Here is a 144179-nt window from a genome sequence, read left to right as displayed (position 1 = left end):
GAGTACCTTCTCTCTTAAGTACTTCTTTTTCCCCCTCCAAGAATGCAATTCTTAAAATTTTTAAACTGGTTAGACAATTTGGGATTCCTCTGGGATTTTGATGCCAAAGCCTCCACTGACATTTTGAGGAGTTAATGGCTATAATTACTTTGCCTGTAGCAATATAACTGCCTTTAAAATAAAAGCCTCAGGACTTTTTTCTAATGTATTAGATTACTCTCTATTCTATTCCAAAGTACAAGATTTGTTATACAGAAAAATGTACTAAGAGTACACTGATCTTTATCCCAAAAGTCTATTTTTCAAACATGAATCTTAAAACTATTATCGCACATTTTTTGGGAAAATGAATTCCTTGAATCCATTTTTTAAAAATCTAAAGTTTTTCTGGTTTGTCAACATCTAAGTTTTATTTTCCTTTTTCAACAAGTCACTAGTTTTTGTGGTACAAATTTCTTGCTCCTTTGGTAAGGTGGGGAGTGGTAATGCCCGAGATCCTGTTGAGATGAGACTTAGGACACCGCACCACAGCTGATGACTAAGACTAGAAAGTCCAGTGGTTCCTCACAATGGCCAATGCCATTGTGAAATGGCCGATGGCCACTGCTCAGAAAAGAGACCAAAAACTGTGGTAGCTGGAGCACTTAGGGCCAAGCTGCTCACACAGAATCAAAAAGCAGAACATAGTGCTTGGAAAGGAGTAATCATGAATAAAAATGGCACATCCCAAGGGTATTTAGGTATTTGAATAAATAGAGTTGGTCTTAAAACTAGGTTGAATAAATGGCTGACATGTAGGATTATGTGAAATGCTCCAAAAAGAACCAAGAAAGAGGTAGGACAGGTATTATATGGCCATTTTAGATAGGAAGTGACACTTGTTTTAAGTCCTAGAGGGAGCCAGTTTAAATGCGAAGAGCCCAGGTGTCCCGATGTCTAATCTAGCACTCTTTCTACTGTGACACACTGCCTGAAATGCCACCATTAGCATTCTTTTACTTTAGCAGTGTGTACTGGTAAAATGCAAGCCTTCTTAAGAAGGATAGAAAGTTAAACCAGGTTTTCGTTATTACAGGAAGTTATATAAATTATTTCATCAGGTCTTTTCCGATGATAGAACTGGGCAGTTTTGATGGTGGAGAAAGGGAATGTTAGCACAGAGACAGGGCCTTGCAGGGATAAGACATGGGGAAGAGAAGTGCAGTGCGGAGCCAGTGAATCCTAAATGCCTACCCAACCCCCAGAACTGGGAGGGGAAGGCACTGTGAGAATGGAAAAGACCCATAGCATACTGAGTCTTTCTCACAATTCCATCTATGGTCAGGTCAGCCCTGAACCTCAGTCTCCAGAAAACAAAGACTGTGGGTAAAAGAAGATGAGTAGCCAGAGATGACAGCCATAAGGGCTTCCTTCCAAGTCAGGTTGGCCACTAGAGGAAACTGAGGCAGTCTGTGGTGGAGAAGGTTTCCACTCAGTCAGTACTGGGAATTGAAGACAAAGACTTAGGAGCCCTGCTCCAGACTCATTTCTTCCTCTCCCCAACTATAAGCTTCATTACCTACAAATTATTCTCCCTTATTGCATCACGGCCTGCCAGCATTTTGTTTTTACACTAATGGACGTGTGTGTGTATGCACATGTGCACATATGATGGGGAGAAGAAAAGTTAACATGTAAGAAATGCCCAGTATGTCCGAGCTGCTGTGTGAGACACATGCACACATTACTTCACTTCATTATCACAAGGTCTGGATGCCAGAATGGTAGCAAACAGTGTTCAGATATGGTAGCTGAGACTCAGGGAGGTTAGGGAACTTTATCCACTTCACAGAGGTAATCACCGACAGAGCCAGGATGTGTACCCAAGACTGACTCCAAAATTGATTTTCTTCCTACTCCACAACACTGACACCATTAGGATCCTCACTTCTCTGAGAAATTCGAGTCCTGGTTTTCCCAAGACTCTTTTAAACAGTTAGTGCACTGTGAGATCCCAGTGGTTAAAGCTCTTCAAGTGACAATATTCATCTCAGAGCAGGGAGGTAGCATTGTATATAGGAAAGAGGATTAGCCTTGAGGAGAGAAATTTGAAGTTGTTACCTCCAGTTGGTAAATATTTAAAGCCATTTAAACTCCCCATGGCTCTGATGAATTATTATCCGAAAAATTGAAATGCCAATATTTTTGTAACAGGACCTAAGTGAACGTAAAAGAGCTTTGTAAGCTGTGCACCTTTGTGCAAAAGGAGAATAATGTTAAAGTAAAATGAGAGAAACAACTCATCTGCCCATCAGCTGGTAAGTGGATGAACAAACTGTGGCCCATGCGTACAATGTGATACTGTTAAGCAAGTAAAAGAAATAAATCCTTCATTTATTGTACAAAACGTGTCTGAATCTCAGATGCATTATGCTAGATAAAAGGAGCTAGAATTCTGAAGGTCACATCCTATGCCATCCCATTTATATGACATTCTGGAAAAAGCAAACCATTAAGACAGAAAACGGATTGGTGGTGGCCTGGGACAGGAGGAAGGGGAAGGGGGTGACTACAAAAGGGCATGGGGGAATTTTCCAGAGTGATGGAAATATTCTAGATCTTGATTATGGTCATGGTTACATGACTATATGTGTTTATCAAAATGCACGATTGGCCTGACCAGGCGGTGGCGCAGTGGATAGAGCGTCGGACTGGGATGTGGAGGACCCAGGTTCGAGACCCCGAGGTCGCCAGCTTGAGCACGGACTCATCTGGTTTGAGCAAAGCTCACCAGCTTGGACCCAAGGTCGCTGGCTTGAGCAAGGGGTTACTTGGTCTGCTGAAGGCCCATGGTCAAGGCACATATGAGAAAGCAATCAATGAACAACTAAAGTGTCGCAACGAAAAACTGATGATTGATGCTTCTCATCTCTCTCCGTTCCTGTCTGTCCCTATCTATCCCTCTCTCTGACTCTGTAAAAAAAAAAAAGCACAACTGCACACATAAAAAGGGCGAATTCTACCTCAATAATCCTGATTTTTAAAAAAAGTAAAATAAAGGTACTAGAGACTTAATTCTAACTAGTTATAAGATTTTAATTCAGTTTCTTTGGGGTGACATTTGCATCCAATACACAAGATGCTTTAGTTCCTTCCCAGCAAATGTTTGCTCTGAGTTAGAGAGCATCTTTGTGATCATGAATGATTAATATGGCCTCCTGCTCAAAGATGTCTGCAGATCCTTTGCTGAGAACCATGTTCCTGGTCAGCTTCTTTTCAAAGCAATCTCTGTTTGGCAAGGACCATACCTGTATTTGATGCTTGGAAAGTGTTTCAAGCTGAACTGCTTTCAAAATGCAGGGAGCGTACAGCCAGAAAGCTCCTCCTGGCTTCTTGTAATATGGAACAACCCGACCTTGTTATCTCCCAAAGAGAATATCCAAGAGCTCAGCCATAATTACCTGACTCCGGAGTCTGGCTTGCCCTTTCTTAATGCTAAGCAGGCTGCCGCTGAATCAGAAGAAAGCCTGTAGAGGCTTTCCTATTTGAAATGGCAAAAACGTCCAGGGTAAGCATTCAACTGACATTAGCAGGACTTACCATCTCGAAATCAATTTGCACCATTTCAACTTTGAAAGGTGAAGGCCAAAGGGATAAGAGCTTGGTTTTTTGACAGCAAAACTATGTATATTACCTTTCTTATACAAAGTAGATTTTTCAAAAATAACATACATCTTCTGATTGAGGATTTTCATTTCTGTTTTAACTTGGGGGAAATGATTTCAGTTTTTTTCATGGTTTTCAAATATGTATTTTTGAAAGCCTTGATCACAGCGATAATTGAAGTTATATATTTGAACCTCCAATCATCAAACATTCTTAAGTGAAACACTTGGCGTTTTCATTAGATGGCTAATCTGTACCTTTATTTAAGTGAAGCAAGATGAGGCAGTGAGATCATAAAATATTTATAGAAAAAGCCCCAATCTTAAACAAACCTTTTGAGACCTCTGATATACACCAGTGATAATCTTGAAACTGAAAACAACAAAATTTATTTTATTTCCTTAATTATTTTTAACTCTTCAAAATGTATTGGATCTGCTTTTGACCAGTTTTCTGCACCCTAATTTCATGTGGTGAGGGAGCACTAGTCCCTTCAGTGGGGAGAACTCCCTTTCATTGCTCTGGAATGCCACATTCCACGATATTGGCAATCTCAAAAAATGTGAAGCTCCCCTCAGTCCTTTGCCAGGCACACAGACAGCTCTAAGACCCAGCCAAGCATTGAAACAGTGTTCCCACTCTGGAGAAATGACTGATTGGATGGAATAAATGTTTCTGAAGTGATTTCCAAATGGCTGTATATTTTTTAAAAAAATCAGAGACTAATTAAATACAGAAGTTGAAGAGCAGTATCTGTCAAGCTTCTGTATTATGCTTTCTTCTCAAAGAAGCTGTGCCCTGGAATTTTCTACAAAAGGGGGAAAATGAAAAAGACCATAAATGTCAGTGAAAAAGCAAGTGTTTTCAAACTATAGAACATGAGCGAAAAGGAAGGTTATGTGGTCATTTAAAATAATCGTTAGAAAGACTTCATGACTATATAGGGAACCTTCTTATAATATAAGAAAGGAAAAAGATTGTTGGGCGGGATGAGCATTGCAATTAAAATCATGAAAAGGGTATGCTTGCACACAATTGGCATCTAATAAAATATACAGAAATTATAATAGCTCTGTTTAAATGAGGGGTATATAAGTGAGTCATGGCTTTTATTTTCTTTACTGCTGTGATTATATCCTTTTTTAATTTAAAGAATGCTTTTTATCTGTACTCTTCTGACTAGAGATAGGAATATGAATCATGAGTTTATGTGATGCATTCTGATAATCATGAATTCAATTCAAGCTGCAGTGTTGCCTAGCAACAGAATAACTTTGCAGTGAAATTCCTCAGTAGCAGCAGCTTATGAAGTGTCCCATGAGGAATTCCCTACTAAATTGGGTTCCTGGACCCAATTTCAATGTGGGAGGAAGAGTTCCCCCATAACAACAAACATTTCTCAAGACACCAGCAGGGTGTCTGAGAATTTAACTCAATTTTTACATATCTACCCAAAGATAGCATCAGATTCCATAGGATAAGGGTTCGTTCCTACAAGAGTGTGCACCCCCCAAATATGCATACACATCAAACACCAGTTGCAAGCCCAGGTTCAGTGGCTCTGACCAACTGCTATAGATTGGAGGTTACAGCAACCTTTCTCTAACTCAGAATTCCAATTGCAGTTCCAGGTTGTTACCCGTATTTCTGACCAACTTGCTATAAATCAGAGGTTCCCACACCCCCTCCTTAGGTTCAATTAATTTCCAAGAATGATTCGCAGAACTCACAGAAAGGTGCTACTTCGTAGATCACTGGTTTATTGTAAAAGGATATATAACTCAGGAAGAGCAGATAGAAAAGAAACACAGGCCAAGGTATGTGAGAAAGGGCATGGAGCTCCCATACCCACTGTACCACACTCTCCACTTATTCAACCTGGAAGCTCTCTCATCCCATCCTTTCGGGATTTTTATGGAGACATCATTACATAGACATGATTGGTTAACTCATTGGCTGTTGGTGGTTGATTCAACATCCATTCCCTACCCCTACCCCCAAGTGTCAGGACTGGGACTGAAAGTTCCAACCCAATCACATGGTTTGTTTTCCTGGCAACCAGTTCCCATCCTTGGGTGCTTCCAAAAGTCACCTTATTCACAATAACAAAAAATACCTTTATCACTCTCAACATGGGGAATTCCAAGTTTTTCCAATAACTATGAGCCAGAAATTGTGGACAAAGACCAAATATATATTTCTTGCAAATCACAATATTGCATCTGCCTTAAGTGCACTTCCTACCCTTCTTACCCTGTTCTCATATTCCACAGCTTTGGGGGAATTTTATAATCTAATCACATTGGAGGAATACATTTTAAAATCCATACCCTTAGATGTTTTACCTCTCTGTCTAGACAAGGATAATGGAGTAAGGGTCTTTTCTCAATTTTCCCTATCTCTATTTTCGTCAAATAAGAACAAGAAAGGAAAATGGTGAGAGCATTGATTTCTAATCTTTACGGATAGTATCTTGACATGGCTCCAATCAGATGTAATGTTTCCTTTCTTTATTATTAGGAATGTTTTGAGATACAATAATATAATTTACTGTGAAACTCATCTTTTCAAAGTGGTTTTTAAAATAGATCACTGCAATCTATTTTAGAATATTTTCATCACCTCAGAAAGAAACCAAAACCCGTTAGTAGTCATTTTCCATTTCTCCCAAACTTTCACCCCAGCCCTACCATCAATGTGTTTTCTATCTCTGAATTTGCCTAATTTGGACATTTTATAAAAATGGAACCATAGAATATGTGGTCTTCTGTGTCTGGCTTCTCTTATTTAGCATGTTTTCAAGGGTCATCTCTGGTATAACATGTATCAGTATAAGTTACTCATTTTTATTGCCAAATAATATCACATTGTACAGATGTGCCACAATAAGTTTAGCCATTCATTCATTGATGGGTATTTAGATTGTTTCCACTTTTTTACTATTATAAATAATGCTGCTATGTGCACAAGCTTTTGTGTGGACATGTTTCCTTTCTCTCGAATATAGCTAAGAGTGGAATTGCTGGGTCACATCGTAATTCTGCTTTTAATATTTTGAGGAAATGCTGAACTGTTTTCCAAAATGGCACAACCAGTTTACATTCCCTCCAGCAGTGTATGAGGGTTCCAATTTCTCCACATTTTTACCAACACTTGTTATTCTCTATTTTTATTTATTTATTTATTTATTATTTATTTATTGAAGAGAAAAAGGAGGGGGACATTCATGTGTTCTTGTATGTACCCTGACCAGGGACCAAACTAGCAACCTCTGTGCTTCAGGATGATGCTCTAACCAAACAAGCTATCCCACCAGGGCATAATGTCTATCTTTTTTATTATAGTCATCCCAGTGAGTGCAAGCATGTATATCATGTGGATTTAATTTGCATTTCTTTGATGACTAATGATATTGAGTGTCTTATCTAGGGCTCATACACCATTTGTTTATTTTCTTTGGAAAAAAATCTATTCAAATTCCTTGCCCATTTTTAAATTGAGTTATTTATCTTTTTATTGTTCAGTTGCTTTTTCTTTCTTTTTCCCTTGTCACAGTTGGATTCTTTGTGACAATACACTGATTTCAAGGCCTTCACAGTCACCAAAACACTCAGACCAAGACAGTTAGTACGGATTAAGGGAGGAGAAGAGAGGCCAGTCACTGTACATCAGTGTCAGTGAATGGAGCCACAGCAGGGCCCGGGGAATGCTCCCAATGAACTAACTCATGTTTGTCTCATGTCCTCACATCACCCCTGACATCAGAATCTTGCTGTTCAGCCTCCACAGAGCACAGTGCATGTCCTTCCTCTCAAACAACCTTGGGGCGGGGCATCCTGTAAAAATAAAAGAATATCATTGTCACACCTACCACCCCCTGACCCTCTGATCAGGTTATATTCCCAACCATTTACCCCAGAGCATGGTAAACAGTTGACAAGTAAATAAATATAAAACCCTTCTTTTTATTTTTATATTTTAGAGAGAGATGGAGGGACAGACACAGACAGACAGAGAGGAAGAGAGGAGATAAGAAACATGAACTCATAGTTGTGGCATCTTAGTTGTTCTTTGATTATTTTCTTATATGTGCCTTGACTAGGGGGCTCCAGCTGAGCCAGTTACCCCTTGCTCAAGCCAGCGACCTTGGGCTTCAAGCCTGTGACCTTTGGGCTCAAGCCATCGACCATGGGGTCATGTCTGTCTGTGATCCCATGCTCAAGCCAGCAACCCTGCATTCAAGCTGGTGAGCCCACACTCAAGCTGGCAACTGTGGGTTTTCAAACCAGAGTCCTCAGCATCACAGGCCAATGCTCTACTCACTGTGTCACTGCCTGGTCAGGCTAAAAACATTCTTTTTAAATTTAAGTAACCATGAGTTGGTTACTCCTGCTTGCAAATTTTCTGAAGGCCATAATCTTATTTAACATCTATGTACCACTTACTGCTCTAAGCATTTTACAAGCAATTTTGACTATTTACAAATAATTTTAACACTTTGCAAATAATTTTAAACTAATTGAATTCTCATAACAATTCTGTGAAGTGGGTAATGTTATCTTCATTTGATAGATGAGGAGACTGAGGCATAGATAAACAAAAAACCTGCTCAAGGCCAATAGCTGAGTGATGGAGCCAGGTTCAAACCAACCTGACTCCATCCAGTCTGTGTTCTCAAATGCCACCCAGAGGTCCCTCACCAACTGAATTTTAACACATTCACCTTACAAGACTGTGCGGGAAAGAGGGGCAGTGTTGGAACCTAGTTCATATAAAGGCACCTCTTCACAATAGGTATATTCAAAAAAGTCATATAAAACACAGTTTGGGAGAGGAACCCTGCCATTAATCAACTCTCCCAGTAAAGAATTCTGTGCTGATACAACACTGAATTTCATTTTTATATACTGTATTAGTACTTGCTTTCCTTAAAGCAGGACTCCTACTTGTTGTTGATAAAATGGTAGTTCCTAACCCAGTTTTGCACATATCCAACGTTCTCTGAATGCTGAATGATGTTGAGTGAATGAAAGAATGAATGAATGGCTATACAGTGCACAGGGCTTCAGGCTGCTTGCCTGGAGCAGCATTCCCTCCAAAATAAAATTATGCAGGCCTGGCTGGTTTCTGGGGACAAGATCCATTTCCCCCATCTTCTTTCATAGTAGAACTTCAGTTTTGTTTAGGAACCCACCTGCCCCCATGCAGCCTTGTTCTTCAGGGGAGGTGAGTACCACTGCCCAGCTCCAAAGGAAGATTTGAGTGATCTCAGGATAATCTTATTTCGCTTGATGAAGATTAGTTCAAAAATAGGCATGTGACCTAATTTCGGCCAATGACTGCTTGAGTACCACTGGAAAAGTTTCTTACTCTTTAGAGAGGACCACAGAAGAGAGAGTTCCTTTTCTCTCTTTTTTCTTAGCCTGAGGATAATGTCAAAACTGAGGACTCAGGACAAGGAGATGTTAAGAATTTGGATTAGTGATGACAATAGTGTGGAATCAACCAGCCTTGGTCTTTCCCTACCTTAGGGCTTCCAATTATGCGAGAATACATTTCCTGGTCTATGAAATAATACATTTTCTTTTTCTTTACCCACTTGAGTGTGAATTTTCTCTTATATCCAATATATGCTTTAAAAGAAAAAGGTACTGAGGTTGAAAAGAGGAGGTTAAGTCAGGGAGGTAGCCAACAGACAGAGGACAGGGTAAAGTGAAGTTCAAAACCATGTGACTCAGGAATTCCCTATTGTGTGGCAGCTTAGAGGAGTTGCAGGCTACTCACTTCGATGTTATGTGCAACAACCTCAGCTTTGCCTCTTACCAGCTGTCTAGGCTCATGAATGCACTTGCCCTTTGGTTAAGGAAGATGCAATAATCTACCCTCTCCAACCTCAACTTTAGATAATTCCTCCAGTTATTTCTCCACCCCAGTCCCTAAGCTGTCAAGCACAGCTGGGGGTTGGGGGGAGCTGTCATTGTATCAATAGGTTCTGCTACAAATGCAGATTTCTCAAATTCTAAAAAGATATATGCCTTTTAGATAAGAATCATAGATTTTGTTTACCTCTATGGGGACTTCATTGTCTAAAGATATTTTAGGTTGTAATTATGATTTTAAATTGAAACATTAATATTTACTTCTTGTAAAATAAAGACAGTCAACACAAATGTGAGGACAAACTAAAATGTGAAAATTAGTTTGTATCCTTCTAAACATTTTTGTGGACACATGCATATGTGTAAATATACATACAACACATACATGTTTTTTCATACATAGAGGTTTTGGTTTGGTTTGATTTTGATGGGAGAAGCAAAATTGTTATTTCCTGGAAGAAAATCGTTAGTAACATCCCATTTGTGTCTTTTCAGCTATATCTTACACATACAGAGTGAGACAAAAGTAGGTTGACAGTTGTTGGTATAGAAAATAATACAATAATTAATAAATACTAACACAAAAATAAACTGTTTTTTGTACTCACAACTGTAAACCTACTTTTGCTCAAGCCTGTATACAAATCTTTAAAATTATAAATATGCATATATAAGCATATAGTTTTGTTAGGTGAGTTTTTTTCCAAAATGGATATACCATACACATTATCTCGTAATCAATTTTTTTTTGTTTTGCAACTTACTGTCTCTGTCTTAGCAGATCAACCCATATCTGCACACCATCTAAGACAAACCTCTGTCTGAATAACATACCATTGTGGAGATGTATTGCAACTTTTCAGCCAATTGCCTATTGAATTGTCATTTTTGTTATTTCCAATTTGGCATCATTTTAAAGGATCATTTTATGAACAATGTCACACACTGATTTCTGTGGAATAATCCTGTGGAATTATTTCTACATGACAAATTAAGAGAAACTTCTGCATCAAAGGAAATATGCTGGTTACAAATTTTAATAGATAAGTATAAGATTGGCCTCCAAAGCTATTTTAGCATTTACATTCTCACCAACAGTGTCAAAGATGCCCATTTATCCAACCCAACCCTGGTACTACTGACTTCCTTCTTACTGCTTCTTGACCAGCTAGCTGCTCAGTCACTCCAAACAATGTCTCTAGCCCATTCTCTGAAATTGCAACTTCCAAACTTACCATGGTTTCCTCAGGTCTCAAACCCATCCTCTTATTCTCAACAGTTTCTTACTTCTCTAAGCAAATGGGACTCCCAGCAAGCTCTGCCTCAAAATTTAATCTGTCTTCATCCTCATTCATCTTCTGCTTGTTATACCAAATCATCGACAGGGCCATGTTTTTACCTTGCTGGTGCTGATGCTCTCTCCAGTGCTGGCAAACCTCTTTTTCTCTCACTCTGCTCGGTGGGTATTTATACGTGCCTTCCAACTAGACTCTCTTACCCCGTTTTTTCCCATCCATTCCACCCCTCATATGGCTGAAACACTAATCAAATTACGTAAATCTCCTGCTCAAAAGCCTCTCTTGGCTTCTTAATGCTTAATAAAGAGCGAACAAACAACAGATCCTTTTCCCTTCTTCATGTCTTGCCTCATTTTGTTCCCTTTGTTTTCTGTAGTGTTCTTTCTGCTTCCATATTTGAAGCCTTCCCTAGGTTTCCAGACCCAATTCAAAAACCTCAAGGGAAATTGGCCCATTCCTATGTTCTCAGAGCCATACATTTCTTCTTTATTTATTACCTTATCCTCCTGTTAATAATAGTTATCAAGGTACATTCATACTTATCTTCATACCTCTAAGATATATTCTTTTTAGATTAGAGCTGTAAGTTTTGTATACCATAGCATTTGGCATAGTGAAACTGCACCAAAAGCTCTAAAAAATGTTTTAAAATATATTTGTTGAAACAACCAAAAAGCCCTTCAATAGAAGACTGGATAAAGAAGATGTGGCACATATACACTATGGAATACTACTCAGCCATAAGAAACGATGACATCAGATCATTTACAGCAAAATGGTGGGATCTTGATAACATTATAAGGAGTGAAATAAGTAAATCAGAAAAAAACAAGAACTACATGATTCCATACATTGGTGGAACATAAAAATGAGACTAAGAGACATGGACAAGAGTGTGGTGGTTACCAGGGGTGGGGGGAGGGAGGACAGGGGGAGAGTTAGGGGGAGGGGGAGGGGCACAGAGAACTAGATAGAGGGTGGCGAAGGACAATCTGACTTTGGGCGAGGGGTATGCAACATAATTTAATGACAAAATAACAGACATGTTTTCTTTGAATATATGTACCCTGATTTATTAATGTCATCCCATTACCATTAATAAAAATTTATTTAAAAAAAAAAAAAAAGCTAGAGCAGTAGGCCCCCTCAACCGGGGGCCCTTTTACCCCCCATGTGACACTTAGCAATATGGAGAGACACTGGGGTTATTATAACCAGGGAGTGGTGGGGCTACTTGCATACGCCGGGCAGAGACCAGGAACGCTGCTAACCATCCTACAATGCACAGAACAGTCCCCAACAACAAAGCTTAGCCCGGCCCAATGTCAGCAGTGCTGAGGTTAAGAAATTCAGAGCTAGAGAAAGGGGCAGGAGGTGACAGAAATGTTCTCAATCTGGATTGTGATGGTGGATCCATGACCGTACGCTCCTGTCAAAACTCACCATGCAGTACACCTGAAAAGGGTACATTTTACTGAATGCAAATTACACCTTATAAATTTATCTTTCAAAAAGTAAAAAAAAAAAAAAAAAAAAAATATATTTGTTAGTACCACAAAAATAAAAAGAGCATTAGCCTTTGTTCATTATACTCAGATGGTGTATCATATAAATAAAACCTATAGGACACAAATCACAAAGAAACATTTAAAGAAAAGAAGGAATTCTTATCTTTGTGAAAAATATAAAACCAATGATCTCACATGTTTTTAATACCACAACCTATAAAATATTATACACCTCCTCCTATCTCCATCCTGATGCCCTGTCTTGCCTCCAGTTGTCAAGATTGGGATACTCAAACACCTGTACATATGTAAGGGCTTAGCCTTATAAACATCACTGCATCTCCAATTCCATTGAAAGAAAAGGGAATAGAAATGACTCTGATTTTGGTGGTCAGACATCAAAGAGAGTCTCCTTGTCAGATGTCGTGTGATCAGGGAAGAGTATGATCCTGTCCCTCATTTCTTTGAGCATATAGATAAATTACCACTTCTAAACCCATTGATTGCTGAATGTACTAAATGATTCAAATTTAAAATGTTTAATATTTGCTACATGTAAAATGATAAAAGATGTGTTCACAATGAAAAATATCAAGGAAAGTATTAAACAATGATACGTCCCACTTATTGAGCACTTACCACAGGCCGGAACACTATATCAGCACGTATACAGAAGCTTTCATTCAAAACTAACCAAGTTCAGTAGATATAATCACACCATGTTGTAAATTAGACAATTGGGGTTAGAAAGACTAAGTAATTTACGCAAGAACACAGCCACTAAATGTCAGAACACACACACAGATATGCCTCGGACCCTGCCCCATGCTCTCTGCCACCTCTCTGTACCACCTGCCACCACAAAGAAAACACATCTCTTTGTAAATTACACTGCAAACAAGTTTCCAAAAGTGTGTGCAGGTCTCCTTTGTTTGACCAAGTAATTCCAACAAATCAAGAATTGATTGTAAGAAAATAATCTTTCTTCCCTCTCTAAAACCCTTTATTTTGAAGAATCTTTAATGTTCTCCAAATACTCTATTTGCTCCATTCTATGTCCCAGCTTTCTTACAGACAAGTTCTGGTTGACAGGTTGTGAACAAAGAGACATGTGTCACTCCCAGGTAGGAGCAGTGAAAGCATCTCTTCCTTTGCTATGATAATTGAGTTACATACATGTTCTAGATGGCAGTTACAATATTGTGATATCTCTGTTAGACTGGGTCTCTGAGGATGGTGTGATCTTCCCCACATTGGCTTATGATGAATATGTAACATAAATAAGAAACAAGTCATTATTGTAGTAAGCCACTGATATTTGGGGGTTGATTTGTTACTGAAGTGTACCCCAGCCTATCCTAACTAATATATCTGCCACATAAATTTTTTTTTCTTTTACAGGGACAGAGAGAGAGCTAGATAGAGACAGACAGACAGGAACAGAGAGAAATGAGAAGCATCAATCATCAGTTTTTCATTGTGACACCTTAGTTGTTCATTGATTGCTTTCCCATATGTGCCTTGACCAGAGGCCTTCAGCAGACCGAGTAACCCCTTGCTCGAGCCAGCGACCTTGGGTCCAAGCTGGTGAGCTTTTTTTTGCTCAAACCAGATGAGCCTGCACTCAAGCTGGCAACCTCGGGGTCTCAAACCTGGGTCTTTCTACATCCCAGTCCGACGCTCTATCTACTGCACCACCGCCTGGTCAGGCCAAATAAAAAATATTAAATAGAAAAAATACTTCACATGTGAGTTTTACTGCTGCATTAAAATTAGTTAAGATTTTAAATGTCTAACAGACAAATAGTAAAATAAACTATTATTTAAGTTACCAGAGAGTGAGACTGCCAATTAAAATATACTGCTCACAAAAATTAGGGATATTTTATCACTTCATATTCATTTTGAAATATCCCTTAATTTTTGTGAGTAGTGTAATTGTGACACTTACGATATAGTATTAAATGGTAAAAGCAGGTTATAAACTGTATCTTTAACATACATTCTAAAACAAAGTATCTACATGTACATATGGGAATATAAACAGACCTGAAAAAAATAAGGTTAGTATTATGATAAATAGTGTAATAAGAAGGTAGCACAGACATTGTTACTTTATGTGGCTTATAAAAGAATGTATTAAAATTGATCCTTTCCCCTATACATCACATCAAATTAATGCTTGATTTTAAACAATACATTTATCAAGGAAAAACATTTAAAAAACAAAATAGAATGGTTGAAGTAGAGTTTTAAGTTACAAATATTTGTTTTTCATACTTACAATTAACAAAAAGAGATCAGAACTTGACAATTGAAACATCCATGTCTCTTGGCCAGTTGACAAACCATTTCTCCAGATCAGCTCCCTTCTCAGTGCCATGCCTATGAAGATCATCCCAAATCCTTTACAGTCTTATTCTTTTCACTTCTCTTCAATGCAGTAGTCACCTGGTCTAATCAGGAAAGCTCAACTATAAATGACACAGTAAACATCCTCAGGAAGAATTTAATTAAATGCAGACCTTTTTTAGCTCTTCCTTTCACACACACACACACAAAAAAAAAAACCTACCTCATTTGTGAATACAGAAAAATGATTTTAGGAAAGGGTCACTACCCATGATCCCCTCCCCAAAATGCTGTCTAACTGGTTTTTGAAACAAGATTTTAATTCTCACTTGTTGAAATCTCCTTTGTTAGCATCTTCTTTGTTAAGCTACAGAAATAGAATGACAGACCTAAGAGGTGCCCTAGAAGGAACACCAAATACACATTTCTCACATGCTTCTATAGAACCATGTGGCGGGACTCACTTGCGAGAGACAGTGAGACAGTGAAATTACTAGAGACAGTGTCACCTGTTTAATTATAAACAGCTGCTAAATCCAAGTTTCACCCTATAAGAGATCCCTTAATGGTGAATCTTATCTTAAATGGAATGTCTCGCAGCACTGGTCTCTTATAACTACAATAGTATCCCAGTTCTGCTCAAGCCATTTGAAATTGGAGGCAAATTTTGCTTTTTCTTAAGATCGAGATATTCGCTGTAGAATTTACAGGTAGTCTTAAAACACAGCTCTAGCTTTGGCTTCACTGAGTCAATAAGAAAAAATAACAATGAAAGAAAAGCAAAACAAGCCCAGACAGACCAAATCACCGGGAAACTTCAGTGTCATTGAGATTTAGTTACCCGTAGATGAGTTTGTGGAAAGAAAGAAGCAATCTCTTCTTGGAGATAAATTTCAATGGTCATCTTCAAAGAAAATAAATCACAAATGGAAAACATGGTCGAGTGAAAATCAAGAAATGCCTTCTGTTGTCACAATCATTTCATCAGTGATAATGCCTTACTTTCAAGGACGCTGGGTAAAGACATCAGTGTGTCCATCCAAAATTAGACCTAGATTGACATGCCAATAAAAATTACTCTTGGTGACACTGAAATACCACTGAAAATGTAATATTTTAATAACACTAAAAATAGAAGATATAATGATAACAGCTTGAGAGGACTTGACATCGTTGTCCATGTTAAAGGCAGTATTCTAGAAAAACTATTAAAACCACCTGATGCTACTTAGTCATTTAAAATAAGAGGATTGTAGCAGACACTATTGATTCCTTCCCAACAGACACTTGCTCCTTTTTTTGTGCTGAGAAAACCTCACAGTTGGGTTCTTTTAGCTATGTGCTATTAAGAAATAGTATCCCAAACTTGAAACCAAGGCAAAATAATGACTGCCTGTTTTTCAATGTCTAATAGGCTCAATCAAGAAGTACCTAATTCTTTAGGAAAATGTACATTTATTTGACTTACAAATAACTCTTGGCTCTGTAAAGATAGATATTAATTTGTAGAACATCAATAAGTTTCAAGGAATTTCTGGCTAGTACAAAGAGATAACCTCTAAGGTTGCAGTTTTATAATATTGTAGGTTATTAATAAATTTTATAACTAATTTAGCAATTGTATTTCAACATTCTTTCTTTCCTTGACCCTATCTATTACTTTCTCCTGATTAACTTTGAACCAGTTTTATTATTTTGATGGCTTCCTCATTAAGGAGTTACCTTTGACATGTGTTCACTTTATGCTTGATGTTTTTAACCATTTGAAATTTAGAGTTGGACAGTATCCAGCCCCAGCGAATGAATTGTGATTAATCTCAGACAATCGTGACATCCTCTTACCCCTTTGCCAGTAATTGTTCTAGGAGTAAGCATATGGACACGTTCTGATCAATGACACATAAAGAGAAGTCTGCTGGACCTTCTAGGAAAAAAACTTGCTTTCTCTGACAGGGTGATGAGAAAGAGAAAGCCTCTTTTTCTACTACCTTCCAAGTTTCTTGCTTAGGATGGCGTTGTTCAGAGCTGAGCCAGCCATCTTGCAATCATGAGAGGAGACATCACTGCATACACTAAAGATAGCTGAGCAGATGAATCCAGGGAAGACCTGAGTCCTTGATAATATCACTGAGCTGCATAATTAACTCTGAACCACCTAGCTCTGCACTTCTGGTTGAATATTCAACATAACACTTCCTGGTATTAGATATTAGATATTGTCACTTGCAGCTAAAAGCATTCCTAACTGACATAAAATTAATATGAACAAATGAAATACAAAGATATATTATTTGAGTTCTCAGTTGCTACAGTGAAAATAATTTACAGAATGACTTGTTTTTTAACATTATACTACCCCAGAGTACAACCAGAAAACACAGAGGCATATTTGAATCTATGCTATGGCAGTGAGTGGGCCAGGGACTACGAGTCTAGAAATAGAAGGAGAATAAATGGTCTATTACCCAGAAATTTTCTTGAGCCATTTCTGAAATGGTATTCCTGAACCATTTTTTTTTACAGAGACAGAGAGAGAGTCAGAGATAGGGACAGACAGACAGGAACGAAGAGAGATGAGAAGCATCAATCATCACTTTTTCGTTGCAACACCTTAGTTGTTCACTGATTGCTTTCTCATATGTGCCTTGACTGCAGACCTTCAGTAGACCGAGTAACCCCTTGCTCAAGCCAGCGACCTTGGGTCCAAGCTGGTAAGCTTTGCTCAAAGCAGATGAGCCCGCGCTCAAGCTTGCGACCTCGGGGTTTTGAACCTGGGTCCTCTGCATCCTAGTCCGACGCTCTATCCACTGCGCAACTGCCTGGTCAGGCCTGAACCACTTCTTGAGATAAGAATATTTACTTAGGTGGCTAGCTTTCTATCCCTGAGTGACTAGCTCACATTGTCAATAGCAGCTCTACAACTCTTTTGGTCTGACATATAGACCTTACAGGTTCTCGTTTCTATTACTGCTATTTCAACAAAAGTGCCTTTACTGGATACTTTATGAGCATTGACATCCCATTACTTTAGTTAGTTCAGACTTTTCAGATGTGAATTGTATTGTACTCTCTGTAATAAACTTAATTGCAGAAGATATTGATTACTATGATTTACTTTTCAAGGATAACAGAATCCTTTGAATTTCCCAGCAACAGACACACATTCTGATTAAATGATGAATATACTCTATATTTTTGAACATTATAAACCTTTACAAAAGTAAAGTATCTTTACAAAAGTATCAAATGATTTTGATGAATGCTTAAGTTAGAAATGTATACAGAGATAGGGTCTTTGAGAGATCATCCAATCCTACTCTTGATTTAAAAGTGAGGAATTTTATCATTGAGCATTAAAAACTGCAAGTGCTTCCCTGTCCTCTAAACCAATGGAAAAAGAGAGCAAGTTTAAAAGATGGTATTTCTTATCTCAAGTCTTCGCCACCCTCTCCCAAATACTCCAGGAACAAGAAAGGGTGTTACAGGAGTTGGGTAATAATAAGAGCTATAATTGCTGCTGTTGATGCCTCAACCATATTGTCTAGCTCTTACCATAAAAGTCCAATGTTACTTAGTGTAAACCTCTCTAACTCTCTGATCATAGGTGCTCAGTTGGTCCACATGGACAATAAATAACCTAGAAGTTCCAGAAAGTTAACACTCCTGGAATCAGTCTTTAATTAATGAAGTATATGGAGCTGATGCATAAATATTCCTCCTTTTTAGGGTGAACAAGTCATTCCAGTTAGTCCAGGACTCTCCTGGTTTAAGCCCCAGAGGTTCCTCATCCAGGAAACCTCTCAGCTCCAGGCTAACCAGGACAGTTGATTACCCTCATGGAGATACTTCTGAGGTGTGTCCTACATTGTGTCCACAGTTGCCCAATATGATTGAGCTTCAGTTGCTCACAGTGATAAATGGCTTGATAATACACTCTCTTTTTTTATTGTATTTTTTTGAAGTGAGAAGCAGGGAGGCAGAGAGACAGAATCCCGCATGCACCTGACCAGGATCCACCCAGCATGCTCAACAAAGGGTGATGCTCTTCCCATCTGGGCTGTTGCTCCATTCCAACCAGAACCATTGTAGTGCCTGAGGCAGAGGCCATAGAGCCGTTCTCAGTGCCCAGGCCAACATTGCTCCAGTGGAGCCTTGGCTGTGGGAGGAGAAAGGAGACAGAGAGGAAGGAGAAGGGGGAAGGGTGGAGAAGCAAATAGGCGCTTCTCTTGTGTACCCTGGCCAGGAATGGAACCCAGGACTATCACACACCAGGCCAATGCTCTACCACTGAGCTAGCCAGCCATGTCCAATAATGCACTCTTTATGACTTTATTCCCTTACCTGTCTTACTTCCCCACCATTTTTTTTCACAGTTGCCTCCAAAATAAGTTATTTATTTTTGAAATCCTTATTTCAAGATCTACTTTGGGGGAACTAAAACTTAGGTAATTATTAACATTTACAGACAGCTTACTACATATTAGGCACTATCCTAAATGCTTTACATATTTTAAGACATTTTATCTTTATAATACTTTCAGGTTGGTGATATTATCATCCCCATATCACAGTAGAGAAAACAAAGGGCACACAGAGGTTGAATTACTTTACCCATGCTCATACAGTCGGAGAGTGGTAGAAAGAGATTTGAACCCAGTCTAACTCCAGATCCTGCATTTGCAATTACTGCCCAATACTGTGGTATGGACAATTAAACCTTTAATCAGAAACACCACCAGATAATTTTTTGGAGAATATGTTCTATGTGGATTATGAGTCAACCATTTTCACCTCTGAAGGAAAAGTAAATGAAGAAGCATGTGAGTAGGAAACGTAGTATGAGCCCAAAGGTGGCCACACTAGGACCTGAGAGCATATAGGAATGCTCTATGAGGCCCATAGTTGGTACAGCAAACCCTCCCAAAGCTGATGTACAAGGGGCTCAGCAGGCTCAGGAAGCATAGGGGAGGAAGTGCAATTGAGGACTATAAGTCAGTGACCAGAATCAAGGGTTGCTCCTGAGCACGGAACAGTTGGGCCACCAGCCCAGCTCTGCCCTCATAGATGCACACTGGAGTCCTAGAACAGACCTTTCTTAGGGTAAGCTGAATTTTTTGTGTGTGACAGAGACAGAGAGAGAGAGTGAGACAGAGAGAGGGACAGATAGGGACAGACAGACAGGAAGGGAGAGAGATGAGAAGCATCAATTCTTTGTTGCAGCTCCTTAGTCTCCTTAGTTATTCATCGATTGCTTTCTTATATGTGTCTTGACTGGGGAGCTCCAGCAGAGCAAGTTACCCCTTGCTCAAGCCAGCAACCATGGGGTCAAGTCTATGATCCCACACTCAAGCCAGTGACCCCACACTCAAGCTGGTGAACTAAAGCTGGTGACCCTATACTCAAGCCGGATGAGCCCACACTCAAGCCGGTGACCTTGAGGTTTCAAACCTGTATCTTCCACATCCCATTCCAATGCTCTATCCACTGCACCACTGCCTGGTCAGGTGGAAGCTGAAATTTTGATGATCACTTCAGATGCTGAAGCAAGGATTTGACTATAATTAGTTTATTTCAGAGCTGAACCTAAAACTTGAATGAGAGAATAGGTAGAGTGAGAAAAGGAAAAGAGGGAAACCAGTAAAAAAAGGTGCATCCATAGTGGGTTACCACGATGGGCAGCAATGGCTCCATCCCCCAAGAGACCTCCAGAGAAACTGCACGTAACATGTCTCATAATACTCCCACTGAGGACTGAGGAAGGTATAATATTTTGTAATTAAATCCATCCCTCATTGGCTAATAGTCACCCTTGGAGCATTATCTCCCCAACATTTCTTACCAACCACACTCTTGGGATAAAGGAGCCAGGAATTTCCTCCTGTAAGGAACTGTTGTCAGGTGACCTCTGGGGTAAACCAAGGAGATGGGGATGAGTGGACAATATAGTACCTGCTGCATTTATCGGTGATCTACCACCACTTGGGCAACATGAAGCACCTGAGACCCACCACAGCAAGCCAGAAAGAGGGTGAAGGGAGATAAAAGATACATCTAGCCCTGGCCGGTTGGCTCAGCGGTAGAGCGTCGGCCTGGCATGCGGGGGACCGGGGTTCGATTCCCGGCCGGGCACACAGGAGAAGCGCCCATCTGCTTCTCCACCCCCCCTCCTTCCTCTCTGTCTCTCTCTTCCCCTCCCGCAGCCAAGGCTCCATTGGAGCAAAGATGGCCCAGGCGCTGGGGATGGCTCCTTGGCCTCTGCCCCAGATGCTAGAGTGGCTCTGGTCGTGACGCCCCGGAGGGGCAGAGCATTGCCCCCTGGTGGGCAGAGCCTCGCCCCCAGTGGGCGTGCCAGGTGGATCCCGGTCGGGCGCATGCGGGAGTCTGTCTGACTGTCTCTCCCCGTTTCCAGCTTCAGAAAAATACAAAAAAAAAAAAAAAAGATACATCTAGAGGTTTAGTTATCAGGACAAATTTGAGAAACTCTCAGAGGATTCTGAAAGACAGTAGGATTAATCTGAGTAGCATTAGCAAGGAATGGAGAAAATAGTCTGGGAACTATCAAGGTGGCATGAATCTTATCTATGGACTATGAAAGACATGTTTAATTGACTTAAAGTTACATATGCAGAGATGGCTGCTTAATCTAGCTCACATAAGCTCTCACTTGTGTCATGCTCAGAAAGCACTAGAAATATGTGTTTCCTCAAAATGACTCCAAATGCCATGACTCCCAGCAGCTAAGGTCACACAGGTCAGCCTCACTTTCCCTGTGGCACCAAACTCAGATAGACATAGCAATAATATCCACATCTCTTTATATTTTCTCTACCTCACATTGTTCAGTTAGTGGCTAAAACACAACTCACCCTCTGACAATCCTACAACTGGAAACATGCCATTTTTTTTCATTGAATGGTGAATAATATAAAAATGTAAGATTATAATATATTCATAAATCTTTTATCTTACTAGAAAAGATAAACTATCTTCACATAATATTAAAGTAAAAGGTAGTATGTGATTAAGATCAAGGGCTATGAGCTAAAGTGGTATCCTCCAGTTGGCTTAATTCTTGACACAGAACTCAGTTTTAAAAATATATTATATATTTGTGGCCCTGGCCAGTTGGCTCAACAGTAGAGTGCCTGCCTGGCATGTGGAAGTCTCGGGTTCAATTCCCAGCCAGGGCACACAGGAGAAGCGCCCATCTGCTCCTCCACCCTTCCCCCTCTTCTTTCTCTCTATCTCTCTTTCCATCCCACAGCCGAGGCTCTATTGGAGCAAAGTTGGCCCCGGTGCTGAGGATGGCTCCATAGCCTCCACCTCAGGTGCTAGAATGTCTCCGATTGCAGCAGAGCAACACCTCAGATGGGAAGAACATCACCCCCTGGTGGGCATGCCGGGTGGATCTAGGTCAGGTGCATGCGGCAGTCAGTCTGTCTGCCTCCCCCAGCTTCTACTTTGGAAAAATACAAAAAAATACAAATATATAAATATATATATTATATATATATATATTATATATATATATATATATAATATATATATATTTGCTAGTTGTGTAATATCTCATTTAAAAAGATCCTCCCAGTGATATACATTAAAGTTTGAGAATTACTTGCCTAGTCGACTTCCCTTATTTGACATGAGGACATTGAGATCCAGAGAGTGTAAATGATTTGTTCACCTCTTAAATTTCATACATTTTCCAAAGAACTCCAAAAAAAAAAAGTGACTCCATTCAAGGTAACAGGGAGATTCCAGAGAGTTAAATATGAATGAAAGTATCAGAAAGAACTCTAATTTTAAGTGATTTGAAATATCAACTATATCATTCTGTGTTCATGGGATTGCTCTATACTTTCAATTGTCATTTGAATCATGGTCAGTTGTAATGAGGATATGACTTAAAATATAGTTCTTGCTCCTTAGTCTCATAGTGCATGCATTATACAAATGTAGCATATTTGATAATATGAGACCAAAACTCAGCAATGCAAGAAATGGAACTTTATTCATCTATAATTCAAGTTAATTTCTATCTTCAGTCCCTCTTCCATCAAAACCTTAATCTTAGCTAATTTAGTGTCCTTTCTGTTTCTCCTAGGTTATGATCAAAGTTTTGATGGATTTTCCAGCAGCATTCCAATGGGTCCAGGAGCAGAGAGACTGAAAATCAATCTGGTTTTCAAAGTCATATGTCTACATGGAATCCTCAGAAACATTCATCATGCCATCTGATCCTTGGTTATGATCCATATGGACCATAGTTAATTGTCAAGGTAAGACCTTATGACAGTCTGTCTTCCTTCTTTCTCCTCCACTCTTGGGCACTGCTTGTGGGCACCAGATTAATTCTGTTGCTTATGTGGCCTTTCAGGATGACTAATATTTTGTCTTATAAGAGCTACAGTTGTACACTCAAATGTCTCCAAACTCCAGGTAGGTACATGATGAATGAAGTAGGCTGTGGCAAATGGGAGAATTCAGACCCCATAGAAAGGGAGAGTCTGCTTTTTGTTGCTCCAACCACCTGCTGGTTTGAACCCCAGTAAGTCAGCATTTAGGATTATATACTAGCCAATAGGTTTCTCTTTCCAGTCTGTGTAGTCCCTTGGTGCAGGAAAGCCTGCTTCACTCATCTTCACACCCCAATGTAGTATCTGATATTCACTCATTTATACTCATTTTTTCATTCATTCAACAAATATAGATTAAGAATCAACAATGCCCTAGGTATGTGATAAGCATTATAAATATACAGTGATACCTTGAGATATGAATTTAATTCATTCTGTAACCGAGCTCGTAAGTCAGTCAACTCATATATCAAACTGCTGATACTGGACCCAGGCGCCAACGCACCAACTAGTGGCAGCTTCCCGAATCATGACTCATATCTCGGAAGTTCGCTCGGATCTGGAACAAAAATATGGACCGAGTTGCAGCTTGTATCTTAAAAAAAAAAAAAAAAAAAAAAAAAAAAAATTTGTATGTTAATCTGTTCGTATCTCAAGATACCACTGTAAACGTTTCTGCTGTCATAAAGCTTGCATTCCTAAGTGGACAAAACTGACACTAAACAAGTAACAAATAAATTAATAAGGTAATTATATCCATTGTGTAAAATGAAGAGCCATATTGTTGCAGGTTTAATGAAAAGTATAGGGGACGCCTATGCAGCTGGCCTGCCAGGAGTTCAGCTGTGTGATTCAATTCTGCCCCACTTTAGGCCATATTTTACCATCTCCCAATTTCATTGTCCACTTAATAGCTCATAGGAGTGATACTGGGTCTTATGAGTACACAGTACAGCAGCCGTTTAAAGCATTTCCCTATCTGTTGGCACAAGTTTGGTTGGCCCAACATGGAAAAATGAGCCCAGAGAATACTGGAAACTCAGTCATAGGCCCTCCACCTTATAGTTTCCCCAGAAAGGTAGCTTGCCATTTCTTACCAGTCTTGACCCTTCCCTCTGTAACACAGTCCACCCAACCCCACTCTTAAGAGAATAAGAAACTTAGCCCATCTCTGGGTGAGAAACAAGCTAGGAGGAGAATGAATACCAGTCATTAAGTCAAATTCAGGTAATTGTAGGTCTTGGTGTCATGAAGTTAACTATATTTTGTTCCCAGTCATTGTCAGTTGTTCCTGGTAGTCCTATGACTTATCTTTTACCCATTTAATCATTTTCAATCATGTCCCAAAAGTATGGTAGAACCAACTAAGAATAAATAGTTGCTATCCAACTCCAATTATAAAATAGAACATTAAAGGTTTTAGCAGGGAAAATTACCTAAAAATTGAAGTTTTTATTTTCAAGAGCTATGCTTTGGAGAGAAAGAGTTTAGAGATAATAACAACTAGGCTTTTCTTACTGGGGACCAAAGTCTGACAGGGAAAGGCCAGAGTTTCTGTCAGAACCATAGGTTGAGAACTCGGTAATAATAGAAAGATTTCCAGCTCTATAGAAATGGCATGAGGTCTTATAGAATGAACTTTAGTAATATTAGGTGAAAAGTGCAAGAGCCTTTGGAGCCAGGGTGGTATTTTGTTCTTTCAGTTTTTTCACTGCTTTCCTCCCCCTGCAAAAAATTTATAGAGAAAGGATGATCAAAATCCCTAGACCAGCTTAGAGAAATAACAAAGAAAAAGTCTTATATCTTTCACCTCTTTTTGAGATGTGCTTCTTGTAAAGGTCTCTGGACCACATGGCTAACACAGGTTTGGAATGATGGTAAATTATATCTAAGCAGAGGGAGCTAACATGGCTGCCTACACCTAAGTTCATTTCCGTTCTTCCTACTCCCAGCAAATTGTAGTCTCTTTTGCTTTCCAGCCACAGAGTGTGAAAGGAGATCTATAAATGTTATATTGATTAAGGATAAGCTTCAGGAACCCTCTGAGAAGAGTAACCTGTCCAGACAGTCCAAGGAAAAGGCTGTGGTCAGAATGGGCTCAGCAGGAGTTAAGATGGAGGAGGCAAATGGGCGTGCAAATGCCATCGCAGCAGCTCTAGCCAGTAAAATAGGAACAGAAGTGAGAGCAGCCACTTCTGGACTAAGGCACTCAAAATTCTCTCGATTCCCTCATCTTTGAATTTGTGACATCACCCCAAAATTCCATGTGTTCCAAATGGTGCAGCTACAACAAGGTGGTGCTTCTGTCAGCCTGGATGTTTGAGTGACTGAGTGAAGCAAAGCCCCCTGCTGGCCTATATTGGACATGTAGTGGGAGTGAGAAATAGGCTTTTATTGTATTAAGCCACTGAGATTTCGCGGGGTTTGTTGCTGCAGCATAACCTAGTCTATTCTTACTAATACAAGGTAATTTCCCTAGTAAGAAACAGAGTCACAACTTTATTTCTTTAAGTTTTGTCATCTCTAAATTTTAATACTGTCGCACATTATATTAAACCATATGAAATTGTCATTTTATGAGGTAAAAAGAGTTGAGCATCAGCAGTTTCATATAGTTCAACCATAGTATTCCTAGGAATAAAGTTACAGAATCCCAAGTGTATACTTTCACTGTGACTTAGGATTTAAGTTTGTTTTGTCTGATGCTAAACTAAGGGTTTGCTTTCCATTGCTAAAGCAAAAACAAAAACTGAATTCCATTTTGTTTTCAGGCTCCTTTAAAAATGTTAGAGTTGGCTTCCCTTCAGCTATTGATATTACATTTATACTGTCCAGGCAGAATATAAGTATATTTAGGAAAAGGAGGCAGAGATGAGATTTTTCTTTCATATAAAACCCTGGTTTGACAAATATCCAGGGATGGCTTTAGACAAAATAATAAATTGGGTGAAGATTTTTCTTTGAGATATTTCCATATCTCCCATCAGCTTTTCTTTCCCTTCCTTACTCTTTTTTCACTCCTCTCTTCCCCCAAAGACTTGGATTCAAGCCATGTAACTCATTTCTGGGAATCTTGGTTAAGATTTATATCATTTACCAAGAAGGGGATGAGTCAGCTACTATTAGAGATGTTAGCACTCTAACAAGAGCCTCACAAAAGATCCAAAGGTGCACAGAGACAAAATCATGAAGTACTGGACCGTGGTGCACAAAGCCTCTGCCTTCATGAAATTTATATCTTAATAAAACAAAAAAATCAGTAACAAATAAATATATAGCAATGTTAGGTACCAATAAATTTCATGAATAAAATAAGGTAAGGGGTAGAGCCCAATGGATTAGAGATAGAAGTTTTTTTTCACACAGTGCTCAAGAAAGATCTTTTGAGGAGAAGACATTTGAGGGGAGACCTGAATAAAATCTAGGGGCTAATGATGAGTGATGAGAGTATCTGGAATTAGAAGCCTTCCAGTGACAGGCATCAGCATATAAACAGCCCCTGAACTGGAACATGCCTGCATGGCCAAGGAACCACAGCAAAATCATGACTTGAGGAAAGTGAGGGAGAAATGGAATCAATAAGAGAGGAGATCAGAGAAATAGACCAAGGCCGAATCACATAGGGTCTTGTAGGACATGGTAAGAACTTTGGATTTTGTTCAAAGTGTGAAAAGAAGCCAATATAGGGCTTTAAATAAGGGGGTAACAAGACCCGATTTATGTTTAGAAATGATTTTTCAGGCTGCTGTGTGGTGACTAGACTCTGGGTAGCAGGTCAAGCAGGAACCCAGTTAGGAAGCTGCTACAGTAGTTCAGGGAAGAAGTAATGGTAACTTGGACTAGGAAGGTTGACATTGTCTGGTTTGTGATAAAGTCATAGTTGACATTTATTGAATATTCACTGGTTCAGGGCTTTATAAACATTATCCTCATAACCATCCTCCGAAGTAAATATCATCACTAGTCCCTATTTACTAAGGAGGAAACTAACATTAAAGAATATAACTTGCCCCATTTCTCTCAACAAGCACTGATTTACCAAAGAAAACTCTGAAATTTAATGAGGCAAAATAACACATTCAAGGTAACACAAGTAATAAATCATAGACTCTGAGCTTATACAAATTTGTCTAACTCAAGACTTACAACCATTTTGCTTCCAAAGAAACTCTATGGTCCACAATAACTGATGTTAAGCTAATAATGAGGCAAACTTATTATATTCAGGGTTAGGAAAAAATATTATCATATATTAATCATGGTCAAGGAAAGACTGTAGAGGACTAGAGTTGCTGTTAAAAATCAAAGCTAAGAGATATTATTTTTGAGCTGGGCCACTTACTAGAGCCCCTGTAGAGAGGAGATGCTTGAATTCACACAAAATAAGATTTTTGAAGGCCTCTAGAAGCCATGAAATACATTAAAGGGAATATAACTGTTACATTGTACTTTTTCTAGACACAAAGTTGATTTGTGCAATTTGAGTCCTTCTGATGTGGCAAAGATTGGTCTGTGAACTGTCTGAGTCCTTGTGACAAAAAGAAGGGATACATTGGAACACACTTCCCTGATGTGTTGGCCTTGGAAGCCCAAGTAAAAATTGACTCTGGGAGAACAAGTAGCCGACAGCACTGATTCCCACCAAGTGAGAGTTTAATAAATAAAATCACAGTTCACCCCAGCTTGGCTTCAGCGTTTTTGAAAATGACATCCAAGATGGCATAATCACTTAGGAGAAAATCACAGCCTGGTTTGCAGTTGGAAATTGCTAGCTTGGTGGCAGCTGTTGTTCACTCATGGCTGAATTGCTCTGTCATTAGACTTCAGAATAGGATAACACAAAGTGGGAGGATGATGCCATCACCTTCCTCGGCTATTAAGCACATAAGAGTTTGGGAAAAGCTTATCTGCTGTCAACCAGATATCTACTACATGCAGTCAGTACTATGTTAAATATGTACATATAAACCATGGGGGGAGGTGGGGAGAGGAGGCTGACCATCCTGCCAACATTAAGGCGAAGCTAAAAAGGGGTGCCAGTTACCAGTGTATTGCCTCTCAGCTTTGCCCTGCTTTGTGATACTGAAGCGGGACACCATAAACATTTGTCCTTTGCCAGACAATGGTTAAATGTCAGGCTTTGTCAATAAAAGGTGTTAGAGGCACATGGCAGGGCAAAAAGGGGTTCCTTTTCCTAATGTGCCATTGTCTTTTTTTTTTCTTCCTTCTTTTCCAAGTGAGAAGAGGGGAGATAGAGAGGCAGATTCTCAAATGCACCCAGACCAGGATCCATCCAGCAACCCCATCTGGGACCAATGTGCTGCTCACATGGGGTCATGCTCCATGGAGCCATCCTCAGCACCTGGGGCCGACGCGCTTGAACCAATTGAGCCATGGTTGTGGGAGAGGGAGAGAGAGAGAGAATGGGGGAAGGGGAGAGAGAAGGGTAGAGAAGCAAATGGTATGCCCTGACTAGAAATCAAACCCAGAATATCCACACGCCAGGCCGATATTCTACCACCTTTGTCCTCCTTTCTTGCTTCTGCAGCACAATGGCCAGTGGCATACAGGACACCCAGAGGTGCTCACTTCTCAGATAGTTTAGAACACCCCCACGGTTGGCTTCCTAGCTAGATTCAGTGCCATTCTTACAGGGAGCTTCTGAGAAAATTCCACTAGCAAACCAGACGGCAACTTTTCAGAGTGCTTTGTAGCACAGCCTGGGCAACTTCCCATGAGTCTCACCAGAACCCCATTAAATAGCTTCCTAGTGAGTTTAGTTGGCACCCCAGCCAGCAGTTTCCTGCTTGCTGGTCCCTATTTGCAATACCTCCGTCAAAGTCTTGGGGGCAGAGGGGACTTTTCCAAATTTGTTCCTGCTTTATGTACTCCACCTGCCCTAAGGGTAGTGGCTGTCCCTACTGTCTGTCCCCCTGTATTCTTTAGAATTATCTTTTGCCCTTAGTAGTTAGTCTTCTTTTATTATTTATTTATTTATTTATTTTTAAATTTTATTTTTTTATTCATTTTAGAGAGGAGAGAGAGTTAGAGTGTGTGAGAGAGAGAGAAAGGGGGGGAGGAGCAGGAAGCATCAACTCCCATATATTCCTTGGCCAGGCAAGCCAAGGGTTTTGAACTGGTGACCTCAGCATTCCAGGTCAATGCTTTATCCACTGCACCACCACAGGTCAGGCTATTTATTTATTTTTAAATTTTATTTAGAAAATTAAATTTAACAGGGTGACATTGATCAATAAGAGTACATAGGTTTCAGGTAAATATTTCTATAGCATTTGAACTGTTCATTATGCTGTATACCCATCACCCAACATTAAATTATTTTCTGTCACCTTATATTTGTCCCTCTTTACACCCTTCCCCCCACCCGCTCCCCCATTCCTCTTCCCTACATCTCCCTCCCACTGGAAACCACTTCACTTTTATCTATGTCCATGAGTCTTATAACCGACCTCTGTGTGTACTCATCCAGTTCTTAGCTTTTTCTGATTTACTTATTTCACTCAGTATAATGTTCTCAAAGTCCATCCATGTTGTCGTAAATGGCAATACATCATCATTTCTTATGGCTGAGTAGTATTCCACTGCAGATATGTACCACATCTTCTTTATCCAATCCTCTATTGAGGGTCACTTTGGTCATTTTCATGTCTTGGCCACTGTGAACAATGCTGCAATGAACATGGGGCTGCATGTGTCTTTATGTGCCAGTGTTTTCAAGCTTTTGGGGTAGATACCTAGTAGGGGGATTGCTGGGTCATACAGTAGTTCTATTCTTAATTTTTTTTGAGGAACCACCATACTTTCTTCGATAACGGTTGTACTAATTTGCGTTCCCACCAGCAGTGAATAAGAGTTCTGTTTTCTCCACAGCCTCTCCAACACTTGTTATTACCTGTCTTGTTGATAATAGCTAATCTAACAGGTGTGAGGTGGTATCTCATTGTAGTTTTGATTTGCATTTCTTGAATAGCTAGTGAGGATGAGCATCTTTTCATATATCTGTTGGCCATTTGTGTGTCTTCTTGGGAGAAGTGTCTATTCAGGTCCTCTCCCCATTTTTAAATTGGGTTGTTTGCTTGTTTGTTGCTGAGCTCTGTGAGTTTTTTATATATTTTGGATATTAACTCCTTATCAGAGCTGTTATTTGCAAATATCACCCCCCATTTTGTTGGCTGCCTGTTTGTTTTGTTGTCAGTTTCTTTTGCTGTACAGAAGCTTTTTCGTTTGATATAGTCCCATTCATTTATTTTTGCCTTTACTCTCCTTACCTTTGGGGTCAAATTCATAAATTATTCTCTATGGCCAAGACCCATGAGTTTAATATCTGTTTTCTTCTATGTAATTTCCCTTTTATTATTTAATAATTCTTTACAGTAAACACTCTCTGTTCTAATTACTGTGTGGTTTCTGTCTCCTGATTGAAGATTAGCTGATACTAAATGTAAGAGAATATAGTGCAAAACTGGGGAATAGCTGCAGTCATGCTCTGCATAATGACATTTCCATCAACAATAGGCCACATATGCAATGATGGTTCCACAAGATTATCATGTGGCCTAAAAATTCCTATCACCTAGTGATGACATAGGCGTCGTAATGTGCAATGCCTTTGCTCACATGTTTGTGATGATGCTGGTGTAAGCAAACCTACTGCACTGCCAATCATATAAAAGTATAGCACAAACAATTATGTACAGTACATAATACTTGATAATGATAATAAGGGATTATGCTACTGGTTTATATATTTATTATATTATACTTCTATCATTACTTTAGAGTTTACTCTTTCTACTTACTAAAAAACAAAGTTTGCTGTAAAACAGCATGCTGTATTATACTAGCAGTGGTCTCATATATCTCTTATTTACTATGTCTTCATTGCATCAGTTGTGTGTGTGTGTGTGTGTGTGTGTGTGTGTGTGTGGTTGATTTCATCTCATTGCTTTGTATAGTAACATGCTATACAGTCCTTTAGCCTAGGAGCAATAGGTTATACAATATAGCTTAGGTGAGCGATTTTCAACTGGTGTGCCACAAAAATTTTTTAAATATGCAATAGCTGACTCTTTAGTCAGGGGCACTGACTTCTTTTCCCTGAGATTGTCAAATAAAAAGATGACAACCTGCAATACAACAGTAGTCATCCAGTGTGAATGAATCAAAATTAAACCTATTTTTTTTTAGATCGGGAAAAGATATACTATATATATTTTTGGTGTGCTACAGAATTTTAGTAATTAGTTTATTTGTACCATGAGAAGACAAAGGTTGAAAAATCATTGGCTTAGGTATAGAGTAGGCTATATCATCTAGGTTGTATAAGTACACTCTATGATATTCACACAATGATGAAATCACCTAACAATACATTTCTCTGAACATATCCCCATTGTTAAGTAGCACATGACTATGTAAGAGATGCTACAGGAGTTTAGAAAAGCTAGAGTTCAATATGGACTTGAGTAAAGGGTGGGCTTCGTGGAAAGTTCTAACCTGAACTGGATTTACTATGATAGGTGAAAGAGAATTCTCAGCTCAGGGTGGAGAGAGGTGATGATGATTCATTTTAAGTGGTGAGAAAGAAGTAATTTCAGAAGGTAAGAATAGATTAAGGACTAACCAATCAATTAATTCAACACATGTTTGCTGAGCACCTACTATGTATCAGGTTTCAAGTGCAGGTTTACAGCAATGAGTAAAACAAAGATATCTGCCCTTGTGGGGCTTACATTCTAGAAAAGAGCAGAGGGTAAGGCAGCAAAGAGACTATACACAGCAGACATGTTAAACACGTTGGTACAATAGATGTTGATGAATGAGATGAAACAAGTGGAGTGGGGAGTGTGTTCGTTTCATTTTGTTACTGTAACAAGTTACTGCAAATCATAGCTCCATGCAACACGAATTTACTATCTTATGGTTTGCAGGTCAGAAGTTCTAAACCCAAGGTATTGGTATTAGCAGGACTGCATCCTTCCTGGAGGCTCTAAAGGAGACTCATTTCCTTGTCTTTTCCAACTTCTAGAGAATACCTGTGATTCCCTGGCTCATGGTCTCTTCCTCCATCTTCAGAATTAGCAAGATAGCATCTTCAAATCATTATCATGTCTTACTTCTGTTTACATGTCACATCTTCCGATTCCAACTCTCCTGCCTCTGTCTTATAAGGTCCTTGTGATTACATCAGCCAACCCATTTAATCCAGGATAATGTCCTCATCTCAGGATCCTTAACTTAATCACACCTGCAAAGTCCCCTTTGCTATGTAAGGTCACATAGTCACAGGTTCTGGGGATTGGGATATGAACATCTTGGGGAAGGCATTATTCTGCTTATCACAAATGGGTTACAGTTTTAAATTGGAGGTTATGATAAGTAAGATTTGAACAAAAACTTACCATAAGAAGTTACCAATGAAATTACACATATGGAGAATGTTATGGAAAGAGGTAACAGCCAGTGCAAAAGTCCTGAGACTGGAAGGTTCCTAGTGTGTTGAAGAAACAAGGTGGTCAGAGCCTGACCGGGTGGTGGCACAGTGGATAGAGCATCAGACTGGGATGCAGAGGACCCAGGTTCGAGACTCCGAGGTCGCCAGCTTGAGCGAGGGCTCATCTGGTTTGAGCAAAGCTCATCAGCTTGGACCCAAGCTCGCTGGCTCAAGCAAGGGGTTACTTGGTCTGCTGAAGGCCCGCGGTCAAGGCACATATGAGAAAGCAATTAATGAACAACTAAAGGCCTCACAACGAAAAACTGATGATTGATGCTTCTCATCTCAATCCATTCCTGTCTGTCTGTCCCTGTCTATCCCTCTCTCTGACTCTCTCTCTGTCCCTGGAAACAAACAAACAAACAAAAACAAGGTGGTCAGGTCAGCACAGCTGGCACATAGTGGGCTAGGTAGAGTGCCAAGAGATAAAGTCAGAGAGACAGAAAGACCATTGGGGTGAATGATTGGGATGAAGACATTGATCAGAGGACAGGCATCTGTCTTATATGTTAAAGGCTTTCTATGGCTGGCATATTGAAGGTAGAATATAGATAAGCAAAGAATCAGTTGGTAACAACTGCTTAGAATGTTCTATGGAGAAGAATGTGAAGATTGAGTTCAAACATGGAAGGAATAAAAATACAACTTGGGGTCTCAAGTCCAATATTTTCTACCCCATAGTGCAGGCGTCCCCAAACTACGGCCCGCAGGCCACAAGCGGCCCCCTGAGGCCATTTATCCGGCCCCCACTGCACTTCCAGAAGGGGCACCTCTTTCATTGGTGGTCAGTGAGAGGAGCACTGTGTGTGGCGGTCCTCCAATGGTCTGAGGGACAGTGATTGGCCCCCTGTGTAAAAAGTTTGGGGACCCCTGCCATAGTGTATATGGGGTTCCTGAAATGTTAGACTAAGGGAGCACATTTCATACATGCTGCTCACAAATATTAGGGAATATTTCAAAATGAATATGAAGTGATAAAATATCCCCTAATTTTTGTGAGCAGTATATTTTATAGAGAATTATAAAAAATTGATTTAAGCAGAGCAATGTTAATATGTGTCTAAAAGTTTTCATTGAGACAGCCATAAGAAAAGTTGTCTCACTGAACTAAAATTCAAATGTTCATGTTTCTCATATTCTTGATACCTCTTTCAATGCATTTGTTAGAAGCTAAAATGTCTAACACATGCAGAACTTGTAATAATGGCTTACTGGCTATACAATTTTATTTTTAATTGCAAACACCTGACAGTTCAGATGGTCCCTTTCCTCAATCAACCAGATGCTATTTAAACCTACAGAAGTGATGCTTGTGATAAAGAAAGAGGCTTTCACGTAATCTCAAGATGATCCTAAAAGGGACCTGCTCCTTACTGGGGGGAGGGTGTCACTAAAGGCTCAATTTCTCCTCTGAAGTTCTGCAAATCTGGGAAACTGACTTTATCAATCACTCAAGATGATCAATTCTGGGGAAGAAAGACAGAGATAGTATACTCAAGTGCTAATTAATTGACAATGTGTGAGGTTTGGGCAATCAATTTTCTACAGAAAAAAAAAACTTACTCCTGATAATAACCACTTGAAAGACTAGATTACAGATTATAAAAATTCATATTACTAAAAGTTTAAATTTCTATATTTCTTAATGCCAGGCACTGTACTAAGCACATTTTTATTCATTTACTCAATGAATAATTATTGAGAGCATCTACTTTATGCCAGAAATTGTCCTAGGTACTTAGAAAACGTAAGTTTTACTAAAAGGTTCATGCTTTGTATATTCTGAACCTAAGGCCAACAGGGTTTTCTGGTGGGTTGGGTATGAAGGGTGATCTAAAGAGAAGTCATGGATGAAACCATATTTTAGGGAAGGAAGCATGGTCAGTAAATACTTCTCCATGAAGAGGGCACTCCAATTCTGGGCAACTGGCTCCCTTGGTTGTCTCCAAATCTTCAATAATAGTTTGTTGTAGCCAACAGCCTTGTGTTAGTGATGCTTGGAGGGAATGAAGGTGAAACAGGTGCCTTAGCATGGGACAGGTTGCAGGAGGCAAGATTGTGACCCACTGAGTGCAGATCAAGAATTTGGATGGAGTGGGAATTTAGAAAGAAAGAGGCCCAGGAATCTGTCAGTCTCCCCACCTGAACAATCCTTACAAATACTGCAACTGACCCTGGGTGTCACACAACATAGAGAAGAGAGCTTGAGATGCTTCGGAAAGTTTACATTGGACTCATAAAAAGAAGGGCTGAGGAAAGCTATCAATAGAAGACTTATAAGTATTTGGGGACTCAGAATGGATTACCTTTTATTGCATAATTATAAATATCATTATTATGAGTTAGTAAATAAGATAAACATATTAACCCTCATCACAACCTTAGAATATAGGGTTATCAAATTATTCTCAGTCCATAAATGAGAAAAAAAATTGAGACCTAGAGAGGGTAAGCAAATTGCTTGCTGTCACCCAGCAAGAAAGAGGAAGAAGACTTAAACCTTAACCCTTAAACATAGAGTCCTTTTGACCCCGTGAAATATACTCTCCTTGGACTGGCATTTAACAAATAACATGCCTATGGGCATTTAACCCATAAAAAGGATAGTATGCTATCCTTTTTATGGGTACACATGCCTACATTAACCATTGGGCACACTGTATATTTTAGATATTGTCATGTTTTGATGATTCTCAGCAGATTTTTTTTTTTGCTTATAAAACTCTAAATCAAATAAGCCCTCCAGCTATGATATATCAGACATCATCAACATGGTGTAAGCATCAAGGGCAGGGATTTTTCTCTGCTTTGTTCGTTGCCTCCTCAACACATACAAGAGATCCTGACACATAGTAGGTGCTCAACAAGTGTTTGTTGAATGAAAAATTGGCAGAACCATCCAACCACCTGGTTTGGTGGGGATGGCCACAAAATTGGATCATTGGCTGGGTTGGAGAATCAGATGGTACCCAAAAGGGACTCTTTCTCATTTGGAAGTGCTCCAGGAGATGCCAAGATAAGCCAGATTGACTCTCAGGGGATATACTAACTAGGGAACCAATGTTTTCTGTGTAATTGACAATTACACCTTTTAAAGAAATATTATCCCATCCAAGACCCTGGCTAGGTTTCTAAATTGAGAAAAAGAGGCCCACCCCTACTTCCTCTGCTGCTATGATCTATGCCAATTCCTCCTGAAGTCCTTTTAGCAATATTCTGTGATTCAGGCACACTTGATTTATGCATTGCCTTCCTGTTTCAACTTCCTATTTCAACTCCCTTTGACTTCTAGCATCTTGATTTACTATCCTCCTCCCCACCATTAGCTGTCATCCTCATCTCAAACTTGCCTCCAGAAACTCTGGCTACTGGTCTGGTCAGGCCCTTTTAATTTATTCTCTCTGTGTTTCAAGTGACATGATCCTACCCTTGCCCTCACCCTGGCTTTGCCTTCATGATACTCTACCTGGACCACCTTCATAAATTACATGTTTGGGTTTTTTGTCTGTTTGTTTGCTACTCTTTATTGAGACACACATCAAATGTGTGTGTATTGAAACACACACAAAATGCACTGATAATAAGTGCATAACATAATCAATTTTTAGCGATCTGAACATGCCCCCTTTACCAGCACTGAGATCAAGAAAGAGAACATTATCAGCATCTCAAAAGCTTCCTTGTGCTCTTTTCCATAACTACCCCCACCTGATTGCCATTTCTCCCTCTTCCCTTTATTCTCCTATGGATAAACATGTTCAAACAAGATAATTTGTGTTGGGACATTTTTAAGTTCTTCTGTGAAGCTTTTACTTTAGAGACCCTGATTGAAAAGAAGGTTTTCTCGTCTCTAGTATCTTGTGAAATAAGTTCAAAAGATAGAAATGCGCACTATTGACTTATTATTATTATTATTTATTAAAAACCCCATATTCAAATGACAGTTCAGTCTGTGATGATGTCAAATGGACAAGCCAAGAAAGGACCCATAACAAAGAGGCTATTAACATCCTATGAATAGTTGAAATGCCTCAGTTTGGGCATATTCAGCCCATATTTTTGTTATTTCAGAAAGGATTCAGTAAGCTTTAGCCACGCCACCCATCCTTCCTAAAGATGAGCATGCATCTTCTCACAATCATTCAACAGCAATAAAGACTACCTCTCTCTAAACCACATATCATAGTGGCTTTAAGACATGTCTACAGACATCTCTTTCTACACCCGCTCCTCCCCTAAGGTCTGAGTTTGCATATTGAAAGATAAGTGTACACACACACACACACAAACACACACACACACACACACACAGAGTCAAGGGATTTCTGAGATTACTTTTGAGAGAATTTTATTTGCCTACCAGTGCTTAGAGCTTCTGAAAAGTTTTATGCCAGGAAGAATTAATTAAATACAATGCATCCTGGGGCTCATGAGCTGAAAGCCTAATGAGATCCAATGTTTCATGAGAGACTACTAAAGTTGAAACAGTGGCAGAATGATCTAGAAGCTTCTGATAAACCTTCAAGCTTGGTGTGTTCTTCATTTTATTTTTTTGGTCTGATACAACACAGCCCATTGCAGTGCACATTTATGCATTTATGGATGCCAGAATCTCACTTCAGGAAGGCAATTTGAGGCGAGATTTATTTTAATAGTTTTTTAGACGTTGGTGTGCCTAATAATGATTGTGAGAGTATATGGAAGCCGGCCCGATAGGAGTGCATAAGCAGCTGAGGAGAGAGAGACCCCAGATTTCATAAGAAAATGCTCATTATCCTTCACCAGCAGCAGATAAAATTAAAATTTATTTCACTGGTGGCTTGCAGCCCAAAACACGCAACCATTTCCAAGGCATGCAGATTACAGTACTTTGGAAATCACCCAATATAGAAGAGCATGGGAGTATTTTTGTTTTCTGGTTAGAAAGCCAGAGTTCTATATCTGCCTCAAGTTTTACAGTTGTATGAACTTCTCTGGGATCCTCTGTAGTTTCCGTAGGTAATACGAGTAAAAAGCTATAGAGAGTCATCAGGAGCTGTAGGGGAGAAAGTGACAGTGATGATTGTTTTGGCATGCAATTATTAATAGGCAGGTCATAGAGCCTGGCATCATCTGCACACCCACCCGCTGGCCCCCTTGCTGGAGAATGAGATACCAACCCCTTTCTCCTTCCCTGGGGTGAGGAAGGATAAAAACAGAGGGCAATGCAAGTCAGAGGCGGACATCTGGCGATGGCTCAAATGTTTCTGAGAGTGGAGGAGCAGCCTCCACTTCTGCTGTTCACACTTGGGTTTCTGATGGAAACGCTGTGTTCAGTCTTCTCGTGTTCAAGTCCAGTTCATTCCATCGGGAAGGGCACCTATCTGAAGTAATGTGTCCTTTTCTCCTAACACCATTCAATTTTACTGTAATTTCTCTTTCAGTCTCAGCCTGTGGCAGTCAGCTAAGTATATAGGAGATTAGAGCTATCATATCTGGATATCTGAAAATAAATATACACTATAGAGTTCAGAAATAGAGAATGCCATAGCTGGATTGCAAGTGTGGCTCTTCTTGTCTGCAAGGGACAAATATAGAACATACTTTGTTACCTTTTCAAAGCCTTGATACTCTTCATTCTTAAGTTTTAAATTGCAAATATGACACATCATTAACCATAACATCAGTTTAATGAAAAGCCCCTATCTTATAAAATCAGATCATTTCAGAAACTTTAAATAAACTCAATGGAATGTAAATTACGTAATGGAAGGAGAAATAGCTTTCTCATTGATTAAAAATGCTTCCCCCTGTCACCTTTAGCCTATTAATTGGTCCATTCCTGAATTAAAAGCTAAGCTGCATACCAGATGTGACAGGGACAGAGAGAGCATTCTAGCATTTCTCAAATTTTAACGGGCATATAAATCACTTTAGAGAGCTTGTTAAAATGCAGATTGTGATTTGGCAGGTCCAGGGCAGAGCCAGAGATCCTGCCTTTCTAACCAGCTCTAGGCGATGCTGCTGGTCTGTGGACCACACTTTGAGTAGCAAGGACAAAGAGAACATTCCACCCTGTAAGAAGGCTTCATTCAGGACCAAACTAATCTCAGATATTTGCCCAAACTTTTGACACATGTAGTTTTTTGGTTGCTGGTGTGATTCACGCTCATGATGTTTTGTTTGTTTGTTTGTTTGTTTGTTTGTTTGTTTTGCAACTGCATGAAACAGTAAATTTATTTGAAATATCAACTGATGGAGTTTTTGTCCATCAGTTCACGTTTTCCCTCCATCACTTTCCAAGCCCATTACCCCCCACATTCAAACAAGAACTGATACTAAGCCCTCTAGCATATAAGAGGGAGGGGCAGGAAAGAAAGTAAGTGATTTATTTCAAGATTTGAGTGCTTCAAGGACTTAAGACCATCTCTTTGCCACCCTCTCACCCCATCACTCTCTATTTCCTCCTTGTCACTAAAGCCAATTGTTGGCTTGCAATGGTTATTGAACTTGCTCTACTGCATTTGTAATAGAGTAGAGGATCAAGAAATATTTTGTATATCTGCTATTTCTATGACAAATTAAATAAGAGTGTAGCCTTTTTCAAGATAAACAAGACAAAACATATTTCCCTGTGGAAATGAAGACTGTAACTTGTTTAGTTTGCAAAGAAAGTGTACCTATGTCAAAACAGTATAGCTGAGGACCCCCATTATGAAACAGACCATAGTATTAATTGTCAGAAGTGTACAACACAGTTTCTCAACCTTGGCACTATGAACATTTGGGACCAAATAATTCTTTGTTTTGAAGACTGTCCTTGTATGGTAGGATATTTAGCAGCATCTCTTGCCTCTGCCCAGGAGATTCCAATAGCACTTCCTGTTTTCCCCCACACTCATACAACCAAAACTATCTTCAGACGGACCTTGCTAAGTGTCCCTGAAGGACAAACCCCTCCTGTTGAGAGCCACTGGCATATGAATATAGGGCACACTTACAAAGTTCTTATCATGTACCTAGCAAGGTTCTAAGTATCGACATGTCTGCACGCTTTTAATACTCAGTGCAACCCTATGAGGTAGGTACTATTATTTTTCCTATTAAATAGATGAGAAAGCTAGAACATAGAGAGGTTAAGTAACTTGCCCAAAGTCACCAAGCCAGTAGGTAGAAGATCTGGGATTTCCACCTAAGCATTCTAGTTTTAGACTCTGTGCTCTTAATCAACATACTGTGTAAGGAAACATTTAGTAAACTGGAAAAGGAGTGTGATTTCCATAAGATTTCTTCTGAGAGAATGTGAGTAAAATCAATAATGCTGCTACAAAATAGTTACATATTAATTTAATTGACTGACACCAAACAATATACACTTGAGAATTTTATAAAAAGAATGTGTATTAAATATAAGAGGCCCCAGACTTTAGGGTTGCCTTCCTGGAAATTTTCTAGATTCCTCTCCAGGGCCAGTACTGTCCCAACCAGTAGTGTTGTCCAGACTACTGTTGTTGTGTAACCTGGTCACTGATTGTTATCTCTCCCTTCTGGTTGCTTTTGAACCACTATCTTTCCCCGTGTATGAGGTCAACCAGATGCCCCAAAGAATTCTGGAATCATATTTATGGGCTAGTATTTAGGTCCCAGTTCCAGGAGGGCAGCCTAGTGAGCACAACACTCCCACTGGCCATCATGAAATTGTACAAGATTGATGCTGAGTCACTGATTTGGAGTGGTCTCACTCCTATCACACATAAGACAAGTGTCTGAACTACCGATGGTACACCACTAACCCTGAGCAATACTTCTTCCATACCATAGCAAATGAGGGTGGCTGGGATGGCAGCAGGAACCCATTAGCCTATATGCCCTTCTGCTGGAATGCCAACGCTACATCCATGTCCTCTCTTGCCTCTGATCAATGTGGTGATTCTGTGCTCTCCCAGATCAGTCTCAAACCACGTGGGATGAAAAGAGACAGACTTTCCTTGTGCAAATGGGACTGCTCCTCCTGCTCAGCCCTGGGCCCCTCACCTATCTTCCACTCTCCTGCCCCCTGGAGCTGTGAGTGCACAGCAGGGTGTCTAGTCCACACTGACAGAGATTGAATTCTAGGAATACAGTGATGATAGCCTAAAGAGTTCAAGCAAATATATGGTTGATAGGCTGTTCTACCTTTGCACTACAAAATTCTGGGTGGTAAATTTAATATGTCCAGAAAATGGCTTATTCACAATTTCCTGCATACTCCAAGCAAGACTTGCATTTGTGATCATCATTAACAAAGCAGTTACAATATCTGAAAGAGTCAGGGTCAGCAGGATGGATGACACATCATTAATATGTAATGATGTCACCAGCGTATGTAAATAATATTAGGGAACTGCAGGGGCAAAAAGACCTGTATTGTTTCAGTAGTTTCCTCATTTACTGAGAGTTTCTTTTTAATCATGGATGGATGTTGAATGATTTTTTTTTTAAATGATGCTATCCTCTGCTTCATGCTACCCAAGGAAAATACCCATCTCAACGTACTGGCAAAAATTGGATTAAAGACTTGACATTGTGACCCTCCTAAATATTTTGAATATTTCTCACCAAAGACATTATCAAATGTAGTAGTTTGTTCTATTTCTGAATCACACAAAAAGTGATCTTTAGGAGTCTCATTTGTCAGAGAATAATCTCACCTACTTTACTTTATTAAAAGAAGTGAAAGCCAGAACCAGATGTACATTTCCAAAGGTGTGAAATTGAAGCCCAAATCTTGAAGATTTTTTTTATCTGAAACTTTATGAAAAAGAGTTAGCATTGTTCAGTGCATCTTCTTCAACTAGCATTGATAGTGTGAACTGGCAGCTCCAAATAGAAAGATATTGAATTGCAGTGCAATATAATAATAAAAGTGTGATGACATTTATCCTAAATGTGAGAACACTGTGTGATGCTCCTATCCACGGCTAAAATGAATGATCAACTTATGAAGAGCTTCTTTCTGTTATGAAACTGAATGCAATTAAACATCAAAATCAATTAGAAAATTCAAGGCTGAATTCTACCCTGCACCTCACAATGTAAAGTATAAGACCTGACATTTCGTGTTTTTGCAGGAGGTAAGGTATCTGTTTTTCAGTTCCAAATCAAGAGTAATCAAACGTGAAAGAAAATAATTAGTAACAGTAAGTCTATTTTCAATTTGCATTTCTCCACGTGTATGATAAAATATGATCTTCATTAGCATATCTGTGTTTATTATATTATCTGTTTACATACTTCAGTAAAAATAAAGAAAGCTTGCTTACATTTCTGGCAATTGATTTTTTTCTTTTTTTATTGAATTTATTGGGCTGACACTAGTTAACATAATTATACAGGTTACAAGTGAACAATTCTACAACACATCTCTGTACACCATATTGTGTGTTTACCCCCAAATCAAGTCTTTGTCTATCACCATTTATCCCTCCATACACTCCACCTCACCCACCCTGCAATCACCACACTATTGTCTGTGTCCACGAGGTTTTCTTTTCATTTTTTTGTCCTTTTTTGCTCAATCACTCAACCCCACCCACCCAGACTTCTCTAACAGCTGTCAGCCTGCTCTCTATGTATGAGTTGTCTCTATTTTGCTTGTTAGTTTATTTTGTTCATTAGATTCCACATATGAGTGAAATCATATGGTACTTGCCATTCTACTGACTGGCTTATTTCACTTAGCATAATGCTCTCCAGGTTCATGCTGTCGTAAAAGGTCAGATTTCCTTTTTTTTATGGCTACGTAAGTATTCCATTGTGTAAATGTACCACAGCTTTAAAAAAAATTTTTTTAATTTATTGTGTTGAAATGGTTTCAAGTGTCCCACTCAATATAACACACTCTACACACCACATCGTGCCCCCACTGCCCCATGGAAAGTCTCTTTCTACCTCCATTTACCTCCCTTTGTTCACCCTCCCCCTATATCCACCCCCATTCCCTCTTGTTATCACTACCCTGTTGTCTGTATATATTTGTTATGTATATATGTTTTTGTCTAGTTCCTTCACCTTCTTTGATCCTGTCCCCTCTTCCCCCTTCCCTCTGACAGCTGTCCATCTGTTCCCTGTGACCCTGCCTCTGTTTCTATTTTGTCCTTCAGTTTATTGTGTTCATTAGATTCCACATATAAGTGAGATCATAATATTTGTCTTTCTCTGCCTGGCTCATTTCACTTAGCATAATAATCTCCAGATCCATCCATGCTGTTGCAAAAGGTAAGGTTTCCTTCTTTTTTTTTCCTGGCCATGTGCTATTCCATTGTGTAAATGCACCACAGCTTTTTTTATCCACTCATCTACTGATGGACACTTGGGCTGTTTTCAGATCTTGGCTATTGTAAACAACACTGCAGTGAACATGGGGGTGCATATCCTCTCTTGGGATTCTTAGGATATACTCCTAGAAGTGGCATAGCTGGGTCACACGACAGTTTTATTTTTAATTTTTTGAGGCAACACCATACTGTTTTCCACAGTGGCTACATGAGTCTGCATTCCCCCCAGCAGTGCAAGAAGATTCCCTTTTCTCCCTGGCTAGCACTTGTTGTTTATTAATTTGTTAATAAAAGCCATTCTGGCAGGTATGAGGTGATATCTCATTGTGGTTTTAATTTGCATTTCTCTGATGATTAGTGACATTGAGCGTCTTTCCATGTGTCTATTGGCCATCAGTATGTCCTCTTTGGAGAGGTGTCTATTCAGATCCTTTGTCCATTTTTTAATTAGATTGTTTACCCTCCTGATGTTGAGTTTTATAAGTTCTTCATAAATTTTGGTTATTAATCCCTTATCAGATCTATCAGTGAATATGTTCTCCCATAGAGTGGGTTGACTTTTCATTTTGTTTATGGTTTCCTTTGTTGTAAAAAAAAATTTAGGCCTGACCTGTGGTGATGCAGTGGATAAAGCATCGACCTGGAAATGCTGAGGTCGCTGGTTTGAAACCCTGGGTTGCCTGGTCAAGGCACATATGGGAGTTGATGCTTCCTGCTCCTCCCCCCTTCTCTCTCTCTCTCCTCTCTCTCTCTCTCTCTATCTCTATCTCTATCTCTCTCTCTTCTCTCTCTCTCTCTCCTTTCTAAAAATGAATTAAAAAAGCAGGAAGAGTTCTCTGGACTCTCCTTTAAAAAAATTTAATACGATGCAGTCCTATTTGTTTGTTTGTTTGTTTGCTTATTTGTTTGTTTTCTTTTGTTTCCCTTGCCCAAGGTGATAGATCAGAAAAAATGTTTTCTTTTAAGATTTTTATGGTTTCGAGTCTAAAATTAAACTAGACCATATTCTGGCAATTGACTTTTCCATACACCTTCCCTGCTAATTTATCTGCCTGGTCTATAGATGCATTTGAGTTTGTGATTCATACAATAAGTATCTAACAAACTATGGTTGAACTGAATGTATCATAAACACTCCTGACATTATGGTTTGTTCATTGAATTTTCTTTTGATTTTTATGTTGCCTCAACCCATAAATAGAGCTACAGCAAAGAATCAGGCACAAAGCAAGCACTCAATAAAGACTCATACAACAGAATTGCAAATGTTGGTACAGACAATGAAATAATATTGGATCCAAGGTAACACTCAGGATATCCAGAATGTTAATTTTCAGAAAGCTAATAAAAATATTATCAATTGATCTACATAAATAAATAAAGATATCTAAAAATTCATTGAGGTTCTGGCCAGTTGGGTCAGCAGTAGAGCATCAGCCTAGCGTATGGAAGTCCTGGGTTCGATTCCCAGTCAGGACACACAAGAGAAGCAACCATCTTCTCCTCTCTTCCTCCCCCCCTCTCTTTCTCTTTCTCTCTCCCTCCTACAGCCATGGTTCATTCAAGCAAGTTGACCCCAGGCACTAAGTATGGCACCATGGCCTGCCTCAGGTGCTAAAATAGCTCAGGTGCTGAGCAACAGAGCAACAGCGCCAGATGGGGCAGAGCATCACCCCATAGGGGCTTGCCAGGTGGATCCTGGTCAGGGTGCATGCAGGAGTTTGTCTTTTTGCCACCCTGCCTCTCAGTTAATTAAAAAAATTAAAATAATAATAAAAATTCATTGAAAGGCTCAGTATTTCTTAAACATTTTTTAAAAAATTAGTTTACTCCACTCATCACCTAATCTGTGAGAACACAAATAGATTCATTTTTATTATTGTATTTCTCCTGTAATTAAAACACCCAAATGGCACTTTTGCAATTCCAAAAAAAATCCTATTTAAAACTTCTTTTTTTTTCACACTTTAATGTAATGACTAACATATTTCTATGAAGACACATTTTTACTTTATTTTTTGGAACTCTAATTTGCCCTGCCCTGATTTACTAATTTTCTTTGATTGTGAGTATGTTCTGCCACAAACCCTTTGCTGGAATGAGGCAGGATGTAAATATCCATGTTCTTTGCTAGGATCCTTCTGGCCAGAGAAAGTATATGCTATACCAGGGCCCGAGGCAACGTAACTAAGACTAACGCAGTTTTATGTAAGCAATTTTCTTAAGGTTTTATTTTTGTAAATATATTTCTAGTGGAAATTTTTTAAATCGTTTTCAGGTTTTTACCTGGCACATAGAAAACTTGAAGCTATGCTCTAGCCCGGGCTTAATAAAGAAGCACAAACAAAACCAAACAAAAGCACAAACTTAAAAAAAAATCAAAGACTAGAGAAATAGACTCTGCTGCTCAAATACAGTATTTGTCCAACAGTTTAATGGATGCAACAGATATCTTTCAAAATCAAGTGCCTGCCAGTTGCTAAAGAACCACAGTGGTTGCCTGACCTGTGGTGGCGCAGTGGATAAAGCGTCGACCTGGAAATGCTGAGGTCGCCGGTTCGAAACCCGGGGTTTGCCTGGTCAAGGCACATATGGGAGTTGATGCTTCCAGCTCCTCCCCCCCTTCTTTCTCTCTCTCTCCTCTCTAAAATGAATAAATTAAAAAAAATAAAATAAAAAAAGAACCACAGTGGTAGAAAACTTCCCCCAAAGACAAGGGACTGGAAAGACATTTTCTCCTCAGTGAAATGAAAAAGAAGGATTATAAGAAAAAATGGAAAGTGAACTCAAGCACTCATTTAACGAGTAGGATAGAGCAACACTAAGTCTCTGTGCAAGGTGCTAGAGGCACAAGTGAACACATCAGTTAAAATGTTTGTTCTCATAAAGCCTATATGCTGGTGAATGATAGACAACTAAAACAAACAAATAAATATACTATAGAGTTGAGTGTGTCTGTAACGAACATAACAGATGGTAGGAGATAGTCATTGAGAAGAGGCGTTATTGGAGACAAGGTGGTATCAAGAAGGGAACATCTGAGCAGAGATCTGAAAGAAATGAAGAAGTAAGCTTTTCAAGGCTTTGAAGGAAAAGCATTCAAGGCAGAGAAAACAGCAAAAACAAAAGCCCTGGAGCACAAGCCACATTGGAGTGTTCCAGTGTGACTCACACAGGGTGAACAAGGAGAGAGAGCCTAGAGAGGACGTCAGAGACATAAGAGCTAGGCCACCCAGCGCTGGTGCAGTTATTTAAAATAGCCATGAGTTTTGTCATTTCTCTCATTAAGAAGTGAGGTCTGGCCCCGGCCTGTGGTGGCACAGTGGATACAGCGTCAACCTGGAATGTTGAGGTTCTTGGTTCGAAACCCTGGGCTTGCCCGGTCAAGGCACATATAAGTAGCAACTATGAGTTGACACTTCTTGCTCCTTCCCCTCTACCTTTCTCACTCCTCTTTCTCTACAATCAATAAATAAAATCTTAAAAGAAGTGAAGTCTGAGTTCCCTCCACTTGATATAGTGAAATTTGACTGCTGCAACCAATAATGTACTTTGGAAATGACTCTACATGCTTTCCAGGGTGAGGTCATGAAAAGAACGTGCAGCTTCCACTTGGTCTCTTGGATATCTAGTTCAACTATCCCAAGACTGTCATGCTGGAGAGGCCATATGTAGGCATTCTACTCAGGAGTCCCAACTCAGCCCAGTCTTTTTGTCACCCCACCCAGGAGCCAGACAGGTGAGTGAAACTGTCTTAGACCCTCCAGATCATCCCATTCACCACTTGAAGTGTAGAATTCATATATGAATCTGAAGTCATAAGGGAAAAATAATATGTGACAACTTGGATATATCAATCTGGAGTTCAAAGAGAAAAATCTAATCTAGGGATAGAATCCAGAAAAAATCTGTTATGTAGATGCTTTAAAGCCATAAGACTGGATTAGATCACTGAGGGAGGTTATCTAGATATAAAAGACATAAAGGAACAGTGGACTAAGGAATGTGCTAAAGCATTCTGTGATAATTTAGAAGTTAAAAAGATGCTGGGAGAAAACTGGATATCCACATGTAAAAGAATGAATTTGAATGCTTGCCTCACACTATATACAAAAATTAAAATAAAGGCCTGAACTTAAGAGTTAAAACTATAAGACACTTATAAGAAAACATAAGAGAAAGTCTTGATAACATTGAATTTGGCAATGGTTTTATTTTTTGATATAACGCCAAAAGCACAAGCAGCAAAAGAAAAAAATAGTTAAATTGAACTTTATCAAAACATAAAACTTTTGTGCATCAAAAGACTCAATCAAGAGAGTGAAAAAACAACCCACAGAAAGGAAAAAAAATCTGCAAATTATGTATCTGATAAGAGATTAACATCCAGAAAAATTAAAATCTTCTACAACTCAATAACCAAAACACAAATGACTCAATTCAAAAATGGCCATAGGACTTGAATAGACAGTTCTCAAAGAAGATACGCAAATAGCCAATAAGCAGGAAAAAAAGATGGTGGACGTTATTAGTCATTAGGGAAATATAAATCAAAACTACAATGAGATACCACTTTATACCAATAATATGGCTGTATCAGACAGAAGGAAATTAACTAATGTTGGCAAGGATGTGAAGAAATTGGAACCCTCAAAAGAAAAAAGAAAAAAAACGACTGCATTGCTGGTGGGAATGGAATGTAAAATGGTGCAGCCTCTGCGGAAAACCATCTGGCAGTTCCTCAAAAGTTACACAGAGAGTTACCATATGATCCATCAATTTGACTGCTAGGCATGTACCCAAACAAATTGAAAGCAGAAATTCAGAGACTGGTAACCAATATTCATAGCAGCATTATTTATAATAGCCAGAAGGTGGGAACAACTCAAATGCAAATGTCCATCAACAGGTATGTAAATAAACAAAATGTGATGTATATTATTTGATCCTAAGAAGGAATGAAATTCTGATATATGTTATAGCATGGATGAACCTTGAAGACATTATGCTAAGTGAAAAAGGCCAGACACAAAAGATTATTGTGTGATTACATTTATATGAAGTACCTAGAAGAATGCTTACCAGGGGATAGGGAAAGGCAGGAATGAGGAGTTAGTGTTTAATAAATACAGACTTTTGTTTAAGATGTTAAAAATGTTTTGGAAATGGATAGTGGTAGCAGTTGTACAACATTGAGAATGTACTTAATGCTACTGAATTGTACCCTTAAAATGTTTAAAATGCAGATTTTATGTTGTATATTTCATTATGATTTTTTAAATGTATTTATTGATTTTAGAGAGAGAGGAAGGGAGAGAGAGAGAGAGACAGAAATATTGATGTGTTCCTGTATGTGCCCTGACCCGGGATCGAACCCACAACCTTTGCATATCAGAACAATGCCCTAACCAACCAAACTATCCAGCCAGGGCTGTTATGATTATTTTTAAACACCAGTGTCCAGAAGAGTGTGTGGATCCCTTGCAGCAATTGCAAAAGAGAATTACCACAGTTTCCAATGTTGCTGAAATGAGGGTAGGATGAGGGCTGACAGTTGAACATTAGGTTCAGCATTATGAAAGTGAAAGGGTCCTTGACAAGAGCAGTTTCAAGAACACAGTGGGAACTAAAGACTTAACTCAGACTGAAACAGTTAAAGAGAGAAGAATATGAGCTGAGGAAGTGGAGACAAAGAGTACAAACTAACCATTAGGGAAGTTTTGCAGTAAAGAATAAAATCCAGAGAAGTGAGGTAAAAGACGGACCTTAGTCTAAGGACAGTTTTTGGTAATAATCCTGTTTGTCACTGGAAACTAAATGTCAGTTGAACCAGATGTGATTTTATGTCAAATAAAGACCTAACTTCCATAACAAATAAGAGGTGAGGAGTATATATTAGAAAGCAAGCAAAACACTGAAATTACAACTGGTAAGAACTGTGAACTAATCCTTCCAATTAGTCACAAGATTCAATCCCTTCCCAAAAGTTGGGGTCCATTGCCACATTCCGTGGTTAAAGAAACATGTGGAAAATTTGGAAGTGACCCCTGGAAAATCACAAATATGAGAAGTTTTGATAAATAAGAGAAGTGAAAAGATAAAAGATGAAAAAATAAAGAAATATTTAACAATTCTTTTCATGTGACTGTAGTGTTTTTTTACAGAGAATGTGTGAATATTCTTTGCCATGTACTCAGAGAAATAATACAAAGCATGTTAGTAAAACAACAAACGTGGCCTTGGGAAAGGCAAAATAGAACAAATTATGTATTACATACATATTATATATTACAGCATAAAATTTGGGACATTGAAACTAGTTTCTGGTTACAGAACTTTTTTGCTATTGCTTGCAAAATCAGATAAACTCAAATATTGTTCTGGAATTTCTGGCCAATAGAATAAGACATTAAACAGAGAGAGAGAGAGGTTCGACTATTGGTAAGCAGACGAAAGAATTTTTATTATTTCAAAACGTTAAGATTGCACATCTAGTAAAGGCAAGAGAATCAATAGGAAAACTATTAGAATTAATAAACACATTCTAAAAAGTGACTGTATGCAAGGTATTTATCAAGAAATCAATAGTTTAGGTAATAAGCATCTAGAAATATAATGAAATTGCAATACCACAGCCTACAAATTGCCCTAGAAGTAACATATAATAAGAAATATATTTATATATATTTATATTTATATTTCTTTTATTAAGAGAAATAAGACTTGGATACCATGTTCCTGGTTAGGTAGACTTAATATTGCAAAGATGTCCCTTCTTCCCAAAAGCAGGGTAGTACACTCCCAATCATAGTGTCATGAGGATCGATTTCAATTTAACAATATATTTCTAAAGTTTACTTGGAAAAATAAACAAGCAAAAAATAACCAACCAAGAAAACTTTTTAAGCAAAATGAGAGTGGCTCTGCTAGATATTAAAGCTACTGCTAAATTTCAAATAATTTAAATAATAAGATGCCAGTAAAAGATTTATAGAGAGAGCAATAAAACAGAAGAAATAATGTTAAGAACAAAGCGCTGAGAAGTATGCGCGTTTGCCATAGGGTTCAGTGGGCACTACTGGGGAAACGATGAATTTTTCTATAAGGAGTATAGAAATTGACAGCTACATAAGAAAATTATATTAAACTATCACTATATCATGCACCAAAATTAATAAGTTTAAACATTAAACATAAATAGTTAAACTACATAAAAGCTAGAACAGCTATCTGATTTTTTGAGTGAAGAAATATACCTTGAGTTTCAAAATAATTTTGAAAATGACAAAGGAAAAATATACACAACACAAAAAAGTAAATCAACAGATTGTGAAAAATATTGGCAACAAATGAGAAACTAAGCTTAATATCTATAATATATAATGAGTTCTTTAAAATTGGTAAGATAGCCTGACCAGGCGGTGGCGCAGTGGATAGAGTGTTGGACTGGGATGCGGAGGACCCAGGTTCAAGACCCCGAGGTCACCAGCTTGAGCCTGGGCCATCTGGTTTGAGCAAAGCTCACCAGCTTGGACCCAAGGTCACTGGCTCGAGCAAGGGGTTACCAGTCTGCTGAAGGCCCGTGGTCAAGGCACATATGAGAAAGCAATCAATGAACAACTAAGGAGCCGCAACGAAGAATTGATGTTTCTCATATCTCTCCGTTCCTGTCTGTCTATCCCTGTCTATCCCTCTTTCCGACTCTCTCTCTGTCTCTGTAAAAAAAAAAAAAAAAATGGTAAGATAACTCTAAGACATGATACAACAATGGCCAAAGGACAATCTAAAAAAGAAGAAATGCAATTGGCTAGAAAATAGCCTCATTCATAATTGAAAATAATGAAATCAAATAACAAGTGTGGCAGAGTATAATAATGATGGCTGGCAATGACTCATGCCTCTCCGGGTCCATGCCCCATTGCACCGTGATTTTGACACCCCTTTCAAGAAGAAAAGCAATGTATTTCTCTACCCCTTACAGCTGGGATAGCCTTGTGATTTGCTTTGATCAACAGAATGTGGTAGAAATTAATCTGCGCTAGTTCTGGAGTAGGCCTTATGGAGCACTGCATTTTTTTAGTCTTGCCATTGCGTTGGAACAGGATGAGAGGCCATGATGAGGAGAAAAAACTGTGATTCAGCCAACAGTTAGAAGCAACTTCCAGACATTTAAGTGAGGCCCTCTGAACCCCTTCAGCCCCAGGAGAGCTGCCAAAGGACTACAGAGGAATAAATGATCAAGACTGGGAGGAGAACCAGATTCAAAAGTTCATTTCTGGACTGTATTTATGGTAGGAGGAGGGAGAAGATGCTTAGAAAATAATTGTGTCCATAACTACCTGAAATATTATGTCTGGTAGTTTCGGATTCAAGTATAACTGTCCAGTGAAGAATGTCCCTGGCCAGGAGGACATGCTTGACATGTAGTAGTATTGAATAGGTGTGTATTTGTTAAAAGCACAATAAGTCTTTCAACTTAATTCCTGATTCTGTAACTGAGAAAATAACCCTTACTTTAGGCTTGATATTCTACAACCATTCTTCAGCTTTAGGATCAAGCAATATTAACCACATTATGTTCTAGGCAATGTGCTAGATGTCTCAATACGGTTATCTCATTTAGTCCTCACACAAAACCCCAGGAGATAGGCACCTACTATTTGGTAGATGAGAAAAGTAGAGGTCTGAGAAGTTGAGTATTTTGCCGAAGGTCACAAAGCTAAAAAATATAGAGCCAAGCTGCCAAGTTCATGAAGTCATCGTGCATTTGTTTTTTTGTTTGCTTGTTTGTTTGTTTAAAAGCCTCAAATTCATTGATACTCCTACCAAGACGGGGCTGCTTTAGGATTACTTGCCTTGAATCTTGTCAGGCTTGTAACTACTTGGACCATAAAAGGGAGGTGGAAGTGATGCTCTGTGATTTCTGAGGCTGTATTGTAAAAGGCTATGCAGCTTACCCTGGACTTTACATCCCCATGACGATTCTGTAACTACAAACCTGTACTTCCCCATCCCTTCACCTTTTTCACCCAACCCCCAACCCCTCTCCCCTCTGGCAACTATTAGTTTGTTCTCAGATACATGTCATTTTTTTTAAGTGAAGTATGTCTAGTATTACATTAGAATCTCATTTAGATTAAAAAAAATTAACTGATCATAGAAAATACAATTCAAGATAATTACCTTCTCAAAATAAAAGCAGGGATTTGGAGGATCTTTCTGTTTTAGAGATTTCGATTAGTGACATCACTTCCCTGGGCAGAGCAGGGCACAGCTAGGGCTGAGTCAAGGGGACCTAAATTTCACAGTCTGTGGTTTCTAATCTAAGCAGCCTCTAACCTGCACCCTGACAGAGCAGGCACGTATTCTGCAAAGCGAGAGCTGAGAGGCAACAGAAATTTCTCATTCTGGACACAAAGACTAAGTATACAGTAGCTAATGCCTGAAATTCTATTCCGTTTGGCTTAAGGCTTTGTTTCCCCTTAAAATACAAATGTCTTATGAGTTACTTACACTTAGTATTAGTAGCAGCCTTGCTAACTGCCTACCTAATATTCATTTGCCCACATTTCATTTCAGTGAGGGGTAGTCATGTGACCCAGATCTGGCTTCCGAAATATAAGTGGAAATTATTGGGAGGAGCTGCCTGGAAAGCTGGTTAAAAAGGGCAGACTTCTAAAAGCAGCGGCCCTTTCCCCTCTCCATTCTTCCTTCACAAAAGATGGATACAATTCATGAAGATGCAATAGCCATCTTGCAAACCCAAGGACAGGAGCTACACAATATGAATGGCATAGCAGAAAGATAAAAGAAATCTAATTTGTTGATGGCCTCAAAGAGCCACTGTACAGGGAACCATAATCAGCCTACCCCCTCCCAGACTGGGGACACCTCATTGGGTTTCCATGTCTAACAGATGCAGTGTTGCAAAGGTTTGGGTAATTAGAGTTTGTTTTGAAACCAGCAAGAAAGCATGGAGAAGTTACAGGCTCTGAGAACTGTCCAGATAAAAGGTGTCCCTGAATGAAACATCAAAACTGGAAGTGGGAGGTATGAGGCCCTGAAGATCAGCTTATCATGAACAACTTTACTTAGGTTTTACCCTGCATCTAAACAAAATACATAGAGAAATAATTCCATGAACTTCCGTAAGTGAGAGAAAAAGTATTTCTTTATAACATCTTTGTGAAACAGTAATTTGAATTTGAATACTCAACATACTAACACTAAAGGATAAATTTTCTGGGACAAATCTAGATGAATCACAATTTTAGTCAAAAGATTTTTGTAAGCAACATAGAAAGCTAAAGTTTTCCCTGAATGATAGCTCCACAGGAACTGGTGGGAGGTATGAGGTCATTGATGAAAACAAAAGTTGAATTGCTGTTTTGTTCTCCTGAAATGCAGTTGGTATTGGCTGGACATCCATAGTGGATAAATTGGTGCACACATCACCTAGGACCACTTGAATTTTTTTTTTTACCAAGAGCTTTGTTATCTAAGAGTTGAGAGGTCAAATTACTCTAAAGAGAAAAAAATGGTCCATTTCTAACCATAAATCTAAAATATTCATGTAAACCTTGATTTTTTCATGATTTTGTGCATAAAATCAAAGACAGGCCGAGGTTCAAAATGATGGAGAGATTCTCTTAACTTGGAATCATCTGTACTATCTGTCATCACCTCTCTTTTAGGAAAACGTTGCTATAAGTTGTAGATATATTTTGTGAAATCCCAGCAACAGATCAATAGGTGGGAATAAAGTAAGTTACAGTATTTTTCATTTAACCACACAAAGGATTTGCCGAGTCCATAGCATTGGGGCAGAGCAGCGCTTCTCAAACTTTAATGAGCAGTATGAATCATCAAAGGCTTTTGTTAAAATACGGGCTCTGATTCAGTAGGTCTAAAGCCAGGCCCGAGATTCTGCATTTCTAACAAACCCCCAGGTGGCAACGATGCTGTTGATCCTGGTCAATGGATCACACTTTGAAGAGTCAGGGAGTCCAGTATGCGCTAACTTGGCTGCTCATCAGGATCATTTAGGGACCTTGTTAAAAACACAAACAAATAAACAAACATCCCTGTGAAGTCTTGGGCCACATCCCAGCTTTACGGATTCAGACTCTCCGGGAATGAGGTGCAGGAGTTTGTATTATTAACCATCTCCCCAGGTGATTCCTATTCAGCCATGAGCTGCACCTGGTCTGCAATGAGTAGATCAGCATGGCTCAAAGAGTAGCTGCGCACTCCCTAAATCAGAATTGCCCGAGGAAGCTTGATGATTGTGCAGGGAGCGCTCTGCAGATACCTCCGTTCTGCTGCCTAGGAGGAAGGCAAAGGGTGGAGGGAGTAGAAAAAATAAGGAGACCGTATAAAAATGGAGATTGACGTCACTTCAACTCCCACCTGGCAGAAGTAAAGAGGGCCAATTCTCCTGGAAGTGACAGCATGGAACGTGCCTCCCGCTGCCTGGCCACCTGCACCTCCTTCCTTCTCTTCCTCTCCTTGGCAAGTACAGCAGCCAAGCAGCACCTCCGGGCTGCTGGGGGTCCCGGTTAGAGAGGAGGGAGGGACAAGCAAGAACAGAAAGGAATGGGTGTGGGTGGTGACTAGAAAAATAAGATGAAGCTGTAGGAAATATAAACAACCTTAGGCTTCTGTTTGTATTGCAATTCAATTCAAACAAATAAGTACTTCTTTCGATATCTGCACTTGGTGAAATAACAATATATTATTTGGCCAAAAGAGTGTATTCCAATTGTGTAAAATTGTGGCTGTGTAAGGAAAAGGTGTAGAAGATTGTGAACCTGGTTACTTTCCAAGTGGTGACATTTAAGGTGCTGTTTTCCTTAGTTTTGTATACTAATCTTTACTGTTTTCAACATTTTAAAGTGAGTATGGATTATTTCTATAATGAAAAATAAATATTAAAGTCATTTTATTTTGAGAGAACAAAAGCAAGGGATCAAGGGGCTGAACTATAGGGTCACTATAGGGGACAGAGTGAGGAGTAGGATGCTGGTCCTTTATTCAGAAAGCTCGCATACTCAGCAGTCAGAATCAGGGATATTTCTGAGTTGCCGAGATAAGCAGCTAGGCGGCCCCACACTTGCCTGCAGGGAATGAATGGTATTTGGTTCAAAAGTCCAAGATGGATTCCAAAGTATGTTATTGAGTTCAGATTTGAAGAGTAGTTTAGTATATAGAGGAGGGAAACTTGTCAAGGTTAATTAGTATAAATAAAGTAGCTCGGGAAATGTTTGGGTCAGGGGAATCTAGAAAAAGCAACTGTCATGTTCCAGGTAGCATTGTTGCAGCTATAACAATGAGATGAACCAAGAGCTCAGCAGGAGATTAATCAAGTAAACCTGAGACTTCACAAAGGATGAAACCACTCCTGAGTGGCCTGGGACCTACTCCTCATGGTACTAGTATTATAATAGAATTGCCACATGCAAATGATTAAAGAGTAACTGAGGACAATGATCTCAGTAGAAGTTTGAGGAGGCTCTGTACATCAGAGGAAAGATGAGCTCATGAGGGTAAGAATCTGGATTAACAGGGTCTGTTTGCTTGGGGATTTCTTGGGTGCTGCAGACTTGCGGTGTCTCCTACTGACTTTAGTTGTAGTCATGGAAAATAAGAAACTAAATGTTTGTGGGTCCATATTGCCTAAGTTTCCTGCTTAAAGCATGGGGAGAAAAACAGTAAAGCAGTAGGGAGAGGATATGGTCAACAAATTAAATCACCCCTAAGAATTTGAAAGGTTAGCAAAACTCCCTGAAACACCCAAGTTTCTGAACTTGTACTTTTGCCATCTATAACCTAGAGATTTTTCTCATTTAATTCCCTTATGAGGAGATATATATATATAGATATATATAGATATATGTATATATATAATTGATTGCTTTTACAGGTGGGGGCAAGGAATATCAACTCATAGTTGCTTTACTTCAGTTGTTCATTGATTGCTTCTCATATGTGCCTTGACTGAGCAAGCCTGGGGTTTCAAACCTGTGACTTTAGCATTCCAGGTCAACGCCTTATCCCACTGTGCCACCACAGGTCAGGCTAAAGCACCTTTTTTAACAGTGATGAATGAGGCAGGAAAAAAATAAAAGAAAGAGGTTCTACTTTGGGATTGTATGATACACTTTTGCCTTGGACAACTCAAGCACCTTCAGCAAAGACTTAGGAGGAAAAGCCTGACTTCATCTTCACATTTATTGAGTGAGTTTCCAGCCACTGTGCTATCTGCTGAGGTCAAGAAAATAAAAGAGAAATGTTTCTGGGAGATGGGAATGGAATGAGGAAAGAGAGGAGGAGGAAGGAACATCATCATGGAGACACCTGTTTATAATGCAATGTCATGACAAATGGGCCCTGTGGCCAGCTCTGGGTCATACCCCGTCTTTTCCTGATATATCCATTGCTTATGTCACCTGTATTTGCAGCAAGTACAGTGTTAACAAGAGCAGTTACCACACCTAAGGCTAATTAAAGCTGAAATAAGGTAGGATTTACTAGGCTCTCTGCAGTGACTTTGAAAATATCTGTGATAAGGCATAAACAGCTGAAATCAAAAGAAATATCTCAAGGAGGAAAATGAGTGATCAAAAATAGGAGATACGCTTTTAAGAATTTCAGTCTCTTTGGTAAAGTATTCCCTCTGTTAATTTTATTCTTGAGCTCATTGAACTGAGTTTTCTTAAGTTTTTTCATGACAGCTATTGTAAATTCTTTATACTAAGCAAAATCAGTCAGATGAAGACAAATACCATATGATTTCACATATAAGTGGGAACATAAAACAAAATGAACAAACAAAACAAAAACAAGCTCATAGAGGTGGACAACAGGTCAGTGAATATCAGAGAGAAGAGAGATAGAGGGAAGGCACAATGGGTAAAGAAGATCAATTGTATGATGACAGGTGGGAACTAGACTTTTGTTGGTGAGCGCAATGTTGTATATACAGATGTCAGATTATAATGTACACCTGAACTGACATAACATTATAAACCAATATTACAATATAAAAAGAAGATGAGAAATAGTCACTTATCTGTCACCAATTCTAATTACATATAAATGCATTTACAGGTTGAAAGAATGCTGCATTTAGGAATCTTTGGCTGGTATTGATTACTTCTGTCTCTTAGGGTCTCAGATCTGAAACAGCTGACCATATTGCCCCGAGAAGGTTCAGCTAGTTCAGCTCTCACTCTCCAGGCAACATCAACCTAAAATATTCCTGCAGACAGAAATGTTTCTGGATCAAGATTTTGACCTTCCTTACTCTTTTTTAGAACCATCAGAAAAGATCTCTGAGAAGATGCATAAGGTGAATTTCCAGTTGCCCATCATCTGCCTGTGGTCCAGAGTTCTGCCAGATCCTTTCCAAAATGAGGCACACATACTAGACATGCTTGTGGAAAAGTCTGGCTCTTAAACCCCACTTCCCTTAGCTTTATTATTGTTCATCGATTATGGCTGAAGAGTCTGACCTCTACTTGAAGTGTGATTCCTGGGCCAGCAGCAGCAGCATCTGGGGGCTTGTTGGAAATGCAGACTCTCAGGCCCTACCCCAGACCTACTGAATCCGAATCTGCATTTTAACAAGATTTTCAGATGATCTCTGCAGGTTTCCAAGTTTAAGAAGTACTGCTCAAGATTCTCTTAAAGTGGTCATTTTCATCAATTTCTATTCTTAATAGAAAACAGATTGAGAAGGAAAAAAATCTCAACAGGGCTACAAATATTAAGCCGGAAAATGTGACCTTTTTAGCGACTATTGAAATCAAGCCAGCATGCAACACTTTATAAAAGCTAATACACCCTGTACTGAGGTCAAAGGCAGGTATTGTAAGGAGAATGACTCTAATTATAAAGATGGATATTTCAATGGGACCAGCCACAAAACACCACACTGTTCATTTTCATGCCTTCAGTCTTTCACTGAAATGCCATGTGGCTCTTTTGGCATAATTAGCTCCCAGATTTGCTGTAGGAATTAGACAAGAATATTTTCTCCTTTATTTCCTTCAAGATTCGTGAATGGGGATTAGATCATGCAACAGGAAACAATTCTGGGGCCCAAAGGGAGCAAAACTGCAACTGGAAAAGGGGTGCCCAGTACCCGGGACGAGAGGGGCAAGAGGAGGTGGGATCTTGATGGAGAACAAAGAGCAGGAGTAGGGAATTGCCTCGAGGTGGAATGGGTAGGTGGCCACTCTAGATTAAAGCCATTCTTTTGATTTTTATTATCCAGTGCCTGATGGGTAGGCCCAGCTAAAAAGACAGGGAAATATCAGATAGATTCAACATGGGAGTGAAATGATGAATAGGTTGAAAGAAGCACAGAGGTAATAAGTTAGTCTAACATCTCTGACCAAGGTTGGTGGATTTGAAAGGACAGAGAGATGTGATCTTGATGAGCACAGCAAGGCGGGTGTTGTGCATCGAACCAGACCTTATCAAAACAGGGAAATATACTGCTCACAAAAATTTGGGGATATTTCAAAATGAATATGAAGCAATAAAATATTCCCTCATTTTTTTGAGCAGTATAGATATTTTGCTGCCTGTATCCTAACTCTGCTCCTGTCTTTTTCTTCCTTATTCCTGTTTCTTCCTCCAACCCAAATTCAAACCCCTGCTTTAACATCTGTCCAGCCAATGCCTTTAAACCCTTTTTCAAGGAGGTTGAATTTGCCTTTGCACTCTTTAAAGACCAAACTATCTTCCAGACCCTCAATAAGAATGTCCCCTAAAACGCTTCAAATCTATGTTAGCACACAACTGCTCCATTTATCCCAAGGCCAGATTTGTGTACATGACCTTCTGAAGGGATAAGAAAAAGGGCCTTCATATGAGAGAAGACCTTTAGGGACCTCCATAAAGCAAAGAGGCTAAAAGAGATGGATGACCTCAAAGTATCAACCCTGACTTCCTAAAAAATTGGTAAGGCCACTAGTCAACTGGGAATAGGGAGATAATGAATTTTAACTAAAGGTAGAATTTGGACAAAATATGTTTAAAATACTGTATTTTTGGTCTAATCTCAGATTTTTTCCATACTTTTAGTCTTTTCCTGTTAGGATATTTATAGTTTTTGCAGGTAATTATACCTCCTTTTCTTGACTTTCATGCTGCTCAAACACCACTTACCTCCAGTTGGCTCAAAGGACTTGAGTTCCAAGAGAACGGATTGGCAGTAAGCAAATATCCCAGTATTTGAGAGCAGAGGGTGAATGGTTTCTTAACAGTGGTAAACAGAATTTGGTTTTCCTTGTGGAGCTTGTAGTTTAACCAGTTACATTAAACTATTAATCTGAGAGGGAGAAGCAAGAAAAAATACTGCTCTCTCATTACTTTTCTAATATCTGCCATCTTCATGAGGTGTCCTTTGGCACACAGATGGCCCTGGTGGCGGTGCAGAACTGAGTTCTGCAGCATCTATTTGGCCAAATGGTACAACTCCCACTTCATGAGTGCCCCTGGCATTACTTGGCATATTAAACATGCTAGTAATGTCCATAATTACATGTTTCAAGCAGTTGAGCTGCAGGGTGAAGTATACTTAGGTGCTAATCAGACTTCAGGGAGATCCCCATGCACAGTGCATTCAAGCCTTCTCCAACCTCTGGCTTAGAGGCCAGCCACAGGTTCCTTTATAATGCCAACATTTTATTTATAATTTCTAATTGTTCCTGATAATTTAGCATGCTTCTTGGAAACAAAAATTGTGGAAAGCTAATCTTCAGGGGGCCTAGATAACCATTTTTGCTGTTTTGCCAAGTGTACTTGTGTTAATGCTGTCTTTGGAGGCCATGCCAAACACGGAGGATGGGGACAAAGGTTAACACTAAGGCTGTCCTCAAAGATTCATGCACCTTAACTTCTCATCGTTTTTCTGAGATCTTGCTCCACTCATGCCCCTTCCCCAACCCTAACTATAACTCTATCACAGTCTCCTCCCTTGTGCTTTTCTTCTCTGCGTATTTATTGAATGCCCATTGTGTACCTGGAACTGTACTACAAAGACAAATGATTTCTATCCTCAAGGTGGTCCCAGTGAAATGAAGGACACTGATGCATGAAGAAATTATTCAAAACATGGTTAACTGTAATATAGCATGTATATTATTATAAAACTGCTGAGGAGAAGAGCCCACACCAGCCTGAGGTGTGTGTGTGTGTGTGTCCCCACGTACATACACGAGTGTTTCGGAGAGCAGGGGATGTGACAGGTGCTGTTCAGTATCTGCTAGAATCCCTTTGCCGTTTTCATGCACATCCGCTTCAGGCTGCTTCCATTCCCAGCAGTCAGAACCGTGTCTCTTCATTGGAGGACAACTGTCAGGCTGCAGGAGCCCACTTTGTGCACGTGCACAGAGACCTGGAGTGTCTGGGAACTTACTTTCCCAGAGGCAGCCCTATAACTGACAGGTGTGGGGATGTAAGGACACCAGCCCCTTTGCTCCTGATCAAGATAACACTGATGTCTACTCTGCTCTGTCTCCATCATCCCCCATGGCAATATCACATCCTTACTTGTCCTCCTTCCCCCTCAGTCCCTCTTCACCACACCCCTATTAGTTTGTTCCTGGGAACAACTGCTAATAAATAACACAAATCCTCACCTCCCATCTGCTTCTGGGCTACCCCAATTAAGACAGAGTTCACCCCAAGGAAATAATTTTTTAACTTTGTATGGTCATGGATGGTAACTAGATTTGTGGTGATCATTTGAAATGTATACAAACATCAAATCATGTTGCACACTTGAAACAAATATAATGTTATAGATCGATTATATAAATACTTCAATTAAAAATTAACAGAGAGAGTAAAGAACAGAAGTCTTTTTGGAGTATTCCAACTAAGCTAGGTCCTAAAGTCATGGAAAAATTTAGCAAGATGAAAAAAGTAAGAGATTCACCCCAAGAGTTCGGTAAAAAGAGAATGCTATGGAAAGAATTTCCGACGTGTGAACACAGAGGTGCAGGTAAAAACAGCCTGGAATATGCAGGAAACTACAACTGCATCCTAGAGCATGAAATCAGGAGAAAGGATCGGCCAGTGATGAGAGGGCAGGCTCCGCATACTCAAGAGCTTGATGGACTTGCTGTTCTGGAGCCAGCAAGCAGCTGCTTGTTATAGATTCAGAAATCTTATGATCTGGTTGTTAAACTATGGTAGCTTGACACTGGCCTAGGCGGGGGGTAGGAGGTAGTTAAACTATGGAAATTTGCAAACACTACACATTAGGTCCTTTTAAAAAAGAGAATTAGTTTACCAGAACATCACTGCCATGCAAAAGAATGTGTCTTATACTCCATAGGCAGTAATGGGAAGGCCACTGACTTTTTATTTTTTAAGACTTTATTTATTTGAGAGAGAGAGAGAGGGAGAAAGAAGTGAGAGAGGAGCAGGAAGCATCAACTCCCATATGTGCCTTGACCAGGCAAGCTCAGGGTTTCGAACTGGTGACCTCAGCATTCCAGGTCAATGCTTTATCCACTGTGCCACCGCAGGTCAGGCCAGTAATGGGAAGGCCACTGACTTTGTAGCAGTGGAGTGCTATAGCCAGGTTTGTATTTTTTTTATCCAACAATTTGAGAGCTATCTGGAGTTTAGAGAAAAAAAGGACCTGAACCAAGGCAATGGTAGCAGACATGCGTGTGGGGGACAGAATGATTGAAAAGTTTGTCTGATTGGACATGAGGATTGACGGACAAGCCGACTGGGCAGATGGCTGAGCCAGCCTCTGATCAACCTGGAGAATACAGAGTGAAAAGTTAGTTTGGGCAACAAGTTCATTTCAGAAACATTGAACTTCAGAATTCTGAGGCACTAGGCAGTTGTAAATATGGGTGTGAAGCACAGACAAGAAGCCCAGACAAATCTGGGAGTCTCCATGGCTCCAGTCACTTGAGTGAGTCTGCCCAGGCACTGCTGGCCAAATCCACTCTCTCCTACTTAGAGGCACAGCCTCCGTTGCTGACTACCTACTCTGTCCGTTTCTCCCTGCTCTCATCACTGTTTTCACCTCAAGTAGAAGAATAGTTCCTCTGAAAGGAGGGCTGAATTACCTCTGAAATTACCTGGCCAATAGGCCCTAGGTAATTCCACGTCTTCTAAATTTATAGTTCTCTCTCTCGGGCATTTAAACCAAGGGTCCCAAGATGTCACCTAGAATATTCTTCATGTAGGCCCTACCTTGCATCCATAATTAATGGTACTCCTTCCCCAGACATGGCCTCAAGTCATGGAGTCAGACATTCATCCTTCAGCTCTTCCCTACTGAAGACAACTTCCCAGCTTTCCAGAACAGCTGGCCCACAAATGAAAGGCAACCTTGGCCTCCCTCCCTCGAGGGAGAGAGATGATGATCCTGAAGTCTGGAGAATTAACCTCAGGCTCCCAAGAACTCATCCGAGTTCCTTTCTAGAACCTAGGGAATCTTTTTTTTAAAAAATGGTATTCTTGGAAGCTGACCATGATTTCTGCTTCCTGAGAAAGCTTTGACCATCACTACATCCCTTCATTTCACAATATAATTTTCACTTACAGATGGAGATTTTAACAAAATTCCTTAAGCATTTCTAAGTTATCTTTAAATTAAGTGACACAATATACATGCTAATTCCCATTAGCCCTGTCACCTCCACGCCCCTACCTCAGCCCAGTAGGAAATGACAAACTGGATACAGACACTTTGAGAATTAATTTTGAAGGCTAACTACTATAATTCCTGCCTATTATAAACATGTTCACCACAGGAACGCTGGCACCAGCCATAATGTATGCCTTTAGACTTCAGTATAAAATAGATCAATTTTCCTAAACTAATCAAGTTCGGGCATATTCTCATTTGTTAGACACAATAAAAAATGTGACTTTGCCAAAGTATGTAGGTCACCAAACGGATAACTTCAGTAATGGCTTCATTGTAAAGCTTGAATTTTAGCCTTAATCCTCCTTTTCAATGTAGCGCTAATATTTAGTCACCCTAGGAAAAGTGTAGAGGGAAAAACACTCCAAGAAATGCTTTACAATCCAGAAGTCTTTCATTAAAAAATCTGAAATCCCTGCACTAACTATATTTATAGATATATTTTCCATTAGAATTTCCACATTGTTTTTAAGTACCTCTGAGACATGTTTAGAAAAAATTCCAACACCTAGCTAAGCTTTCAGAATGTAGACATTGTACTTTCATCTCCATATTGAGCTAAAAAAATAACTGGATTATTCTTTTGCCAACATTTCTCAATACTCTCACAGGGGAGCTAAGATAAATCATGGCAGATTTCATCTCAGAGGGTTCTTCTGGTGTTTAGGAGTAGAGAGGAAATTTATTTATGAGCTATTAGCAACATAAATGGATATTGCTCTTGGGACATAATCATCTATTATATAAATAGGATATGGCTAAATGGCAATAAAAACACAGGATTCACTTAGATAAACATGAAAACTGACATATTTGGAGTTTTTCTATTTAAATATACATTATATGTCTAGACTTTTTTTAACATAAGAGGTTAACTTGGATTGGAATGATTCTCAAAAATATAATAGTTGAATATTTGAACTTGAATGAAGGGAACTTAACTGATCAACTTCGAATTGGTTTTGGATTTAGCTTCATGTTCATATTAAATAAAGAAAAATTGTTATTTCATAGTCACATTATATATACACCAGCTTAATGAGGACATAAGCTTTCTCTTATTCAAAAATAAAATGAAAAGTCATAAGTACTACGATGAATCATTTTACATTGGAAAATGGTATCTTATTTTTTCATGTGTAGAGAATATTTGAAGGAAAGAGGTAACGATGACATAGTGGAAAGACTATTAGCTTCAGACCAAACACAGCTGGGCTTGAGGTCTGGCATATTCACTTTTTGAGAAAATGGAAAAATTAATATTAGTGTTCAATTTTGAGCAAGTTTCTTCAATTCTCTTAATTTTTTCTTATATGTAAAATAATGCTGTAAAGATTAATATTTATGTTAATATATTTAAAGAACCTGGCATGGTGGCTATTACATAGTAGATGCTCAATAAATAGTAGCTACCCTACTTTATTATTTTTATTTTCTAATTACGGTTACCATACAACATAGTAGCTACTCTACTAAATCAATGGCTCTCCCATTGGACCCAAATTAATTAACATAGCTCCAAAAATCTTTCATCATCTGGTGCCCCTTGCTTCCATGACTTCATCTTGTAACTTATCCCTCTTGTACTATCCACTGGTAGTCCCTAAATTGAGGTGTGTGGACCCCAGGGGAGGTATAGCAGACCCTTTTGTGCCCTACCTATATCCTTCAACAGCCAATTCTAAATAGCAACATCTGTATCTCTTTCTCTGGGGGCTTTCTCCAAAGTCGCAGAAGGTCATTGAGCTTGCTGATGCAGAAAGCTGGACATGTTGGAGATTTGATGCCTCCTGGGAACAGCCTTCAGCCACTGACTGAGGATTGTCCCCAGCTTTTTCATCTCAGGGGAAACAGTCTGAGGCATCTGTCAAGGACTGTGAATGGTCTGAGATTTTGTCCTAGTTGCAAACTAGCAGGTGAACCTGCCACAGTTCCATAGATGCTGGCAGAAAACAAGAGTCCTCTGCATCTGAGATGAAGGACTTCATTGCTGCATAGCAGGTGGCATGAGCTTCATGTTCTCATTGGTTTCCCTTGATGTGCAATTCCCATGGGGTGCTTTGTAACGGTCCAGGTGGACGCCATGCACATAGTAGGTCTGTGTCATCACTGAGAGACCCCAAGCTTAGAGAGATCCCAAGCTCATCTGTTAAGGGGCTATTAGGCAAACCTACCCGACCTTTGTCCCGAAGGAAGACATTATCTTTATTATCCTGGTCAGGAAACATATCTGCCCTCTGCCCCAGGATGGAGACACTATCTTTATATTCCAAGACTGCTATGCAAACATCCTTGGAAACATACAGCAGGACCAAAGTTGTCACAAGACGTGTAGAAACGGCATGGAGAATGGTCTCCCAACAGCATGCCCTCCATCACCACTATTCCCCAGCAGCACTGAGCTCTGCAGTGCTAACTCACTTGATAATGTCCCTTTGATTGGCTTCCTTCCCTTCTCTGTCTCATTTCTCCACTCTCTAACAGAGTTTCCTGAGATCACCTCCCAAATAAATGACTTGCAGATGCCAGGACAAAATTGGAATGCCATTGGGAAGAAAGAAATGAGAAAATAAATGTGGGATCAGTGACCAAAAAGTCTACTAGCTTGCTTACATTTCTCCTGCAAGAGTAGGAAGCATTTACTTTCAGTGTTCTTGTGGAGTTAACTTAAGAGAGTAAACAGAGCTTTCTATTTTGCATTAACTCAAAATACACAGTTTTAATTTAAATGCATCTTATAGTATTTCCTGAGCAGCTAATTAAATTACCTCATTGGCGTCATTAAACTGCTGAGAAATTCATTGGTCCCGATCACTGCCCAATAAGATGATCCTCTCAAAGAATAAAATGGACTTTATAATATACTCTGATATATACATTCAGAATAAAATTTGGTGACCATGTTATCACTCATGAGAAAACAAGATTTATTTCTTCTTTCCAAACAGTAGGATGTTCCTTACTTTTAAGCCATAACGATAGGATTCACTTTAACTGCACATACATAAAATCCAGAAACACCATGTTTTTAGTGGATAGCTATAGTGGTAGCCACAAACAAAAATAAGGATGTTTTCAGTTTGTTTCCCCAGGTGCCAGCCAACTTTCTCGGCTTTAACTTTTATCCCTTTTACATCCTTTAGTTTTAGTTGTGACGTTCTAAATGGCAGGGTCTGTTGCAGAAAGAGCTGTGTGACTAGCTGTAAAACTCCTCTAGGATGATGCTTTTCTTGTCCGTTCTTCCTCCAAGTATAGTCTCTGGACCAGTATATCAGCATTACCTGGCGTGGAAATTCTACAGCCCCAACCCAGACCTACCAAATCAGAATCTCTTGGGGAAAGGCTCAGACTCTCTTTAACAAGTATTTCCAGATGATGCTGACACACACTGGAATGCTCTTCAGTCTACCCCAAAGTCCCAGTTCTAGTAAGAAATTCTGATGGCTTCTAAGTCAAGGAAACCAACTACCAGCAGCCTGGTCATACAAATAGAAAAGCTTTCAAAATCAGGCCTCCATTGTGCCGAGGCTGATTACCTCAGAGATTATATTTTAAAGTCTGTAAACTAGAACATGGACATTGAATCAGCCAATTTTTACCACCTTCTTTTAATGAGCACTTTGAGTTGTTTTGGTTTTAGTTTTGGTGTTTGGGCCTTTTTTGGGTGTTTTAGAAATGTGACATTGTCATCATTTTATAGAGTGACATTCACATCTTCAAAAGATCTTTCTCAATTAACCCCATTCTCCTTTGATGTGGCATTTTACTTTGTGACTTGGGGTCTTGTTAACATTTGCATATTCATTTTGCATGTTATTAATCTGCAGCCAAACCATGTCCTTTGGAAAAACTCTCTGAGTAGATTACATTCATCTGTCAGACTGGAGCTCATGGGTACAGACCATGAGATTTTTCTCATCTCCTCAGAATTAATTTGGCCTCCTGACCCCTATGTAGGTCAATGCTGTGCCAACCAAACACTGATATAAATAAAAAGAATGAAAATCAACTACTCGATTGTCCTTAGCGTACATCCAGGATCAGCTTTCTCCAGATTCTCCACCATCTTTGCGGTGCCTGGCCCTCATCCTCAACTATGAACGAAAAACACTTAGAACTAAAGAAGGCCAATTTTCTTCCCCCCAACTAGACAGAAGGAAACACCCACTCCTCTGTGGTGGCCACACTCCAAAATCGGTGTCATGGCCACAAAGGCAAGGCTAAGGTGACCAAATGTCTCGGTTTGCCCAGGAATTAGGAGTTCTTGGGATACAGTACTTTCAGTGCTAAATCCAGGACAGTTCTGGGTCAACTATGATCATTGTTCACCCTCATTTAGGCATCTAATTCAGAGAACCATTTCAAAAAGTTGATAGGCTCACCTTTCACATCACACTCTGCCTACTACTCAGGCCAACTGGCCAGCAAGACAGCCCCATGATCAGACCTTTCCACATTCTCCAATGCCAAAACCCAGCCTGGTAGCCCCGGGCAAAATATAGTGTGCAAAATGCTAGGTCCCCACCTTCCCCATTTTACAGCTTTCTTCACGTCCTTGCCTTTTGCGTGGCCCCGGTTTTCTGAGCCATCTATCTCTGGTCTCCCCACCTCCACACACCAAATCTTGCCTAGAGGAGATTTTATCTACATCAGGGGTTGGGAATCTTTTTGGCTGAAAGAGCCATGAACGCCACATATTTTAAAATGTAATTCCATGAGAGTCATACAACGACCCGTGTACGTTAAGCATTATCCAATAAAAATTTGGTGGTGTCCCAGAGGACAGCTGTGATTGGCTCCAGCCACCCGCAACCATGAACATGAGCGGTAGGAAATGAATGGATTGTAATTCATGAGAATGTTTTATATTTTTAACGTTATTATTTTTTCTTCTTAAAGATTTGTCTGCGAGCCAGATGCAGCCATCGAAAGAGCCACATCTGGCTCGTGAGCCATAGGTTCCCCACCTCTGATCTACATGAAGTTACAAAGACTGATTAACAGAGCATTAGTTCTCAAACCTCACCACACATTCAAATCATTCAGGCTACTTTTTAAAAGAATGCCTGAATCCCACTGGTGGAGGTTCAGATTTCATTGATCTCAGGCAGATTCAGGGGTTGGTATGTTTAAAAAGCCCCCCCCCTTGATAATTCTAATCAAGTAGGATTAAGAAGCACTGGTTTGAAACACTTGTTCTCAAATGTGATTGCACATTGGAATTGCTTTGCAAGCTTTAAAAAATATACTCATGTCTGGGTCCCACCCTCAAAAAGTCTCATTTCATTGGCCTGGGGCACAATCTGGACTTCCAGATTGGTAAAAACTCTTCAGGAGATTCTAACATGCAGCCAACTTTGAGAACCATTGATCCAGCCTTGCAGTTCAAAGTGTAGTCCACACACAGCAATGCTGGCCTCACTGGGAAAGTTGTTAAAACATACTCATGGGCCCCATGGACCTACTGAAACCAAATCTACATTTTAACAAGATGTCCCAGATGATTCACATGCATGTTGAAGTTTAAGAAGCTCTTGTTTAGAGTGGTACCCCTTCCCAGATTATTAAACAAGACCTAAAACCTTAATGAAAAGAAGAGGGCTCTCTTGCAAGAATTTAGGCATAAGACAGAAGGTAGGAACGCATTTTGGTAAAAGGAGGGCTTCCCCAGTCCTCTGAGTCATGTCCCCAGAAGCATTCACCTACTCCTCCTACTCAAAAGAACATTCTGGTATTATTAAATGTCAGCTGAAGATATACATCTGGCTATGAATCACCCAGGGGAAAATAGACACTGTGGAGGGCTGTCGCGGAAACGTACTTCCTGGAAACGGCTGGCAGAGTTCAGGAACTGGAACTAGTATGAAAGTTATTGGGGGGTGCTATTATTTTTTAAAAAAGAAATATTTGAGAAAAATGGACCCTGTCCACATGGAAGGCAAAGAGTATGATTGGGGGGTGGGAGGGGAATGACATGAAGAGATAGCATCACAGAGATTGAAATTTACCCTAAATTAGAAATTGTGTGTATATTGGTGGGCGAGTTAACAAATCTTCTCTGCCTAACATATTGAATACTACAAAAGAAATCCTATGTAAAAAATGGCAATGACCTTTACTTAGTTTAATGATGATTAAACGTTATTTCATTTAATTCCTTTGTTTCATTCTGAGCAGACAGAGTTGAGAGGTTCCCGAATGTCTGAGCTGCCCTCCGTTATGTAGCAGTATCATTCATTTTTTCTCTATTTAGACTTATTCATAATTACACCCCATTTCCAAATGGATCTGAGGGGTGAAAATGAAGAGCACTGCTCTGCATCATCCCCCCAGAGGCTTTAGTCTAAAAGACCCTGTAAGGAGGAAGTGGTAGCCAAAGTTCTCTATGAAATGCAGAAAGATGGCTTCCTTCCTAGGTCAAGTGCACAAATTCTTGTACCCTCACTTGAATCATATGATAGCACATTCATTTCAGGCCCTTCATAGCTCAGTGGCATCCCAGAGGAGAGAGGCAACCCTGAGACAGTCCCACAGGAGGTAGCCTGCTGAATTGCAGCTGTGTGTGCAATTCCTCTTGGATTTCAACTCCATGTACACAGAATCCAAGGAACAACAGACACCACACTGGAGCTACTGTGATAACTTGAAGGCAGAATATTTTTCAAATCCACATTAGGGGCTAAAAAGGAGGGACCCATCCTTTTGAACTCAATTTATATATATCTGAGAAAGCAATACTTCTGATTAGACCTATCCTCCTAGGCATTTGGCAATGACTATGAATTCAAACTATTTTATAGCAACATAATAATGCAATAATTTTATATTTGCATGATCATCTCTGGGGAGCTTGTTAGCCCCACCTCAAACCTGCGGAATCAAAATCTGCATTTCACCAAAATCCCCAGGTGGTTGATATGCTCATGGATGTTTAAGAAACACTGATCTAGAACAGTGATTATCAGTCCTGGCTGTGTACTTGAATTACCTTGGGGAGGTTCTCAACCTTGAGGCTATCCAGGTGCCACTCCAAACTAATTAAAGCAGTCTTTGGGAATGGGATGTAGGCACCCCTGTGCTTTAAAATCTCCCAGGTGTTTCTGGTGGGTAACCAATTTTGAAAGCTGCTGACAGAATATGTAGGATAAGGAGCAGTGCTGTTTTTCAGGGTGTATCATCCTCTCCCTCTCTCTCTCTCTCTCTCTCCCTTCCTCCCTCCTTCTCTTTCTCCCCATGTCTCTTCCTCTCCATGAAATATTGGCATCATAAATATGTTAATTAAATTTACAATAAAGGCCCTGGCCAGTTGGCTCAGTGGTAGAGCATTGTCTGGCCTGTGGAAGTCCCATGTTTAATTTCCGGTCAGGGCACAGAGGAGAGGTGCTTCTCCACCCTTCCCCCTACTCTCTCTCCCTCTCTCTCCCTCCTATAGCCATGACTTGAATAGTTTGAGCAAGTTGGCCCCAGTGCTGAGGATGGCTTCATGGGCTCACTCCAGCACTAAAAATAGCTTGGTTACTGAGCAACAGAACAGCAGCCCCAGATGGGCAGAGCATTGGCCCCAGATGGGGTTTGCTGGGTAGATCCTGGTCAGGGTGCATGCAGGAGCCTGTCTCTCTGCCTCCCTGCCTCTCACTTAAAAATTACAATAAAAATGAAAGCGCTTTTCCTTAAGCAGCCACATAGGTAAAATATGGACCTATGTTCCTATATATTATCTTTTCATGCCTCCTCAATAGATGGAGCCAAACACTATGTCTTATGTGCTCTTCCCAGAATGCTCTGTGTCACCTTAAATAAGTCACCCTCTCTGAGCTTTGGTTTGGTTTTCTCACAAATAAATATGAGCTTATATACCTTTTTTACTCTCAAAGTGATTACAGGCAGTCCCTGAGTTAGAGACGAGATAGGTTCTGTAGGTTTAGAAATATTTAAGTGTTCATATGCACAGAAAGGTAAAAATAAATATTATGTTGACAAACCTCTGTCTAAGTTGCATTTAATAGGTAAATATACCTATTTCACTCAAATGCAAATTTAACTTAAGAACAAACCCACAGAACCTATCTTGTTCATAACCCCGGGGATTACCTGTATATAGAGGGAATAAGGTACCAGTTTTAGTACTGCAATTCCCCTGTCCCACAACACCTCTCAGTCTTGGACAAAACAGGGTGATTGGTCACTCTAGGGGAAACCAAGTGAATCATCATTAAGATATACCTAGAGGGCTTTACTGATCTACCTGGCTCCCAAGGCAGACCTTACTAAGGAAAGATTAAAATTGCTGAGCCAATCAGAGATGCAAAGTGTGCAAATGGGGAGCCTACCAATTGCTCTTGAGCCAGGAGAGCCCCTCAGAAAGAAGAAACAATGTTAGGGAGTCGTGTGGAAACCTGATTCTCCATAAACAGTTGTTACAGACTCAGATCCAGCCTAGAAGGCAGAGAGCCGGTTTTAAAGGCTATAAGATTCTGGCAGGTAAGAATGTTAACAATATAAACCATCCCCTGCAGCCTGGAGAACCATTAGTACAAAATTGTAAAGCATTCAAAAAAAATTGTAGAAACTTTCCAGTCTTGCAGGAAAAGAAGTCATAAGCTTCACATTTGTTTCAAGCATGCCTCCAAGGTGGAATGAGGTAATGATCTAAAAAGCACAGGTCAGTCCCTCAGCTCTCCAGGGCAGTAGTGGTTGTGGATGTGTACATTAGGCAGTAGATCTTTGCAACTTCAAATAAAAGGCGTCTTTAGATGAATTATTATTACAACAAAGCACAATGTAGATTTCCAGTAAGACCTATAGAAGAAACCACTCCAAGCCAGCTCTACAAAGAACTCTCATCATCCAATGGCACTGCTAGGGGCATAGTTTTACATTGCAGCCCTGAATCCAAAGCTAGCCTTGATTTTTAAAGCAAAAAATCCTGGCCTTGCTTGGACTATTACAGTAGTCTCCCAACTCATATCCTCTGTCCACTCCGGCCTCCCTCATCTCTATTGTCTGATTGGTAGGTCCAACTGACACATCACCACTCTCTTGCTGAAAACCCTTAAGGGACTACCCATTGCTCTCAAGATAAAAAGTCAGACTCAGATTCAACAAGGCCTCATCTCTTACCTCACCATGCTGCATACTGACCGTGGCCAGTGAGACAACTGTGTCTCAGTGAATCAGTCAGATTAATCCTCAGTTGTTTGTGTAAGCCTTCTCTGCCTTCACCACACCCCACCCCACAACGGCTGCACCTCTCATACATATTATTATAACACCCTGTTCCATCCCTGCTGGGAACTTCACAATCCATAATTACAAGTTTGTATGTGAATATTTGATTAATATTTGTCTTCCCGTGGACTACAAGGCTACATTAGCACAGAAGTGGTGTATTACCTTCCCGTTGTATCCCACATTTGTATTAGCATACTGGCTCAGAGTAGGCACTCCATAAATGTTTGTTGGAGGAAGAGAAGAGAAGAAAGGAGAGAAGGAGGAACAGAGGGAGAAAGCTAATCGTGTTTTTATATTTTGTAGGAGAAATGTACTTTACTGGAAAACTATTTATCATCTGGAGCAGCATGGGCAAGCACTTGCTATAAGAGCCCAATAGTAAATTCTTGCAGCTTTCTGGGGCATAAGGTCTCTGCGGCAATGACTTAGCGCTGCCACTGGAGTGTGAAGGCAGCCACAGACCGTACATAACTGAATGGGCTGTGTTCTAATAAAGCTTTATTTATAGATACTGAAATTTGAATTTTATACAGTTTTCACATACTACAAACTTTTTTTTTCAACCATGTTAAGCTCATAGCCATGCAAAAACAGGCTGAGGCTAGATTTGATTTCGGGACTGAACTGCCAACCCATGGTCCGCAGCCCACTCTTCCAGGCCATCTGATTCTTATTCTGTGGAGCAAGGCTACAGCCCCCCAGGTTGTGAATAACTGAGAGAAAGGCAAACTAATTCTTGTCTATGGACATCTATAGACATGCCAATGAATTTTTCTGGTTAGTGGGACAAGTCCCCGCGCCAAAAAACCCCAGCTCTGCCACCTTTTGCAATCTCTTTCACCATTCCTATATTACATATGTTTGCACTTTTATGACTTCTCCCTGGATTTCTTCATTAAATTAATGAGTTAAAGTTAGAACCTTTATTTTAACACTTTCATTTTATATATGTGTGTGAGTATGTGTGTGTGTGTGATGTTTTCACCTTTAAAAAAGCATATCTCTTAATACCTTTTACTCAATTTCTTTCCCTGGCACAGTAAGACCTATGATGGAACCTTTAATAAATTCTGTGGACTCCTTGTAAACATACCCCCATGCTGAGATTAAAGCCCATGGCCTCTCTTCATTAATGACTCAAAGTGCCTCTTTCTATATACCCACTCATGTCAGAAAGCAAGGAATGTCAAGAAAATACATACATACAGAAAAATGAAGTTATGAAAGATAGATTGAATCCAAAAATGAGGTTAGTACACAAAATATTATGGTGAGAGGCAGGCCATAAATTAAATTCTCAATTATCAATATCTAGAAATAGACACACAGAAGAAATGCAGTCAGTTAAGCTTCCTGCCCAGTGCCCATGAGACAAAAATAGAACAGTAGGCTCAGGAAAGTGAAGAGATGTTCCGGATCACAAAAGCGAGAAGTTTCTGCCTCGGGTTCCCACAAGGCAGCAGCTTCCGCAACCCACCAATTCTTATTCATTGAGCTCTTATTAGGCCCAGACCCAGTTTTATTTTTAATTTATTTTTAAATTATAGTTGACATACAATATTACATTACTTTCAGGTGTGCATCATTGTGATTAGACATTTGTATACCTTGTGCAGTATTCAGCAGTTACAAAGTTTGTAGGCCTATTGCTCATGCCATTGTTTTAGGGAGTTTCTTAGTCAAAAAAGAGACCTAATTTGATTAGTTGCTTCTTTGTATAAGACAGTGAAAGAAAGATTTGGGACATCAAAGGACAATTATAGTTTTTTTTTTCAATCAAGTTCATATTTTCTAGTCAAAATAATAGTTAGGGTAAATCAGACATCAACCACACTGGGTTCATGGTCCTCTGGTCTTTTGCTTTAATAAACTGTTGCAGAGTACCAACCCTGAGGGAGAATGCTGGCTTAGGAGAAGGAACAAAGACAGGCTTGTCCGTGGGCATCTCTCAGGGACGCACTAGAATTGCGGGGTCCATCTCCAAAATCAAGCTTCCTCTTCCTGTTTTGTATACATCCGTATACAACAATCTAATCTGTTCTTGTTGTAATTTGTATAAATTCACTTGTGAATCGAAAGGCCTAAATTTTGCAGTCCAGTGGTCTCCTGGCACCAATAATTAAGACTATATTTTACCAAATAAATGAAGCATTAAAATTTACCAAATGGTCAAAAAACTCCCTACTTCAACCTCCTGCCCTTCAATATACAATATAGGACTTTGCCAAGTCACAAGTATCTTCTATAATCTTGCTTGCTTCTCTCCTCAAGTTTTTGAACTTAGTTTTTAAAATAGGTAATACAGTCATGTGGTCTGAAAAGCAACTCATGGGAAGGCATACAAGTACAGAGCCTCTGCAGGGAGGGATTCCTGGGCAATGATATGACAATTCATTCTGTATCTCGATGGCTGCAAGCACATCAATCTGTGTGTAGGATAAAATTGCACAAAATGACACATGTAGAAATAAGTGTATGTAAAAACTGATGAATACTGAATAAGGTCAGTAGTGTAGTTAACAGTAATATACCAATGTCAATTTTCTTGGTTTGATACTGTGCTAGAATCACATAAGATGTCATCACTAGGGGAAGCTAGGTGAAGGGTTCATGGGACTCTATATACATTTTTGTAACACTGTGAGTCTGAAATTAGAATTACTTCAAAAACACTTTTTTTATAAAAAGCAACCCATGAAAGGTTTGTGGTGAAAGTCTCTAATCCATTCCTCCACTTCCCAATTTCAACCCACACATTCCTATCCAAGCAATCAGCGCTTCTAGTTCCTTGCAGCTCCATGTAGAGTTTTCTTTTTTTCCCCTTTATATCACCAAATATGAATAGATATTCTTATCCTCCTCTTTTACACAAAATATATACATTCTACACTGTTCTGCACTTTGCTTTTATACCTAATGCTCTTAGTGCACTTTCTATTTCAACCCTCTCTCTCTCTCTTTAATCTATTGATTGATTTTAGAAAGAGGAGACAAAGAGAGAAAGGTGGGGCAGGGAGGAGCCAGAAGCATCAACTCGTAGTAGTTGCTTCCTGTATGTGTCTTGACCAGGCAAGCCTGGGGTTCAAAGCAGCAACTTCAGCATTTTAGATCAATGCTTTATCCTTGTGCCACCACAGGTCAGGCTTTAGTGCACTTTCTAGATGTCATATAAATTATTTTCTTCATTTTTTGTATAGATATGAAATATTCCACTGTATTAATGAGCCATAATTCATTTAACCAGTCCCCTTCCAACATACCATTGGACTGTCTCCAATATTTTTTGTTTATTTTTGGTTTCATGGCTTTACTTTGGTATGATTACACTGTAGCTATAAAAAAGGAACAACAGACTACAAATATTTACAGTGTGGTACTTTAGTCAAGGTACACAAATAGACTGTTAGAAAAAAATATAGTTCAGAAATAGACCCCCAGATATATGGATGGCTGTTTTTTTAAGTTTATTTTAATTATAGCTAACATACAATATTGTATTAGCTTCAGATGTACAACATTGTGATTCAACATTTATATCCCTGACAAAATGATCACCATAATAAGTATGGTAACCACTTGTCACCATACATAGATATTAAAATATTATTGACTATTCCCTATAATATACATCATATCCCTGTGACTTATTTTATAAAAGTAAGATGGTACTTCTTTTTGAGTTTTTGTTGTTGTTTTGTTGGGTTTTTTTCCAAAGTGAGAAGCAAGGGTGGGAGGCAGACAGACAGACTCCTGCGTGCGCCCGACCGGGATCCACCCGGCATGTCCACCAGGGGGCGATGCTCAGCCTCTCTGAGGCGTTGCTCTGCTGCAATTGGAGCCATTCTAGCACCTGAGGCTGAGGTCATGGAGCCATTCTCCGCTCCCGGGCCAGGAAGTTGGTACTTCTTAATTCTCTTATCCTTTTCTGCCCTTCTCCCCACTTTCATCTTTGGCAACCATCAGCTTGTTCTCTGTATCTATAAGTTTGTTTCTGTTTTGTTTTTTAGATTCCACATACAAGTGAAATCGTGAGGTATTTCTCTTTCTGTTTCTGACTTATAGCCCTGCTGACATGTTGTCGCTAATGGCAAGATTTCATTGTCTTGTGGCTGAGTAATGTCCCATTATAATTATATATATATGTGTGTGTGTGTTTATGTATATGTATGTATATATGTATATACACATATGTATATACATAAACACACACATACATATATTTCTTTATCCATCAGTGAACATCTAGGTTACTTCCATATCTTGACAATTGTAAATAATGCTGCAATAAACATAGGGGTGCATAACTCTTTTTAAGTTATTGTTTTTGTTTTCTTTAGATGAATACCCAGAAGTAGAATTGCTTGGTTATATGGTAGTTCTATTTTTAATTTTTTGAAGACTCTCCATACTGTTTTTCATGATAGCTGCTCTAGTTTACAATCCCAACAGCATAGTTGGGTTTTCTTTTCTTATGGACACTGGATTTTGACAAGGGTGCAGAGGGTATTCTTTTCCTGGAACAATTGTACATCCATATGCAAAGCAATGAATTTCAATCAATAATTTACCCTGTATACAAAAATTAACTCAAAATAGATTATAGACCTAAATGTGAAACCTAAAATTCTAAAACTTCTAAAAGAAAACACAGAAGAAAATCTCTGTAACCTCTGACCTTAGGATAAGCATATTTCTTAGATAGAACATCAGAATTATAATCCACAAAAGAAAAAAATGATAAATGTGTTTCCAATATTTTGTATTACAAAAAAATGCTACAATACATAACCCTGAACATATACCATTCCACATGTGTGTGATTATATCTAAAGCAGGGGTCTCAAACTCACGGCCCGCGGGCTGCATGTGGCCCGCCGAACAATTTTGTGCGGCCCGCAGACTAATCCACGAAGTTCAAAATATTTTGGATAAAATTAAGTAAGCCTAGTGGCCTACTTGTATTTTTCATTTCTCTAGCATCCTAGCTAGATATTAGCTTAGTTAACAGCAGTTGTGATGCGAACTACAGTTTCTGGTCGTTTTGTGACACTGAGTAAACTGCATGTACTATTGTGCTTGTTGTACTGATTTTTTTTTGTTTTCAACTGCAGTGAGAAAAGTGTTGCGTAACAGTTGCCTTTTGTAGACCTAGTGCGGCCCGCCTAACGGCTGTGATCTTGCTCTGCGGCCCACATGCTGAGTTGAGTTTGAGACCCCTGATCTAAAGGATGAATTGCTAAAATCCCAACCAAGCATTAGATTAGTATTGAATGACTGCAAGATTGAATGTTCTTCCAGATGAGTTTTTGTTAGTGGTATGTCCTATGTTGCCAGTTGAGTGTACAACAGTATGCTTTAACAATCAACTGAATGGATAGCAGGAGTTAACCTTTTATGAAAGTTAAATAGTAGAATAGACCAAGGGACTAGCCATGGGCAGGGCCAGCATTCTTCTTTACAAATAATATTGGGTCACCACTAACTCACAGAGAATATACAAATATATATATATATATATATATATATATATATATATATATATGCACCTCACAATTCCATACCACAATAAATTGATCCCGAACAAATTTAAAGCATGTAACTAAATTCTACCTTAGCTTTAACAAAAATTCTAAACCATTTCAGATGAAGAACCTTAGAATGCTTAAGATGGAGCAACATGATTTCCTAAAATAATCTTCAAAGTAAACTGCTTTTGAAAAGTATGCCTAGGTGTCTGAGCTGACTTGCAACATAGTTTGTTGCCTATAAATCAATTAAATATCAGTGAACTGCTATCATAAATGATCATTTTGTTTTAAAAAGAGTCTCCTATAGTTCTTTCACTTATCAATAATTAGATAGGAGAGCCAAGAGTTTATCAAGTTTCCTTTATGAGCCGAAATCCAGAAAGAATGCTTACATGTATGTATGTCCATGATAGTTAAAAATAAGAAAAAGGGATGTGTTTTTTATTTTGTTTTTTTTAATTCATTTTAGGGAGGAGGGAGAGTGAGAGTGAGAGAGAGAGAAGGGGGGAAGGAGCAGGAAGCATCAACTCTTATATGTGACTTGACCAGACAAGTGCAGGGTTTCAAATCGGCGACCTCACCATTCCAGGTCGACACTTTATCCACTGCGCCACAACAGGTCAGGCCTATTTTGAAAAGGATTTATAATTTGTGGGTTTCTGTATAAGAATTTCATGTTAATTATAGAAAGAAAAAACTAAAAAGGCAAAAAGATCCCCTGTAATTCCACTTTTCCAAAAACTTTTGCTCTGATTCTAAAACTAATCTTACTGCTACTAAGAATGAGAATTTTTTTAAATTTACTGTAATTTTATTATCTTAACAATATTATCTGTGGAATTGGATGAATCTCTGTTCTTAGTGAGGAACACACACATAAAGTGGTTCTTCACACTGAATGCATATTGAAATCAGCTGGAGAGCTTTGAACAGTGCTAATGCCTTAGTCCCGTACAAATTCTCATGCATTTGGCCTGCGGTGCATCCTGCACATCAGAATTTTTAAAGCTCCCCAATAGGTCCTAATGTACCACCAATATTGGGAACAACCGGTCTGAATATTAAGGAAGGGAGTCTGCTACACGTTGAATTGTGTCCCGCCAAAATTCATGTCAATTTTTTAAGCCCCAGTACCACAAAAAGTGACCTTATTTATAAGTAAGATTGTTACAGATGTAATTAGTTAAAATGAAGTCCCACAAAGTAGGCTAGGTCTCTAATCCAATATGAATACTGTCCTTATAAAAGGGGGAAATTTGGGCACAGAAACTCACAGGGAGAACACCCTGTGAAGATTAGAGATAGACTGCCACAGGCAAGGAACTACTAGAAGCTGGGAGAGAAGGGCTAGAACAGATACTCCCTACTGCTTTCAAAGGAAGTACTGACATCCTTGATCTCAGACTTATAGACTCCAGAACTATTCAATATGAGACAATCAATTTCTGTCTTTTAAGACACTCAGTTTGTGGCACTTTGTTATGGCAGCTCTAGCAAGCTAGTACATATTTATAACCATTTTCAGTGGCCTAACTCCTGACAAGTATATAACATTAACTTAGTGGTATGACTAAGTAAATGGCAAGAATAGAGTCATGGGAGGCACCCAAACTGGAAACAGTTTATCACATGTCTACACAGGAATGGCAGGGCTCTATTTCTGGCAAACCATCACCTTCAAAATGCTTACATCTTCTGGTTTGGTCACCATCTACACACAGTGTTGACTCACCTATAAGTTTTAATAAATTCTTACTGGCTATTTGCCATGGCCATGCCTAACAGCAAGTGTGAAAAACTGAAGACTGCTCTAAGCCAGGGCAAGAGGCCATCTGAGAATGATTCTTCACACAAGCTGCTAATCAGTAGAAGTGTGAATAAAGCCACAGCAAAATAACGTCTATATATTCCCCACCTTTTGACTTTATCACATAATCACAGAGTTTTAAACAGTATTTCTGGAATTTTGTTACTGTCCTACAAAGCTTCAGGTGAATGCAGGTGCAAGGAACTTAACTGCAACTATTTTATGGGGAATTAATTTCCCTGAAGATTTGTTTGTGGCATGTCAAAAGAATAGAATTTTACAGCCATTTATACCTACCTGCCAGAACTCATTCTTTTATGTAATTTAATAAGAAATTTAAATTAATTTTAAAAGCTATTTCAGTCATGTATTCTTAAGTGACATCTGGCTAACAGTCCTGTCTGGAAACAGCACCCTCTTGATTCCCATGAAAATGTCTATGAAGATGCAAGAAGAACGTATATATCATAAAAAACTAAAACTAGCAGAACCTTCCTTGTTGTAGCTAAGTACAAAACAGGTGGATCATAGGGAAAAAATAAGAAAAGAAGCAACTGGTACCCTGTCCATGCTTTCCTCACAAAATAAAACAGTCCCACCTGCCAGAAAGGTTAAAAAAAATAAGACTCATATTCTTTCCCCATAGTTTGATCCATTCCACCCACGATGTAATATTGCCTGTGATTGGCTCACTTAGCTGGGGAGTGGGAGTGGTGTGTAGTTTCAGGGCTTCTCCACAGGACAAGAACCCAATGTCAAGGTTGCCAACTGCTATGCATGTCCATACTGATTATGCTTTCTGGTAGGTTTGTGAACCCATGTGGACCCACTGTGAGCCAGGACTCCATTTATTACATGGCATCATATACCCTACACTAATACATAGAGACCATGATGATACTTGGGGTCCTGGCATATCATTGTCAACTAAGACTCTGTATTGAACAACCCTGGAAAAATCTGAGTATTCCCCTTTCCTCCCTGCATGATTACTCAAGGAAATGTTCATAAGTTTCTTAGGGAAGAACTGGGAGAATTGCTACTGTTTAGTGCCATGAAGTGGTAGGGTTTTTCCTCATGAAGGCCCAATCTTCAGTCAAAATATTCTGGGTCTAAGAACTGGTTTGGGTCTGGTCATAGGATTGTGACTGTCCATTGTGTTGTTGATCTCAGCCTTCTGATCACCCATTCTTGATCTTCTGTGATTATATATGTTAAGCAACACTTAGAGTGTCTGCCTATATATGTTGCCTCTAAAAATACCATGTTCTATTAGCCATCTCCATAGATCCCTGCAATTCAAGTCCCCTGGGTGCCATTCAGAACTTGCTGCCCATTGTGATCATTATACCCAGTTTGCCTCTTTATAGTTACCCATTGCCATCTTGCCTCTGCTATTCTGGGTCCCTAATATCCCCGTTTCTACTAAGGAGCCAGGTCTGTAACAGCATTTAATATGATCAGCTCTGGCCTACAGAGAAAAGCCAATATTAAGCTATTCAATGACATTGGTACCTCTTTCACCAGTGCACTCCTTATTGCCTTGGAAAACAGGTCCCGCACAAGGAACATAGACAATGGGTTGGTTTTTCTTGCCTTATGTAGTAATGCCAGTCTAGCATCCCCCCTTCTGGGAGCCTTTTGTCCCCTTCCTTCAGAGTCTGTCTTGACAATCCTGACATCTCTATTTCATTTAATGTAGGCCATCACCTTTTTTCCAAGTTTCCAAGAGCTATCCCAGGAACATGTAAAACTGTGCTCCCTGGGACTACACCAGGGTGTTAAAAGCTGTGTCACAAGAAAGTCCTCTAATATTGATAAGGTGGATAGAATTCTCTGGATTTTTTTCTGGGTTTTTTTTATTTTATTTATTCATTTTAGAGAGGTGAGGGGGAGAGAGCAACAGAGAGAGAGAGAGAGAGAGAGAGAGAGAGAGAGAGAAAGGGGAGGAGCAGGAAGCATCAACTCCCATATGTGCCTTGACCTGGGGTTTTGAACCGGTGACCTCAGCATTCCAGGTGGACGCTTTAGCCACTGCACCACCACAGGTCAGCCGAGGTGGATAGCATTCTAAGATGGTACCCCAGATTCCCACTCTCTGACTGAGCCATTATACAGCTGTATAATGTGTGGGGGACTGTCAATACCCCACCTTCCTCCACAATGACATCTGCATTGCCATCCAGCAGGTGAGTTCTCCAAGTTCAGAATCCCATCCTTAGAGTCTGCTTTCAATGACCATTCCTGCTACCAGCTGTCTTAGATTGGGGTTCCTAGAAGCAGAAGCTAACAAAGACAATGCTTCACAGGACTTCTTGAGGGAGAGCCGTTAGGAGAAAGGAAGTAAAGGGAGCAGGTTAGGAAAGCAGAAAAACAACTAAGCAAGAATGTGGTCTCAGAAAGTTGCTGTGGCCTTATCCCACATGGGCTCTGGAGCATAAATGGCACCACAGTTAGATCCACCCCTTGAAGAAAGGGAACCAGCTTTATTTTTTTAAGATTTTATTTATTGATTTTAGAGAGAAGGGGGGGGAGCGGGAAGCATTAATTCATAGTAGTTACTTCTCATATGTGCCTTGACCAGCAAGCCCAGGTGTTTGAACCAGTGACCTTAGCATTCTAGGTCAACACTTTATCTACTGTGCCATCACAGGCCAGGCATGGAAGCCAGCTTTTTATATCCTGTGTTAGTGAGTCATTGGCTGTAGGATGTTCCTATTCGGGAAGAGGAGAATAACCTCCCTAGAAGGGTGCTTCCTGCTAAGCAAATTTGCTGCATAAGGAGCAACATTGAGCAGCTTTAGCAGGCAGCACTCGAAGCAGTTGGGGGATAGACGCAGCAGCTGGCAGAGGAGACCTGGGTGGGGCATCCACATCATCCACTACACAGCCCTTCGATCATCCCAGTTTTGATCATCCTACCCCGACAACTACCTGCAAGCTCTGCCCCCATAACTCCCTTCCTTTCAACACCATCTCCTATGACCCTAGATGTTCTCCTTACCTGTTTATTGTCTGACACCTCCCCCCACCAACTAGAGTGTTAGAGCTATAAAGGTAGGGACTGTTTCTATTTGATAACAATATATCTTAGGCCAATGCTTGTTATAGACAATAAATGTTTGATGAATTAATTAAATGTCTAGTTAATTAATATCTTTTAGTGAAATGATCAAAGAGGACCTCTTTTATGAATTACTCTAAAGTTTAAAGAGGTGGTTCTCAGAGTGTGCATCAGATTCATCTGGTGGGCTTGTTCAATCCCAGATCTCCATAGCCTTCCTCCAGTTTCTGAGTCAGTAGGTCTGGAATGGTGCCCCGAAATGTGCATCTCTAACAAGCTCTAGATAATGCTGCTGCTTCTGGTTCAGGCACCAAAATGAGAACCACTGATGGAAAGACATATGGATGAAATACATGACATAAAAAGACTTAAAAGGGGGTACAGATTTCTCACACTTAGAAAACTCCAAGAGGGAATAATAAGTAAGTGCACTTTTTCAGAATTTTTCTTTGGAAGAGAATAATCACCTTTTGCATTTTCTTTAAATGTTTTATACATAGATCATAATAATTGGGTCAACCAATAAATTATTTACAGAGTTGTAAATAATATTTTCAAATGCTTATGTATTCATGTTAAGCAGAAAAAGAAAGGAAAATTGAATACATGCAAATTTAATCTCATCAATGTGAAATAACATGGAAAGAATTTCATCAATGATAACTGTGATAGTCTTTGTGTAGTAGAATTATTATGTGAAATTCTGTTTTTCTTTTTTATGACTTCCCATTTTTTTCTGCACAAAGCATACAGTACTTTAATAGCCAGAAAGGTAAAAATATACATTTATTTCAAAATTTAAGGTTTAACTTTTCAGAGAGGATAAAGAGTCAAAGATAGAAGCAAAAAGATAAACACAGAATTATCCAAATTATAATAAAGTATCTTTTATACCTAAACTGTCATGTTTCTCGTTAAAATGAAAACATTTATAAATATCCAAAAGACTTATAATAACAATTCATGTTTAAATTTTAATGAAATTATCAATGAGTAACAGTTTATCCCCAACCTCCAAATTAGTTTATTTAAAAGAAATATTAATCTATTGCTCCTTCTCATAATTCCAAAACATAAAAACTCATATAGATTTGTTTAAAATAACAAAAACACATGAGGCCATGTTTTAGAAGCTGCTCCTTAGGTCTGCCAGGGTGGCTTTTTGGGCCTGTGCTAAAGTCACTAGGAAGATTCTAGTGTCAACACAGAAACAACCACAGCCTCATAAAATTTTAATTTTTAAACAACTCTGTGAAAAAAGTTAAAATAAAATAAAATCTAATTACCTTAATTAGGATTACATTTGCAAAACTCTCGTTGATTTTCCATTTAAGGACTTTGTAAAAATATTTTTAGTCATGTACAAAACAAAAGGAACTAGGAGGTTAATTAGCATGAAATTTGAGTTCCTCTCTAGGTTGAATCAAGGTGACTTGTTTTAAAGCAACTCAAAATAAGGTCACCCAATGTTATACAGGCTGTCTTTGTGGAATCATCCCATTTCATAAATATGTTTTATAAAATAATAATAATGTGTGCTACCTAGGGAAATGATAGTGCATCTGTTTTTAAAAACATAAAATTAGCAAACTAATTTCAATTAGTTTAGAGAACATAAACATTGAAATTGTAGTCATGTAAATAAGACTTTAGAAATATGTAAATATTATGTTGAAAAATTAAAATTAAAAGCATTCCTAAAATATTCAAAAATAAAATGACACAAGTTAACATAACTATGTATCCAGATGGTGTTTTAACATGGACAAAGGACAACTATTACAAGTGACTTTAAAACACAATACAGTGGCACCTTGAGATACCAACAGACCAACATACAAATTTTTAAGATACAAGCTGCGACTCAGTCCATATTTTTGTTCGAGATCCGAGCAAAACTCCAAGATACGAGTCATGATTTGGGAAGCTGCCACTAGTTGGCGCGTTGGTGCATGGGTCCAGTATCAGCAGTTTGATATATGAGTTGACTGACTTACGAGCAAAGATACAGAACGAATTAAATTCGTATCTCAAGGTACCACTGTAATTTGACTCTACATCCCTAGCAAGATATAGCCTATTTTTTAAAAAGTCCAGTTAAATTTGAATTTCAGATAAACAACTAATTTTTTAGTATAAATATGTCCCAAATATTAGATGGGATATATTTATACTAAAAATGTTTATAGTGAAAAATTATTCATTGTTTCTCTGCATTTTTAATTTAACTAAGCATTCTAGTTTATATTTTATTAATTTATTGTGTTTACATAGATTCTAATGTCACCTGTGTTCCCCATTATATCCCCCCTGTCCCCCGCCCAGTAACACCCTCCCCCATTCCCTCCAGGATTTACTTTTTTGCTCCCATCCCAACCTATCAGCCTATCATCCCCTGTCCCTCTGTCCGCTTTCCTTCTGGATCCTTTGATCCCGCCTCTGTCTCTATTTCGCTCCTCAGTTCATATTGTTCGTTGGATTCCTTATATAAGTGAGGTCATATAATATTTTACTTTCTCTGCCTGGCTTATTTCACATAACATAATAGTTTCCAGTTCCATCCATGTTGTTGCAAAAAATAATATTTCCTTCTTTTTCATGGCCCCATAGTATTCCATTGTGTATATGTACCAAGGCTTTTTAATCCAATTGTCCACTGACAAATACTTGGGCTGTTTCCAGGTCTCGGCCATTGCAAACAGTGCTTTCATAAACGTGGGGGTGCATTTCTCCTTCTCAAACTGTGCTATGGTATTCTTGGGGTATATTCCTAAAAGTGGGATGACTGGGTCAAAAGGCAGTTCAATTTTTAATTTTTTGAGGAATCTCCATACTGTTTTCCACAGTGGCTGCACCAGTCTGCATTTCCACCAGCAGCGCAGGAGGGTTCCCTTTTCTCCACATCCTCGCCAGCATTTATTCTGTGTTGTTTTGTTGATGAGCGCCATTCTGACTGGTGTGAGGTGGTATCTCATTGTGGTTTTAATTTGCATTTCTCTAATGATTAGTGATGTTGAGCATTTTTTCATATGCCTATTGGACATCTGTACATCCTCTTTGGAGAAGTGTCTATTCATCTCTTTTGCCCATTTTTTGATTGAACTGTTTATCTTCCTGGTTTTGAGTTATACAAGTTCTTTATAAATTTTGCTTATTAACCCCTTATCAGATGTATTGTTGAATATGTTCTCCCATTGTGTGGTTTGCCTTTTTATTTTGTTCTTATTGTCTTTGGTTGTGCAAAAGCTTTTTAGTTTGATGTAGTCCCATTTGTTTATCCTGTCCTTTATTTCCCTTGTACGTGGAGATACATCAGCAAATATATTTCTGTGAGTGATGTCAGAGAGCTTATTGCCTATGTTTTCCTCTAGGATGCTTATGGTTTCATGACTTACATTTAAGTCTTTTATCCATTTTGAGTTTATTTTTGTGAATGGTGTGAGTTGGTGGTCTACTTTCATTTTTTTTTTTTTTGTATTTTTTTTTTCTGAAGCTGGAAACGGGGAGAGACAGTCCGACAGACTCCCACATGCGCCCGACTGGAATCCACCTGGCACGCCCACCAGGGGGCGACGCTCTGCCCACCAGGGGGCGATGCTCTGCCCCTCCGGGGCGTTGCTCTGCTGCGACCAGAGCCACTCCAGCACCTGGGGCAGAGGCCAAGGAGCCATCCCCAGCGCCGGGGCCATCTTTTGCTCCAATGGAGCCTCGCTGCAGGAGGGGAAGAGAGAGACAGAGAGGAAGGAGAGGGGGAGGGGTGGAGAAGCAGATGAGCACTTCTCCTGTGTGCCCTGGCCGGGAATCGAACCCGGGACTTCCGCACGCCAGGCCGACGCTCTACCGCTGAGCTAACCAGCCAGGGCCTACTTTCATTTTTTGCAGGTAGCTGACCAATTTTCCCAACACCATTTGTTAAAGAGATGTTCTTTACTCCATTATATGCTATCACCACCCTTGTCAAATATCAATTGTTCATAAAGGTGTGGGTTTATTTCTGGGTTCTCTGTTCTGTTCTATTGATCTATATGCCTGTTCTTATGCCAGTACCAAGCTGTTTTGAGTACAATGGCCTTGTAGTATAACTTGATATCAGGAAATGTGATACCTCCCACTTTATTCTTCTTTTTCAAGATTGCTGAGGCTATTAGTGTTCTTTTTTGGTTCCATATGAATTTTTGGAATTTTTTTTTATATCTTTGAAGTATGTCCTTGGTATTTTAATAAGAATTGCATTGAATTTATAAATTGCTTTGGTAATGTGGACATTTTAATGATGTTTATTTTTCCTAGCCATTAACATGGTATATGCTTCCACTTGTTTGTATCTTCCTTGATTTGTTTTATCAATGTTTTATAATTTTCCGGGTACAAGTCTTTAACCTCCTTGCTTAAATTTACTCATAGGTATTTTATTTTATTTTTTTGTTGCAATATTGAAGGGGATTGTTTTCTTAATTTCTCTTTCAGACAGATCATTGTTGGTGTATAAAAATGCCTCTGATTTCTGAGTATTAATTTTATATCCTGCCACCTTGCTGAATTCATTTATCAGGTCCAGTAGGTTTTTTACTGCAACTTTAGGGTTTTCTAGGTACAGTATCATATCATCAGCAAATAATGATAGTTTTACTTCTTCTTTTCTAATTTGGATGCCTTTTATTTCTTCTTCTTGTCTGATTGCTATGGCTAGGACTTCCAGAACTATATTAAATAAGAGTGGTGAAAGGGGGCACCCCTGCCTTGTTCCTGATCTTAAGGGATTGCTTCTTTTAATTTTTGCCCATTGAGTATGATATTGGCTGTGGGACTGTCAGAGATGGCCTTTATCATGTTGAGGTATGTTCCCTGTATTCCCACTTTGCTGAGAGTTTTGATCATAAATGGGTGCTGGATTTTATTGAATGCTTTTTCTGCATCTATTGATATTCTCATGTGGTTTTTCTCCTTCCTTTTGTTTATGTGATGAATCACATTGATTGATTTACAAATATTGTACCAGCCTTGCTTCCCCAAAATAAATCGCACTTGATCATGGTGTATGATTTTTTTCATGTATTGATGGATCCAGTTTGCTAATATTTTGTTGTGAATTTTAGCATCTAAATTCATCAGGGATATTGGCCTATAGTTTTCTTTCTTTGTGTTGTCTTTGCCTGGTTTTGGAATCAGAATTATGCTCGCCTCATAAAAGGAGCTTGGAAGTTTTCCCTTCTCTTGAATTTTTTAAAATACTTTGAGAAGGATAGGAATTAATTCTTCTTTGAGTGTTTGGTAGAATTCGCCTGTGAAGCCATCTGGCCCAGGGCTTTTGTTTGTTGGGAGTTTATTGATAACTGTTTTGATGTCATTTGTTGTAATCGGTCTATTTAGGTTTTCTGATTCTTCCAGATTGATTTTTGAAAGATTACATTTTTCAAGGAATTTGTCCATTTCACCTAGGTTGTCTAATTTTTTGGCATACAGTTCTTCATAGTATTTTCTTACAATCTTTTGTATTTCTGCTGTGTTCATTGTAACTTCTCCACCCTCATTTCTAAATTTATTTATTTGAGTCCTTTCTCTTTTTTTCTTGGTGAGTCTGGCTAAGGGTTCATCGATCTTGTTTGCTTTTTCAATGAACCAGCTCTTGGTTTCATTGATCCTCTCTATTGTTTTTTTAGTCTCTATGTCATTTATTTCTGCTCTGATCTTATTATCTCCTTCCTTCTACTACCTCTGGGCTTTACTTGCTGTTCTTTTTCTAGTTATTTTAGTTGCAGGATTAAATTGTTTATTTGAGCTTTTTCTAGCTTCTTAAGGTATGCTTGTAATGCTATGAACTTCCCTCTCAGAACTGCTTTTGCTGTGTCCCACAGATTTTGAGTTGTTGTATTTTCATTTGTTTCAAAGGAATTTTTTATTTCTTCCTTGATCTTATTGTTAACCCAGTTGTTGTTTAATAACATGCTGTTTAGTTTCCAAGTGTTTGAGTGTTTTTCAGTTTTCCTATTGTATTTGATTTCTAGTTTCATGCCATTGTGGTCAGAGAAGATGCTTGATATAGTTTCAATCTTCTTAAATTTGTTGAGACTCGTTTTATGCCTTAATACAGGGGTCAGGAACCTATGGCTCGCAGGCTGATGTGGCTCTTTTGATGGCTGCATCTAGCTTGCAGACAAACCTTTAATAAAAAAAAAATAATAAGGTTAAAAATATAAAACATTCTCATGTATTACAATCCATTCATTTCCTACTGCTCATGTTCATGGTTGCGGGTGGCTGGAGCCAATCACAGCTGTCCTCTGGGACAACACCAAAATTTATTGGATAATGCATAATGTACATGGGTCGTCGTATGGCTCTCATGGAATTACATTTTAAAATATGTGGCGTTCATGGCTCTCTCAGCCAAAATGGTTCCCGACCTCTACCCTAATATGTGGTCTATCCTAGAGAATGTACCATGAGCACTTGAAAAGAATATATATTCTTCTGCTTTAGGGTGAAAGGTTCTGAAGATATCTATTAAATCCAGTTGATCTAGTGTACCCCTTAATTCTGTTGTTTCTTTCTTAATTTTCTTTCTTGAAGATCTATCCATTGATGTTAGTGGAGTATTGAAATCCCCTACTATTATAGTATTGCTGTTGATCTCTCCCTTTATGTCCATCAAAATCTACTTTATATATTTATGTGCTCCTATATTAGGTGCATATATATAATATTTATAATGGTTATCTCTTCCTGTTGGATTGCTCCCTTTATCATTATGTAGTGACTTTCTTTATCCCTTACTATAGTCTTTGTTTTAAAGTCTATTTTGTCAGATATAAGTATTGCTACCCCAGCTTTTTTTTAAATTTCTATTTGCATGAAATATTTTTTCCGTCCTTTTACTTTCAGTCTATGTGTATCTTTTGTTTTGAGGTGCATCTCCTGTAGACAGCATATGTATGGGTCCTGTTTTCTTATTCATTCAGCTACCCTATGTCTTTTGATTGGAGCATTTAATTCATTTACATTTAAGGTTATTATTGATATGTAGTTGTTTATTGCCATTTTATTTTTTAAAGTTATATTCATCTTTTACTATATTCTTTTCCCCCTTTGTTCTGTTTACAACAGGCCCCTTAACATTTCTTGCAGCATTGGTTTGGTTGTAATGAATTCCTTGAGTTTTTGTTTTTGTTTTTGTTTTTGTTTTGTTTTTGTCTGGGAAGCTTTTTATTTCTCCTTCAATTTTAAATGATAGCCTTGCTGGATAAAGAAGTCTTGGTTGTAGGCTCTTGTTCTGCATTACTTTGAATATTGGTTGCCATTCCCTTCTGGCCTCAAGTGTTTCTGTTGAGAAGTCAGATGTCATCCTTATGGGTGCTCCTTTGTAGGTGATAGCCTTTTTTTCTCTAGCAGCTTTTAATATTTTCTCTTTATCTCTTAGCTTTGGTATTTTAATTATTATGTATCGCGGTATAGATTTTTTAGGTTTCTCTTTAATGGAATTCTCTGTGCTTCTTGAACTTGTGTGACTTTTTCCAGCATCAATTTAGGGAAGTTTTCAGCTATGATTTTATTGAACAAGGTCTCTAACCCTTGTTCCTTCTCTTCTTTAGGAACCCCCATGATGCAGATGTTGTTTCTCTTTAGGTTGTCACAGAGCTCTCTGAGAGTGATCCCAGGTTTTTTCAGTCTCTTTTTGCTCCTCTGCTTCCGTGCTTTCAGTTATCTTGTCCTCTAAGTTGCTGATTTGATCCTCTGCTTCATCCAGCCTGTTATTAATTCCTTCCAGTGTAGTCTTCATTTCTGATATTATGTTTGTCATTTCTGTCTCGTTCTTTATGATTTCCGTGTTCTTTTCGATGCTTTCAATTTCTTTACTGAAGTGTTCATTAAGTCCATCCATTGTAGGTTTGAGATCTTTAAGCATCCTAAAAATTATTATTTTATACTCTTCATCCAGTAATTTGCTTACTTCCAATTCATCCAAGACTTTATCAAAAGATTTATCTTGTTGAAGCATATGACTTATGCTTCTCTGCCTACCCATTATTCTCTATGACTTGTAGGCTTCTTCCAGCTGTGATCTTCTTTCCTAGTAGAGCTTCTTTGAAGTACTGATTTGTTTGTTTTCTTCTCAGTTTTCTTAACTCAGTGGTAGTCTTGTTTACTGATCTCAACAGGGGGCTTATTTGGAGCTCTATCCAGGAATGCAGTGGGTGTAACCTGAGACTCTGAATGCCCAGTCTATGCCAACGTCTCTCCTGGGGTGGGGTGCTTTCTCTGTTTCAGTAGGGGGAGGTGTATCTCAGATCTCCATGGAGACCTGAGTTACTGTCCCTCCTCCCCACTTCCTGTTTTTAGCTTTGTCTTGTTGCTCTGATTGGAGCTGGAGAGTTTTCTGGAGGTAGGTCACCCAGAACCACTTTCGGCTTGTGCTTTGTTGAGGGTTCAACGCCTCCCCCAGGTATGGCTGCCTCCGCACTGAATGAGTTAGCTTCTCAGGTCATCCCATGCATTCCTCTGCCCATCACTGTCTGTCTGTCTCTCCTCACTTTCCTTTTAGAAGACAAGCCAGCCCTCTCAGCTCACCTCATTCCCAGGTCCCCAGGAAAGTGGCTGAGAGTGATATTCTCTGCTCTTCTCCTTGTAATGAGAGCCCTTCTGGGCTCTCAGTCTCATCCCACCTTCGTTTCTGAAAGCAGGGGAGACCCACTGTGCCTCCATGCTCCCTACCAGGCTTGGTGTGGCTTCTTCTTTGCTCCTTAGTTTTTGAGACCTGTTCTTTTAATCCAAAGTTGGTTTTTCATACTGATTGTTCATAAATTAATTTGCAATCCAGTTTGGTGGTGTGAGCTGGGAGTCTGTGCATCTGCCTACTCTACTGCCATCTTGGTTCGCATACTAGTTTATTTTTATCAGGCAATCCACATTGGAAACTGGGTAAAAGATATGCAGGACTTCTCTGTGCCATTTTTGCCATTCTTATGAATATACAATAATTTCAAAACAATTTTGTTAAATAATGAGAGAAAAGAATTTAATAAGTAGTATCACATAGAATTGGAGTCTAATTCATCTCAAACTACCTATAGCTGAAGAAAAAATGATACCTAGAATATTCAAAAATAGTAAATGCATATTTTTTCTTTTTTAATTGGATTTATTAGGGTGACATTGGTTAATAAAATTATATAGGTTCTGACCCAGGCTGGTTGGCTCAGCAGTAGAGCATCGGCCTGGTGTGTGGAAGTCCCGGGTTTGATTCCTGGCCAGGGCACACAGGAGAAGTGCCCGTCTGCTTCTCCACCCTTCCCCTCTCTTTTCTCTCTATCTCTCTGTCCCCTCCCACAGCCAAGGCTCCATTGGAGCAAAGTTGGCCCAGGGGCTGAGGATGGCTCCATGACTTCCACCTCAAGGGCTAAAATGTCCCCAATTGCAGAGCAGCAATGCCCCAGATGGGCCGAGCATTGCCCTCTGGTTGGCATGCCAGTGGATCCAAGTCAGACACATGCGGGAGTCTGTCTGTCTGCTTCCAACCTCCCCAACCCCGCCCACTTCTCACTTTGGGGGGGGATTATATAGATTCCAGGTGTACAATTCTATAATCCATCATATATACACTGCACTGTGTGTTCACCACCTCCAAGTAAGTCTCCTTCCATCACCATTTATCTCCCTTTACCCTCTTCTACTTCCTCCACCCCACTTTTTCTCTGGTAATCACCATACTGTTGTCTGTGTCTATGAGCTTTAAAAATGATAGTAAATGCAAAGAGGCAGTAGTTCTGAAATAAGACCTGACCTTAACTTATTTAATATAAGGTCAAGGTGGTCTGGGCACTTAACAAACTGTTCTTTACAAGTAAATGTGTTACTACTGCAAACTGACTAGAAGGTGAGAGGAGAAATGGACTAGAAGTGATTTCTCTGTCCATGGTGCTGGACTGACAAAAAAGATTTTATTTCATTCAGTACAAATATATCTTGATTAATAAATCACACCTAAGATCATTATAAAGAGCACGATTTGATCATTATTTTTCTTTAGAAAATCCTTCAGCAAACCTGAAAATGCATGAAAGGCAGTAACAGTAGAAATAATTTAAAAGTGAAAATTGGGAATATAAGAAAAGTTTTTCCAGATAAATAAACATTGTCTCTTATAATTGATATAATGTTTCTTCAATTGAAGAATTGTTTTTTACAGAATATTAAGCTTTCTACTCTGAGTCATTTCAACATCAACCTGAATCGAGGAAGAAAAGCAGCACTGCCTTCCTTATTCTCAGTCACATTTCAATTTTGGGGGAAAAAATTGAAGAACCAACTTTCTTTTTCCTGGGTTTTGGGGGAAGGAAGGAAGGTAAGAAAGAGAGAGTACTATGAGAGTGGACAAAAATATCACAGCACCAGAACACATGGTGAGTGGGTAGAGTGGGAGAACACTACAAAAATGGATATGTATGACCTCACTGCGCATCCCTAAAATATCCTGCAAAGATGGAAGGATTAACAGCTTATTCAACACTGTGTACAGATGCACAGAGCAGACCATGAGCTCAGTAATCATTCCTTGCCTGTCAGAGTCTTCATTGAAAATTGGTGCTTCAAACTCAATATAGTTTGGCTCAGATAATTAAGAATATGTTTTAAAAGTGTATTTTCCAGTTAGCAACAAGATGCCTTAAACAGCTTTCTCCTCGAGTAGCCTAACCTCCCACCCAGTATATGGCCACTACTTTGCAGAAAATCACCAGGAAGGGAAAGAGTCAAAGGTTTTCATTGTGCAAAAATTTAGACCATAAAACTTTATCAACTGTTCGTTCTTTACTGAGCACTGAAATAGATACAAGGGATTTACAAAGACAAAATAAAGCATATCTCACCTACAAGTTTTTATTCAGTTTGGAGAGAAGACAAAATTGTACAAGGTTGAAAAGTTTATTTAAGAACTTTAATGAAGCCCTGGCCAGTTGGCTCATTGGTAGAATGATGACCCAGCATATGGCTGTACAGAGTTCAATTCCAGTCAGGGCACATAGAAGAAGTGACCATATGCTTCTCTACCCCTCCCCCTCCTCCTCAATATCTCTCTCTCTCTCTCTCTCTCTCTCTCTCTCTCTCTCTCTCACACACACACACACACACACACACACACACACACACAAACACAGCCATGGCTCTGGTTTGAGCATGTTGGCCGCAGGCACTGAGGCTGGCTCCATGGCCTCACCTCAGGTGCTACATTAGCTTGGTTGCCAAGCAACAGAGAAGAGGCCCCAGGTGGTCAGAGCATCTCCAGGTAAGGAGCTTGCCATGTGGATCCTGGTCGGGGCACATGCAAGAGTCTGTCTCTCTGTCCTCCCCAACCTCTCACTTAATAATACTAAAAAAAAAAAGAACTTTAATGATATAAAAACTGGTGTTTTTTTTTTCTTCTGAAGCTGGAAACGGGGAGAAACAGTCAGACAGACTCCCGCATGCGCCTGACCGGGATCCACCCGGCACGCCCACCAGGGGCGACGCTCTGCCCACCAGGGGGCGATGCTTGCCGCGACCAGAGCCACTCCAGTGCCTGGGGCAGAGGCCAAGGAGCCATCCCCAGCGCCGGGGCCATCTTTGCTCCAATGGAGCCTTGGCTGCGGGAGGGGAAGAGAGAGACAGAGAGGAAGGAGGGGGGTGGGGGTGGAGAAGCAAATGGGCGCTTCTCCTATGTGCCCTGGCCGGGAATCGAACCCGGGTCCCCCGCACGCCAGGCCGACGCTCTACCGCTGAGCCAACCGGCCAGGGAAAACTGGCATCTTTATAAACATTTGCTTCACATTTTCAAGCTTACAGAGCACTTCTGGTACATTCTACCATTCAGCCCATGCAGCAGCCCTATAAGGGAAGGGGTTTTGTTATCCCCATGAAACCTACAGAATTCAGCTTTGGAGAACAAATAAAAATATTTCTAAACAATTCTTCAAATGATAGTAACTGATTTTATCTGCTGACTTATTGGGACATGGAAAGTAATTTACCTCCTTGGGAGCATATTCATATCCCCAGTAATAGATTGCCCAATTTTTGTTATACAGTAGATGCTCAATAAATGCCACTGAAGACAAGTTGAATTGATGTATTAATAAATGTTACAGCACATTCCTTAGTGTGATATCCATTGGACTAGCCCAATGTTTCACATAATTAGGAATTCAGTATAAAGAATTAAACTAAATGGTAGGGGATTAATCCTAAGAATAGAGTGCTTACTACATGCCACATACTGTTCTAAGCCCTCTGCATTTATCACCTCATCTAAATCTTATAAACTTTTTATGAAATATGGGTTGTTGTCATGCCTATTTTTCAGAAAAGGAAAAGTGACCTCAGGCAGGTTAAGTAACTTATCCAAAGTATCACAGGTATTAAGAGTCTGTGATCTTTTCATTATTCACCTAGTGGACCATAAAGCTAATAATCCCATTAGAAATTTGGAGGGAGGCCTTTCAGGTCTGGCCCTCTGGAGTGTGACTTTGGTGCATGGGCCTGAGGTGAAAGTGGATAATGGTGAGCTGAAACTGAGCAAAAATGAGTTAAAGAGATGCCTAAAAACTGAAAATAAAGTAGTGGAAAAGAAGGCCAAGCAGGAGAAACTCAGTGAGAATCAGCTAGGCCAGGCCATTGCTGCAGCCACCAACCTCCCTACTGATAATGATGTGGGTGTCAGGGAGGAGAACCTGGACCCAAACCAGTACTGTAGGATCTGCAGCCCAGCAGTCCACCAACTGAAGATCAATGGGAAAACCCGTACCCATGCAAGTTCCATGTAGATGTCTCGCTCACTCACTTCATCCAAGAATACAGCCTGGGGACCATCTGAATGAAATCGCCTTAAAGGCGACAGGTAGAATCCATGCCCAGAGAGCTTCCAGAGGAAAGCTTATCTTCTATGACCTTCAATAAGCAAGTCATGGCCAATTCCAGGAATTACAAATCAGAAAAAAATAATTTATTCATATCAAATACAAACTGTACCAGGGAGACACAATTGAAGTTCAGGGGAATCCTGGGGAAACCAAGAAGGATAAGCTGAGCATCATTCCCTATGAGATCACACTGCTATCTCCTTTTTCGCATATGTTACCTACCTCATCTGCACTTTGGTCTCAAAGAAAAGGAAACACAATAATGTCTGAGACACTTGGACTTGATTCTGAATGACTTTGTGAGGCAAAAATGTATCATATGCATATGTAAGAAGTTTCTTGGCCCTGGCCAGGAGGGTAGAGCATTGTCCCAGTGCATGGAATTCTTAGGTTCAACCCCAGTCAGGGCACATACAAGAGGCAATCAATGAGTGCACAACTAAATGGAACAACTAAATGGAATGAGTCGATGCTTCTCTTCCACTCTCTTTCCTCCCCCTATTTCTATCTATCTATCTCTCAAAAATCGATGGGAATTTTTTTTAAGAAAGAAGTTTTTTGGATAAGTTGGAATTCCTAGAGATTGAAATTCCCATGATGAACATTATCCCAGAGAGAGCTGCGGCCAAGCCTTTTATTGCCTACCATAATGAGCTGGACATAAATTTATATATGAGAATTCCTCCAGAACTCTACCCTAAGGTGCTGGCGGTTGGTAACATTGACTGGGTTTATGAAATTGGATGTGTTTTAGAATCAAGGAATTGATCCTGAGTTAACCACCTGTGAGTTCTACTAGGCCTACATGGAAATCATGATTTAGGGATGGAGAAGCACATTATAGGCTTTACAAAGTCACCTACCATCCAGATAGCCCAAAGGCCAAGCCTATGAGATTGCCTTCACCCCACCCTTTCAGAGAATAAGCATGGTAGAAGAGCACAGCCCTGGCTGTGAGGTTGCCAGAAACTAACCACTTCAAAACTAAAGAAACTCGCAAAATTATTGAAGCTATCTCTGTTGTAAATATGTTGAATCCCCTCCAGCTCAGACTACAGCCACGGTCATTAATAAACTTGTTGGGGAGTTCCTGGAAATGACATGCATTCATCTGTGAGCACAGATAATGAGCCCTTTAGCAAAATGGCACTACTCTAAAGAGGGTTTGACTGAGCACTTTGAGCCTTTTGTCATGGAGAAGGAAATATGTGATGCCCACACTGAGCTGAATGACCCCATGAGGCAGTGGCAGCTTTTTGAAGAACAGGCCAAGGCCAAGCCAAGGCCACTGGCAATGATGAGGCTATGTTCATAGATGAAAACTTCTGCGCTGCCCTGGAATACAGACTGCCACAGGCTGCGGCATGGGCTTCCACCAAGTCACCATGTTTCTTTCAGACTCTAGTAATATTAAGGAAGTACTGCTGTTTCCTGCCATGAAACCTGAAGACAAGAAGGAAAATGTAGCAACTGCTGATGCATTGAAAAGTACAACAGCTGGTATTTCTGTCTAGAAAATAATAATTGTAAGTCATATAACTCGGGCATCGTTGCATCTCTGCAAAGGATCAGGACTGCAAGGGAAATTTTGTGTATCGCTCTCCATTTGCTATCGCAGTTCAGTCACCAGAAAAAAGAAAGGGAGTTAAGATTTCCCTTTTTACTCCTTGTTACCAAATAAACCATGTGTCTCTACTCTTTCCCAACAACAATAACAACAAGTAGAAGGAAGAGATTGTCTCAGGTTGAAATTATCAGAAAATATTTCATGCTAGAAAACAAGCCATCGTAGCTGTCAAATTTGATAGAGTGAGCAAAGGGGACTCCAGCAAGAGAATGAGGAGGAATAGCCAAACTTTCAGAGAGAAAAACCACACAAGGAGTATGTGTTAGTTAGAGTTTGTAATATCAGCGACTGTAACAAACAGACCCCAAAATCTCAATGGTATAGTAAGTTGATTTTTTGTTCATGTGAAGTCCAAAGAGTATGTTCCTAGGTATAAGATTTCCTTCCACACGCTCTTCAGGTACTCAAACTCCTTTCATCTTGTGGCTTTCCCAACTCCAAAACCTTGGTATATACTGCAGTATCCTCTAACCTTGGAAGTCAAGGGAAGAGATGGCACAGAGAATCATTCTAGAAGTTTTTATAGGTCAAGACTAGAAGTTGATCAGTTCACTTCTACCCTTATTCCACTGGCCTAAACCTAATTCCATGGCCACAAAAGCCTCCCAAGGCAAGGGAGGCTTAGAAATGCAATCTAGCAGCGTGCCTGGGAAGAAGACAAGGCATGGCAGTCTCAACTACAGTATGTAAACTGGACGTTCTTTCATATTCCATAGAAAGTTCTTATTCTCCTCTTATAATTCTATTCTAGTGTTAGGTGTCATTTATCACTGACCATGATATAACGGTTGACTACAAGGGTAGTAATCAAACATAATGCTCACTCTAGACCAGGGGTCCCCAAACTTTTTACACAGGGGGCCAGTTCACTGTCCCTCAGACCGTTGGAGGGCTGGACTATAAAAAAAAAAAAAAACTACAAACAAATCCCTATGCACACGCACATGTCTTATTTTAAAGTAAAAAAACAAAATGGGAACAAATACAATATTTAAAATAAAGAACAAGTAAATTTAAATCAACAAACTGACCAGTATTTCAATGGGAACTATGCTCCTCTCACTGACCACCAATGAAAGAGGTGCCCCTTCTGGAAGTGCGGAGGGGGCCGGATAAATGGCCTCAGGGGGCCGCATGCAGCCCGCAGGCTATAGTTTGGGGACCCCTGCTCTAGACTCAGTAACCACCTACAATATGTTCTATGAACATCTGCCTTTCTCCAGCATTGTGTTCTCATTTGGCAAAATGTGAAAGCAATATAATGGACATACAAAAATTATCTAGCTGAAGGAACTCTGTATAAGTCCCAGGAGGAAAAAGGCAGAAAAGGGAAAGGTAATGGGCACCTATATAGAAACTAACCACAAGAGAGATAATTTCATTTAAGCTTATGGAAGGAGAGGAAAATGGAAGAATAAAAGACAATCAAAGAATATATGTACCCTGATTTATTGATGTCACCCCATTAAAATAAAAATTTATTTATAAAATACATATATATATATATAAATATAAATATAAATATATATTTATTTATTTATTTATTTATTTATTTATTTATTTATTTATTTATTTATAGGCCCTGGCCAGTTGGTGCAGCAGTAGAGCGTCGACCTGGCATGTGGAAGTCCAGGTTCAATTCCCGGTCAGAGCACACAGAAAAAGTGACCATCTGCTTCTTCATCCCTTCCCCTCCCCTTCTCTCTCTCTCTCTCTCTCTCTCTCTCTCTCCCTCTTGCTGTTCCTCTCCCACAGCCATGGCTTGATTGGTTTGAGCACATTGGCCCAGGTGCTGAGGATAGCTCTGTGGAGCCTCTGCCTCAGGTAATAAAAATAGCTCAGTTGTAAGCGTGGCCCAGATGGGCAGAGCATCAGCCCCAGATGGGGGCTGCCAGGTGGATCCCAGTCGGGGTGCATGGGGGAGTCTATCTCTGTATCTCCGCTACTCTCACATTTTTTTAAAAATGTGTTTATAGTACATATAGATCACATGCCAAATGTATATAGAGCACATACAGAGTGAACATGCCAAAAATATTAATGGAAAAGATTAGGAAAGAAGGGAGAGAGGACCAAAGGTTTAAGACAAGATTCATCTGCCACCCTAAAACTAAGGTAATGAGAGCTTCTAATACAAATATGATTCATAGAGAAACTTGAATTGATGTTTTATGACAAATATTGCTCATATAGGGGGTAGAAATTCTTCCTTTCCCCTACCATTACCCATCCTCCAGGATTTCTCCAAGGCATCTCAACAAGCTTCAAAAAGATAACACTAAGGCTGTGAAAGCCAACACTGGTGTCTATATTTACCTCATTTCTTCCCCTCCCATTCACTGCTCCACAATGTGGCTTCTTTCCCCACCACATCACTGAAAGCACCCCAATCAAGGTCACCAGAAAGCTCCATCTTGCCAGATCTAGGGGTCACCTCTGTCCTCAATCTTAAAGTCCTCTCAGCTACAGTCAACATAGTTGATCACTCCCTCCTGGAAATAATTTCCTTTTGTGCTGGCAGTGACATCACATTTTTCTAACTGTTCCTCCTTCACCAACTGACCTCTAAATGTTTATAAGCCCCAATGTCCTGTTCTCTATCTTGCCTTGATGGATTCATACAGTCCTGTAGTTTTAAATACCATTGATATTCTAGTTCTGCCAAACTGTATCCTCTGCTGACCCCCCAAGTTTCCCTTCTCTCCTTCAACCCTCACAACCACTGTGATGGCTACTTCCAACTCGACCTCTAAAGCATCCCAAATCTCTTCATTGGCATTGTCTTCCCTGGTCCATCCTACCACCACCAATCACCATCAAGTTCTCCTATCTTCCACTCTTGCCCCTTTCTCAACTGTTTTCTATTGAGAAGTCAGAGTGACCTTTAAACCATAAATCAGATCATGTATTACCCCCCATTTAAGACCATCTTATAACATCCCATTTTTCTTAAAGTCCAAACTCCTCACTGAAAGGAGTGGCTACCTTTCTAAACTCATCTAATAAACCCTGCCCTACCCTCTCATATTCCAGCCACACCAGCCTTCTTTCTATTCTGCAGATCAAGCCCTCGCTGCTTCTAAACTACATTCTGCTCCATTCTATCTTGTTACTCTGGTAATTTCATTCTTAGTACTTGTAACAACTAATTTATATATTAGTTTCCTTATTTATCATTCATCTCTTTCACTAGACTAGCTCATGAAGGCAGAAACCATATCTAGGTTGTTCACTGCTGCCTATTTAGTATCTAGCACCAATAGTTTATTGAAATAGTCCTCAATGAAAGCATGTTAAATGACTTAAAGGGATTAGCAATCTGAACACAATAAAAATGAAAGAAATGTGTCTCCTTCGTCATCCGAACCTTCCACCAGTAATATCTTTTGACGAAGGTTTGAAATCTGCTGAGATCTCATGAGAGAGAACAGCACAGTATAACTCTGAACTGCTGTCATGTAGTGGTGGTCCCAATAAAAGTTTAAATGGAGGTATTTTGATGTGGAGGAGGAGCACCAGGGAAAATAGAAAGCAGCAGGAAAATGTTGACAAGTGCCACAGGGGCTCAAAGCAGCCAGAAGGGGCTAGGCACAGAAATCACAAATAAAAGTTTCAGAACCACCACTCTTGGCTTTCACTTCGCAGCCCACAATAACCACCAACGTGCAGTCAATTCTATTTCCAGGCTTCTATTTCTAAGCTGTAAGAATGGAGCAAATTTTAGAATGTTGCAGACTTTCACAGGAAAAAGATACCTAAAAATATTCTCACCTTTGCCAAAAACCGCTTCCAAACACAAACTTTAGCTTGTCACACCTGCCCCATTTCCCCCTTTTTCTTTCTTTGCTACTACCTATTCCCTCGCTGCACCAGATACATCTGCTACCATAAGAATTAGCCAACACGTCCCAGTAATTTGAGATCTTCAAATGATAAGTGTTCCAGAAATAAAAATAAGATGCTAAATAGTTACAAGTCGTTTCTACCAGAATTATTGTTGAGATTTTCTATTTTTCTATTTTTAAGTTTCATCCGTATGTTTTATGGAAGATAATGCCAAAGCATTTGATATTTCACCATATGATTAGTTCTGAAATAAGGGACACAAAGATAGTGTTATCTGGAGCCACTTTTTCTATTTTCTGTTGAAAATATGCACCAACCTAAAAGAAGACTAGAATCTTTTTCCCTGTCTAACAAGTTGGATTTAAACTCTCTGCAGTATATCGGTTTTAAGGATTAGATTTAAAGTTTTATTCAATTAGCATTTACTGAGTACCTACTGTGTACCAAGTATCGTGGTAAATGCTTTCACACTGAAGTTTATTTAACCTTCAGAACTGTCCTCTGAATGGGATTTTATTGCCCCATTTTAGAGATGGAAATTTTTAAAACTAGACTTCAAGTAACTTGACCATGTTTATAAAGGCCATGGCCAGTAGATAGGTATATAGATAGATGGACAGACAGATAAGTAGAGATAGAGATAAGTGAATTGAAAGACCATGACAGTTGTGTGCTTACACTATGTAGTAGGCAGAATAATGCTTCTCCAACCACTCCCAAAATATCCACATCTTAATGCCTAGAACCTGCAAATGTATTACCTGAATGGTAAAAGGGTCTTTGCAGATGTGACTAATTAAAGAATATAAAAGGGACCTTATATAAGAGGGAGGCAGGTGAGTCTGTCAGAAAAGGACATATGATGATGGAAGCAGAGATCTCTTGATACAATCACTGGAAAGAGGCAACAAGCCAAAGTATGCATCCATAGCTATAACAAATATGTGTTTGAAGCCACCAAGTTTGTGGTAATTTGTTACAGGACAAATAAAAAACCGATACATTGTACATCCTTTTCACATATGTTATTATGTTTAACTATGGGACTTGTCTGTCCCATGTGTCCTATTCACTTCCACATCTTCGGTATCTGTCACAGCACCATCAGCCCATTGTTCAGGCTGGTGGTGGTTATTAATGATGATCCAAATCCTATAGAAAACATAACAGCAATCCAAACCATATCTGATATTGTTTTCATGGTAAGAGAAGGAAATGAATTATTATGTTTTGAATCAAATTAGTCGTTTCTTTAATCACCTATGTAAATATTTCTACTACTTTTTACCAAAATTGGAGATTTGTAACTTCTTTAACTTTTAAAAAATAAAATGATTTAGCTAGGATTAGAAACTGATAGACTGAAGGAAGTTTGCAGGTCTTCTCTAAAGCTCTTCCAGTTCCATCCTTGGGTTAAACTTTTACTAAATAATCAGAAACCAACATGCTTGGCCTATCTTTCCATCACACTAGAACTGTGTTTACAAAACAATATTTTACCACTAAACATTGGCTTCAACCAAGGCTGAGGAAGAGATAAATCAAGAAATCCTACTATTTTTTAAAGTAAAACATTTAAACAAAATTTTCTGACATTACTAAAAACCCCTTAACACAAAGAATTGAGTAGTAAATTTCTCTCAGATATCCTCATAAAAATATTGTTAGTTTCTCTGGAGATACTGAATTGATTCTAAATAAAGAACATGTGAGATATAAAGCCTATTGAGTTTCTCTTTTTTTTCCCCAGCCACCAGGAGGCACAGAGCTAAATTTGGTATGTAAAATATATAACTTCTTTTTTTCTTCTTCTTTTCTAAGTAAGAGGAGGGGAGACAGAGAGACAGACTCCCACATGCGTCCCAACTGGGATCCACCCAGCAACCCCCATCTGGGGCCGATGCTCACAACTGAGTTATTTTTAGCACCTGAGGCAGAGGCTCCATGGAGCCATCCTCAGTACCCGAGGCTGATGCGCTTGAACCAATCAAGCTATGGCTGTGGGAGGGGAAGAGAAAGAGAAGGGAGGAGGAGGGGTAGAGAAGTAGATGGTTGCTTCTCCTGTGTGCCCTGACTGGGGATCGAACCCAGGACTTCCACATTGCTAGGCTGTTGCTCTACCCCTGAGCCAACCAGCCAGGGCCATCTATAGCTTCTTATAGCAAGTAATTCTTGCTAGAGTTTTTCTCCTTTTCTTTTTTGAAAATTCATTTATTTTTGTCTTGTGATCACTGTTTTATATTATATAGCCTGCTTCAAACTTTTTTTGAAGGTTAGAAGAATATAAATGAATCAATAAATAATATATTAAACCACATTCTAACTTTAATATTTATTACTGTCTTGATGAACATCCAAGTTTTCCAAGAGCCATGTTGCTCATATGCCATGAAACAATGAACTAGCAAATCCTCAGACACATGCTGGCTGAAAGGGTGCAGAAGGGACAAATTTAACAACAAGATCTTGGGGCTAAGCACAGAGCTAATGACTTCCACACACAGTAGAAAAGAGTTTTTCATGTAACACTCAACCTAGAAGATGTCCATTTTTTGCTGAAAACCAGGATGGGCTAAAAAATATTTGCAAAGAACTGTAGAGCTTTAATAAGACCAAATGGGTTGAAATAAAGAAATAAAATTAAGAACTTTGTGCTTTAAAGTTTGGACTTGGAACAATTCAGACAGAAGCTAAACAGTCTGTAGAGTTAATATCAGGCCTGGTATAAGACGTTGACCAGTCTGCAATGCTTTTAGACACAATCTACAGTGAGGGATAGTAATTAACCACTTCTATAAAAGAAGACAACCAACCAGACAGGAAAAAGTGAGACATTTTCATTGGCCATTCCTATGGAAGGCCCTCACTAACTCCTGAGACGAAACAGACTGGGAGGATAACCTCAGAACCAAACCATACTTACAGTTAGTTGTATGTGTTCTTGTGTCCCAACTGATTTCAGTCCAAAAAAAAAATTTATGTGATAATTCTGTGGTGCTAAATACTACACTAGGCACCTGGAAATAAAATAATGACGAATAATATATGCTCTGGGTCAAAAAAGAGCTCAGGTTCTAGTAAGGAAGACAGACATGAACAAGTAATTATAAGGTTGCATGAGAGTTACAACTAGAATAGACTGTATGAAACAAGAGGCCAAGCACAAAAGGGAATCTGAGGAAGGAGGTAAAATAGAATATGGTTTATGAAGAAAGAGACTTTGTTCTTGAGACAGTGAAGGGACAGAAGAGAACTTCGGGCAGGAGACAAAATCTAGGAAAGTCATGGAAGCATAAAATAGTATGCTTGGTTCGGAAAAACGTGCCAAAATGAAGGATGGGAGTGGACAGAAGTTAGGACATAGCAAAAGTTTCTGAGGAGGGAATAGGTGTGACCAGAATTTTTTTTTTTTTTTTTTTAGAAAATTAAACTTAACAAGGTGACCTTGATCAATAAGAGTATATAGATTTCAGGTGAACATCTCCACATCATTTGAATAGTCAATTATGTTGTATACCCATCACCCAAAGTCAAATCACCTTCCATGACCCTATACTGGTCCCTCTCCCACATCCCTCCTCCCTCCTCCTCCCCCACATCCTCCTTTACACCCTCCTCCCCCTGGTAACCACTGCACTCTTATTAAAACTTTCTTCTGGAGCAATAGTTGACTAGGTTGTTTAGACCAACAATCCTGCTGAGAATAATTAGAAAAGCTGGGATATAAATTTTTTTAATTAACAAACAAACAAAAACACCTTAGCTTGAATGAATCAAAGGACTACCAAGGTGGTGAGAATTTGCAGAGTCAAGATCCAGAAGAAGTTGGAAGTTAAGACTTGAGACAGGCATTTGGGAATATGTTTACCATGAAGGCAATTGTCGATTACAAAAGTGAAAGCAGCAGCTCAGAAGCTGAAAGGCTAAGCGTAACACAGCATACAGGGGCAGAAATTGGAGTTCAGACTGCCCAGGAAAAGGGGCTCTGGGAAATACCTCAAGCTGTCAGTCAGAACCACAAAGGGCTACAGTCTACAAAGAAGGGTGAACTGGAAATAAAACAGTCCTCAAAAGGATTAAAGCACAGCTCTAAGCCCCCTCAATTCCTGGCTGGGAGAAGGGGATCTTCCCCAAGCCTGGCTACCAAACAAATGCAAAAATAAATCCACTGTGGGGAAACTTTGCACGATACAAAGCATCAAAACATCTAAATGTTTTTTGTACAAATATCTGGCACTCAATCAAAAGTAATCAGACATTTAAGGAGATAAGATATAACTAAAAACCACTTAAAAAAAAAAAAAGACAGTAGGAAAAGACCACAGGAAATCCAGAGAATGGGATTATAAGACACAGACTTTTAAATGGTCCAGATAAACAAACAAAATCAAATAAATAAATGGCCCAGATAATGTGTTCAAGATATTAAATTAAAAGTGGAGAATTTTGGTAGAGATCTGGAAACTAGAGAAAAAAAAAACAACTACACTACACTATCCAAAAACTGGACTACATTACAATTCAGAGCTTCCACATCATTAAAAATGTTAAAAGAAAGCGATACACCAGGAGAAAATATTTTTCAACACAAATAAATGATAAAGGATTCAAACCAAGAGTATATTTTTAGAAGAAGAAGAAACAAGAGGGAGAAAGTTGGGCGAGGGAGAAAGAAAGAGGGAGAGAAAAAGAAAAAGAAAGAAGACTTCTACCAATTTGTAGGCAAAAGACAATACAGTGGAAAATGTGCCAAAAGTTTTGCATAAGTATTTCCAAAACGTGGGTATCCAAATAATAAATCAACATAAAAATGTCCTCAATTGTATTGGTCACCAGGAAAATACAACTTAAAAGCATCATGAGAGGCCCTGGCCAGTTGGCTCAGCGGTAGAGCGTCGGCCTGGCGTGCAGGAGTCCCAGGTTCGATTCCCGGCCAGGGCACACAGGAGAAGCGCCCATCTGCTTCTCCACCCCTCCCCCTCTCCTTCCTCTCTGTCTCTCTCTTTCCCTCCCGCAGCCAAGGCTCCATTGGAGCAAAGGTGGCCCGGGCACTGAGGATGGCTCTGTGGCCTCTGCCTCAGGTGGTAGAATGGCTCTGGATGCAACAGAGCGACGCCCCAGAGGGGCAGAGCATCGCCCCCTGGTGGGCATGCCGGGTGGATCCCGGTCGGGCGCATGCGGGAGTCTGTCTGACTGCCTCCCTGTTTCCAGCTTCAGAAAAATGAAAAAGAAAAAGAAAAAAAAAAACCATCATGAGATACAACTTTATACCTAATTAAAGGGCTAAATGTTAAAAGACTAACAATATCAAATATTGGAAAGGATGTGAAGAACTGAAATTCTCATACGCTGCTGGTAAGAATGTAAATTGGTTTAACCACTTTGGGAAGCTGTTTGGCATCTGCAGTTGTTGAACATATGTATTCCTATAATCCAGAACTCTGTCTTAGGTACATACATAACCAACAGAAGTGAGCATATATGTGCACCAAAACCAACAGAAGTGAACATATATGTGTACCAAAAGACATCTCAAGAATATTCACAGCAGCACTGGCTTTAATAACCCAAAACTGGAAATAACCAAAGTATTTATCAATGTTAGAAGGGCAATAAATTGTGCTCACTTATACAGTAGAAGACTGAACAGCAATAAGAAATTGAACTACATCTACACGCAATGACATGGATGAATCTCATCAACATAATGTTGAATGGAAGAAGTCAGACACAAAAGAATATGTATGGTTTGATTTCATTTATTTAAAGTTTTAAAACTGGAAGAAGAAATCTATGGTTTAAAAATGTAGGATATTGGCTACCTTGACAGGAAGGGAAAGTGACTGGGAGTTTACATGAGAGGCCCTTGCAGGGTGTTAGCAAAGTTTATTTCTTGATCTTGTTGGTGATTACACATGTGTCTGTTTACTCTGAAAATTTATCAAGTTATGTACTTAAAATCTGTGCACTTTTTAAAATGTTGTTTTAATTTAAAAGGTTAATTTTGATAAACTACATTTAGAAGCATAGTAGCAATTAGATTAAAATAATCAAGTTTAGAAAATTTTGGAATTTAAAAAGTGTAAAATGTGCAATATTAGCATTTAATGCATAAATAAATCACTGATTTTATGCAATTTTGCTTTCTTTATTGATTTAGGAATTTAATTTCACTTCAAGTAGTAAAGCAACTTAAAAATAGTTTAGTGTTCCCAATTTTGCGCCCAGGACATGGAGCATGAGGGCATATTAAAAAGCCACAAATAGTAGATCTGTTTAGACTTGTTGGAGTTCTGAGTTTAAAGCAATTTTCTCAGAAGTCAAGCTTAAAATATTTAAGAAAGCTATTTCCACAACTCTAGGTTTGAAATTTAGGAGTGTTGAACCACAAAATTAAAAAGTAAATAATAAATCTTTCAAACTTCTGATTCAAGATAACTGAGCGAACACAGACATTCACTTCTTCTTACAAAAACCATGGAAGAAGAAATATTTAAAAATAATCATTCGACAGTCTATCAAGAGTCTGTGATGGGTATCAGCAGTAGACCAGAAAAGAAAGAATTACCTGGTACCTGTAAATTCAGTTGAATCAGACTGACACTGACACCCATAAGATCTAGGATGCACAGGAAATCCTAACCTTTTACAGTGCGAGCAAAAGCAAAGACCTTTCTAGGAGTTTTCCCAGTAAAACCTTGGCATAACCACAAAGTCTAAGAGAACATGGCTGAGAGAAGTAGGCAGTGGACAGACATTGACTGAGGAGGATTGAATACTATATTCCTCTGTAGCATGCTGTCATCATTGGTCCATGCAAGGTGCAGATCTTGTTGAATTTTATTTTATTTATTTCTTGAGTCTTATTCCTCATTCTCATTTGCTCTCAATGTTCCCCACCACCACCACTTAGCACTATGTTTTTAAGATATTCATGTGATTACAACTGATAAGATCCTTCAGTTACTGTACAGTATTCTATGAGTTGTACCCTTGACATTTTATGAACCTATTTCTCCAGTAGTACACATCTGGATTACCCCAAATCCCCCTACAGATAATGCTACGATGAGCATTTTAGAATGTGGCCACCTTGCAGACCTCCAAGAGAATTCTCTGATATACAGTGTGTCCGTAAAGTCATGGTGCAAAAAAAAAAAAAAACAGTCATGGTGCACTTTTGACTGGTCACAGGAAAGCAACAAAGGATGATAGAAATGTGAAATCTGCACCAAATAAAAGGAAAACCCTCCCAGTTTCTGTAAAATGATGTGGCAGCATGTGTGCATGCACAGATGATGATGTAACACCGTGTATACAGCGGAGCAGCCCACGGCCATGCAAGTTGAGATGTGGACGGTACAGAAGAAAGTTCAGTGTGTTCTGTGGCTCGCTAAATTCGAATCCGTGACCAAAGTGCAACGTGAATATCGGCGCGTTTATAACAAAGCGCCACCACATAGGAATAACATGACTCGGTGGGATAAGCAGTTGAAGGAAACCGGCAGTTTGGTGGAGAAACCCCGTTCTGGTAGGTTATCCGTCAGTGAAGAGTCTGTAGAGGCTATACGGGATAGCTACCTAAGGAGCCTTAAAAAATCTGTGCGTGAGCCCACATCGAACTGCACTGAATAGGTATGAAACTGGGAGAGTTTTCCTTTTATTTGGTGCAGATTTCACATTTCTGTGGTCTTTTGTTGCTTTCCTGTGACCAGTCAAAAGTGCACCAGGACTTTACAGACACACTGTATAACTCAAAGTGAAACTTTTAGGTTATAATATAAACAGATTTTGAATTTGGGTAAAAGCTGTCATATTGCTCTATAATAGCTGCTACAGTCTAGAGCCCACACTTTCTGCAGTGATGTAGAGTAGGGCAAAAGTAGGTTTACAGTTGTGAAGACATAAAACACAGAGTTTATTCTTGTATTATTTTCCATACAAACAACTGTAAACCTATTTGTGCCCCACTCTGTATACTATTTCCCTACAGGCTTCGTGTCACCCACCTTTCTAGTGTTTAATGTTTGCCAACCAGATGAGTGCAAAATGATATCCCTTGCTGTAATTTGCATTTCTCTAATTACTAACTACTAATGATTTAGAGCATATCTTTATATACCTGATATAGTCATTTGCTTTCCTCTTTTCCTTTTTTTCCTCTGTAAATTGCTACCTCTTTTCCTTTTGCTGATTTTGCTAGTATGGTATAATTTTCTTATTTATTTACAGGAGTTTCTCCTTAATTTGACACTGCAAGTATTTTCTCCTAGTCTATCAGATATATAACTGCTTAGTTTGTCTATATTTTGTTCAGTGGACAGAACTCTTTCATTTTTATATAATTAAATTCAACATTATAGCTTCATCTTTTGCATTTAGTTCTTTCATGTATCTGGAGTTCAGTTTTTTATTTTTATTTTTTTTAAGTGAGAGATAGGGAGGCAGAGAGACAGACTCCCGCATGTGCCCCAACCAAGGTCCACCCTGCAAGCCCCCTATAGGGCGATGCTCTGCCCATCTGGGGCCACTGCGCCATTGCTCAGCAACCAAGCCATTTCAGTGCCTGAGGTGAGGCCATGGAGCCATCCTCAGCACCCAGAGCCAACTTGCTCAAAGCATTCGAGTCATGGCAGCATGGCTACAGAGGGGGAAGAGGGGAGAGAAGGGGAAAAGGAAGGGGTAGAGAAGCAGATGGTAGCTTCTCCTGTGTGCCCTGACTGGAAATCAAACCCGGACTTCCAGACGCTGGTCTACCACTGAGCCAAATGGCCAGGGCCTGGAATTCACTTTCAAATATGGTATTAAGTAGGGTCCCACTTTCCCTTTTCTCCATATAGTGAGCTGTTTGTCATGGAATGTTTCTGCTAAACATGCCATCCTTTTCCGACTGATTTCCAGGGCCACTTGCATCATATATTGAATTCCCATCTATACAAGGTCTGTCTCTGAGTTCTCTGTTGCATTCTATTGATCTATTTGTTGTCACACCAGTACTACATATGTCTTAACATCTGAATGGCTAACTCTCCTCTTTATTCTTCTTTTTCAAAATAGATTTAGGTATTTGCAGAACTTCATTTTTCTATATTAATTTTAGAGTAAAGTTATTGACTATCTCAAGATTATTCTGGATTTAGGTTATATTACATAATTAATTAATATAAACAATTATTTCATATCAATTACATCATTATTTAGAGGTGACAGACATTTTAATAAAATTTGGTCATTCAATTTAAGAGCAAAAAAAGTCTCCCCATTTATTATGATCGTCTTTTCTGTTCTTTAATAGAACTTAAACTTTTTCCCTTACAGGTTTTGTATATTTTTGGTTATGTTAATTCCTAAATACACTAGAGTAGGGGTCAGCAAATATTTTTCTGCAAAGGGCCATATAGTAAATATTTTAGGCTTGGTAGGCCACCTTCAAAAATTCTTATCACAGTCTCTGTTAAAACTCCTCAACTCTGCCATTGTTGCATGAAAGCAACCATAGACAATATTTAACATGTGTGTCTGGTACTCCAATAAAATTTTATTTACAAAAATAGGTGGTTGACTGGATTACCCCATAGGCCATAGTTTGTCAACCCTAGCTTTACTGGTTCTTTTTTTTGTTTTTGTTTGTGTTTTTGTTTTTTGTTTGTTGAGAGGTCTGTTGTGTGTATTTGGTATTTTATTTTTGAGTTTTGTTTTGTTTTTGCTACCATTATACATGGTATCTTTTTAAAAATCACTTCTAAATAGGTATTGCTAGTACAGTATGTATAGAGAAGTGCTATTGATTTCATGAGTTGATCTTGTGTTCGGCAAGCTTGTTTTTTTATTCTATTGGTTTTTATAAGTAGATATTTATATCATCTACAGATAATGATAGCTTTATTGCTTACCTTATAATTTTTATAAACTTATTATTATTTTTTGTCTTGTAACTTTGCAGGTTCCAGTGCTATGTTCAATAGTAGCTGTAATAGAGACATCTTTGCCTTGTTCCTGATCTTAAAAATTCCTCTAAGATTTCTCAGTTAAATATAATCTTTGCTTTAGGGATTTAGTATATAACTTTTACCATAATAAGTTACTTTTTATTCCTACTTTGTGACAACATAAAAATATTTTGAATTATCAAATGCATTTTCTGCATCAACTTCCTCCATTAGGATTTTGGCATCTACATTCATAAGTGAAATAGGCCAATTAATTTTTTTTTCCTGTATTGTCTATGTTCAGTTTTGGAAACTAGAGTTCATTAGCCTCATAATAGAAAATGGACACATTTTCTGTCTTCCAGAACAACATATTTAAGATAAAAATTATTCCTTTAGGATTTAGTAGAAAATGCCTCTAAAAATATATGATCCTGGAAAAGGAATGGGAGATTTTAATTGCCATAATATTTTAATGCGTCTTGCTCTGTTTCATCAACTTTTTAGGTGAATTTTAGCATTAATTTTTTTTCCAGAAAATAATCTAGTCTTCTAGTTTTCAAATTGAATTGCTTAGAGTTATTCAATATGCCCTTTTATTATTTTAGTCTCTATTTTATCCATAGTTTAAAAAAAAACTTCTTGACTTAAAAGTGTAGCTCATTTCATTTCAATATTTCTCATTTCTTGATAAATGTATTAAAAGCTATACATTTCCCTTTAGGTGAGAACATTACTCTGTGTTCCACAAAATTTGACAGGTAGTGTTTTCATTGTAATTCACTTGAATTTCATTTTAATGCCTTTTTTTTTTTAACCAAAGTGGGTTTTGGTAAGCTATGTAGTTTCTTGTCCCACTGGAATTTTTTAGCAATTATTTTATGTTACGTTATCATTTTATTATATTATTATAGGAGAATATAGATTTTTAATATTAATAATTTTGAACTTGTTGAGGGTTCCTTTGTGGCCTATTACATTGTCAATTTTTGAAAATGTGCTGAAAAAAATTACTGAGTTGAATTTAATTAATATCTAATGGTTGAAGATTATTAATTTCTATATTCAGACCTCCCATGTCTCAGCTTGTTTTTGATTGCTTGATCTATCAAACTTAGAAAAGAGTATACTCAAACATCTAAATAGGTTATTACTGAATAATTTATTAATACTATGAGTAGTTTTATACATTTGGAGGTTTTATTGTTAGATAATATATATTCATAATTCTTTTATCCTCCTGACTCTATCATAACCTTTGCATGTAGACAAAGGCCTTTCTAGCTCTTACAAGATTTTTTGCTTTAATTCTATTTTATGAGATATTAAGACTACTGCTCCAAATTCTGTTGGCTCATATGTACTTGGTATATCTTTTCATCCTTTTTATTCTCAATCTTTCTCTACCTTTTTGTTTTAGGTAGCTAATATATTATTAATCTTATTTTTAATTCAATTTAATGTTCTCTGGCTTTTAATAGTGAGTTTAGAATACTTACATTTATTACAGTTACTCTTGTAGTAAGACTTATTCCTGCTCTCCTATGTATTTACATTATCTGTCTTTTCTTTTTTTCTGTTTTCTCCTTCCCAATTTACCAATAATTAGGCAAGTTTTCTTTTGAATGAGGGACTGATATAGTTGTTACACATCCCTTCATTAATCATTTGGCCAAACAAGTCTTGAAGTGGATATAAAAGATAGCTCAGTGGTGGGGTTCAGCCAGTTCATACCAGTTCTGCAGAACCGATACCTAATTTTTTGTTTAGTTCAGCAAACCAGTTGTTAAAATGGCACTTGTAATCAGGTTTCTCTCTAAGGTGGGCACCTGGGCAACTGCCCTATGTGGAAATCACAAATTTACATTTCTTACTCTTTTTTAACATTAATCTGTGCAACAGCATATTCTAAGCACCCGTAGTCATGTTCATTCCATCCATAGTGAAAAAAAAAATTGCAAGTGAGGGCGCCAATCAAGAAGTAATATGGAAATATCTTAAATAACAGTTTTATTGTTTTTTTCAGGTATTATTTAATATTTTTTCATTAATATTTTAAAACTCTTATAATCTAGTTTTGTGTACGTCTTTTATTGTTCTTATGTAAGTATTAAGTGCATGAAATAATAAACTACCACCACCCAATGTGGCTTCTTTAAGTAATTAAAGAAAGACTTTAGAAGGATAAGAAGATTTGCCTTGTGGAGTGATTACAAATGGAGGTGGTCAGCATTAGTTCTGTGGTTTCTCAGGTATGGCAGGCTTGGGTTCACCTGGTCTTCTTTCCTTAAAATCATCATGAGGGACATAAACAACTAGAGCCTGGATTGCATTCATTCGTAGTATACATTAGTAGAGAGAGAAGCTGGTACCCAAAGAACATGGTCAGGCTGGCTGAAATAACTTTATTTTAAAGAAATACAACATCTAAAAAAGACAGCGAATTAAACAATGTATACCACATGAGGCAGAGTTACTGGAACACATGGCACATTAAATACTGTCAAATAGATAAAGTGGGTTATTGGAATTATGAAGTAGTAAAAGGAAGACCTTAAAAAGAACCAAGTAGAAATGCTAAGTACCAAAAATGTAATCATGACAACAGGATCCTAATAGTTAGGATATGTAGCAGGACAGACCCAGCCAAAGACCAAATTACTGAACTATAAATTAAATTGGAGTACTTTGCCATAAAACAGAAGAGGCTAAGAAAAAAGAAATTGTAGAGTTATAAAATAAAAGTCAAGTGATATGGAGGTTTAAAATGACAAGTCCAGATAATAGAGGAGTCTCAGAATGAAAAGGAAAACATGTGTGGCATTAGCAAACTACAGCCTTCAGGAAAAACTCAGCCTATTTTTTGTACATAAGGTTTCAGTAAAGCACAGCCATGCCCATTACATGTTGTTTGTGGCTGTTTTCATGCTACAATGGCAGACTGAGTAGCTGGTACACAACCGTATAGCCCAAAAGCCTAAAATAGTTACTGCCTGGTCCTTTACTGAAAAGTTTGCTGATTCCTGCTCTAACATACCTAGGAAGCAGTAGAATGTAACAGGATAACCATAATAGACATTTCCATTTAGAAAGAGGAAAAATGACAAACACATGGCATTCCCTGCCCATAGCAATCCAGAAGCCTCTGGGACCCTGAGGGTCGGTCACCTGCTATGGACATCCTCATGGCAGGGGATGAGTGTCAATCTCACCTAAATCTTAAGGTAGCATGGAAAACCCATTTAACCTGGTAGATAGGTATTTTAGGAAAAATTTCATTGGTGTCTTATTTTATAGTCAGGAAAACTAAATGGTAAAGCTATCTAAATGACTGAAGTTTCTGTTTGCTTGAGCACTCTGTCAGGATAATGCAAATGAGGCAGATCAGGTTGAGAAGAAACAGGGACAGGAGAAAGAAGAGAAGGGTGACAAGTGAAAACAGAGCATGCAAGGGAACCTGGGGTGGATAGCTCCCTCCTGATAGTATGGCAACAGGAGTCAGAGACAGACACTGTACCTACAGACTACTCTTCTATTCAGGCCTCCGTAGGACAGAGTTCCTTACCTTGTTAATTATAGGAAATCTCTGCCCCACACCTCACCTCAAAAGCCCCTGAACATAAAGAAAAACCTGCCACCACCTCCATCCTAAAATATCTGCTCTAATCTCAGCTGTTTCGCCTACTCTGAAACCCACAAAACCAGAAGTTCATTACTAACTGCTGAGCATTCGGAGTCCTAAGCTGTGTAAATTGATGAATTTGCCATGTGTTGTTTTTTTTTTACTTTATATATACAATGCTTTTTAAATAACTATTCATCAGAATATATGACTGCCCTCATTCATTAGCATTTAGAAATACAGAGGTGACAATACTCTATCTTAAAAGATAGCTTTCAAAATTATAGCTCCTTGAATACATGGTTCTGACTAATTATTCAATCCAAAATTATTCATTCAGGCACAAGTCCGGTAAGCTTTGGAAATTTCAGAAAAGAGTCAAGAATCAATTAAAATCTCTCCTACTTTACCTAAAAAGAAGAAAACAACTTGAGTTCATAGGTGTTTCCAAACCAGCTGACGTTTCCATTTTTTGGATGGGAGGAGTGGTTCATCATCTTCAGTCCGCATGAGGGCCTTGCCCTAGCAACAATCAATGTCACACTTGCCATTCATGGAACAATGAAAAGGAAATGAAAAGGCAGTACAACTAACTGCACACTGGCTATTATCTCACTGCACTTTCAGGGCTCCTCTGCCCTCACTAATGGCTTCCAGAATTTTCCAGACTCCTAGGAATTTGTTCAAGATTTTGGCACTCTAGGAATTCCCCCCAGATCCCAGATAAAGGCAATGCAGCTTCAACTGAATTTTTGCCAAGACTAATTCTGCCTTCAGGGTGTGTGTGTGTGTGTGTGTGTGTGTGTGTGTGTGTGTGTGTGTGTGTGTGTATTTTCAACAAAAGAACAAGGAATAGTAAATTGTGAAGAAAGCTCCATGCTCCCAAAAGTAATGCCCATAAAACTGAGAAAACCATGCAGCATTCCACAAAATGACTGGGAACACCATTCTTTTTCCTTCTGCTGCTCCTCCAAGCTGACTACAAAAGCAGGCAGTTAGCTCTGAGTTTCCAAGTGGAAAAATATTATACTAGAGAATCACAATAGCATTTCAAATTGGAAGCAGTTAAAAGAATTACAGATTTTGGAAAAATCTGTATTTGTCTACATTTTTTTTCAGCATAAATATTTAGTAACTCAAGGTCTGGAAAAATTCTTTCACATGTCACTTTAAAAAGAATCAACCATTTTGTTCAAAGCAAAGTCAAAAAAGAGATTTAAAAACATCCTACCTGTAGGTCCTCACAGTTTTATAAGTATAACTTCATGTGCATTATCTGTGGTGTAAAATTTTTCCACCAAGGGCTATTTTTACTTTAAGGAAGAGAATAAGTGCTTGCTCTCAGTTTAATGTAAATTTTTCTCTCCAATTACAGCTCACCAGTGGAGCTTTTGTCCTATGGGTGAGCTGACATGCTGACTCATTTCACCAACAGGATCTTTAAGCCAGCACCATTTCCCCCTGTGACTAAGGCCCTGGAGTTGCTCCTCATATGCTGCCTATTCTTTCTCTTTCTCTTCCTTCCTCTCTCCCTCTCTCCCTTCTCTCCCTTCTCTCTCCCTCCTCCTCCCTCCCTCTTCTTTTCTCTCCCTCACCCCCTCTGTCCGAGCCCTAGAAAACCAGAGAGAATTCATCCGTGGCACAGTAACTTAACGAGGTAGTCAACCTAAGTTCAGAGCAAGCTTGCCCGCCCCCCAGCTGGCAGCCAGCCACTCTGCTCTGCCAGCATTCAAATTTGGCTTCTCAGAAAATCTATTCCAAAGCTGGCATTTTACCTCAGGAGAATTTAGTCAAAGCATTTGGCACATCATATTGTCTAAAACACAAGGTTAAGAGCTCAAAATAGCCACTCTATTCCAAGACTGTCTTAAATTAAAGAACATAATTATTAAAAGATTCTGCTACAATTGGACATGAGAACCATACCCTTCTACGAAGTAGCTAGGCAAGAGTGCTTTTCCTCCTGATAAATGAACAAATATTTAATGAGCATGCATACTGTTCTTCCACTGTGGGAATACAAAGAAAAACAAGACACAGTCAACCCATCAAAGAGCTTAAAATTAATTAGAGAAACAAGACGTAAACACATAAAAACGAAACCCTTTACAAAATTAGAATACAAGCTATAGATTACAACAGTATTAGTAACTCCAGATGCTCAATCCCCAGTTTGCAGAATGTGAAAAAATTACCTGTGTTTCCTCTTTAAAACATTTGTTGCAGTCCAATATACATACAGAAAGGTGCACATATTATAAGTATATAGCTCCAAGAATTTCCGTAAACTGAACACACCCAAGTAAACAACACTCAAATCAAAAATAAGATAATGGCCAGTTTCCTGGAAGCCCCTCCTCTCGCCTCTTCCAGTCACTCATCTCCTCTGATGGTATTCCTTACTCTGACTCATATCACCATAGATCCATTTTGCTTGTTTTTATACTTTATGTAAACGGCACCATGTAATATGTATTCTTTTGTGTCTGGCTTCTTTTGCTCAACATTATGTTTAGAAAGTTACACAGGTTGAGTGGAGTTATAGTTCATTCTCATTCCTATATAGTATTCTACTGTGTAAATAGCATTCTGTTGTGTAAAGTGCACTTATCCATTTCCTGATTGATGAACATCTGGATATGATGAGTAGTATTGTCATCAACATTCCAGTTTAGGACTTTTGGTGAATGCTTGTATACATTTATGTTGAGAACACAGTCATAGGTAGGGTTACAGGGTTATATAGTAGCCACATATTCAACTTTAGAAGATACTGCCAAACAGATTTCTAAAGTGGTTGTACCATTTGACCCTCCCCGCAGCAGTTTATGAGCACTCAGTCACCCTACATCCTTGCCAGTATTCAGTATTTACCTCAGCACAAGCTTTTGACAACATCCCGACAGAACATAGCTCTGAGCAAAGACTAACAGATTTCAGGCACAGCCTCCAGGTGGCTGAGAGAGCTCTCCGGTCAAAGAGAGCATCCCAGACTTCAGAGGCTCAAGTCTGACCCCAGAAGCACAATCCTCGCTTATTCCCCATACTCCATCTTGCATTGAGTCATCAGTCATAGGGACATATGCAATGGTCTCCATTGCCAAAGAAGTTACTTTGGTTCTCTTAAAGCAAACAAACAAAAAGCAAACAAACATACAAATATATCCTTTAACACGGAGACCATTTGGCACAAGTACAAATTCTTCCTGGATAAGGCCAACTATATCAAGGAAAAATACAGGTTTATCTATCTCGACTTATCTAACACATAGGTTCTTACTATAAATATCTATGAAGCCCTGTTCTAAGCCCCTTAAAAATATTAATTCATTCAATTCTTACAACAACATATGAGATAAACATTATAGTTATTCTGATTTTGCAGGTGAGGAAACTGAGACACAGAGAAGCTGAGTAACTTACAGAGCTGCTGATAACATGGAGATTCTAATCCAGGCAAGCAAGTTCCACAGCCTGTGGTCTTGACCTCACTTCATGCTGTCTTTATTTTTCTGGAATACTCAGGCTCTGAATAACTGCTCATGTTAACCAGTCTAATGTGTTCCTTTTCATGTTCCCCTTAGTTTACCAAGAAGTTTGCTTGTTTCATATGCCCAAATATAAAGCTACATCTTTGATTTCCAAAGAGAAAATTCTGCCCCCCCAAATCAGAGCTAATTGAGATAATAAACTTGAAGAGCCACAGAGTAAGCCGTTAACTGACTTCTTGTAATATTGTACTTTTTAGATTTCACACACATATATATCAATAATATAACAAATTTAATTTTTTTTTTCTTAACTGAGAACCAGGGAGGCAGAGAGACAGACTCCCACATGCACTCTGACCAATGAAGATCCACCCAGTAAGCCCCCTATGGGTAATGCTCTGCCTATCTGAGTCTGTTGCTCCATTGCATGGCAACCAAGGTATTTTAGTGCCTAAGGCAAGGCCATGGAGCCATCCTCAGTGTTCTGGCCAACTTTGCTCCAATGGAGCCTTGGCTGCAGGAGGGGAAGAGAGAGAGAGAGAGAGAGAGAGAGAGAGAGAGAGAGAGAGAGAAGGGAGAGGGAGAGGAGTGGAGAAGCACATGGTTGCTTCTCCTGTGTGCCCTGGCCAGGAACTGAACCCAGAACATCTACATGCCGGGCCGATGCTCTACCGTTGTGCCAACCAGCCAGGGCTAATATAACAAATTAAATAAAATGATATATTGTTAAAAATACTGCTCATCGCCCCCTAGTGGGCATGCCAGGTGGATCCCTGTCAGGCGCATGCAGGAGTCTGTCTCTCTGCCTCCCCGCTTCTCACTTCAGAAAAATACAAAATAAATAAATATATAAATATATAAAGAATAAATAAAATACTGCTTTTTTCCCAAACTTGTGTATCAGGAAATAGTTTATTCATCCTAGCTGTCCCTATAGCTATTTTTGATAACATTAGCTGCAATTTATTCTGAGTGGCATACAGCATCTTCTGATTTCATATATTGGGAATTTTGTCTCAAATTGAAGTGCCCCTTTGCACATCTTTTTAAGTACTTATTTGTCCTATGGGTAATATAATCACAACCTCTTCAATGAAGCATATGAATATATTGCTCTATAAAGTGATGATGAAAAGTTTTGTCTACTGTAATATGAAATGATCATGATAGAGTCATGACCCCAGCTATAGTGGACTAAATCTGTTGTATTGCTTTTCTTTCATTTTACCTAATCTGTAAATAGATAGACCTGTATAAACTTCCCAAATTAATATTGAATGAGGTTTTTTTTTCCTGAAGCTGGAAACGGGGAGAGACAGTCAGAGAGACTCCCGCATGCACCCGACCGGGATCCACCCGGCACGCCCACCAGGGGGCGACGCTCTGCCCACCAGGGGGCGATGCTCTGCCCCTCTGGGGCATCGCTCTGTTGCGACCAGAGCCACTCCAGTGGCTGGGGCAGAGGCCAAGGAGCCATCCCCAGCGCCCGGGCCATCTTTGCTCCAATGGAGCCTTGGCTGCGGGAGGGGAAGAGAGAGACGGAGAGGAAGGAGAAGGGGAGGGGTGGAGAGGCAGATGGGCGCCTCTCCTGTGTGCCCTGGCTGGGAATCGAACCCGGGACTTCTGCACGCCAGGCCGACGCTCTACCACTGAGCCAACCGGCCAGGGCCTGAATGAGGTTGTTTTAATATTCCTCCCAAAAACAGTACTTTATCATTCAAACTTTATATCAATAATTATAATTCAGACTTTATAAAAGACTCAAAGAGAGGGTGACAATTCGAACTGTCTAGGAAGCAATCATGAGGAAAGGGAGGGAACGTCACCTCTGAATTCCTGTCCCTGGCTGAAGAAGCCACAATATTACTGAACACCTTTAAAAAAGAGTAAGCCTTTCTCTTAAATTCGTCTTCATTCTTCTCCACTAAAATTTACCCCAACATTGTCCTTCAGCTCCAGACTTGAGACCTAGATCTCGAGCTCTTTGCATAGAAAACATTTTGAACCTTAAAGTCATTGGCCAGAAGCCAAGGAACTAACAAACATAATAGTAAAGAGTAATTCTAAAGTCAACAAGAACAACCCATTTACTGAGATCACATTATGTTTTAGGCACTATGCCATGCCCTTTAATCCTTACAACTAGACTGTGCTAGGTTACCATCTCCATTCGTCAGACGCAATGGCTAAACCTCAGAAAAGTTAAATAATTTCCCCAAGGCCATAGAACTACTAAGTTGTATTCCTTAACTATCCCTGTCTGATTCCAAAGCCCAATTCTGAACCCGATCCTGCCACATTTTTAGATGAGTTAACTCTGATGATAATAACATATTAGATTTATTCTATAAGCATAGATGTGCAGAATATACCACAGATTCAAATGCAGTTGATGGGGAACAAGTTTCTACAAGGGAAGCCCTCAGTGTCTTGATAATTCTGTACCCAGTTAGATGCAGTATCCTTCCAAAGCCTGGTCACCATAAGCAGACCACAAACTGGCAGGTTTCTCTTGAGCAGTGCGCCATAATGGCCAACCACCATACGGAGCTTCTGGGTAGCTTCTGTCCAAAGAGCCATGGGCCCTATTGGGGGAGCATTTGGAGAACTTGCAAATAACAAAGCAGATAAGTCAGAACAACAGTCACCTTCTAAATCTATTAGGCTGTCTTCATCAGAACTCCTAAGATATAGAAAAGAAAGGCTAATAGGCCTTTGGTATTGTAGTAAAGAGCAAAGGCTTAGCAGTTATAAACATCCAGGTGAAAACCTAGCTCCATCACTAGCTGTGTGAGCCTGCACATAACACTTATATTCTTCAAGTCTATAAGATATAAATAATAATAACTATAATGATATCTAATTCATAGAGTTTTTGCAGGGAATAAACTAAACTATGCCTGTCAAATATTTAGCACATTCTAGCATGTGTGAATCCCTTAAATGATCATTTCGTATTTCATTCTGTATTATAAGCAGGTCAAACCCAAGATTAAGTGACTGGGATATTCCTTCTCACTGTATTGAAAGGCTATAAAGGTCTCCCAGGAAGATGGGGGGGGGGCTTGGGTAATAAGAGGGAAGGGCATCCCCCTCTATTCTTCATGCTCCCTGTTTCTGAGTTTGCTTTGCCACATGCTAACAGTGCTCTAAGCCCACTTGATGCCAAAATTCACATCACCACGTGAAGTAACATCTTCAAGATGAAAAGAAAAACAGATAAAAGGATGCCAGTGATGTCTCAGTTCAAGCCATAGGAAAGGTAGCTAAATTTCTCATTCTTCCTATTCCGTGTGAACAAAAGTGCCTTGTACCTGCCACATAGTAGCTCTATAACTAGTACACTGATTAGGGAAGATATCTAAAATTAATCATCTTGAATGACACTAGACCAATTTCTTGCCAATTTTTTTTTAAAAACTTTTTATTATGGAAATTTTAAACAAACAAAAGTTGAAAGAAGGATCCCTATGTACCCATCACCCAGTTTAAAAGTTTATCAACTCATGGCCAAATGTGTTTCTTAAATACCCCTACCTAATCTCCCCTCTTTTTAGATTATTTTTAAGCAAATCCCAGACATCATATTATTTTATCCTATGTATTTTGGCAAGTGACTCTAACAATGATTCTTTTTTAAAAAACATGACCATAATGTTATTAATCCCCTAATTATTCCTTAATATTGTTAAATACTCAGTAAGTACTCAAATTCTCTCTAATCTTGTATTCTTTAAAGTTTGTTTGAGTTAGAATCAAAATAATGTTTATACTATGTAATTAGAAAATATATCTTATAAGACTTGCTCAATCTCTGGCTTCTGATTCATTCTCTCTCTCCCTATCTGTCTGTCTGTCTGTCTATCTGTCTCTCTTATTTTTCAATGCAAGTTTGTTTTTGAAGCAAGCATGTTGTTTGTCCTCAGAGTTTTGATAGTCTATATTTTGCTAATTGCATCTCTATGGAATCATTTAATGTGCTCCACTGTTCCATATAAATCGGTAATTAAGTCTAAAAGGCTTGGTCAGATTCTGGTTTGATATTTTGACAAGAAAACTTCATAGATGGTATTTTGTACTCCCATTAGGAGGCTTTTAATATCTGGTTGCCTTTCTTTTTGATATGGTAGCTATTGATCATTGTCCTGATTCAATTTTTTAAGACAAGATATTACTATGGTTTATCCCAATATTTTTTAGAAACTAGATTTGACTTGATTAGGAGCTAGACATCTAGGCCAGGAATCTGAACAGTTTAGGGAAGCAATTGCATCTCATTTTGCTTTAAGGCTCCAGGACTGAGAGAGAGCATGTTACCTGTGACATCACAGCTACTCCAAAACTGTTGGTCAAATTAAATTGGAAATCATGTATTTTCTCTAAAGTGTAATTTATCCAAAGAAGTGCATGCTTCTCTACTCTCATCATTAGCTCTCATAAAGTCAAGGAGTCCACCACTACCCCAACACCTAGGCTACCTGTTCCTTTTAATTTAGTCATCAGATTTTCCTCACATTCATAAAGGAAGAAGTCACTATGCCTGGAATTGAGTGGTTGCAAAGGCTAACATTAAGTTTTAATTCTTCCATCACATCTGGTTAAATGCCGTCATTAAGACTTCAGGCACAATGTTCCCAGTAGCATTTACCTGGGCTGTGTATGCAAATTATATCCCTGCTTACACAATTGAGACTTCAGGGCATGATTTTATTTTCCTCCCTTCTGTGATGAAAAACAAAAGAAAATTTGGTTCATACAACATAGAAGGCACCTTTGAATTCTCTTGTTCTATTTTTTAAACAATTTATTGTAACAGTACCTGGCAGGACTCATTGCCCTGGGGGTTCTTGATCCTGTTGTGACACACTCCCGCCTCTCTCTTGATCTTGACAGACTTAGACAATAAGACCAAAAATCACCATTTAGCAGAAGTCAATATAGAAGCCGGTTCTATGCACAGAAACAACCCTAGTTTGTCATTTCTATCTTTGGTTCAGCTGTGACCTTTCACTGTCCAAGTCCTCTGAGAAGGTATATTTAATTTATTTAGCTCTACTCTCTCTCCTTCTCCCATCTCATACCCTTTTCAGTCTCCTGCAATCTGATAACTATGCCTACCTCTACCTAGCAACTGTGTATATTAATCAACTAGGCTTTCCTTGGCTCTCATCTCATATGATAGTTTTGCATTTTCCATGCTGTTCAGCACCCCTTCCTTTTCAAACCCCTCTCTCACTGTCTGAGGCTACACGTTCCTGATTCTCATTCTACCTCTCAGTCCACTTCTCATTTTCATTTGCTCTTTTCTCTTCCCTCATCAGCCTTTTAAATATTGGATTGTCCTACTGTTTTTGACAAAGACCTCCTATTTTCTTACTCACTCTTTTCCCCAATCATTTTATGACCAAGTTTTGGGAGAAGACTACCAAATCAACATCTCTTCCTCTGTCCTTATCTGGGAGTACAGACTCACATCTCTGGTTGCAAACTAGAGTAGCTACAAATAAATGGCCAAGCAGCATGCATCCAAATAAAATTCTTACCTCTTGCACCCCTACTCCTTGCCTTCTATCAGTGCCCTAATCTGTGAAAATATGAAGCCCATCTCCACAGTAACCCCGACCCTCTCTTCTTCCTATTTCCCACATCTACTTGGTCATCAGGTTCTTTCAAATTAGTACTCCAGAAGTCTCTCAAAGTCATCACTTCCACCCTTTGGTTCTTCTCTTTGCCTTGCTTATGTCCAGATCTCCTTTCACCTGAATAATCACAGTAGCCTCCTAACTCTGTGCCAGTGTCTTCCTCTCTAAAGCTGTTGTTCTCACTGCTGCCAGAGTTCTTACTGTCTTCCTAAGACACACAGTGGGTATTGTGACTACCCTCCTGAAAGGTTTACAATGGCTTCACTTACTATAGGCTAAAGACAACAGCATCCAAAGCCCTTCATGTCATGGACCCAATTTCTCTATCTAGCCTCATAAGTCAAAGTAAAGAGTCTCTTGAGCTCTCAGTAGAAGAAGAAATTTAAGGAAAGGTAGAATTTCTATGGGAGGAAAATAAACAGAAAGGCATGCATAAGTAGGGAAGCAACAAGAGCAAAAACACTAAAGTTGAAAATACTATTTTTTTATTAATTTTAATGCAGTGGCATTGATAAATCAGGGTACATATGTTCAGAGACAACATCTCCAGATTATTTTGACATTTGATTATGTTGCATACCTCTCACCCAAAGTCAGATTGTCTTCTGTCACCTTCTATCTGGTATTCTTTGAGCCCCTCCCCTCCCCCCATCCCCTCTCTCTCCTTCCTTGCCCCCCCATTACCATCACATTCTTGTCCATGTCTCTGAGTCTCATTTTTATTTCCCATCTATGTATGGATTCATATAGTTCTTAGTTTTTTCTGATTTACTTATTTCACTCAGTATAATGTTATCAAGGTCCATCCATGTTATTGTAAATGATCTGATGTCATCATTTCTTATGGCTGAGTAGTATCCCATAGTATATATGTACCAAAGCTTTTTGATCTACTCGTCCACTGACGGACACTTGGGCTGTTTCCAGATCTTCGCTATTGTGAACAATGCTGCCATAAACATGGGGGTGCATTTCTCCTTTTGGAAAAGTTCTATGGTGTTCTTAGGGTATATTCCTAAAAGTGAGATAGCTGGGTCAAAAGGCAGTTGGATTTTTAATTTTTTGAGGAATCTCCATACTGTTTTCCACAGTGGCTGCACCAGTCTGCATTCCCACCAGCAGTGCAGGAGGGATCCCTTTTCTCCACATCCTCGCCAGCACTTATTCTGTGTTGTTTTGTTGATGAGTGCCATTCTGACTGGTGTGAGGTGATATCTCATTGTGGTTTTAATTTGCTTTTCTCTAATGATTAGTGATGTTGAGCATTTTTTCATATGCCTATTGGCCATCTGTATGTCCTCTTTGGAAAAGTGTCTATTCATTTCTTTTGCCCATTTTTTGATTGGATTGTTTGTCTTCCTGGTGTTGAGGTTTACAAGTTCTTTATAAATTTTGGTTATTAACCCCTTATCAGACATGTTGTCAAATATGTTCTCCCATTGTGTAGTTTGTCTTTTTATTCTGTTCTTATTGTCTTTAGCTGTGCAAAAGCTTTTTAGTTTGATATAGTCCTATTTGTTTATCCTGTCTTTTCTTTCACTTGCCCATGGAGATAAATCAGCAAATATATTGCTGTGAGAGATGTCGGAGAGCTTACTGCCTATGTTTTCTTCAGAAAGAGAAATTAAGGAAACAATCCCCTTCACTATTACAACCAAAAATATAAAGTACCTAGGAGTAAATTTAACCAAGGAGACTAAAGACTTGTACTCAGAAAATTATAAAACATTGATAAAAGAAATCAAGGAAGATACAAGTGGAAGCATATACCATGCTCATGGTTAGGAAGAATAAACATCATTAAAATGTCTATATTACCCAAAGCAATTTATAAATTCAATGCAATACCAATTAAAATACCAATGACATACTTTAAAGATATAGATTACATATTCCAAAAATTTATATGGAACCAAAAAGAACATGAATACCCTCAGCAATATTAAAAAAGAAGAACAAAGTGGGAGGTATCACACTTCCTGATATCAAGTTATACTACAAGGCCATTGTACTCAAAACAGCCTGGTGCTGGCATAAGAACAGGCACATAGATCAATGGAACAGAACAGAGAACCCAGAAATAAACCCGCATCTTTATGGACAACTGATATTTGACAAAGGAGGTAAGAGCATACAATGGAGTAAAGACAGCCTCTTCAACAAATGGTGTTGGGAAAATTGGACAGCTACCTGCAAAAAAATGAAACTAGACCACCAACGTACACCATTCACAAAAATAAACTCAAAATGGATAAAAGACTTAAATGTAAGCTGTGAAACCATAAGCATCTTGAAAATACTATTTTTAAAAAAGGGAAGACAAGACATAAGCTAATGGGCAAGGAAGGTTGGTGTTGTCATATGGGGAGAGAGGTGCTTTAATCCATAGGATGGAGAGAAATCATTAGTAGGAGTCCTAAAACAAAATCAAACATGAAGTTAGTAACAGTTCTATGTAAATTTCCATGTACATTATCTATCCCTGTATACAGACTCTCCAAACCTAATATTCTACAGCATAGCCAATAAAATACTTCCAAATTGGCTAAGTGTTCTTACTTATATTTTAGGCTTTAAATCCCAATTGTTAACAACTCCATTAAATATAAAACTTCCTTTCAGAGCTACTTGAAAATGTGTTACATAAATGCTGAATATTTCCCCTCTTACTTCTTCCCCAGCATTTCCCAAGCTTCTAAAAATAACACCTCACATGCCGGCTTTGTTCACTGTTCAAGCTCCCACTTGCACACCTATCATGTTCAGAGCCCAACTGGGACAGATCACTTTCACTGGCATTTCTTTTTTGTGTCTTCATTCCTTCCTGTTCATATAGCAAATTTTTTTTTTTAAATGCAGCTTAATACTCCTAAGGAAATTATGTTCTGTGACGGGAATGAAAAGGCTACAAATCATCATTTTTTCTCCTCTGATTTCCAGAAGACATCTTTTGCAGCTAGTATAAGAGCTCTCCTATATACTTTAGGAGGGGGAATGAGGAACAATAATAGATAGTGGTTACCAATATTTACTTGAAAGCTGACTTAGTATGAGCCAGACACTGTGCTAGGCACTTCACGATCGGAATCATATTCCATCATCATCTCAATCCAGTGACTAGGTATTATTACATATCTTATTTTTCAGAAAAGTAAATAAAAACTCAGAGGGGTTAAAGAAGTTGGCCCAAGGTCTCAAATCCGGTAGCTGACAGTAACTACTTTCAGGCCTAGAGCTGCATGGCACCATAACTAATGTTTTGTATATAGAAAATCACATAACATTTTTGAAATAGAAACCTATACCAGGTATCTTAGACCAAATTCTCCCAGAAGCAGAGCCAGAAATGAGTACTGGAGTATCAGTGCTCTATATACACCAGGAGCAGAGGAAGACGTGGTACAGGGAAGGGAAAGAAGCCCCAAAGGGTGTGCATACTCTGAGGAACTCTGGGAGGCAGCCTAGAGCACACCTCAGAGTTAACCCAACCAGTGGGCAAGGAAACACATTTCTCCAACAACTCTCATGTCTGGCATCGGTTGAGAGTTGGAGGCTCTGGCAGCTGGTTCTGAGCATGGGACTGAGCATACTCCCCAGTCAGAAAAAAAACTCAGAAAGTCACAGATGTTCAACAGAAAGCACCTCATCAAGTAGTTGTGAGCACCAAGGGATGTGGGCAGGGTAATGAGAACACCTTATACACGTGCATATGGCCCTGGGAAGTAAAAATGAAAGAGAGAAACGGGCATCCCCTGGGCACACACACTCAATAACGCTGCTTCACACACCATCCTCTGGACTCAGCTTCACCACTTAGGATTTCTCCATACTGGCTTTCACCCCCTTTCTCATTCATTTCCTCTTTTCTGTTTCCAGCTGAGCAATGTGAACTTTCAAGGAGACACAGGAATTATGGGGTTGCTACCACCAGAAACGGCACAGGAGCCCCACCTACACTTCCACCATTGCACACCAGAACTTTCTAGCAACCAGCACTACCTTACACTGTGGAAATCTGTACCGTCCCCCAAATAAAAGATTTCTCACACTTAGGCTGCAAAGGCTAGATACCGTAACAGTCCCCAAATTCCAATTTCTGCAGACCAAGATGAGGTCATTTTCAAAGACAGGATCCTAGCTCTGAAAAACCCTCTGAAAAACTTCTTCATTCAAAATTTTGCAATTCTGAAGTTCCTAATTTAGTCATTATAACCAAGAGAGCTAAATATTGCATAGTCTCTGGGGTTAAATAACTCTCTAAATAATTGTGTAGGTTGGACATTGTAGCAGTGATGGTAAATATTTACAATACTAAAGACTTCCCATGTACTGATGGCTCACTATGTGCCCAGCCATCTGGTTTGCTCATTACTTCTCACTGTAACCCTAAGATACTCTTGCAGTTTAAAAATCAAAAGTCCATTGGTCTGTCTATGGTCCTTCCAAAGCACCCATTCCAATCTACCCCGAGATTTATAGCCTTCAGAGAGAAAGAAAGCGAGGGGAAGAGACATTGATTTGTTGTTCCTCTTATTTATGCATTCATCGATGATTCTTGAATGTGCCCTGACAGGGGATCAAACCCACAACCTTGGCAAATCTGGATGATGCTCTAACCAACTGAGCTTATTGCCCAAAACCATCACAAGAACATTTTACAAAGATGGAATGGAAGGGGGCTCAGAGTGAGATTGCTAATAGCCAGGTGTGCAAGGGAGGGGTGCAAGGCTGGCCCAGACAGATAGGGGAGATTAAAATTAGTCTTCTCTTTACTGTCATTCCAAGTTTTTGTCACATGTCCTTTCATTATTTTCCTTAAACTTTCCTCCCATCATTTTTCCTCCTTCCATCACTTTGCCCCCAAAAAAGAAAATAAAATCAAAAGCCTGGATGGTTAAGTAATTTGTTCAAGGTCGTACAGCAAATAGAAGTCAGATCTGGGGTCCAAACCCAAGCACGATTGTTTTCTTCTATTTTACCACAGATCCTTTCTAGCATTCCCGGAAGTGAAATACCCCGGGGCTCCTTGCCATGCAAACACTAAAGAAATGATCACTAAGTAATTGGCTATTTTCATAAATATGAAATATAGAGCACTTCAGAAAGTTTGAGATATTATAATATCCTGCAAGATGGTTGATTTATTAATGAGTGCCGCTGTATCCTCCACGAGAAGTCAAATTAATAATGTCATCTACATTTGTTCTTGGAAGAAGGATAACTTGCTAGAATGGCAAGAATTCTGAGATCATCTACTTGCCAGCTGGCAGGACCGAAGCCAGAGACGTTAAGGAAGTAACTTTAGGACACAGGGCTAGCTAGTCCGCAGTCAGCTAGGCTCAGATCTGGCTTTCCTTGGCTCCAGGTCTATATAGCTTTTCCACTCACCCCACCAGATTGTGTCTTTTCATTCAAACTGCCCCACCCGGGGGGGGGGCAATTGCAGATGGTCACAGTTTTTAGCACTTATGCAAATTTTGATCAGTTCCACTGCCCCACGTTTCTAACAATTCTCAGAACTGTTTTTTCCTCACAGGCATTTAGGATAGTTCTATAATAAGTTTTTTTAATGTCTTTTTCTCCGAAAGAAATAACAAGCCAAAGCTCTGTTTCATCATTATATAACACTTGTCTGGGATTACAAATCACTTGCAAAAGGACAAGGCCTGGAGGAGGCGAGGGTGGGTGTGAATCTTTTGCGGTTTCTTGTGTAACGTAAGGCAGTTTGTCATTTTAAAGAAACTGGAGCCCAGGTTCTCAGATCCATACTAGATCAGGCGCATTTTGATTATCTCTGAAAACTTAAAAGGTCTGCAAGGCTAACCCCAAACTGGGATGGAACACAATGGGTGCAGACAGACCTGTTTTCTCTTTCCCCTTCCACCCAAGTAAGAGAATAATCTAATAATAAACCAAAGTTCTAGAACTTAAATTTGAACTGAAAATACCTCCGAAGAAAACCTGTTTCTTCCATCCTGCTAATGGGAGGGGACACGGATTAGCCAGGGCAGAAAACTGGTGCATTTTCTGTGAAAGTGCGTCCTCTGCTGATGAATCTCAGTAACGACTGGCTGTCGAAAGGAGGAAACAAAATTATCATACCCGAACGAAAATTTTTATTGATTGGTTTTGGAGAGAGAGGAAGGGAAATGAGAAAGAGAGGGAGAAACATCGATTTGTTGTTCCATTTATTTATGCGTTCATTGGTTGATTCTTTTACGTGCCCTGACGGGGGATCAAACCCACAACCTTGGCAAATCCAGACAGCACGCTAACCAACTGAGCTAATCAGCCAGGACCACCACAAAAAAACGGTATGGGAGGAGAGAGAAGATCTATAGAGAACTTATTAATGTTCAACTTCCTGTAGTTATAAATTAGCGGGCATGGAGGGCCTGCTGAGAGTCGTGTTCGCTCTCCTGTTCATTGCACAACAGAAATTCAAAACACTTTTGTTACTTGGGAAGCTCTCCCTACACCTTGTTGCTGGGCGTATTTACAGAGAAGTCAAAATAAAGCGACTCCAAAGGGACAGCGATATAAAGATTTGGGCTATTTATGTTAAAGTCTTGCCAAAACAGTGAAAAGCAGTGTGAAATTGCTTCAGTTTGGGAAGATAAACAAGAATTCAGGAGCAAATAGAGATCTTTGTAAAGTATTTTGACTAAAATGAATGAGGATTTTTGAAAAACAGTACAGTAAGCTTTGCCTTCAGTTGCAGATCTTCCATTGTTGTGTCTTGTCTATATATCTAGTTTTTGCCTCCTTGTGAAACCCCTGCAATCTGCTGCATATGTTTACTTCAGTGTTTAAATGAAAAGGAGAGTGAGAGAAAAACAAGCCGTTTATTAGGCATTCCACTCAGCAATCTCCCATTCGCTGGTCCTTGGTTATATTTGATAGGGAACGAATTCCAGTGATCTATGGTCCGCTGCTTTAGAGAGAGAATTTTCCCTCACAATTCCCTTTCCTGCTTCTCGGGTTTCACCCTCCCCGCCCGCCCCTCCTGATCCAGACCACCTAAACTGCCTGCATTATTCACCTAAATCATTCCTCACCACTCTGCTCTGTGCACGAGCACTCACGCTGATTTCTTTAGCAATGCTCAGTTTAACCTCTTGGTGCGGGAGAAATACAAAATCAATTCAGCTGCCTGAGTCGAGCACTCACGGGGACTGCGCACAGGTTTTGCAGTTCCCACTTTTGAACCAGCCAAGCAGGAGCCCATCAGCAAACAGCCCACATTACATAAGGCAGCGGGGAGGCCAGCGCTGAGACCCGCAAGGCGGATCACACCACAGCTTCACCCACGTGCTTGGAGAAGCTCCCCCAGCCCCTCCGGAGAGGCAACCCAGACATCTGTAGCTGTGCATACATTGCCAGGCAGGGAGCACACAGTATAGAATAGACTCTCTCTCTCTCTCTCCCTCTCTCTCTCTCTCTCTCCCTCTCTCCCTCTCTCCCTCTCCCTCTCTCCCTCCCTCCCTCTCCCTCCCTCTTCCTCCTTCTCCCTCTCCCTGTACATTTGTGTATTCCAAAAAACGAAATACTTAGCAGAATTCACGTTGCCCCAGGGGAATCAGAAACATGCTTTGCTTCTTTGAAATTCCTTCAAGCTCTCATTAAGTATAACAGTGCGCAGGGGGTGGCTTGAGCTCATTTGTTTTACTCCCCAGTCAGCACGTGTGCAGTGACTGGGGGAACAGAGCAGCTGTGATCACAGGCGGGTAACCCATATTCGTCCTTTCTCCTACTAGCCGAGCCTTCCTCAGCTGGCCGCTCTGCAGGAAGAAAAGAGGGCATGGCAAGAAACTGAATTTCTCTGCGGCCACCTGAACCGCAGCTGCTAAGGCACCAGGCTGCGTTTACAGAAGTCCAAATCTCACATGGAGATTTGGTTTGAGAAATGAGCAGGCAAGTAAAACCTCTCTCTGCTTGGAACGACACTGTGATAGTGGGGAAAAAGAAAGAAAGAAGGAAAGAAAAACAGAGGCTGAAATCAAAGTCATTTTTCACGTGCGAGTTTGAGTTGACCCTAAGTAGGTCGCTGCACTTGGGCTGGCTGTGCCTCGCTGCTCATTCAGTTCCGGCGCTTGGCAGCAGGGATTGAGCATTGCTTTTAAGTGGAAATAATGTTTTCCTACCAATATATCACACATATTTAGTGGTTCCTTTTTTTTATTCTTCTTATAACTTTTTTTTAGATTTTATTTATCCAGTTTTAAAGAGAGAGAGAGAGAGCAGGGAAAGGAGCAAGAAGCATCAACTCCCATTTGTTCCCTGACTGGGCAAGCCCAGGGTTTCGAACCGGCGACCTCAGCATTCCAGGTCAACGCTTTATCCATTGCGCCACCACAGGTCAGACTCACACACATATTTAGTATGCAAGAAAACTCCCTTCACTTTTGAGATCAAATTTATATGTATTTTCTCTTGTTCTGTGTTTGAGATAGCGTTGCATTGTACAAAGGAGACAATTAGAATGTTAAGAGGAAAAGAAAAGGAGATGGGGAGGGGGAGAAAAGAAAAGAGAGAGGAAAAAAAGAAAAGTGAGAGTCCGGGAATGTTTAAGGGTATGAGGGAGAGCAAGTCCCACTCTAAAGGAAAGAGTGTCAACCCATTGCCTGTCAATCGCCAGAGAGGGCTAATTAGAGAAAGCTGCCGGCTCCTGCTGAGCTCATCAGAATGGAGGTTAGGAGTATTCCAACTTTGCAAACCCCCTCCCCATTGAGAATCTCTGCTGACAATAATGTAATAATAATGACAGTGATGTAATGGGAGGTGTCACTGATGTGAGGATGTCATACGTGAGAGTCATGTGGGGAAAGAAAAGGCTGGGGACCCCTGCAAATAAGCAAGGGAGAAAGAAATTAATCCCTTCACTGAATATTAAAGACACCAAATACATATTTGAAGAGGAGATATAGAAACTGTCAAAAGAGGAAAATAAACCTAGTAATTAAGTCATTGAAATCTGTAATACCCCCATCCCAAACAATATAGAAAAACAACAATTCTTTGTTAATAACCAAAAAGGGGTGTGTCATTTGCAGGGACAATTGGTCATTATGTGCCAGTCCATCGGTATAGAGCCGAGAGTCTATATCTGTCCCATGACCAGCCTTCGGAAATTATTGTTATGTAAATGCGTGTGGAGCGGCAGCTGGCTTTTGGTTCAATGACGATATTTCCAGCATTTTATTATTTTTTTTTTTACTAATAATTTCTAAATTCTGCAGCAAAGGCTTTCCAAACCTTTATTCTGAATTGTGTTTAATATACAAAGTTCTGGACCTCTTTATGAGCGTCCTTGGTTGTAGCTGTTGTTATTGATGAGGAGAATGACGATGCTGGTGCTATTTTGTTACTGACCACAATGAATTTATACAAATACAGGAGACAAAAGAAATAGATCTTTGTACACTGCCGCAGTTTCTCGGCTAAAAAAAAAAAAAAAGTGATTTTATAAAAGATTTTGCTTCCATCTAGTGGTCATGATATAGAACTGTTCTAATCTGACAAGGGAAATTCATTGAACTAGATTTTTGAATGCCCCTACACTGAGCAAAGAGCTAGCGACTAAAATACTAATGCTACTACTATTTTAAAATGCTTTTAATAATGATATGAGCCTGCCATTGATACATAATCAATATATTGGATGAATTGGCCACGTAAATATCTGTAAATAAACATAATCACAATAATGATAATAGTTCACATATAGGTAATGCCCACTATGTGAGTGCCCATTGATCTGAGTGCTTTCCATGCTTTAACTCACCTAATATTCTCAATAGCTCTATGAGGTACTAGTTTTAACCTCATTTTACAGAAGGAGCTGAGGCTCAGAGAGGTTACATAAACTTTCGCAGAGTCACACAAGAGCCAGTGCTGGAGCCAGGTTTGAACCAAGCTGACTGGCTTGACCTTGTTCTCTTAGCACTGCATATTTATATGACAAGTACAAAAGAAGAAATATGTAGTAACTGCATACTCATATGACAAGTACAATAGAAGGAATATGGCAGTAAGGATGGGGCAATAATTTAGAGTAGGGGAGACATCTAATATATATATATATATGGGGTAGAATTAATAGGAGTTGGTGCACAATTGAATGGGGAAGAGAGGAGGAAGGATGTTGGTAGTTTCTGGATAAGCAAAATGGGAGATGGTAATTAAGACAGTGAATTTCGCAGTAGACATTAGGGGGAGGAAAATGGATGAAGGTAAGACTCTTGTTTAGAGGCTTAGAAGTGATGAGAAGTAAACCTATTTCAATGAAAATGTGAATAATAGGAAAATATTTATGCATGATTAGAAAAACTATTCCTTCATATTGTGGATCGTTGACTTGAAGAAGACATATAAGAATATACTCGTCCAATATAATGTAAAACTTTTGACATTTCTGAAATCCAAACAGTCTATGGTGAACTATATCTACAAGTAATGTTCAAACATTTTACTATGCAAAATACAAAAGTTCTTGATGTGGGGCCCTATGTGATATGTTGCCATGGGATTTTTCATAGAACTTTAAAGCGGGAAGGACCTTGAAGTTCAAGTGTTCCAAGTCCCTCATTTCACAAATCAAGGAAGTTATATCAAGGGGAATGAATATTTTTGAGCACCTACACTGAGGTGGTCATTATTTGATATAAAAAGAAGCGTAACACAGAGCTGTTATCCTAAAGTTTACACTTTATTTAGGGAGGTGACAGTATAGTATATAAAATAGTTGCTGCTCTTTCCCTTTCTTTTGGTCACAGCACCCTGAATATCTTTGGGGGAACCATTCCTCACCCACTCAGTGATTTCTGTGGAGCTGATCCCACTTGGCTCCAGCTGATACAGCCTTGCCAATAAGAGCAGTAGCCTGCTTCCATGGTGATGATAACTGAGCCAGGTTTGGGCTCATTGTATAGCCCAGCCAATAAAGCAAATGAGCATCAGGCCAGGAGGTTTTCAGAAATGCTTTAAAGAAAGATTGCCCTTTCCACAGCCATTGCCAAGCTGGTAGAAAGTCAGTCTAGAGCCACTATGTGAAGAGAGTGTCCTGTAAATGATGCTACCAGTGGAAATTAGACTGAGAGAGGAAGAGACTTGGAAAATTGATAGCAATGCCTGAGCCTGTAAATCACGCTGTTCTAAAACTTGCTGGACTCGGCACGTTTTTGACCATGGCTTCTTGGCTCCTGAGCTCAGACTGTGAGCTCTTTATTTTACTCACCCACGTGGTTAACAGAATCTCCTCATTGAGAAGTTATAGTTCTTGTTCTCTCCTGCCTGCCTGTTGCCTTTTTAAACAGAACGATCACTTAGCTGAGTACAATACTCAAGTCCCAGTTTCTTTTGCACGGAACTTTGCAGACTTATTCAGTGCTTTTTGATGTTAAGTGTGACTAGGACTGCCAGGTAAAATACAGGATGCCCAATTCAATTTGAATTTTAGATGAACAATGAATTTTTAAAATTATAAGTCTGTTCCAAATATTGCATCTACATTTTAAAATTTAACTGGACATCCTATATTTTAATTTGCTGTGTTGAGCAACCCTAATAAGCTGTGGAAAAGTTGAAGAAAAGTCTCATTACTCTACCCCTCTGCACGTCAGGATGATCTTCTAACCAACCAAGCTATCCGTCCAAGACTGGCTTGCTTTTTTTTAAATTAGCTATATACCTGAAAGACTTTTTTTTTTTTTTTTATTTGAAGTTCAGTTTTGGATGTCACTTTTTCCCTTTTTTCCCCTGGTTCAAAGAGTATCCTTTTATTTATTTTTTTTATTTTTATTTTTTCTGAAGCTGGAAACGGGGAGAGACAGTCAGACAGACTCCCGCATGCGCCCGACCAGGATCCACTCGGCACGCCCACCAGGGGCGATGCTCTGCCCCTCAGGGGCGTCGCTCTGCGGCGACCAGAGCCACTCTAGCGCCTGGGACAGAGGCTAAGGAGCCATCCCCAGCGCCCGGGCCATCTTTGCTCCAATGGAGCCTTGGCTGCGGGAGGGGAAGAGAGAGACAGAGAGGAAGGAGGGGGGGTGGAGAAGCAGATGGTTGCTTCTCCTATGTGCCCTGTCCGGGAATCGAACCCAGGTCCCCCGCACGCCAGGCCGACGCTCTACCGCTGAGCCAACCGGCCAGGGCCAAGAGTACCCTTTTAATGTTAATATTTCCTTTTACCTTAATTTCAAGGACATTTTCCTGTTCTCTAACTCTATCCTTCTGCATTTCAGGAACATAATTGTCTAGTATGTTGGATTACTTTGTCTGTCTTCCATATCTGTCATCTGCTCTCCTAATCATCTTTTCACCTCTGCATATACTAAGAATATCTCAAATATTTTTCATGCCTATTTTCAACCCTAAATATTCTTCTCCTTGCTGTCTCAAATTAATTTTTTAAAGTGTAACAGTAAGCAAATTTCTGAACCTCTGCAATCTCTTTTCTTCTCACTCTGTTGTATAACTCTGATCTAGTACTTCTTGCTTTATTGAATTTATATTCTTATAAAATATTTTATAACTTGTAGTGCATATAAGAAGTATCCTCCTTATTCTTTCAGATTTAGGGGGACTTCTGTCTTTTATACATTCATTCATTCATTTATTATTGTGTTTCTTTCTAACTGCCTTCATTCTATTATTGATTTCTCCATCTATCTATCTACCTCTTTCTTTATCTACTCAATATGGTTGCATGGTTTCCCTGCCATTTTATTTCACCTTGCTAATGCTAAATGTAAGCAGCTTTGTGCAAACTTGTCTGCCCAGAAATTGGGTAAATTTTATTTTATTTCTTCTTCTTTTCCTTCTTTTCCAAGCCAGAGGAGAGGAGATAGAGAGACAGACTCCTGCTTGTGCCCCAACTGGGATCTACCCAGTAACCCCCATCTAGGACTGATGCTCACAACTGAGCTATGTATTTTTAACACCTGAGGTGGAGGCTCCACAGAGCCATTCTCAGTGCCCCATGGCCAATGCGCTCAAACCATTCAAGCCATGGTTGCAGGAGAGGAAGGGAGAGAGAGAAGGGGACAGGGTGGAGAAGCAGATGATTGCTTCTCCTGTGTGCCCTGACCAGGAATCCAACCTAGGACATCCACACACCAGGCTGATGCTCTGCCACTGATCAAACCTGTCAGGGCTGTTTGGGTAATTTTTTTTTTTTTTTTTGTATTTTTCTGAAGCTGGAAATGGGGAGAGACAGTCAGACAGACTCCCGCATGCGCCCGACCGGGATCCACCCGGCACGCCACCAAGAGGCAACGCTCTGCCCACCAGGAGGCGATGCTCTGCCCCTCCGGGGAGTTGCTCTGCCGTGACCAGAGCCACTCTAGCGCCTGGGGCAGAGGCCAAGGAGCCATCCCCAGCGCCCGGGCCATCTTTGCTCCAATGGAGCCTTGGTTGTGGGAGGGGAAGAGAGAGACAGAGAGGAAAGAGAGGGGGAGGGGTGGAGAAGCAGATGGGTGCTTCTCCTGTGTGCCCTGTCCAGGAATCGAACCCAGGTTCCCCGCACGCCAGGCCGATGCTCTACCACTGAGCCAACCGGCCAGGGCCAGTTTGGGTAAATTTTAACTGACACCTTTTCCACTTTGTCCAGGGTGCATCTATCCTCCTTCTTGATGGAGAGCTGGGTATTACATTCTTTTGTACAGGTAGAAGCCATGTGAAAAAGGCAAGGGAAGTAATTCATCTGGAACTGAATTAACCCCTTGATAAGAAATCTTAAATCTGTTCTCACCCACCACAAGGCCTTATTAAATTTCCAGTGCTGAGATCCATTTTCCATCACATTTAAAAGAAATTTAGAGATAGCCAAGCCTTTTATTGTTGGGGGAATTAATATAAGGAAATATTAAAAAGCTTTAAAGAAAACAGAAAAGGTGTTATAAACTGCTTAGCACCATTCTGAGCCTGACACAACTACAAGTTCCATCAGTGCTGTTTCTCTTTCCACACAGTTATCAACCCAAAAGCTTTGGAGATGGACCTTTGTGGGGAGAGGGAAGGCAGAGAGAGCAGCATCAAGGCCCTTCCATCTTAAGCAGGTATGTACAGTGCATGCCCAGTGGAGGGAGGCTTGCTAAGTTTCAGTATTGCATGTCAAAAGGACTACAGTGTCAGCAGAGAAGATACTATGTCTCCTTTATTTTAAAACAAATTAATTTTATGTGATTATAAAATTCTGTGTGTGGCTTTAGGCATAAGCTCTAACCTTCATAATCAGCCTTGATATCTCTCTACTTCCCTACACAAACTCTGTATTTTGGCCAAACTTGTCAATTCACTGTGACCTAAGTAAGTTTTGACTTTAGTCTCTGAAATGTGGTTCATGTCATGCCACTCCCCTGAAATACCTTCTTTTACCCATTCTTACACAGCCTTTAAAATTCAACTAAAATTCCACCACCTTCACAATGCTTCCTCTGTGCCAGTCTAAAGTGATGGCTCTCACACTGCCAGAATGCATTACATTATGACTAAATTCTTAGGCTCCATATTCCATTTCACTAATCCACTCTTTAGCTCCATCTGATCTGTGGTTTAATCTATTCACTGAGTTTGTATTTTAATGATTATATATATTTTTTCATTTCAAAGCAAAGCAATTGGTTGTTTTTAAAACCTGCCTGATCTTTGGGTAGTACCTTTCTTCTTCTTTTTTTTTTTTTTTTGTATTTTTCTGAAGCTGGAAACAGGGAGGCAGTCAGACAGACTCCCGCATGCACCCAACCAGGATCCACCCGGCACACCCACCAGGGGGCGATGCTCTGCCCATCCGGGGCATCGTTCTGTTGCGACCAGAGCCACTCTAGTTCCTGAGGCAGAGGCCATCTTTGCTCCAATGGAGCCTTGGCTACGGGAGGGGAAGAGAGAGACAGAGAGGAAGGAGGGGGGAGGGGTGGAGAAGGAGAGGGGGAGGGGTGGAGAAGCAGATGGGTGCTTCTCCTGTGTGCCCGGGCCGGGAATTGAACCCAGGACTTCCGCATGCCAGGCAAACGCTCTACCACTGAGCCAACCAGCCAGGGCCGTATTTTTCTTCTTTTTAAAAATATGTTTAAGTCATACTTCATAGTTCATATTTAATAATCTCATCATCTGAAGGATTCAAAGGTCTAATCCAGGGGTCCCCAAACTTTTTACACAAGGGGCCAGTTCACTGTCCCTCAGACCATTGGAGGGCTGCCACATACAGTGCTCCTCTCACTGACCACCAATGAAAGTGGTGCCCCTTCCGGAAGGGCAGCAGGGGCCGGATAAATGGCCTCAGGGGGCACCACATGTGGCCCTCCGGCCGTAGTTTGGGGACACCTGTTAACCATTGGTCATATTGGCTGCTAATGTAGCTTAATGGTTTTTGTTGTTGTTTGTTTGTTTGTTTTTGAAGGGGCAGGGATGGTGAGTTTATGTTCATTGGAGCTTTTTCTGTAAGAATCCTTTGTGGACCAGTTTGAAGGTGTGACTCTTCAGAAAAGATTGGTATTTACTTCTACCAGGGGAGTCACTGGATAGGGACTACTTTTTATATTCATTTCATGAGTGGAGGTTTAGTGGACTAAAAAGAAAGTCTATATTTGAACCAGAATTCAATAGAGAGAAAAACTAAGATCCCAGCTTTTCAGGGACCTGGAGAACAGAGTGGTTGTCTCACTGGCAGAGGGTCGATTTAACTGGTGTACCGCCCTTTCACCACAGCAGAAGCCTTTGGGGGTTGTAGCTTCATGCAGTCATTCCTTTCTGCTTTGCTCTGGGCTGAAACGTAGGTGCTTGTTCCCACATGTGAGTTAAAATCTAAGTCCCTTGGTTACAGAAACCAGCGGAACCTACCAGCCCCCAACCCTGAGCAGCGAGCACTTCAACTGCCTTCTTACAACTCTCCGTTTTCAGTTTTCCTCTTCATTTTTGGTTTGGGGGGGGAGGAGATTCCTTTATTTTTCTATTATCTCTGTTTATATAAAAATGTTTATTATGTTTAATTCATTTTTTCTTCGTGTTTTGTATTAGAATGGTTAACATTACCTAGTATACCATATTATAAGAAATGGATGTTCATAATTGATTCAATAATCACAGAAAACCTTGTGACAGAACTTCTGTTGTTTTTGTTTTTATTTTTACATAAAGAAGAGACAATATTTAATGATATTTAAACATTTGCCTTTAGCTCTAGCATTTTATATAGGCGTAAAGAAAAAGATCAATCTTGAATGTCAACAGGGGAATAATTGAATACATTATAGTATATTATATATTTTGACTGACCTGTTATTTAAATATTAAGAATTTTTTCACACATTTTCTCCTCAAATTACAAAAAAAAAGTCAGGAATTGTATCTCATTATGATAGTGTTTTGCCTAGCATGGCTCCAGGTTAATTGATAGAAAAAAAATGGTTGAAAAATATTTGGATTGACCACAATTAGAGAAGCATTGATTAAAACTTAAAATGAATATTCAAAATTTGTTTTTTCAAATATTGATCATTGATACAATATTAATAATTAAATAAATAGTTATAGAATTCTGATAGAATGCTAAACAAGACAGAGATTACAGTATAGGTGGCTTTATGGTCCTTTAAGTGTTTTAAAGTACATTTATGCATTTCCTCTCCAGAAGTATGAATCTGTGTACACACATGCACACACACACACACACACACACACACATACTACTTTTTTCTTTGTATTTGTAATTCATCCTCACCCACTTATTCCTGCTATGCTAGTTTGAAAATGCATTAATACATTATTACGTTTGCCTTTAGCTCTAAATGAATTATCTAAAAGCAAATTTGTGTAAGAATTGACGTTTATAATATCCAGGTCATTTTTATCATTTCTGTGCAACCTAGGATAATTGCAAAAATTTAAAACATACTTACAAAAGTAATTTTGTCTACCTTCTCATTTGCCCTTTCATCCTTTCAATTTCCAACAATCATCATTCATTTAATTTGCTTAACATGTTTTTACTATCCTTGCATAAACATTTATTTTATATTTAAAGTTTTCTTAGCTGCATTTGACATTATGTGGCCAGCAATCAGTGTTTGCTGTCGGGATTGAAGCAGTAATACAAAACGTGTGCAACCAACCACAATGTGAATGCAAGGACAGGCTTAGGGTTGCCCCCACTGCTGGCCTGCAGGCAGATTGATCTGACATTTGCCTTGCTGCTGAGCAGGAGGCAGAAATCTCTTCCTGGATTATAAGAAAGATGAAAAAAACTGTACCTGAACATCGATCCTCATATGATTTCCATGGGCTTTGGGCCATCAGGAATCAATGTAGAGAGTTGTTTGAGTTCAATGAAAAATAGACCTCAGTATTGTCTCTGGAGGAGGGCCCCTTTTGCAGCTGACAATCGATGCCTCTGTACACAGTTAAGCCCTCAAAGACTTACAAATTTTCAAGATACAGTAAAAATCACTCTAAGTTTGAAAAAAACAACAAAAATGCTTAAAGGCACATAAGTTTGCAAAAATCACCCTATAGCACTTAAAAATATTCAACTGGTAATAATTATCTGAAGAAACAAAATTTTCTAGGACTGCCTAATGTTTATGAGCTGCAACAATACTACCCATCCCACGTGGTCCTTTATGATGTGCCTTTGCCTCCCCTCCCATTGAAAGGTGGGAAATCTATTTTCCCCTCCCTCGAATCTAGGTCGGGTTGTTCTGCAGCAGAACTGATGCTGTATGACCTCTGAGGCTAGGTTATAAACAGTTATATGATGTCCACATGGTTCTCCTGTGTCACCCATGCTGTGGGAAAAAACAGACTAGCTTACTCGGAGAGGGCATGTGTAGATGTCGTGGCTGATAGTTTGGATGAGGTCCCGCCAGCAGTGAGCAGTAACCATCCAATGTGTAACTGGAGATAGCCTCAAATGATCTCAGACTCCAGCTGTGCAGCCAGCCCAGCCTTTGAGTGTTCTGGCTGAGGCCCAGACACCATGGTGCCATATTTGCTGCCCTCCATCTAATTCCTGACCCATGGAATCCATAAGTGTAATAAAAGCGTCGTTTTACAGCACTATGTTTGGGGTCGTTTGCTACACATTGGTAAATAATAAACAGAGCACATAGCCTCAGCCAAGTATGGTCCAAAAGGAGGGTGAAGAGGAGCAATCCTCTCACAGTAGACCTTCAGGCAGCATGTCTGTGTCTGCTTGGCCTGGGAAGGGATCTGGCCTGAGGTGAGCATCTGCACCAAGTCCTTGACAATGGCAGAAGATCTAATTAGGTCACCGTGACCCAAAGGAAACAAAATTGGAAGATTGGTGGCAAAGTTTGGGGAAAAAATATCTGGATGAATTTCTCTGAGTGGAAGAGACTGAGGTATTTCCATCCAGTGTGAATGGTCACCAGCAGTTGCCTTACTTAGCCAGGTTCACAGACAGGCGCTCTTCCCTGCCCAGAGCTGGCTCATATGCCCGCCATGGTAAGGATGGAAACTCCACACAGGGACAAGAGAAGAGTGAGCTCTCTTCACCAAGGCTAAGTGCCCTATTTTTCAAAACTCTTTTGTTTTGCCACCCACAAGGCTCACTTTTTTTAAGGAATTGATTGTCGTCTGAAGGGAGAAACTAACCTCACTGTGTTTAATTTGAACCACATGAAACTTGTAAGGCAAAATGGTTGGATATTGGCAATTTCATATGGTTCAACCTAATATTTAAGAGATTTCTTTTTTTTCTTTTCTTTTTTTGAGGATGGATGAGCAGAATATCCAATCAAAAGTCAAGGCAACTTCCGATCTTTGTGTATCATGCCCAAGATCAGTTCGAGGACTAAATCAGTAAAGGAGTTAGTGTATGTCAGTGTTCCATGATATAATCTTAGTTATATAAAAATGATGACTGCTGTGTCAGTGAAACTGGCTGGTTAGAGCTCAGCAATGTAGGAGGATTGAGGAAAATGAAGGGAGAAGGAGGATGAAGTGACTGGGAGGCTTAAAAGGGAATCAGCTTCTGCCGTCATAAAGACACACCTAACTTGCTTTACTAAATTTAAAGATAATGAAGCGCATAAGAAGCACTTACCTGTCTGAGTCACGGTGAGGATTGGAAACAGTCATTGAAAGCACTGTTTTTTCTTTTTTTCCTGAAATTTGTCTCTGAAGACAATGGCAAGTTTATAAGAAGATAACTTTTTCTTTCAAGTCATCTGGAAATAAAGGGAAACATGAACAGTCTCAAGCACAACGTGCTTTGCTGCGTCTTGACCTCCCTCCCCCAAAAACAAAAGCCTCTGGAATGTGCCAAGCAGGATCTCACATCAATATGCCAAACACCAAGCAAGATGCACGTGGGGAAAATATACTCAGAGGAGGGCATGCAGTCACAACAGATTGCCTTAATGTCTCCTCACTCACCCACTGCATTCAACTTCAAAATTTAAATAGTATCTGTTGGCAGATGTTACAGACTCTTGGGGAACATCAATGAACACAGCACTCTGAGAGGGAGCCCCTTGGGAACTGGTGTTGTGGAAGTAGGGAGGAGTTAGATAACAAAATAATGAAGACAGTACATTAGTAAATGTATAAAGTTTGTTACAAAGTCTAAGAGCTATGCAAAACAAATAGAGCAAAAAAGAAAAAGAACAGAAAAGCAAGATAAACAGGTTCAGGTGTGCAGAACCCAGAGGATGGAGAGGCAGAGAGCAGGTTCTCATGTTAAATAAGGTGGTCAGGGTGAAGCTCACTGAAAAGGTGAGATCTGAGGAAAGCTGTAAGAAAAACATACTAGCCAAGTAGATATCTGGGGCAAGAGCATTCCAGCGAAAGGAATCACTGGTGCACAGGCTCCAAGCAAGAGAACACGTCTGGTGTATCTTTTGAACAAAAGGGAAGCCAGTAAAGCTGGAGTGGAGGGAACAGGAGAATAAGACCATCAATCAGAGAGGGGATGGGAAAGCAGTTCAAGGAGAACCTTACTACTCGGAGCATGGTGCAAGGGGCAGCAGCAGCAGTTTCACCCAAGGGTTGGTTAGAAATGCAGGATCTCAGGCCCCACTCCAGACCTACTGGGTCATAGTCTGCATGTTTACAAAATCTCAGGTAATTCGTATACACGTGAGAGTTTGAGAAGCACTGATATTGAGTTTTTGGGGCCCATGTTAGCACCTGGATTTTGACTGAGAGGGAGATGGGAGTCATGTTCTTTGCCTTCTATTTAAAAGGATTCCTGGGCCCTGTGTGTTGAGAAGAGTCTGTGGGCTAATAGCAGGGGAATCAGTCAGGAGGTGATTGCCATGACTTAGGGTTGGAGGATGGTGCTGGTACCAGAGTGCAGGAGGCAGAGGCGATGACCCTTGAGCAAATCTGCTGATCCTGCTACTTCTCAGCCCATGTCCTCCTCTCCAGTTCCCCTGCTTCCGCTTCGATTCCGGCACATGGGTTGATTATACATGAAAGGCTAGAAAATGTTTCAGAAGGAAGTGACCTTTCAAATCAACCAACTTAAAAGAGGGCCTTGGATGTGTGGGAGCAAACAAGGACAGGCTAACACATTTCTCATCGTGGCTGGAAAGGCCTTCATGAAAGAGGAGAGGCTTGAGTTGAGTTTAGGAGGAGTAGGACATGAGCTGGGGGTGGGGGTGGGGAGAGCTGAAAAGGACACTCTGGAAAGAAACAACAACATATGTGACGATGCATATGCTGTATGACACACTTTGCCTGAACAAGGCAGGGGCAGGGGCACTGGCAGGAAATCAGATGATGGAAGTAGTTAGATCCTGCTGTGCCCTGTGCACTATGGTGAGGAGTTCAGAATATCCAGGAAGCTCTGAAGTCAAAAGGTCAATTTCAAGATATAAGTAAGATGTACACGTTTTAGAAAGAGTATTTAGGAAACAGTGGAGAGGCTAGATTAGAAGGGGGTTGAGCCTATAAACAGGGAGAGCAGACCCAACTCAGTAAAAGATGAAATAATACATTCTAGGGACC

At 39.5% G+C, this 144179-nt stretch overlaps 1 pseudogene; it reads left to right on the top strand.

Annotated features, from left to right (window-relative positions):
* Window positions 1–95099: 95099 nt before the first annotated feature.
* Window positions 95100–96569, top strand: LOC136385694 (lysine--tRNA ligase-like; annotated as a pseudogene).
* Window positions 96570–144179: the final 47610 nt, after the last annotated feature.

This window comes from Saccopteryx leptura, chromosome X, assembly GCF_036850995.1.
Source record: "Saccopteryx leptura isolate mSacLep1 chromosome X, mSacLep1_pri_phased_curated, whole genome shotgun sequence".
In the NCBI taxonomy this organism is placed as follows: domain Eukaryota; kingdom Metazoa; phylum Chordata; class Mammalia; order Chiroptera; family Emballonuridae; genus Saccopteryx; species Saccopteryx leptura.
This window is presented reverse-complemented; position numbering and strand designations above follow the sequence as displayed.